Here is a 144,179-nt window from a genome sequence, read left to right as displayed (position 1 = left end):
CAATCTAAATCAAACAATCCTATCATACAAGATCATATCCCAATTGGGAGTGTCTTTAACTGACAACCATTACCTATGAGGCGGTCATGTACAACAAAGTGGTTTCGTTGCCATACTCGTCCAATACTTTGTCAGGGTAAGCGACGAATCACTATCATTAGATCCATAAATATATTAAAGTTCATCATTTTGGGAATTAAGAGGTTTAACCCTTAATCCTACGCTGGCTATGTGGTTCATGGGATTTGAGTTGTCTATACTCTTACCAATTCAGTACTCAATAAGCCTCCCAAGACTCAATATGCTCATAGGACAATCAATCCCAATCAAACCAATCAATAAGTCTCATATGGACTCTTATCAGTTCATCAGTTCTATCCAATCAATCCTTTCAACTAATCAATTATCCAATCATTTATTTATGATTCGTTTGGACAATAAATTATGAAAACATTCAATTGAGACCATTAATTTGGGTTCAATTATGAAGATATAAAGGACTATCAAGTTTCATCAAGACTATCATTATGCTCACATCCCAATCATAACCATGCATTCACAAGTTCAAATCTCTAGACTAAATCCTTAGGCATAAACATCGAATATTAGTCAAAATACTATTAGGATTTATTAAATAAGTAGTTTAAATCATTTGTTCAAGAAAAAAGTTCGTGGAAAACATCAATATCACAATATTATGTAAAATATACCAAATTCAAGGAATTTCTCCAGAAACACAACTATGGGGACACAATTCATTCATAAATCGATCTATCACAATCATGGAACACATGGAAGAAGAAGGTTCATGCTTTAGTTTAACCTTACATACCTGGGATGAAGATAGGATAATCAAACTGTGAAGGTTTGGCTTGAATCCTTTGAACCCTAGGCTTCTCCTTTCTCTTCAACCCTAGTTCTCAAAGTTTAAGAGTGTAAATCATAGGAAAATTATGCTTAGAAACTAATATGGGGTCAGAAAGCCCCTCTTTAAGATAACATCGGGCAGGAAAAATTAGCCTGTGGGAGAGCAGGTCCATGATGTGGACTGGTTCCCTTACAGTACAATTTTTTCCAAAAATCTTTGATAGTAAAACTTAAACTGAAATTGACAAAGTCTGTGATGCAGACTTGTCGCATACTCCTTTGGAGTTTTAGGTTTTTCCCTAAAAATTATCCTTCGATCCGATTGGCATAAAATTCAATCGAGGCCCCTTTTGCTTATAATGTTTTACCCCGATCGATATTCCAACTTCAAATTAACCAAAAAAAATTAAGGATGATGTGTTGGGCGAGCATTCTTTCATCTAGGGGTATTTTGATAAATTTACCAGGTATAACAAGACCTCAGTGTGTTTCTATTTCATACATTCCTTATACTATAATCGTGGTGATACCCTAAACCTATCTTATGGATGAGATCCATACCCGTGGCCCAGACCGAGTACTTCATGTTGATTCATGTTCATGCTCAGCTCCTAGAGTAAGAAGTGGTAGCTTCCTTCAGGGATTCCGATCTTATTCCTTGAATTTACGAATTTCTAGCCATATGTTATACGGGACATGATATATGCTTTTATGTTTCAGAGTATTCTCAGTTTCATAAACCCATGATAGGATTTAAAATGCTAGTGAGATCATGTTACGTTATGAATATTCTCATATTAGATTTCTTGAATGAATTATGCTTATGATCTGTCTCTCTAAGCCCTTCCCGTGATCCTTTCTTTTCAATCTTGATAGCAATGTTAATGATAGTAGATAAGTTATGGAAAATGGGAGAGAGAGGGTGTTCCTTTTTGTGATAGTTATGGTGTGCTTATTCCATTTAATGTTATAGACATGGAGGAAGAGAGAGATAGAATCTAGTTATGTGAAATAGATAGGTAAGAGCATTTTGGTATAACTCTTGGTAGAAGTTAATGCAATTGATAATGTAGAGATGCTAAGATTGGCATGAGAATTCTTAAGAGATGTTGACCTCTAAGAATCCATAAAGTAGTTAGAATGATAGGCTTGCATGTGTGCTTATCATTATGTGAGTGATTCCAGTAAGCTATTGATGATTTCTTATTGAGGGTTTCAAGTAAGTGTATCAGAATGGTTATAGAACTAGGCTTGAATATGGTATTGAAGGCATGTGGATGAATGCACAATGCATTAGGTTCTTCTTGATTTGGACTCGAGGTCCGTTGAATGTAATGGAAAAGAGTAGTACTCTTGAGATGAAGTTTTCTATAGAGGTATAAAACATGAAGCTTGTGGTCTAGATTAACATAATTATATTATATGTAGTACCCTGTGACTTAGCATTAGTCTTGAACATTATAAGAGCATGTAGTTAGACTTGGAGTCCTAGGACTTGGTGAAGGTAGTCATATTTATCCTTGTGGGAGTTATGAGTTGCTGTTGAAAAAGAGTTGTATGTAGAAAGAACAGTATTTAAGCTCGAAACCTATCAGTCATGTCACTTAATTCATAGTGGAAATACTCTTATATTAGGCTCATAAGCCTCATTCCCGAAGTTGAGAAATTTTGATGAAAGCATTAGAGATTATAGCCTTCCTCTCATTTTTGCTTCAGTGTCGATGTTGAAGGTAATGTTCCTATTCCTATCTCTGAGATAGTACCTTCTTGAGTTTGAGTAATTGAGTGATTTATTCACTAGCTTGAGTCCTCAAGTTCTTGCATTGAATTCGTGCTTTCCAATGATGATATTGATGGTAATATTCCTTTTTCCTATCTTAGAGTTGATGTTCATTTCTAATTTAAGTATATGATGAGTATTCTTGAGTCTGAGTATTGACAGATTGATTGTTTTAGTATATGTGTTGTTGATTTGTGCTCATGCCTTGTATAATTTCTTATCTTGGTCATCATTCGAGGATGAATGATCCAAAGGGGGAGATATTATAACAAACTATTTTTTTTTAAGCTGAGACCGAGCCATCCTTCATATGTGTATGGGGTTGTACCGGATTATTCATAATTGTGTGCATGTGTAGAGGTTAATTATTTAGTGTGATAATATATTTGGAGATGAATTAAGGTCATAAGGATCCTCAAGCACAAAGTCGAGTTGAAAGCTTCCTTACAAATTGAGTTTTGGTAAAAGATTTTAATTGGGCCAACTTCAAACAATTGTATCTCCTAGAATATAAAGAATTAGGCTAGCCAATTACTATTAAATTAAAGGTATTTGAGTCCTCCTTACAACTCCATAAAGTTTGGCTCATTTCAAGTTCAGAATAAAAAGTTATAACCGTTTTACTAGAGGCTGCCAGATTATAAATAGTTATAACTCAACTCTACAACCAGTAGAGTTTCTACGAGTCGTAGAAGTCAACTTCTCAGAAAAATCCAGCACATTATCGAAGACTATTTTGTTCCTTTTCCAAGCTTTTTAGCTCTATTCTAAGTCATATTTCAATTTTTAACTGAGTATATCATCAGACTAAGTAGTTTTCCTCTCATAATCATGAATCCAAACAATCTAGTCTCAAAACAATCTCTTAAAACTAAATTATGGTTCTTCTTCTTCATCAAGAACCCTAAGGCTTTCAAGTCAAAAATTCAAGAATCAAAGAGAATCCCTTCACCCAAGGTGTTCCCAAGTCCTTCCACTTTGAAAACTTCAAAGAGTTTCTTTTCTCGAGATCAAGCATCGAGGTTCCAAGATCAAAGGTTTCCTCTAAGAAAGCTATTATTTTTCGAGTTTTGATTGTAATATCAAATTTTCAAATATGTAAGTCTAATCATAGTATTGGATTGAGTTCATCCATGCGCCCTACATCTAGATTTTATCATTAAATAATTGAGTTGAATATAACCTAGTTTCTTGAATTCCGAATGAGTTAATTCTTCTTCTATTGAGTTTCATAGTTATACATTGGGAAGTTTTCTTTCTCTCAATTGATTAGAATTGTTGTTTATGGATACTTTCCCATGAACCCTAATTGATTTGATGATCATGACTTTTACATGCATATTCTTGAGTAAAGATGATTGACTTTTGTGCATTGATGAAGAGAGCGATTTGAACTAATATTATATATATATATATATATTTGAGTCTAAATAAGTATGAGGGTCCAAAATGATTGATTGAAATTGAGAAAGAGTTTTGAAGAGAAGTGAAGAATTTTGAAAGCATATTTTACTGAAAGAACTTAATGATTTGAGCATGAACATTGATTTTAAATGACTTTGAGTTTTTATATGAATTGAGTTTTGGCATTTAAATACTATATGCATTGATTTAGTCTTAAAGTATGATTTGTGAATGTCTTGAATGAGAATGAGTTGAGTCTGAGAAGTATTTAAAAGTATTATTATTTAATCTAAGTATTTTAAATATAAATGATTGTTTAGAGATAAAATTTTGATGGGATACGAATGTGTTTAAAAGCATGTTTTAAATGAAAGAATTGATGATTTAGAAGGGATTGAGTTGATTAGAGTTCAATATGACTAGATGTTATGACTTGCATAAATTGATTGATTTGACTTATGAGCATATTGAGTCTTTGGAGAAGTATTGAGCGTCTAATTGGGTAAGAGTAAGTAACTACTAGAATCCCATAAACTACATAGCCAGCGTAGGATGAAGGTTAAACCTCTTATATACCAAAAGAGGACTTGATTGATTGCGGATCCAATAATAGTGATGTGTCCCTTACCTTGGCAAAATATTGGATGGATGTGGCAATGACATCGCTTTGTTATACATCAAAGGCTCATAGGTGATGGTTATCATTTAGATAAACACCCAAATAGGATATGATCATGCATGATATGATTGGTTTGATTGAGATTGTAGATGATTGAGTCGATTTGAAAAAAAATATTGTTAAATTCTAATTTGCTTACCTATTGAGTTGAGTCCTTTGAGTTTATTATTGAGTTTCGTTGAGTATTGTTGACCGCTTCTCCTTTTAGCTATATTACATACTTGTATATTCCATATACTGATGCCATTTCCTACATCATTTCATGATGCAGATATAGGTGCTAGAGATCAGCAACAGGCGCTTGGTTGAGGATCTTTCTCTGCTTGAGAGTGGTGAGACCTCCTTGCTTTCGAAGGAATCACATTTATTTCAGTCATTACTTATGAGTAGTTTCTTTTGAGATAGCCGTGGGCTTGTCTCGGCACACAGCTAATAGGGGCTTCATACTTAGATTGCCTAGATTGGAGTTGATGTCCCATTTGAGTCTATTTTGAAAACTATATTTTTATGAGATGAGATTTACTTATATAAGATTGTTATTTAAAATACTATTTCTTTTGAGTTATATTAAATATTCCATTGATGTGACTGAATGAGTGATTAGACCAAGTTATTCATTTGGTGCCAGCAATAGTCTCCGAGTATCGGCCACAATTCATTTGGGGCAAGCAATGGTCTCCCAATGCCGGCCACAGTTTGGTTTCCCTCTCGAGGCATGAAATAAATGCACTCAGATGAAAATTTTATCAGCGTAGTTAGTTCTGAAATGTCAAGTATGATCTACAAAGATCCTTCGTTCACTTCTCGAGGTTTCCAGTCTAGTCTCAAGGTCCATTGTGGAATTTAGCTTAAAATAACACTTGGGTGTGGGACCCACTTTTATTAAAATGACCTTGTGTGGACATTTTGATTGCTCTATTGAGTTCAAAACATCAAACTTGGTGGAGTACCATATTCCGTTTGCGTGCATGGGATTATGAACAAATTTCGAGCACCCCGTCTGAGATTTAGGAGTTTGTAGAATCAACTGTTACAGTTGATGCTGGTGTATGCTACCCTTGGCCTTCGCATTCATGATGATTCATGGTCGCAATTGCAACCTCAGCCCAGTCAAGCTTTTGTGATTGCAAAGGGTATCGTGCCAGGTTCTCACGATCGCGAGCCATAAGCTTTGAAATTGTGATAAGAAATTCTCTAGTCTTTTTAATTAAGACCAGAGATGGGATCAACTCAGTTGTGAATTTTAGAAAATCAATTTCTCTCTTGTTTCTCCACTAAAATTGAGGATTCAAAGCTCAAAAAATATGAAATTATTGTGGCTACGTGGATTAAAGTTCGGAAATAGTTGGAGACTCATCGTGTGAGGTAAATTTCCATTTAAAGGTGCTGTCCTTAGTGAATTCTTAACTTATATTGTGTTTTTTCCCATGTTGGTTGTTGGGGCTGATTCGAGCCCCAAATTATATTCCTTTTTGGAACATAAGTTTGAGGTAGCGTTTAGAACCTTTTTATGGAGTCAATTTTGTAAATTACAGAGCGGGTCCCACATTCCCATTTTTAACTCCAAATTTGGTCTGTGTTCTTCTCTGAATTTAGTAATTTTGGTGTTAAAGCAGCCGTGTTAATGTTGTGATACTATTTTTGATAGCGTTGCAAATTTTTGAGGCCATTTGGAATGGAAAACCTCCGATTACTTGAGTTGTAGCATGCACAGTCGGTATACAGGTAGGCTACAACTTTCCCCTTATGTTTGAGCAATTGTGTATTGAATTATGTGAGACTGGGTGTTTGGGTGTCCAAACTGCTAAATCCTTAGAATTCATGTCTTAGGTCTATTTTCAGGAAATTTCGGGCTATTAAAGCATGTCTCCTAGTATTGTTGATCACCCATACCTTGTGGTGTGTACTGTGCATTTGGTTTATGGATTTGAAAGCATGTTTGGCCATAGTCTAAGCTTAGACTAGTGTTTGCCTTAGACTTGCATAATATCTGCTGCCGTTAGGCCTTGGAACTTTTCCGAAGTGGTTTTAGATAGCTTAGCTCCTTGTTGACTAATATAGCAGAATTTAGTATGATAGTCTGGGCCTTAGCTAGGAAAGCTGTAACACAGCTTGGGACCTTATATCCATAATTTCCTACTTTCACCGATTTTGCATCAATTGATTCTTAGTTCTGGAAATCTATTCATCGATTCTCTTTTGATGTGGTTCAGGCTAGTGATTTATTGATGGAACTAAGACTAGGGGTACTCCTGTGATGCTCGATTGGAAGCTGCTCCTAATTCTAACCGATTTGCTTCTATTCGTAGTTTAAGTCCCCAAATCACTCCACTGGGCGTGGTTCAAGTTCTTGCCTTGGTATTATTGCCTCGGTTCAAGTCTCTAGTGTTACTTAGCTGTGGTACAAGTCTAGCACCATTATTAGCCTTGGTTCAATTCCATAGCTGTTATTACCATGGATCAAGTACTTGATCTCTTTTGCATGTGGTTCAAGTCCACAATTATCTAAACCTTGGTTTAAGTTCTTGGTATCTTTCAAATATCGGTTCAAGTCCCTAATCCTCTTATATTTCTATGGTTCAAGTCCTAAACTCTTTCATGCTTCAATTTCAAGCCTCAGGCTTACGGAATGCACCGATTTAAGTCTGTGGGATACTGTGACATGATTGGTACTGCATCAAATTTCTTCATCTCATTTCAACTATCCTTGCTTATGTCGGGCTTATGAGAGTCTGTTTGGGTTATTTCTTTTAGACTTGTGCACGAGCATTCTCATCGTGGTTATGGGATCCTGGTGGATTTAGTTAGTTTCTCTCTTTCTCTTTGTGTGTTGTGTATGCTCGTGTATGTACCTAGTTTGAGTTCTTATTTCTGTCTCTCTGGTTGTGTGTAGTTTCTTACATTTCAGTTTACATTTGCTTTCCTTGCTCAGTTGTCCTATTATGCCTATTGGGTACTTCTTGTTTTGGTTCTCATATTATACTTTGCATCTATTTTCGTGATGCAAATCTGAGTACTAGCTATCAATGTTTACCTCGAGCCAACTGAGTTCTTGATCGGAGGTGAGGGTGAGTACACATCGTTCTAGATTTTTTCATCTCCCTCTCTTTATATATTTTTTCTCTCTTTTACTTTTTGATACAGTCTTGTTTCTTTGGTCCACTTTTGGTACTTGTAGTCATTTTGTAGTAGCTCTGCACATGTGACTTCCACATTCTGTGTAATAGCTTGAGGAAGTTTTTGAAAATTCTTAATAAATTACCATTTTACCCCTTTTGTTAGTCTCCCCGGGTGTTAATTGATCGGTTTGTGTGGTTGGTTTTGGTAAATTCTTAAAAGGTGTTGATCTGAGTGATTTTTTGAGTTTTAGAAGTTTAAGTGACTCAAAAGTGGTTTTTGGTACCAAGTAAAGCTACGGGTAGCGGAATGGGAGTTCGTTAGTTCCATCAGCTTCGGAATGTTGAAATAGGTTTAGGAGAGTTGTCAGAATCAGACTTGGAGTTTGATACTGGGATTTGGGGTTCTAAGCTGGAAAGTTTGGTTTTAAATGAGCTAAGTTTGACTTTGGTAAATACTTTGAGTTCGGAAACTCGGATTGGATTTCTAGTAATTCCATTGGTCTATGTGGGTAATTTTAGGCCTAAAAGAGGCATTGAATTTTTTTTCGAAAGTTCTGAGGGCATTTTGATCTTTTTGAGTTTTAGACTAGTTTAATTACAATGTATCGAGTTCTGGGTCAAGGAGACCTCGAATTTAAATTTCTATAGTGCCATTGAGTCCGTAACATCAAATTTAGTAGGAGTGCATATATGGTTTGTAGGTGTGGGATTTCGAACAAACCTATGGGGTATTTCGAAGACTTTGAGACTGGGTAAAAATTGTTGTGTACTTTGATCTGGTGCACTCGCAATCGCGAGTGGCCATCGCTTTCGCGAACCTTTGGTTTAGTGAGGGCCTTCACTTTCATGAAGTTGGAAATTTTGTGGGGGTCGCTTTTGCCATGGTCTCTATAGCGGCCTAGGGTTTGTGATTGCAACACCTGAGAAACCCAAAATTGGATTTTGGGTCATTTCTTTAATTTTTGAATTCCAAGAGTTAGAAAGGGCGATTTTTGAAATAGATTTTCGAGGGATTTCATTTGGGTAAGTATTGTTCAACTAAAATCTTTGATTTTCTTCTATTATTTCACTATTTTGACTTCTAGACTCCAAATTTCAACCCCACATTCAATGTTTTCTTCCCTAACCCGAATTTAAGAAAATTGGTGATTTCTAACTCGATTCCTAATCTATTTTTATTGGTTTTTCAACCACAAGGTCCTTATTACTAGTAGAATATGATTTTACTACAAAATTTTATATTTACCCTTTTTCAAAACTAATTGATTTTTTGACTATTTTACCTCTGATTCTAAAACCTTTAACTCAGCTGGTGTGCAAAATTCTCAGCACTCCCATTAGCTATATTCCAAATATGCAGGATCAAGCCATCTGGAAGCCTAACTCTCATGGTAATTTCACTTGTTCATCAGCATGGGAGTTGGTAAGGAAGAAAAAGACAAGATCACTCACTAACAACAACATATGGCACAATAGTATTCCTTTCAAGGCCTCTTTTCTGCTTTGGAGAGCTTTCAGACTTAAACTCCCCACAAATGACAGAATAGTAGCCTTTGGACATGATCCTGTTGCATGCTCTTGTTGTTATAGAGCAGGTCTTGATGATATAGACCATATCTTTGTATCATGTTACTTTGCACAACACATATGGAAGCACTTCTCAGGATCATGGGGACTTCAACATGTGGAATGGCCTATGGTTATTTCTCTGAGCAGAGTATAAGAACAACAACAATTGGAGCGGTTTCTTCCAACAATCCATGGAGTCACAACCTGAAACAGAGGCTATAGCAGATGGTTTCATACTTGTCTTTTGGTGCAACTGAATGTATTTGGAGCAGCAACAGTCCAACAGCAGCAACAACTAAACACCCACAGGTGTTTGTTACTTTGGTTACTTGTCTATGCAGACCCACACAACTTGAAAAGAAGGGAGACAACCGTCTGGCATGTAGGAAGCTCATCAACACTCCATCCATGCCAATTACCGTGCTGCAACAACATGCAGCAGCAATCACAACATCAAGCTACACAACCTACCAACAACAACAGCTTCAGAAAGCCTTTTGGTGCAGCTGGATGTTTAGCTCAATAGCAACTATTGGGCCTTCTCAATTGTTTAAGTCGTGCAGGTTGTATGCAGATCTTCAAATGCCTGATGCAATCAACAAAAATCCAGACCAGCAACACAACACCCAATACTTGGAGCCGCACTCAACGGCTATCAAAAATGAAACTAGTTTTCAATTTTGGTCACCATTGTGTGTCTCCTGGTTTAGTTATACTGACCTTGAGCCTTGTGTTGGAGCTGTGAGGCTGATTCTGGAATTAGGGAAAATCGATCCTCCCTCAGTTATGTTTTCTCTTCTTAGTCGCATTGTACCGAGAGGAGTCCTCTCATAGATTTAACGCTTTTCTAGTACATAGATAGCACCTTTGTACCAGGGATAAGTATGCCGACCTTAAAGCCGGCTTCTCATCCATCTTATTTTTGGAGGTAAGGCTTTTCATGTCCCCCTTCTTGTACTTGTTCTTTTGTTCTGCTTTATATAATGAGGAAAATTTCGATTAAAAAAAAAACCTTTAACTATAGATGTCATTGAACTCCTTGGGATGTGTATGTTTCTTTCTTGATAGTGGATTGTCAATTTTGACATTGAATTCAAGGGTTGTTCATATGGTAGAAACGTTCGAGTGCGGTTTTGGCAATTAAGGTAGGTTTAACTATCCTTCTTGAGACCGAAATTGGGTAATTATTCAACATTATGTTATGGACTTTGGAATATGGTTATGGTATAGATTGGGACTGATAAATTATTTGCTAAGCCTGTGTGGGGGCTTATCTGTGCTGTGTAGCTCGTTTGAGGGCCTTATTTTCTATCTTATATTTTTTGGGAGTGTGTCATTCATGACTTAACTATGATAAAGATGTGAGGATATTATTTGGCATGAAATGCCTTCCTGAGGGGTGGAGTTGGTTTTTTTTAGTATAATTGAGTACGGGGTTGTATCCAAAAGAGGGTGAACATTTATTTTAATAACATTCCTTCCCATTGCTATCTATTGAATGTGACTACCATATGTATCTTGAGTTTAGAGAACTTAAACCTTGTGTATACATGTTGAGTAGAATATTTCTTCCATGCCATACGTATTGTAATACATTCATCCTTATTCATTACGATATTGATCTTGGGAAGTTGAGAATTGTGAAAGTCTTTTCTAGAAAGAAAATGGGGCACCTTTTTGATCATTGATCGCGCGCTGGGTGTCAAGTTGATGCGATTTCGCAATGTGATACAATATATGGACTATGAGTCCCCCATGGGTACTTTTTTAGGAGCCTTAGCTCGACAGGTGTATAAAATAGGCTGTGCGACAACCTTGATTCCACTGTACCACCACATTATTGCATTATCATATTGCATTAGATTGTATTGACATCTGTGACACTTGACTTAGCTGTTTAATTGTGATATGAACTGTATTTATGTGTTTACTTTAATTGCACCGTTCTAAATAAATTGGCGGCACCATAGTTAAAATGAGACTTTTCTGTATGCAGTTGAAAGGGTTCCCTAGTTTATTTCATAGGTTTGAATAATTCCTTATACTTAGTTGGCTTAACCTACTGAGTATATGTGTATTGTACTCACCCCTACTTATGTGTCCCTTTAGATGCAGATTCTAGCCAGGACATTCCGTGCAGCAGCTGATCTTCTAGCGGATTCTATACTTCCAGATTAGTAGTAAGATTCCAGGATCTAGATCATCACTAGTCTATCTTTATTTCTCAGTATTTAGTACCATTCAGAGACTTATGTTGTATTTTTAGATTCAGACTTTGTATTAGATGCTTTATGTACTTATGACATCAGATTTTAGGATTCTTTTTTTGTTATCTCCCTTTTTGTTTTAATTGTGGCCTCATTTCCTCTTGGAAGCCTCGTATGAGTTTTAGTTTTATGCTTACACAGCTATCATCTCAGTTTTTTGGTCATGAAAAATTGGTATCAGAGCGCTAGGTTGCCGGTCTCATAGGTTAAAAAGTAGGGTGTCTAGTTGAGTCTTATAGATTAGTATGTAGACGATCGTACTTATCTTCTAGAGGCTAGGGGATACTTATTAGGAGAACTTCTTTATTTTGATTCCTTTCATGGTAGTTATTTATATCAAGTGTTTTATACCTCTAATCTATCTCTTATGCGCAAATGGTGAGGACTAGAGCCTAAATCACTAGGGTTGAGGCTGCACTTGCTGCACGAGCCCAGTTCGCAGGTGAGGTAGAGGATACGGCGGAGTCATGGGATGAGGCCGAGCATGGGGAGAAACACTTGATGGTGGACGATCTAGAGAGCCATCACCTGAGACCGTGAGAATGAAGATGATTATGAGTAGAAGACTGAGAAGCATAGGCCATCCCAGCCTCCTACGGTTCCTAATAGTGCTCCGATGCTTCAGGAGTTACTTGTAAGACTATTGGCTAGGTTGGATGGTGCTCCAATTCTTGGTGTTCTTCTAGTTACTTCAGTCTCTCCTATCATAATTGGTACTACATCACTATTCAGGGGCCTAGTGTTGGATTTCAGACTCCGACCTCTTCTTTCGTTCCTTCTATCATACCTCCGAGATTTGTAGCTCCACCAATTTCTACTAGTGTTGCCATGTCGATAGCTGAGTAGAAGAGCTTTGAGAGGTTTGTTAGGTTGGCATCTCCCAGATTTGATTGTACAACCACGGAGAAAGCCTATGACTTTTTGACTGAGTGCTAGGACAGGTTGTTCAACTTGGGTATTCTAGAGGCACATAGTGCATCTTATACCTCTTATCAGTAGCAAAAGAGTGGTGGAGATCAACCACTGCTTATAGGCCTGCTTGTTCCCCTATGATGAGTTGGGAACAATTTACGGAGGTGTTTCTTGAGAGGTTTGTGCCCAATAACCTTTGTGATTAGTGTAGGGATGAGTTCGACAAATTGGAATAGGGCTCCTTATCAATATCTGAGTACGAGGCTTGGCTTCCATGAGTTATCTCATTATTACATATCGAGTATTCCCACCGAGTTTGAGCAGATTCGCAAGCCGATGAAGGGATTTGCTAGTTATCTTCAAAAGGGTACAACCTCTCTCGTGCTATTTGGGGGTACCTTTTAGAGTATTATTGATCACGCCAGAATGGTAGAGAGTATCATACATACTAGACATGGAGGGGCCAAGAGGTTCCGTCGGCAGGGTCAGTTCAGCTGCCATTCCTCCGGGGGTAGAGAGTATTTAGGTCCAAGAACCAATGGTTATCAGGGTAGACTGGTCCAAGCAGCTATTCAGGGCACATATGGTATAAGTGGATCTAGATTGGGTCAGACTGGTTATAGTTATTCTTCGGGCTTTAGAGGATATGCTGACACTTCTGCTTATCCTTCGTAGGATTCAAGTCCTTGAGGCTGTTATGTGTGTGATGAGTTTGGGCATAAGGCGTAAAATTTCCCAAGATAGCTCCTTCTACTGGATAGCCCAGAATGCTGGCTGTTAGTTCTACTCCCACTCTAATTGTTCGATGTACTTCACAGGGTACTAGAAGTTGCACTAAGGGTGCCAAGGGTGGAGCTAGATGTCATAACCCAAGACTAGGTCCTAGATGCGACACGACAAATGAGATACCCTGAGGTACCTCACCCAAGCCTCTTTGCATGTATTTAGATTTTCATAGGTAATGACACTAAAAAGATAAGAAGAAATTAAAGGGATAATGGGCTTAAGGGAAACAACATCGGATAAGAGTCAATATGAAACTTAAAATATCACACATTCATGTCCAAGTATACCTCTACTAAAAGACTTGGTGAGGGTTAAGACATGTTTCTAGGTCACCCTCAAAATAAGTGTCAAAAGTACCAAAAAGGTAACCAAAAGTCTATACATATAATAAGCTAGGAAAGATAGGGATATTGTTCCCGAAACATGGGAACTCACCAACAATAGTAGCCTTCAACGAATCAAACTAGCAACGTAGAGGTGAATGTGGAGCAACACTGGTCCTTACATGGTGATATCATGTAGGCAAAAGAGTATGCGTTAGTAATTTGAAAGTACTAAGTATGTGAGAAATGTATTAATGAAAAGAATTAAGACATTTATAAGAAAGTACATACGTGAATGCATGCATGAATAATCAAGTAATGAGCATTTGAAACATTCATTTATGGGAAGATGACCATAATCGACATTTAAGATCATGCGAGCAATTATATAGAATCCAACATAACCCCCTATGTTGGCAGGAGGAGACTACTTGTCGGGTAGAACTCCATCAACTTCATTCATTTCTTTAATATTTAGGTCTATTTGTGGATCCACTAGGCTAAGCCTACAAGGGCTCCTATGCTGGCGCATAGTTAATAAGATAAGGGGTCGCTACTGGGATACCCTTAACAAATCCCATGTGAATTCTCCATTCGGTGCTAAGTTAATCCCACAGAATAGTTTAATAACATAAGAACATAATCATTTACATAACTTTAGATCATCAAGACATCATTCGATAGAATAGCTCATAAAACCTTTCATTTGACTCACACAAGTAAGAATTGGCCTTTCATATGTAGAATCCATCATTTTATCATTCTTTCATTTCATAAGAGTCCCTTTGATCATAAATATTTACTTTCATAAACTTTCATTTTGGAGTCAAAGCTTTCAATTCAACTTCATTGTAATATAATGAAACTAGGTAGGTTCTATTAAATCAACTTTTAAATAATTCAAATCAATGATAGCATGCATGAGAGTAATGTAATGAATCAATTAAAACATCTTTAAAGCAACCCACCAATACACTTTACAACGCCTTTTCATGCCTTCATATAAGGACCTTTGATAAATCGACCATTTCATAAAATTAAGTGTCAATATAGGCTAGTATAGGTAAATAAGCTTCAAATAGACAATAATCAATGCAATTGAATCATGAAAAGAAAACCCATAAGAATCATACTTGAAATTGAATTTCTAAGTTTGGAAAATACTTGGGATCCATGGGTGGAAGAACCCATGAATGAAACCCACATACCTTGGGGAAATAATATCTAATGCAAGTTTTGAAAATAGTTGAGTCTTGATCTTGAAATGAAACCCTAGACTTTGCTTGAAACCATTGGGAGAACCTTGGAAGGAAAGAAATTTGGTGTAGGAAAGTTAATGTGAGAAATGAGGGCTTTGTAAGGTTTAGGGTATTTATATAGGGTCAATTCAGTCTTGACAATGACCTCACTTGAATATTAAAACACAGGAAAAGAACACAATATCCCTTTTAAAACTGGATGGACTAGGCTTTACGGAGGACCCATCACGGTCCGTGGTGGTGTCCCGTGGTAAATGACTTGGAGGAAAGATTTTGGGGTTTGCAGGGAAAGTATCAGGACTTCCTCTATGGAGATCGTTACGGTCTGTGGAGGGAATCACGACCTATGAACCATGGTCGTGGTGTAGGTCCTACAGGAAGGCCTACGGGAGTGACCACAATGGAGAACACCACAGTCCATTAGGAGTGATACAGCCCATGGTGGTCGTAGTCCTTGCCTTGAAATGTTTTCTGAGGGCCTTACGGGGAGGGGTCACCATGGTGGGCACTATGGTCCGTGGTGCTCACCATGGTCCGTGGTCCCCCATAGTGGTCCCTTCCCTGTTAGATTAGGTTTCTAATTTGCCACCATAGGGGCTCATTATGAGATATGGTGAGGACCACAGCCCTAATGGACTTCTGTGGTCATCACTTGGTGCCAGTTTTCTGCATTTTTCTGGGATTTCATCCTTTATTCCTTGTTTTAGGACTTTCCAACTTCTGAAGTCTTACAATATCTTCCCCTTGGGATCATTCATCCTCGAATTAGAATCATTAGCATAGAAAAGGCCATGGCACGAGGACTAGAAACCCAACATAAATACAATGACATTTGAAATGCATAGAACATGGGGTTTTTAAACTTAGCATAAAATAGGACATTAAAATTCAACTTTATGAACCTTTATACATATGAAGACTTGGGAAAATTAAAAATGTAGGACTCTTAAAAATTTGAGCATGAATAACTTAGTACCTTAGGCTTGAGTAGAAGGAAAGAGATGAGGGTATCGCTTCATCATATCCGCTTCCACTTCCCATGTAGCGCTTTCAACTTGTTGATTTCTCCAAAGGACTTTGATGTATGCAATTTCTTTGTTCCACAATCTCTTGACTTGCCGGTCAGAACCTCTTTATAGGTCAAGTTTTCTTCAACATTCACTATTTTCAAAGGAACAATGGAACTAGGATCACCCATACATTTCCTCAACATAGACAAATGGAACACCGGATGAACAATGGCCATTTCCAATGGCAACTCCAACTCATAAGCAATCTTGCCAATACATCTAAAGACTCTATAAGGCCCTCCATACCTAAGGATCAATTTCCATTTGTTACCAAACCGCTCTACACACTTCATGGGTGAAACCTTCAAGTATACCTAATTATCCATATTAAACTCAAGATCCTTTCTCCTAGTATCAGAATAGGACTTTTGATGAATTTGAGTCATCTTCAACCTTTTTCTAATGACTCTTACTTTTTCCAAAGCATCAAGCACCAAATTAGGACCCAACTACATACTCTAACCCACTTCAAACCAACCAAACGGAGACCTACATACAAAGCATCAAACAGTGCCATCTCAATACTTGAGTAGTAGCTTTTATTATAGGAAAACTCAATAAGTGGTAGATGATCATCCCAACTTCCCTTAAACTCCAACACATAAGCCCTTAACATATCCTCTAGTGTTTGAATTGCCCATTCATATTGCCCATTGATTTGAGGATGGAATGCGGTTCTTAGCTTCACACTGGTGCCAACATCCCTTTGAAACAACCTCAAAAAATGAGTAGCGAATTGGGTACCACGATCCAAAATAATTGAAAATAGTACACCATGCAACCTTACCAATTCCTGAATATACAACTTAGCATAATCCTCGACACCATAAGAAGTCTTGACCGGTAAAAAGTGAGATGACTTTGTAATTCTATCAACAAGCACCTAAATCGAGTCATGACATTTTCGAGTATGAGGCAAACCCACTACAAAGTCCATGTTCAGATCTTCCCACTTCCAAGTGGGGATTTCAATGTCCTTTGATGTTTTTCCTTAATTTGTTGGTAATTTGGGCATTCAGACACAAACTTTGCTATGTCCTTTTTCATACCACCCCATCAATAAAGCTCTTTAAGTCTCGATATGTTTTAGTCGAACCGAGATAAATAGATTATGAAGAATTATGAGCCTCCTTCAAGATCAAACACCTTAGGCCATCCACATCCAGAACACATAACCGACCTTGATAGTGTAGTACCCCATCTCCCCCTTATAAAAAGACCTCTACTTTCTTTTCCTTCACCAACTTCTTTAATTCCATAAATGTTGGGCCAAGGTCTTGTTTTGACTTAATATCCACCACCAAAGATGATTCAGACCCGTTATGAACAAACATACCACTATTATCGAAACCACTCAACTTCACCTCTAATCTAGCCAATCGGTGAACATCCTTCACTAATTCCATCTTTCCTTCATCAACATGAGCCACACTCCCCATAGAGACTCTATTAAGTGCATCGAATACAACATTGTCTTTACCAGGATGATAATGCACACTCATGTTATAGTCCTTGAGGAGTTCAAACCACATCTTTTGCTTTAGATTGAGTTCCTTTTTAGTGTACATATATTGGAGACTTGTGAGATCGGTGAACATATCCACATATATCCCATAGAGATAATGCCGCCAAATCTTTAGATCAAGTACCGCCAACTGGAAACTCAAGATCATGGGTAGGGTAGTTATGTTCATGCACTTTCAATTGCCTAGAAGCATAGGATATAAAATTTCCATTTTGCATCAAGACACAATGCAAAACAATCTTTGAAGCATCACAATACACCACAAACCCTTCTAAGACTTCCGGTAGAGAAAAGATAGGAGCAGAGGTAATTTGATCTTTCAAAGTTTGGATACTTTTTTCACACTCATCCGTCCATAGGAAATTTGCCTTATTTTGAGTTAATTTCATCATAGGAGATAAAATAAAAAAGAACCCTTCAACAAACCTTTTATAATACCCGACTAGACCCAAAAAGCTCCTAATGTCCGAAGGAGATAATGGTCTAGGACAATTCTTCACAATTTTCATTTTCTTATGATCAATCTTAATTCCATCACTTGACACTGTGTGACCAAGAAACGCTACCTTTTTCAACCAAAACTCATATTTACTAAATTTGGTAAATAATTTCCTATTCCTCTGGTTTAAAGCACAACCCTCAAATGATTCTTATGTTCTTCCTCACCCCGAGCGTAAATCAAAATGTCATCAATAAAGACCACCACAAAGGTATAAAGGTAGGGTTTAAACACCCTATTCATTAATTCCATGAATATCTCTAGTGTATTCGTCAACCCAAATGATGTTACTACAAACTCAAACTGACCATACCTTGTTTGAAATATTATCATGGGAATGTCACACTCCCTCACTCTTAATTGATGATAGTCTGACCGAAGATCGATCTTGGAGAAATGACTTTCCCCTTGCAATTGATCAAATGAATTATCTATCCTAGGGATTGGGTACTTTTTCTTAATGGTCACCTTATTCAATTTATAGTAGTCGATGCACATCTGAACCAGCCTATCCTTTTTCCTTACAACCAACACAGGAGCACCCCATGGTTAAATACTAGGCCTTATGAATCCTTTCTCCAATAAATTATTTAGTTGTTCCGTTAACTCCTTTAATTCCATCGGGTCCATTCGGTATGGAGGAATAGAAATAGGTTGGATATCGGGGAGAAGATCATTACCAAAATTAACTTCCCTTTCAAGAGGGACACTAGGAAGATTATTGGGAAAAACATCGGGAAACTCATTAACCACATGAAGTGACTCAAGAGGAGGACTTTTGCAGTCGACATCCATAACCCTCACAATGTGGTAGATGCAACCCTTTGCAATCAACTTTTGATCCTTAAGACAAGAAATGAACCTACCCTTCATTACCAAATCACGACCCTTCCATTCAAGAATAAACTCATTTGGGAATTGAAACTTGACTCTATGAGTTTTACAATTTATAGAAGCATAAGATGCATGCAACCAATTCATCCCAAGTACAACATCAAAATCTACCATGTCAAGCTCAATGAGATACCAAGGAACAACATTATATAAGACTGACATGGGGCAACTCTTATAGACTTTTCTAACAATAACCAACTCACCAATGGGGGTAGATACCAAATAGGGCTCTATTAATATTTTGGGTAACATATCAAACCTATTAACAAGGAATGGAGTTACAAATGACAAGTTGACACCCAGATCTAATAATCCATACAAATCAAAAGCTAACACCTTTAACATATCGGTAATAACATTGGGTGCTTCCTCAACCTCTTGTCTCCTATGCACAACATAAAAGTAGTTGGTGCGTTGGACACTCTCTTGAGATTTTAACTATGAGGAATTTGGCCTTGAGACCTTCCACCATGACCTCTACAATCCCTAGTATTATGACCCAGTTTACCACACTTGAAGCATGTATTAGATTCGGCTAAGCATTTCCCTTTGTGAGTCCTTCTATACTTCTTGCAAGCGGGGAAAACTTGAGCACCAACATTCTCTCTTGGAACCTTTAGGTTATCACCCTTGTCCTTGTTGAACCTTGGAGGAGGAGCATTGGTGGAATATTGCCACATGAATTGTTGCCCACCTTAGCGCTTTCCACTACCACTATAACCGAATCTTTGAGGATTGAACCCTCCATCATCAACTCTAGCCTTCTTGAACCCTCTTGATCTATCCCCCAACTTTTCTTCCGCAATTTGCTCAACATATGTCATAAGTTGGGAGATGTCCATCTCCTTGACCAATATGTCATCTTGCACTCTTTGGATACAAATCTAGAAATACTGAAGATAAACTTGCTAATCCTTTCCATTGTGTTTGAGGGCATACTCCCTCACACTCATACTCCCTTGGCGAAGATTGATGAACTCTTGAATCTTTGCCTCCCTTAGCTCCAAAGGAAAGAAGTGGTCTAGGAAGACACCTTTGAACTCTTCCCATCCTATAGGCTCCATATCTTTATCCCTCTCTACAACCCATTGCTCATACCAAACTTTTTCCACGCCTTTGAGTTGTTACGCCACTAGCTCGACCATCTTATTTTGAGGCACACCCATGATAGCCATAATCCGATACACCTCCTTAATGAACTCCATAGGATATATATCTACTTTGGAACCATCAAACTTGGGAAGATTCATCCTTTTGATGTCTCAAATTCTAGAAGCTGGAGTAGGCACCTAAAGAGGAGGAGGAACAACGCCTTGGTTAGTTTTGTTGGACACGGCTTGAGCCATCAAAGTGAAGGCAATTTTCATCATTATTTTATTCCATATGACTCACTTTGATCATAAACATTTTCTTTCATAAACTTTCATTTTGGAGTCAAAGTTTTCAATTCAACTTCATTGTAACATAATGAAACTAGGTGGGTTCTATTCAATCATTTTTTAAATCGTTCAAATCCATTATAGCATGCATGAGAGTAATGTAATGTATCAATTAAAACATCTTTAAAGCGACCCACCAATACAATTTAAAACTCTTTTTCATGCCTTCATATAAGGACCTTTGATAAATCAATTATTTCATGAAATTAAGAGTCAATATAAGCCAATATAGGTAAATAAGCTTCAAATAGAAAATAATATATGCAATTGGTATTATGACATGAAAACCCATAAGAGATACTTAAAATTGAATTTCTAAGTTTGGAAAATACTTGGGCTCCATGGGTGGAAGAACCCGTGAGTGAAACCCACATACCTTGGGGAAATAATCCCTAATGCAAGATTTGAAAATAATGGAGACTTGATCTTGAAATGAAACCCTAGACTTTGCTTAAAACCCTTGGGAGAACCTTGAGAGGAAAGAAATTTGGTGTAGGGGAGTTAATGTGAGGAATGCGGGCTTTGAGAGTTTTAGGGTCTTTAAATAGGGTCAATTTAGTCCTCAAAACAACCTTACTTCAATATTAAAATATAGGAAAAGACCAAAATACCCCTTTTAAAACTAACCATACTGTGCTTTAGCGAAGACCCATCACGGTCCATCGTGCTCACCATATCCCATCATCTATGGTATGATATACCAAGTAGGTCTGAAGTAGAGGCCTCTAATTAAGTTATTTCAAGTATTGTTCTGGTTTGCCATCATTTTGCTTTAGTATTATTTGATCCAGGTCTACATATTCTTTTGTGGCGACCTATTTTGATATGGGTAGTGATTATGTGTATGAGCCTCTTGCTGTGCCTATTACTGTTTCAACCCCTGTAGGTGAGTCTTTAGTGGTGAATTGGGTATATCGGGAGTGCTTGGTGATACTTTCGGGTAGAGAAACTCGTGGAGATTTGATTTTAGTAGGCACACTTGATTTTGATGTGATATTAGGTATGAACTGGTTAGCTCCCTATCATGCTATTTTAAATTGTTATGCAAAGATGGTAACCTTAGCCTATCCCAGTTTGCCTAACTTGGTGTGGAAGGGTAATTCGAGTTCGTATCCTAAGGGGGTGATATCTTATATTCTTGCTCGCCATATGTTGGATAAGGCTTGCTTATCTTATTTGGGTCATGTGCGTGGTCTCACTAAGGAGTCGTCTCCTTTAGAGACCACGAGGGTGGTGAGAGAGTTTATGGATATTTTCCTACTGACTTTCCGAATGTTCCTCCCAGTTGTGATATTGATTTTGTGATTGATTTGGAGCCAGGCACCAAGACTATCTACATTTATCCTTATTGGATGGCTCTGGTGGAATTGAAGGAATTGAAGGAACAATTGGAAGATTTGTTGAAGAAGGGGTTTATTCAACCTAGTGTATCACCGTGGGGTGCACCAGTCTTACTTTTAAAAAAGAAGGATAGTACTATGAGGATGTGTATTAACTACCGATAGTTGAACAAAGTCACCATCAAGAATAAGTATCATATTTTTCACATTGATGACTTATTTGTCGACTTCATGGTGCATCAGTTTTATCTAAGATAGATTTGAGGTCGGGTTACTAACATTTGAGAGTTTGGGAATCTGATATCTCAAAGACTGCATTTAAGACTCGTTAAATGCTCCATATTTTCTTGGCTATCAGCTACCTAATGCAGATTATCGATTTGATCCACCACCTATCACAAGGTTACTCTAGACCTGACTTGACTCAGAATTCATCCAAGTCCGGCCTAGGCTAAATTTTTCTGAAGTTACTTCCCAAAGTTTTCTAGCAAAATTCCTTTCCCATTGGCTTATCCATAACGACGGAGATATGTCATTGCAATTGATATCAATTTATCCCTCACTCGTCCTTAAGTGACCAATTAAGGAAAATAGGACTAGAATAGAGATATAGTAGTACCTATTTCGATGAACAGCTGACGAAACTTGTACCACATATATTTCTTGGTCTCCCAAGTAGCTTCCTCCACCGAATGATTCTTCCATTACACCTTTCCATATTGATCTACTTAGTCCTCAACATTCAAACATCACGATCAAGAATTGCAAGTGGCTCTTCCTCATACTGTAGATCCTTGTTTAACAAAACTAAGTCCCATTTAATAATATAATCCCCATATCCATGGTACTTCTTCAGCAATTATACATGGAACAACCGATGTATTCAAAAAAAGCAAGGTGGTAAGGAAAACTTGTACGCCACTGGCCCTACATAGTCAAGAATCTCAAAAAGGCCAATATAGGGAGGAATGAGCTTACCCTTTTTACCAAACCTCATTACCCCTTTAATGGGTGACACCTTATGAATCACTTTTTTACTATCCTCGAATGTCATATCCCTTACTTTATGGTCAACATACTCTTTTTGATGACTTTGAGCTACTAGAAGCTTAGCTTGAATGCTCCTTACCTTATCCTAAGCATCCCTCACTAAGTATACCCCTAATGGTTACACTTCTCAAGCTTTAAACCACCCTATGAGAGACTTGCATCCCCTCCCATAAAGATCTTTTAATGGTTCCATCTCAATGCTGGAGTGGTAACTATTATTGTAGGAGAACTCACACAAGGGTAAGAACTAGTCCCAATGTCCCCCAAAGCCGATCACACATTTGTCAGTAGATTGAATTTCGTGTTGAAAGTGAGTTGAGTGCCCAGCTCTTCATGCAACTTTCCCAAAAATTTAGAAGTAAACTACATACCGCGGTCTGGAATGATGGAAAGGGGCACCCCGTGCAGCCTTACTATTTGTTTCACATAAATCTTCGCCAACTATTGTGCTGTTACACTCCGCACTTTTGAACCTTGAAATGTGTTACTAGTCTTCTTGAAGGTATCCATGACCCACTGTACATACACATCACACAACCCTAAGGAAAGAAGAATGCGATAGCCCGTGAGAGGGAAGGTTGGTAATAGAGTCGTGAGAATCCGAAATGAGTTGGAGGCCAAGAAATGAATCATAGGAATTGATTTACCTACATAAGCTACTAATGTAGAAGTATTTTACACTTGAGTTAATTAAAGACATACCAAGCTTAACGGATTGCATAGGCTCTTAAAATAAGACGAGATTACGAATCCATGAGGAGGAGAAGAGAAGAACATGCGGCAGACTAGGAAGGTAACACGTGGAAGCACCTCAAGCAAGAAGGTGACCCACCTACTTGGGGTCAAGTAGGTGACCCACCTACTTGGGGGTGGGCCCCACCAAGGACACGTGGCAGCATGTGATTGGGTGCATGAAATAACTTGACTGCCTAAGGGCGTGACATGTGTCACTCTCCCAAAAGGCTTATATATATGTGTATGGTGACTAAAAAGTTCATTCCATATCCAAAATTTCAGTCAAGAGCTGAACAAAGGAAAAAAAAAGAAACCTAAGCCTAAGAGAGAGTACTATGGCGGTAATAAGGAAACGAAGGTAAGTTTCCAAGTTTCTCTCCGCGAATTACTTACCTGTGGTGTTCCTTAATCACGGGGAGATGTATATATGTATCTTACGATATCTACAAAATTAGTTCTTCATATTTATGCCTAGAAAAGTAAGAAAGGAAAGGAGAAAAACGCTAGGGGCACAAGGAGAGGGAGCTACAGGTTTGCTTCAAGAAAAAGGTAAGGCTCAATTTTGTTCTGCGAATTGATTATTTAAGGTATCCCACGGTGATATAATGATATTTGATAACATAAAATTCTAATTTGGGGAAGCATAAAAGGGACACAAATAGTCCACCCCATTTTAACACATCAAGAAGTTTCTAAGATGTAGTTTTGGCGAGTTTTGGCCAATTTCTGGTAAGGTAAGGTTTCTCATTTAAATTTGGAATTGGTGTTGTTATGGAGTGTTTTACACGCCCTATAAGTTTCTGGAAATGTGAAAATGTCATAGAAATGCTTGACGTTGAAGACAATCTAAATTGGAGTCATTATAGTTGAATTGTCATCGAAGTAAAGTGTTGTTCTTGTGGTGTGGTGCTGAAGGTGTGTGGGGGTGTGTTGCAGGGACTAAAAGTGTTATAAAATAGGTGTGGGTGTTTATGGTTGCATCCACCCGACCCCTCATTTTGTATAATTAAAGGGGTTGCGAAATAAAATCTAGAAACCCTATTTTGGTATCATAGTTTCGAATGAGTTGTTTGGAGTTTATGTTGTATATTGTTGGTGTGAATTGCTTAAAAATATGCTGAAGGTTATTTTTGTTGGTTGGATTTAGGTATTAGGGGTGTAATTGGAAATTCGGATAGGGCACATTATAGGGGAGATGTTGCCCGATTTTCATTAATGTCTTAACTAGTTAAAGAACTAGTCGAGGAGATGAACAAGGAAATAAATTCCATGAATACTAAGGTGCAAATTAAGATGCTGGAAAGTCAAGAGTGGTTGATATTCATATTAATTCTGTGTTGAATAGGTTTAAAGGACGACGAGGCGAACGGCATAAAGAGTAACTCATAAGAGGTATGTGAAGCTTCCTCTTGGCATGTTTTGGAATAAGTATGTAAAGCTATTTTTCATTCCTTTTGGCATGTATTAGACTTAAGTAAATTTTATGTGAAATGAGGGGATAATTTCATTCCCAGAACTCCAAGTAAACCTCATAATCCCTGTCCACTGCTTAGTATTGGAACTCCTGCAAGAATTGAGTATTGCCTGTTAGGGCTTCTACGTGTTATGAAGTAGTGTGTGGAAAGCTATCTCTCCCTTATGTTGATATGTACTTGGTATGAAAATGAGATTATGATGCCATAGTTTTTCATCGAGCCCCAGGATGGGCCGTATATGAAATATGTATATGATGACCACACGAAGGAAAGTACAGACTATATAGAGCTTATTCTCTTTCTTTTTCTGGCATGTCTTAGTTGTAAGTTAACTATGATATGAGCTCCTTTGTAACTCTATTCTTAGCATCTCCTATTTAATTTTGAATATCGAACTCTTGTAATAGTTTCACTAGTTCCCTGGAAACTTCTATGTATTAAGTAGATAATGAATGTACGGGCTCCAAGCCTTAAAAGAATATATGATACTAAGTGTTTCTGATTCCATAAACGATTTGGACCTATGTTAATACACGTCTAGGGTCCCCGAGATTACAATTGTTATAGCCCATAATGGTATTTAGAGGACACTTGAGATGACTACACTACTACTCGGGTCCTCAGGCAAAAGCTTAATTTTCTTATTCTGTCGAGTCTCTGATAATGATTTAAATTGCATATAGTTACCCACTACTCTATTCGTGTATACTGTAACCCTTCTTCTCCAAGTCCCAGGCCGGTTATCATATTCGTGCTTAATTTCACTGCATTATCCACTGAGTCCCTCACTAGAGGGCTAGGGCATGCATGTATATTTATGATGATGTATTGTAATAAGGTGGTGATGGCAGTGGTTTTTTGATTGTTTTATAGATGTATCCATCGGATCCCTGATAAAGCCGGCTATATGGTATAATTTGAGCATGCATACTTTTATAAATCAGAGAGTACATGTATAGGTTCTTTATATGATATGTTATCCCCTGCTTCTCTATTTTGATATGCTTCCAGTTGTATTATATTATGTTTTACATACTCAGTACATATGTCGTACTGACCCCCTTTCTTCGGGGGGATGCGTTTCATGCCTGAAGGTACAAATACTAGTTTTGGGAGTTCATCAGCTAGGGATTCTGTCAGCTCAGCTGGAGGAGGCTCCATTGTATCGGAGCTTAGTTTTTGGTACTGACCACTGATGTATAAAACTGTTTTGTCTATTCAGGGGTACGGCGGGGGCCCTGTCCCACCATATATTGTCGTTAATATTTTTAGAGGTCTGCAGACATGTATATGTGGGTTGTGTATGTCAGTTTGATTCAGCTGGGTCTACATAATGTATGGTATATGTTATCATGTTATGATAGCCTTGTCGGCTTGCATTCCCTTTCATGAGGCGATATAAATGAAAGAGGCTATAGGCTTATGGAAATATTATCACCCAATAAGGTTCTGATGCATGGCATTGTGTTGGTTGTAGTCCAGTTTGACTACACTAGATTTATATGCATTGTATATTCATAATTTAACATGGCCACAACTGATACATATATATATACGGGGGTCCAGGTCGGACCCTAGTCATGGCCTGTGGGGTTGAGTCATGACTGAAGTGGTATTAGAGAAGTTCGTCCTTAGATTGTCTGCAGACCATGTCTAGTAGAGTCTTCATTATCGATGTGTTGCGTGCCACATCTATAACTAGGAACCTACAGAATATTTAGGATGTTACTTTTCTTTTACATCTAAGATCGTGCTATAGATCCGAGTCATAGGACAATTCCTTATACTAACCTTGGATTCTAACAGAAGGACGACATCAACAAAAGGAAGTAATTGACGACATGGGAAGCTACGGAGCACGCCGGTAAGTAAAGTAAGGGCATGAAAGATATCTGTTGGGTAAGGTATAGAAGTAAAATTGAAACGTAAAAGTTGAAACCTAAAGGAAAAAAAAATAGTCAGGGAAGCGCAACAGATGCAGTTTGAAGTTGGACATACGAGGTAAGTCTATTATTTCTATATTATTATTGATATTGAAAGCACTATGTGGCTGTGATATGAGATGATATTGAAAGCCCTGTGTGGCTGTGATATGATATGAATATATATATGTGTTGGACCTGTGAGGCATTGTTGGTATTTTTTGCGTGCAGGTTTGGGATAAGTAAGAAATATAGAGGAAACTCTGTCGAAATTTTCCCAGAACAAAGAAAAGGGAATGAAACATAGATTCTTAAGGTGTCTTAGAAATTGATACCAAGTACCCCTATTATGTTTAACTAAAGCTGTAAGAGGTACCCTTCATGTCATCAATAAAGGGCACCCTTTTTACTTGGAGAATTTTATGTCGGAGAAACAAAAAGCCTATTTAAGTAGTAAAGTTTAGACTACGGTATCTCTAGCCGTATTTGTGCTGTAGGAAGATAAAAAGAGAAGCTCAGGTTGAAGGGTAAGATGTCCAGTAATTAAGCCTTACTCTTCTTGAAAAGTACCGAGCCCCAACTTTTAGTTGAAAATTTGATAAGTTGTTCATAATTCGAGGATAAACCTAGGGGGAGACCATATGGGTCCTGTGATGTTTAAGAGACTCTAGTTTCTTCCAACGCCGGTTGGAAAATGGTTTATGATAACAGTCTATAGTTTTCCACCAACTCACTAGAGGAATAAATGCTAACAGAAGCACCCTAGAGAGATGTTATGAATTGAATATGAGTATGAACTAAAAGGGAGATACACAAGTATGAGTTTGAAGGTATAGAACAACAATGTGGGGATAAAGTAAGACCGCTGGTAAGGTGTACTCAATAGGTGGATTAAGTTAAAAGCCTATGTTGGATACACAGTTAGGACAAGAGGCACCAGGTATAAAGGAATGATGTGTGTACACAACATCGCCCCAAAAGTAAGGAACCCTTAAAAGACAAAGACGACAAACTTAAGGAATAAATGGCGCAACTTCCATTCACCCCAAGAAACAAAAGATATAGGTTGGGATAAAGTTACTACTTCAAGAAAACCTTGAATAGTTATTGTCAAAATACTAGCACTGCCTTATTGGAATTGGAACGACTATAGGTGCTAAGTAATTCTCGAATGAAGATAAGTAGAAGGTAGCCTTGGACAAGTTGTTCCATGAGTCCCATTACTCAAGTACATATTAATAGATGAAGTGTCACACTAGGTATGGAAAGGTTTTCGTCGCCTTGTGATTTAGCTGAGGCTCTATACGTGGATAACCAGGTTGGAAAAATATGCAGAAAAACGGGGACATGATACAGTACCAAGTAGATTGGGGAAGGATATTGGATGAAATTGAGACTAGACATAGAGACATAGAGCAAGGCATAAGCAGATAAAGGAGTAAGTACCCTCTAAAGGCGCGAACCAAGTGAGAAAACTGCAAGGGTAAGATGGAGGCAATTGATATGGAAACATATTTGAGAGGTATGCTTAAACTTATATAAGATCCTTTACTGAACCAAGTTAAGAAGATCTGGAAGTCGTCAATAGTTGGATAGAAGTTAGAATGCTATATAAGGTAGTGTTAAGGAGTTTTTAACAAGACCTTGAATGACATAATGCTAGAAGGTGAATGCGTATGAAAGAAAAGAGTATAGAAATAAAAGGATATCGAATAACTCAAGAGATGCTATGAAGAATAATGACATCATGTTGGGTCAAAAACCAAGATGTTGGCTATAGGGTTGGTCACAAATAATGTTGCGATAGATAAATAATCAAGGAAAAAGGAAAACGAAACCTCCTATGATAGGGGATAAGAAGAGCAAAGAGTGAATAAAGGGAAAAAAAAGAAATATAATAAGATGGGACAAGCAAGTTTCAGTGTGAATAAGATGTGTACAGTAGAACAAACCAGGAGATGAAAAGACTACGTTTACCTCCTATAAGTTGCATCAGAATGATTGTGCAACCCATGGGTATGTATATATAAGCATCATTGTAAGTAAGTAAGTACATGATAAAAGGAATAGGGGCTCAATAATGGCAATACAGTTATAATATTTTGAATACCTACCGAGAGATGCGAAGATAGGTTAGGACAAACAACCGAGACAGAATTAGTACTACAGGCAAAGTAAGACCTAGCCATGGCTGGACCAAAGATCTACCATGAAATCAATTGTGGGATAAGGGAGGAAACGACAAGGTAACATCTGAGACCTAGCGAGACGGCGCTAAGATATTTCTCAAGTTAAGTTGAGCACCTTCTCGCAGTCTCATAAAGGTAAAGGATGGCACGAGATAACGTATTTAAAGTGTTACAAGCTAGGAAAGAAAATTGTGACATGATTTAACCAAGAAGAATAAAACTAACGGTTTACTAAAAGATGGCAGACTTATATGTCAATTTCCTTCGGAGTTATGTCAGGTAATGATAGATGGAGCACAAAATGACTATGAAAGCCAACTCTAAGGGTTGAAAAACAAAACCCAAAAGGGTGAGTGCCAGTTAAAGTTTTGAAAGGAGTCGAGAAGGACTATACGAGGCTAAGGATTCCCAAATTACCAACGTCATTACAAACCTATTTTATACTCTGCGAGAGTACGGTGCTATACAGGTTATTATGAGTAGTCTAATGAATCAACCCATTTGCTTTCAATCAAGACCACCTATACGGCTGAAGCTAGGTGAAGTTATAAGTCAATGAGGTAGTAAGACTCTATGAGGTTTCCCCAGCTATTATATCAGATAGAGGGACTTCAATTATAATTAACGTCTGGAAGATCAGTCCAAGAAGAGATCGAGAACACAGGTAGGTCTTAGTACCGTATTTTTCCCTCGAGCTGTTGGACAGACTAAACATACTATCAAACGCTAGAAGATATATTGTGAGCCTATGTAGCTGACTTTAAAAGTAACTGAGGCGATCTTCTACCACTTACTGAGATCGCCTATAAGCATGGCTATCATTATAGTATCTAGATAGCCCCGTACAAGACATTGTATAGTAGAATATGTAATCCCCCTATTGGAGGCAGAGACTAAAAGGACCGACATAATTGAGCAAGCTGTTGACTAGCATCCTAGAGTCGGTAGAAGTGATATTCAATTAATTTACATCGACATTCAGAGTTCAAACTAATGATTAGGCATTCGTAATAGAGTCACCCAGGAAGGGAGTAATAAGATTCGTAAAGAAAGGGAAACTTAGCCCAAAATATATTGGATCTTGTCAAGTTGCTCGTAAGGTGGACAAAGTTGCTGGTAAGTTGAGCTTACCACCTGATTGGAAAACTATACGCCTAGTCTATTAGATAGGGATATTTCGTAAGGGTACTGGTGAGCCACCCAGAGCGTGTCCCATAGATGATGTTCAGGAAATGGAATCCTGCGAGGAACAATCTATAGTCATCTTAGATCGGCAAGTTAGAAGATTGCATACTAGGATGTGACTTCCATCAAGGTATTGTGACAAAGCAAAAACCAGAAAGGGGATAACCTGGGAAGTCAAAAAAAAGAGAAGAGGAATCGAGAAGATATCCATACTTATTCCCTATATACAAAGGTAGTCTAAACCCCTAAATGGAGGAAGAAATGATGGTTATACAGAACCCCCAAAATCCTCATAAAACCCTATAAGCCGAGTTAACATTTGAGGATGAATATTCTAAAGGGGGGAAGGATGTTACACTCCACACTTTTGAACCTTGAAATGTGTTTATAGTCTTCTTGAAGGTGGCCATGAGACCCCCACTTTCCACACATATCACACAACTCTAAGGAAACAAGAATGTGATAGCCCGTGAGAGAGAAGGTTGGAAATAGAGTCGTGAGAATCCAGAATGAGTTGGAGGCCAAGAAATGAATTGTAGGAATTGATTTACCTACGTAAGCTACTAATGTAGAACTATTATACACTTGAGTTACTTAAATACATACCAAGATTACGTAGCTTGGATTACATAGGCTCTTAAAATAAGACGAGATTACGAATCCATGAGGAAGAGAAGAGAAGGACATGTGGCAGCCTAGGAAGGCGACATGTGGTAGTACCTCAAGCAAGCAGGTGACCCACCTGCTTGGGGTCAAGTAGGTGACCCACCTACTTGGGGGTGGGACCCACCAGGGACACGTGGCAACATGTGATTGGGCGCATGAAATGATGCGTCTGCTTAAAAGCGTGACACGTATCACCTTTAGGGGATTCCATGTGTCACTCTCCTAAAAGGATTATATATATATGTGTATGATGACTAAAAATTTCATTCCATATCCAAAATTTCATCCAAGAGTTGAACAAAGGAAAAAAAAAGAAACCTAAGCCTAAGAGAGAGTACTATGGCGGCAACAAGGAAACTAAGGTAAGTTTCCAAGTTTCTCTCCGTGAATTACTTACCTACGGTGTTCCTTAATTATGGGGAGATGTATATATGTATCCTACGATATATATGGAATCATTTCTTCAGATATATACCTAGAAAAGTGAGAAAGGAAAGGAAAAAATGCTAGGGGAACAAGGAGAGGAAGCTACACGTTTGCTTCAAGAAAAAGGTAAGGCCTAATTTTGTTCCGCGAATTTATTATTTAAGGTATCCCTTGGTGATATAATGATGTTTGATAACATAAAATTCCAATTTGGGGCAGCATAAAAGGGACACAAACCGTCCTCCCCATTTTAGCACATCAAGAAGTTTCCGAGATGTAGTTTTGGCGAGTTTTGGCCAATTTTTGGTAAGGTAAGGTTTCTCATTTAAATTTGGAATTTATGGTGTTGTTATGGAGTGTTTTAAATTCCCTACAAGTTTCTGGAAATGTGAAAATGTCATACAAATACTTGACGTTGAAGACAATCTAAATTGGAGTCGTTATAGTTGAATTATCGTCGAAGTAAAGTGTTGTTCTTGTGGTGTGGTGCTGAAGGTGTGTGGGGGTGTGTTGAAGGGACTAAAAGTGTTCTAAAATAGGTATGGGTTCTTCTGTTTGCAGCCACCCGACCCCTCATTTCGTATAATTAAAGGGGTTGCGAAATAAAGTCTAGAAACCCTATTTTGGTATCATAATTTTGAGAGAGTCGTTTGGAGTTTATGTTGTATATTATTGGTGTGAATTGCTTAAACATATTCTGAATTTTATTGTTGTTGGTTGTCTGTAGGTATTATGGGTGTAATTGGAAATTCAGATAGGGTACAATATAGGGGAGATGCTGCCCGATTTTCGTTAACGTCTTAACTAGTTAAAGAACTAGTCGAGGAGACGAACAAGGAAATAGATTCCATGAATACTAAGGTGTAACTTAAGATGCTGGAAAGTCAAGAGTGATTGATATTCGTATTACTTCCGTGCTGAATAGGTTCAAAGGATGACGAGGCGAATAGGATAATGAGTAACTCATAAGAGGTATGTGAAGCTTTCTCTTGGCATGTTTTGGAATAAGTATGTAAAGCTATTTTTCATTCCTTTTGGCATGTATTAGGCTTAAGTAAATTGTATGTGAAATGAGGGGATAATTTCATTCCCAGAACTCCAAGTACGCCTCATAATCCCTATCCACTGCTTAGTATAGGAACTCCTGCAAGAATTGAGTATTGCATATTAGGGCTTCTACGTGTTAAAAAGTAGTATGTGGAAAGCTATCTATCCCTTATCTTGATATGTACTTGGTATGAAAATGAGATTATGATGCCATAGTTGTTCACCGATCCCCAGGATGGGCTGGATATGAAATATGTATATGACGACCACACGAAGGAAAGTACAAACTATATAGAGCTTATTATCTTTCTTTTTCTTGCATGTCTTAATTGTAAGTTAACTATGATATGAGTTCCTTTGTAACTCTATTCTTAGCATCTCCTATTTAATTTTGAATATCGAACTCTTGTAATAGTTGCACTAGTTCCCTGGAAACTTCTATGTATTAAGGAGATAATGAATGTACGGGCTCCAAGCCTTAAAGACTATATGATACTAAGTGTTTCTGATTCCATAAACGATTTGGCCCTATGTTAATACACGTCTAGGGTCCCCAAGATTACAATTTTTATAGACCATAATGGTATTTAGAGGACACTTGAGATGACTACACTACTACTCGGGTCCTCAGGCAAAAGCTTAACTTTCTTATTCTATCGAGTCTCTGATAATGATTTAAATTACATATAGTTACCCACTACTCTATTCGTGTATACTGTAACCCTTCTTCTCCATGTCCCAGGCTAGTTATCAGATTCATGCTCAATTTCACTGCATTATCCACTAAGTCCCTCACTAGAGGGCCAGGGAATATATGTATATATATGATGATGTGTTGTAATAATGTGGTGATGGCACTGGGTCTATGATGGTTTTGTAGATGTATCCATCGGATCCCTGATAGGGCCGGCTATATGGTATAATTTGAGCATGCATGCTTTTATAAATCACAGAGTACAGGTACAGGTTCCTTATATGACATGTTATCCCCTGCTTCTCTATTTCAGATATGCTTCCAGTTGTATTATGTTATGTTTTACATACTCAGTACATATGTCGTACTGACCCCCATTCTTTGGGGGGCTGCGTTTCATGCCCAAAGGTACAAATACTAGTTTTGGGAGTCCATAGTTAGGGATTCTGTCAGCTTAGCTGGAGGAGGCTGCATTGTATCGGAGCCTAGTTTTTGGTACTGACCACTGATGTATAAAACTGTTTTGTCTATTAAAGGGTACGGCGGGGGCCCTGTCCCGCCATATGTTATCATTAATATTTTTAGAGGTCTGCAGACATGCATATATGGGTTGTGTATGTCAGTTTGATTCAGCTGGGTCTACATGATGTATGGTATATGTTATCATGTTATAGAAGCCTTATCGGCTTGCGTGCCTTTTTATGAGGCGATATAAATGAAATAGGCTCATGTTTATGGAAATATTATCGCCCAATAGGGTTCTGATGCATGGTATTGTGTTGGTTGTAGTCCAGTTTGACTACACTTGATTTATATGCATTGCATGTTCATAATTTGATGTGACCACAACTGATAAATATGTATACGAGGGTCCAGGTCAGACCCCAGTCGCGGCCTACTGGGTTAGGTCATGACATGTGCATTACAGTCCACGCTAACTAAAATGAAGTGTCCTGAATTTGTCAACGTGTCAACCACCACCCAAATGGAGTCATACTTTCCTAAAGTCTTGGGAAGTACCACCACGAAGTCCATGGCTATTCTCTTCCACTTCTATTCTCAAATATGCATTCTTTTAAGTAAACCTGCAGGTCTTTGTGTTCATATTTTACCTATTAGCAGTTTTGGCACATGGCTACATATTCAACTATGTCTTTCTTCATACCCGGCCACCAATATAGGTGTTTCAAATATTGATACATCCTAGTTACTTTAGGGTGAATAGAGTATCATGAGCCACAAGGTTCAAACAGAATTTTATGAATTATGCCATCCACCTAGGGAACACAAATCCTTCCCCTAAAGTGGAGCACTCCACCTGCATCAAATGCTGAATCTTGGGCCTTGGCCATCACCAACTTTTCTCTAATTTCATACAAATTTAAATCTTCAAACTTCTTGTCCTTAATCTCCTCTATAAAAGTGGGTCTTAGATCAACACCGACCATTACCCTACCCTTCTCTGAGATGCCTAGTCTCATGAACTTTGCCTCCAAGGTCTGAATTTCTCTAGCCAGGGGCCACGATCAGGCCCTCAAACAGGCTAGACTACCCACGCTAAACCAGTTTCCAGCTTAATGTGTCTGCTACCACATTAGCCTTACGGGGATGATACTAGATGGTGACATCATAGACCTTAAGCAACTCTATCCACCTTCGCTGTCTCAAATTTAAGTCTTTCTAGGTGAACACATGCTGCAAGATACACTGATCAGTATACACCTCACACTTGATTCCATACAGATAATGCCTCTAGATTTTCAGTACAAACACTACCGCTCCCAACTCCAAGTTATGAGTCAAGTAGTTTTTCTCATGTACCTTCAACTATCGCTAAACATAGGCTACGACGTTCTTATCCAGCATCATTAAAGCACCAAAACCTGAATGTGAAGCATCACGATAAAAAATAAAGTCTTTACCTTGCACCAAAACCTGAATGTGAAGCATCAACATAAAACTTTTATTTTTCCAAAACACCTAAGATAATTCAGAGATAGTCTGCTTGTTCTTGTTCACTATTCGAATACACCAAACTATCATCCATAAACACAATCACAAATGAATCCAGGAATGGCTTGAACACTCCATTCATCAAACTCATGAAAGCTGCAGGTTCATTAGTCAGCCCAAAACACATCAAAAAAAATTCTTAGTGCCCATACCTGATTCTAAAAGCTGTTTTGGGCACATCCTCAGTCCTAATCTTAAATTTCTGGTACCCAGACCTGAGATCAATCTTTGAGAAGACTGATGCACCTTGAACCTAACTAAAAAGGTCATCAATACATAGCAAGAGATATTTATTACCGAAGGTAACCTTATTCAGTTGTTGGTAGTCAATGAACATTCTCATACTACCATCCTTTTTCTTCACAAACAACACTAGAGCACCCCACATAGAAGCACTGAGATGGATGAATCTCTTATCAAGGAATTCATGAATTTGAGCCTTAAGCTCTCTCAACTCTTCCAGAGCCTTATGGTAGGGAGGAATAAAAATTGGACGAGTGCCTGAATCTAAGTCAATGCAGAAGTCTGTGTCTTTGTCAAAAGGCATACCATGCAACTCTAAAGGAAACACTTCTGGAAATTCACCCACTACCAGAATAGACTCGATGGAAGGAGAATCTACATCAACATTCCGAAGATAGGCTAGATAGGCAAAACAACCCTGCCCCACTATTTTTCTAGGCTGGCAAGAAGATACGACCTTAGCTCGCTTAGACTTGTACACCCTTTCCACTCTAACCATTCCCTCCCCGGGATGTCTAGAGCCATAATTTTTGCATTATAATTAACCATAGCAAAATAAGGGGACAACCAAGTCATGCCTAAGATTACATCAAAATCAGTCATGTCTAAAATCAATAAGTTAAACCAAGTCTGGAATCCCATAAACATCACAGAACAAGCATGATAAAGATGGATGACTATTACTGACTTTCCAACAAGGGTAGAAACAGGGATAGGGGCATCAAATTTATCACATAATTCATGAAAACCCAAGGCATTTTCACAGACATATAGAATAAGTAGACCTCGAATCAAATAAAATAATAGCTATCTGGTCATAGATAATAATAGTACATGTGATCACTACGTTAGATGCTTCTGCATCGGTCATGCCCAAAAATGCATAAAACTAATCCCGAACATGCTAACGGGACACCTCCCTTCTTGCTTATGATTTTCCTCGACCTACACAACCATTACCTCAGCACCCAAGGCCTCTCTGGTTTCTGCCTCTCCCACCCTGTGGACGTCCTCTACCATTGCCTTCCTCGATCGCGGGGACTACTACTCTAGCTTGTTGAAACTATTCTACTAGGGTGAGGACATTCTCTCTATATATTCCCCAGTTCTTCATAACTTAAAAAGCCGCAATAAAAAAATAGCCTGCTACCTGGGAATGATTCTTCTTGACCCTCATGGGTCGAATGCTGCTATGGAGTACCTGAAAATTACCAGTAAAAGCAGAAAGATTTGACTGAATTGGTTAGGCTATAATTATCGGCCTGCCTAACCCTCTAGAATAGGATCCTTGGATATTACCTGTGCTCTTGGGCTTCTTAGCCAAAGCCTTGGCCTACCCATGTCTCCTCACTCCCTCTACCTTCTTTATAAAATCATTGACTTCATTGAAACTTTGGTCTAACAAAGTCATATGAACTGACAACACCTACAATTCAGGGTTCAACCTCTTCATAAAAAACATAATTCTTTCCGCCTCTATAGTTACCTGCTGGGTAGCATACCTAGACAGCTCATGAAATTTGGCCTCATAAGTAGCCACTGACATACCTCCTTGCTCCAGTTCTATGAACACATCCTTCTTGCAGTACCTTAAGATATAAGGAACATATTTTTTGAGGAACAAAGCATGAAACTAAACCCATGTAAGTGAGGGCATCACTGGCGAGCGACACTCCACTTACGCCCTCCACCATTGCTTGGTCTCACCTTGCAACTAAAAAAACACAAACTCCACCCCATGCTGATGTACTATGCCCATCTTATGCAACCTCTTGTAGCAGTCAAGGATGATCTTATAAGTGTCCTTATTATCGGTACCATGGAATACTAGAGGCTTGATCTTTAGAAACTTTAGGAGCATATCGTGCTCAGTGCCAGTCATAGAAGGACCCAAAAATGGTATGAAAAAGGTGTCAGTGCTTGCCACCTTATCTACCAGCGCAGGTGTAGTAGAAAAGGATGAGAAATAAAAGATGGGGCTACATCCATGGTGGGAATGGCTCCAGTACCAGCCAACCCACTCAAAAAAGCCATGACCTACTATGCTAATATAGGGTCCAGAGGGGGAATACCAGCAAACCCAGTTTGGTTGTCTTCTACTTATTAAGTATTCTCTTCCTCTCCAACTTCTACATCTTCCCCTAACTCATTTTGGGGAGCGGAAGAGGCCTCACCTATTGGCATCTCTTCAACTAGGACTTCCACTCTGTCAGGTGCTGCTCTCTCTCACCTCTTTCCACGTCTTCCTCTTCTACCTCTACCTCTTTCATACCCTCAAACTGCTGGCTCCTCCTCCTGCTCAACTGGAATGACGGGCAGAACACCATTATAGCGAGTATTAACCATATGCAAACAAGAGAGTAAAAAAGTTAGATACTAATTTGGATCACCATATACCAATTGGAATCACATTATAGCATAAGGAAAGAAGATAGAGAATCTTTTTCTAAAGTCCTATAGCCTCTCAAAGAAAAGTACAGACGTCTCCGTACCATTCTGCAAGATTCTACTAAACTAATTTTGATACAACGTGATCAACAAACCTAGGGCTCTGATACCAGCTTTGTCACGATCTCGACCCGCCATGACTGGCAACACACTAACCCTTCAGTGGGAGAATAATTTTTACAGCCCAAGCTAATAACACTTATGCGATATAAATAATTTAAAGATGCAAAAGAAGGTTTAATCCATAATTAATACTGAGTTTCCATAAACTAAAAAATAATATAATCAACAAACTTAACATCTATAAGACATCCTAGGAACTGAAAGTCATTTGTACCAAAACTGTAAACTAATAAGTCTAGAATAGGAGAACAATTCCCATAAGAAAGTGACTAAAGATATAATCAATGTCTGAACATTTAAGTCTTGGAAGGACTAGAAATAGTAGAGAGTCCACGACAACCTAAAAAATTAAGCTCATCGTTGAACTCGAAGAATTTTTCACTCTTTTAAGAGAGGTCTCTCTACAGTCGGCTGAATATGCTCTGTACTCAATAAAGCCAGAGCAATTGTAGTATCAGTACAAAAAATCAATAATGTACTGGTAGGATCACGCGGCTAGTCAGTAAGCAAAATATGGACAATTAAAGCCAATATAATAAGCATATATATAAAGAACAACTTAACCTTTTTCATCTCAAATAATACTCATCAAGATCACAATTCAAGAACCTCAATATCATACAACTTCACATAAGGATCCTTTCATGGGACCTGTAAATACTTAATTTATGTCAAAACGTGACATTTGATCCATGGTTTGTGTCGGAACGTGACATTCAATCAAAATATGTGTTGGAATGTGACACCCAATCAAATTATGTGTCAAAATGTGACACCTGATCCCAACATACAAGCAATTATAATTACATTCAGGAATCAACATTATGTCACTAAGAACAGGTTTATTTCACATAATTTCTAATATGGTTCCCTATTCATATTAACATATGCATAACATGAAGTAATTTAGCAAGTACATGAAACCGATACAAGAAACAAAACCATCACCTACCTTGAATTCGAGCTTCAACCACTCTAAGATATAAGAGCTTTCCCTTTTTGGGTTTGTTCTACTTGTTCTTGGTCTAAAACAAGTCACATATATACAAAGGATCAATACAATGACATAATTCACATGCATTATAATATAATTCCCCTCCTAGGCCAAAACGCATGATCCTAACTTCACCCTAGGGCTATTTCCCACCATTAGTTTCAATTCAAAACCCTCTCCCAATGATTACCAAATATAGTTTCTAGGTTCTAAGAATTAAATTATGAAGTAAAGGAGTGATTTACTTATCTTAGATACAAAATATGGTTGAAATCATCAAGAATTCACACTAGGTTTCTTTTGGTCTCTTAAGAATGCAGTGGGAGTCAAATAATCATTTTGGTTTTTTTTCCGTCTTTAAGTCGTGACTGCCCCACTCTGGCGGGACCAACCCGCTTTGGTGTGTTAAATCCTGCTCTGGATGGTTAAACGAAAATAAAGAGTTTCAAACTTGTGATCCAAAATCCCATTTCACAACACATCCCCTCCCCAAGACATCTTAAATTATACCTTTCATGTCAAGTCCAATTTTGGAAGTTTTACTCACCCGAATACGATTCCGCAAGGTTGTACATGCTCTGTATTATCTTGTCTATCAGCTAACTAAATTACTGATTTTATCACCTACATATTATAGGGTTATACTAGACCTCACTTGACTCAGAATTAATCCAAGTTTGACTTAGGCTAAATTTTTCCGAAGTTACTACCTAAAGTTTTATGGCCAAATTCTTTTTCTATTATCCTATCCATAATGACGGGGATAGGATGTTATATGTTTCTAGGCGGGATACCCTGACTAGGATCTTCATCAAAAGGAACAAAAAAGTAGGGATGAGTACAATCCACATGTACTCAGTAGGTTTAGCCAACTGAGCATAAGAAATTAATCAAACCTATGAAATAAGCTAAGGAACTCTTCTACCTGCATAAAGAAAATTCCCAATCCGGTATCAGTGCCGCTAATTTATAATGAACGATACGAGTAAGGTTAACACATAACTACAGTTCACTATAATAATTAATTGGATAAGTCAGGTATCATAGATATCAATGCAATACAATACAATATGATGATGCAATGATATGGTGCTACGGTGGAATAAAGGTTGTCGCACAATCTATAGTATACAACTGTTGAGCTAAGGCTTCTAAATAAGGACCCATGGGGGACTTGCAGTCCATATAGCGAATCACAATCTCGAAATCTCAACCACTTTCCTCCTAGCTTGTGGTCAAGGATAAAAAAAGTTCCATATTTTCTTTCTCAAAAAGATTTTCACAGTTCTGAACTTCCCAAGATCAATGTTTTACTGAATGAGGATAAATGTATCACAACATATATGGGATGGAAGTAATATTCTACTCAACATTTATATACAAGTTTCAAGTTCTCTAAACTCAACCTAAATATGATATTCACCCTCAATAGATAACAATGGAAATGAATTTTATTAAAAGAAGTGTTCACCATCTTTTGAAAATATTTTAGTGCTCAAATATGTTCAAAACCCCCAACTAAACCTATGAGGGGGCATTACTAGTCAAATAGTCTCCTCACACCTCTCTCATAGGAAAATCATAAATTAAATACTCTCAAAACTGATAAGATAGCAAATAAGGCCCCCACACGGGCTACACAACACAAATAGGCCCCCACACAAGCATCCCAATATAAATAAGCCCCCACATGGGAATCCTAAGTGAAATTAGTAGTCTCAAATCATGATACAACTCCATCCCAAAGTCTATAACATATGAATGACTAATTACCCTATCTCAGTCTAAAGAACGATAGTCAAGCCTACCTCAATTGCTGAAACCGTACCTGAACGTTTCTACCGGATGAAAACCCCTCAAATTTAACATCTAAAATGAAAATAAACTATCAAGAATGAAACATACACATCACAAGAAGTCTAATGACACCCATAATGCAAGGTTTCAGACTGTGGGTAAAATGATCTAAAAGTTGATTAATTTTAGAGAAGGGTAAAACTGGAAATCGACTTCAGAATCAGGTTCTATATGTAAAATGGAGCTCATGGATGAAAAATCCACAAAATTTGAGTAAGAATTGGGTTTAAAATCACCATTTTGGGTTTAGGTAAAATCAAGGAATTTAGAAGTTAAGATCACGATATATTAAATGGAAATGATGGATTTTAGTTAGAAAATTACTTACCCAATGTTTTCCACAAAAATTCTTGTTCCAATCGCCATCCTCAATCTCAAATGCGTCAAAAATGGAAGAAATGATCCAAAATCCTGACTTTAAACTCTAAACACTGAAAGCTACACAAAATGCAAATGAACGACCAGGCGACCGAGATACTAGTTCCAGAAGGTCATAAATGACTTGGGGTCGCTATAGGAAAGCTCTAAATAATTAAATAGAAGTAGTATAAGAAAAATGACCTGAAGGTTCAATACAGTTTGTGTGTATAGAACTTTGAACGAATCCCGAGAGGCATTTTGGTGAATTTGAGACTTGGTGAAAAATATGTTTTGTCTTTCATATGGTGCCTTCACTATCGCGATAAGATGTCTCTTTCACGACACTCTACTTTAGAGGAGGCCTTCTCTTTTGTGAAAGGGAGGATAATTGCGGGGGTCTCTTTCGTGATCGTAGAGATAGAGTCTTAGTATTGGCGATCGTAACACCTAAGAGTTCAAGGAACCATAGGGGACTCACAGTCCATATATACCTGTTGAGCTAAGGCTTTCGGAAAAAGACCCATTGGGGACTCACAGTCCATATATTGAATCACAAGTAATTCCTATAGTGACCCCAAGTTATTTATGACCTCCTGGCACTGGTAGATCGGTCACCTGGTCGTTTGTTTGGATTTTGTGCAGCTTTCTTTGTTTAGAGTTCAAAGTCAGGATTTTGGGTTATGTCTTCCATTTTTGACTTTATAATTTGAAAATTTGACTTCGGTAAGACATATGGGAAAATAGCCTCAGAACAGATTTCTGACTGTTTTATTATCTCGGGAATGACCAAACTAAGCAAGAAGCATGGTTGGCTTGAGTCCCAAGGCTTTCGGTGCGAACTTAAACCACTTTAGCATTTTAGCTTTAGAAAATTAGCCAATATTTGCTTTGGTCACCTTTCTTGGAAAACGTACCCAAATGGAAATTCTGACAACGTGGTTAGCTCCAGAATATCAATTTTGGTCTAAAATGACTTTTTATTTTGCTGCCGAGGCATTTGGACTTATTTTGAACCCATCGATGGATTTTTGTTAAAAATGGCCTTTGGGAGTGGGACCTACATTCAGTCCTAACGACCTCGTATGAAAATTTCAACTGCAATACTGTGTCTAGAATATCTAATGTGGTGGGGTAGCATAGTTTGTTTGCGTACATGGGGTTCTGAATGAATTCCGGGCACCACATCGGAGACTTTAAAAATGGGAAGAATCTATTGGTGCACTATATCTAATGCGCCCTCGTATATAAGACAATCATTTTTTGCTTTTCTATAGAATTTCAAAGTTGAACATCTTGAGCTATAAAACTCCAAATTGGATGATTCAAGAATCTAGGTTGTGAGATTTTTCAAGGAGAATGTGTTGGTGAGCTCAAAAGCTACTTTGGGATCTTTTTTTGAGGTAAATTCTCATTTTCACTTGCTGCCGTGGCTACTTTGTGAACTCAATTTGGGGGATAATTTGAGACTTGATGTATCCCTTATTCTAAGTCTGAATTTGATGATTCTATTGACTATTTTTAGTGTTTTTTTGAGTAGAACATCGTGGTATTGTTAACATTAACTGTAGGCCTCCCATTTCTAGTAAATTTACTGGTTTTATTTTCTATCCCATTTCTAGTTCTTGAGAAAATCCAGATTTTTGTTATATGTTGATATTGTAATGTTTCCAAGCCCCGAATTGTATCCTATTTTAGAACATGAGCTCGGGGAACTGACTAGGACCTATTTGTAGTGTTCATTCCAAAATTTTCAGTGCGGTTCCCACTTCTCCATTTTGACCCCAAAATTGGTCTTTCTCTGTTTCTTGCAATTTTAGTGTCAAAATGACCGTACTGATGTTGTGATTCTTTTTTTGATAGTGTATCTGTGATCAGAGGCCCTTCGGAAGGGAAAAGCTCTGGCGGAGTAGTTTGGAGCAAGTGTGTTCGACCTACATATAGGATACAAGTTTCCTCTTTGTTAGATTGATCTTGGGAACGTAGATTCATGTTGGTTAGTTAGAATTTGGGTTTGGGTAGTATCGAATCATGCATATACATTTAGAAATCATGTGTTTCCTTTTCAGGGTTTTATTGGGTACTTGTCAGTATACTACCTGCTTTGTTGTTTGTCCATTCCTTGTGACCAATGTGTATACTGGTTTATTAATTTATTTGAATCATTTCGGCCTTAGCCTAGGTGTGACTAGTGCTTGCCTTAGAAATGCATAATTCAGAACTGATATACCTTAGTTTTACCCCGACATTGTTCAGCCAGCTTAGATCCTTGTAGACTGATGTAGCACACATGAGTATGATAGTTTGCACCGTATCTAGGCAATACCTTTTATTCAATGACAATTTGTCTCTACTTATCCCTGATTTTGCAACTTCACGAGTTTCGGCAGTGGCCTAAATTTCCATTCTGTGGTTTAAGGTTGGTTCAAGGTTTAGTTCTGATGGTCTTTTTTGGTGAGTAATATATGGACGACAATCCAAGGACTTTTAGTATCCATAGATGATTGGTAGCATTTGCAGTAGCGATATTTGCACCTTGGGGAGCATCCGGTAGACCAGGTCTGGCCTCCATATATGATCAGTCTTGGGTACTTTTGGGGAGCATATGGTAGACCAGGTCAATCCTCCGTAATTGATCAGTCATGGGTACTTTTGGGGAGAATCTGGTAGATCAGGTCTGGCCTCCGCATTTGATTAGTCTTGGGTACTTCTAGGGAGCATCTGGTAGACTAGGTTTGGCTTCCGTATTTGATTAGTCTAGTTACTTCTAGGGAGTATTCACTAGACCAGGTCCGGCCTCTGTATTGTTAGGTATTACTAGGTTGGATTGTGGTTCTAGGATGATATTCTCTAGCCCTTGGTTCTCGATTTCAGATCTTAGTAGTTGTAGCTATTTTGTATACTCATCGGGCTTTAGGGGGTCTAGTCGGGTTTAAGGGGTCCAATTAGGTGTATTTGGGAACGAGTATACCTTCTAGCCTTATGAGGTTCCAATTAGGTGTAGTTTAGCTGTAGTTAATTTAGTTAGTCCTTTTACACTCGTGTGAATTCCAGTTCGTTCTTTTCTTAAGACTTCTATTATTGACCTCTATTTTGTCTATTCCTTCTTTTCATATTACCTTTAATTTCCAAGATCAGTCGGCCTATGATGCTTATTGGGTACCTAATATTTTGGTATTCAAACTACACTCTGCATTTATTTTTGTGATATAGGTTCGAGCACGAATAACCAGCATTGATTCGAGCCTACTGCAGTCTGATCTAGAGACAGGGGGTGAGCACTTGACATTTTGTATTGATCCATTGTCCATCTGTATATATATAGACTACTCCTTTGTTTTTTGAGACAGTCTTGTCTCAGTGGTTCACTTTTGAGACTTAGATTCTTTTTGTTAGACAGCTCTGTACTTATGACTTTCAGTTTCTGTGATGGATCTTTTGTATGTATATTCATTTTGGTTTTTCTTCCGTTGAGTTATCTTGTTTATGTTAGTATTGCCTATTCAAGTTTAGTTTTCACCCTTAAACCTCTTACTAGTTGTTCTTGGTTACGGATTGTCTTACCTACTAGGGGTTATGGAACGTGCCATCATGACCTGGGAAATCGGTTCGTGACACAAACCATATATGCTCCCCTACTAAATTCGACATTCCAAACTCAATGGAACCATTGAATTTTTTTTTTTAGGTCTCCTTAACCCAGAACTCGATAAGTTGCAACTAAACTAACTTCGAACCTCAAAAAGACCAAAATGAGCTTGGGACCTACGAAAAATATAAGGAAGCCTCTATTAGACCTAAAATCACCCACTAAACCCAACAAAATCAACATAAATCCAATTTGAGTCTCCGAACTCTAATTGTTGACAAAACTCAAACTTAACTCATTTAAAACCAAACTTTCAAACTTAGGACCCTAATTTTATGAAAAAACTCTAAATTCGAAAAAGAAGACACTCTTAGACTAATTTCCATATTTCAGAGCTGGTGGAACTGACAAAATTCCAATCCAAGATGCGTAGCTGCGATTGGTGCCAAAAGCCAATTTTGAGCAACTTAAACCTTTAAAATTCAAAAACTTGCACAATACAAAACCTTTTAAGAATTTACCAAAACTAACCAAACACACAAGTAGATCAATTAGCACTCAGGGAAACTAACTAGAGGGGAAAATGGTTTCTTAAGAATTTATGAAAATGAGCCTCAACGTCAGTATAACATACACTACTAAAAATGATGTTCGTCCTTGAATATAAGATAAAGGAAAGTACCTAGAGTCTCAAAAAGCTGAGGGTAACAGGTCTGTATGTCAGACTTGAACTCCCAGGTCGCCTCCTCAATAGGTCGATATCACTACTAAACCTAAATCGAAGATATCTCCTTGTTCCTGAGACTACAAACATACCTGTCTAGAATGGCTACCAGTACCTCCTGATTAGTAAAATCTGGACCCAACTCTACAACATCATAATAAATCATATGGGACTTGTTCGGTATATATCTACGAAGCATGGACACATGAAACACTAGATGGACAGCTGACAATCTAGGGGGCCAGACCAACTCATAAGCCACCCCACCCAGTTTCCTCAGAATCTCAAATGGGCCAACAAACCTCAGGCCAAGCCTGTCCTTCTTCCCGAGTCTAATCAATCATTCATGGGCAATATCTTTAGCCATACACGGTCGATTACTATGAACTCTAAGGGATGGACCCTCCTGTCAGCTTATATCTTTTGACGACTCTAGGCTAACAATAGTCGATTCTGAATCAAGCGTACCACTCCATAGAATCTCTGAGTAAATTAGTATCCAATGTATTCACAACAACTGACAAACCACCCAATGGGAGATCGGTACATACAACCATATAACATCTCAAATGGTGGCATTTGAATTCTAGAGTGATAGCTAGGCAAACTCCGCTAAGGGGAAGTGTTGGTCCCATTGGGCACCAAAATCAATCACAAAGGCCCTAAGAATATCCTCCAACAGTTAAATAGTCCGCTCGGACTGTCCATCATTCTAGGGATGAAACATTGAAGTCATGTCTAACAGAGTGCCCAAACCATGATATAATGCCTCCCAAAAGTGAGAGGTGAACACCGAACCCCGATTTGACACAATAGAGATAGGCAACTGGTGCAACCTAACAATCTCATAATTGTAGATCCTATATAACTGCTTCGTATCGTATCTACTCTTCACTGGAAAAAATAGGCTGATTTGGTCAATCGATCCACAATAATGCAAACAGAGTCATAATTACCCAATGCTATGGGTAATCCAGTAAAATAATCTATGGTAATACGCTCCCACTTCTAGTTGGGAAGGGGCATCCTTTGCATCGGACCCTGCAGTTTTTGATGTTCATACTTCACTTGTTGGCAATTTAGACACAGCCAAAAAATCAATAATGTCTCTCTTCATGCCACACCACCAATATTATTGTTTTAAGTCTTGAAACATCTTTGCCGCTCCCGAGTGAATAGAATACTTGGAAAATAGAGCCTCCTCCAATATTATATGTACCCAATCACCAACTTTGGGCACACAAATGCGACCATTAATCCTCAAAACTCCATCATGATCAAGAGAGGCTGATTTGGCTTCACCTCTCAAAACTTTGTCTCGAATGGTTCTCAACTTGTCATCATCAATCTGGTGTGCATGAATATGATACATCAAAGTAAACCTAGCCTCCGCAAAGGTCAAAATGCTATAATGTGTAGAAATATGAAGTCGGGCCAATTTCCTAACCAATGACTGAATCTCCAAAGACAAGGCCCTCTCATCCACCTTAAGAAAGGCCAAACTACCCATGCTAGGTGCTTTGCGATGCAAGGCATCCGCTACCACATTAGCTTTGCCCGGTTGATAAAGAATGGTGATTTCATAGTATTTCAATAACTACAACCACCTACGCTGCTCATGTTAAGGCTATGGTGATCAATAAAGACCTCACAATACACACCATAGCGATAATGCCCCCATACTTCAGAACAAACACCACTGCCGCCAACTCTATATCGTGGGTAGGGTAGTTCTTCTTATGTATCTTCAACTGTTGAGAAGCATAAGCTATAAATATACTTTTTTGCATCAATACAAAACCCAAACCAACTACTAAAGTATCACAAAATACAATTAAGACCACACCATCCTCGGGTAATGCTAGAATAGGTGCTGAACTCAATAACTCCTTGAGCATTTGAAAGATCACCTCACACTCATCAGTCCACTGAAATAGAACAATCTTTTGAGTTAGCCTATTCAATAGGGAAGCAATAGAAGAGAAATCTTGAAAAACCGACGATAATAGCTTTCCAACCCAAAAAAACTCTGAATCTCAGTAATGGAAGTAGGCCTAACCCAATCAGGAACCACTGCAACCTTGGAAGGATAGACCATAATACCATCCTTGGTCACCACATGACCCATGAATTCCATGAAATCGAGCCAAAACTAACATTTGGAAAATTTTATATACAACTTCTCCTCACTCATTCTCTGAAGTACGGTCTTCAAGTGACTAACATGATCAGCCTCATTCTTGGAAAAAACCAAGATATCATTAATAAACACAACCATAAATATCCAAATATGTCGGAAATACCCGATTCATTAACTCCATAAAAGTAGTCGGGGCAATAGTCAACCGAAAGGACAAAACCACAAACTCATAATGCCCATAATGAGTCTTGAATGCAGTCTTCGGGATATCAGATTCCGAAAATTTTAACAGATGGTAACCCTATTTCAAGTCAATCTTAGAGAACAGTGATGAACCTTCAACTATCGATAGTAACTACATATCTTTATAGTACCATACTTCTTCTTCCCAAATAAGACCGGTGCACCCCATGGTGATACACTAGGTCGAATAAACTCCTTCTTCAACAAATCTTCTAAGTGTTCTTTCAACTCCTTCAACTTTGTTGGAGCTATCCAACATAGAGAAATAGAGATGGGCTTGGTGCTTGGCTCCAAATAATTCACAAAATTGATATCAAAATCGAGAGGCACGCCCGACAAGTTGTAGAAAATACTTCCATAAACTCCCTTACCGCCTTCATGGTCTCTAAAGGAGATGACTCCTTAATAAGATCACGTACATGAGACAAAAAAGACAAGAAAACTTTATCCAACATACAACGAGCAATGATATAAGATATCAACCCCTTAGGACTCAGACTACCCTTCCACAAAAAGCTAGGCAAACTAGGATACGCTAAGGTCATAGTCTTTGGATAACAATCTAAAATAGCATGATTGGGAGATAACTAGTCCATACCCAATATCACATCCAAATCAAGCATGTCTAATAAAATCAAATCCGCATGGATCTCTGTACCTAAAAATATCACCATGCACCCTTGGTATACTTGATCCACCACTAATAACTCATGTATTGGGGGTAGAAATAGTACCCACATCAAAGTAAGTTGATACATAAGTATATGTAAATCTTGAATCAAAGAATACTAAAGCATAATGGTGACAAACCAGAACAATACTAGTAATAACTGCATTAGGGGCCTCAGCCATAGATATACTCGGTATAACATAGCATACTGACGGTCACCTCTAGCCTGTGAATCACTATGAGCTCCACCTCTAGCTTTACCCTTGGCACCTTTGGTGCCACCTCTAGTACTCTGCGAAGCACCTTGAATAGCTGGAGTAGGTGTAGAATAAACAACTAGTGTCCCAGGGCAATCCTGGGCTATATGCCCAAACTTATCACACACAAAACAATCTTGAGGACCTGAACCCCATGGAGGATAAACAATTGTATCAACACGCCCTCCGAAGTTCAAAGAACCACTATAACCCATCTGACCTAATCTAGGTCTACCTGGACCATCTCTGCCCTGAATAGCTATCTGGACTGGTCTGTCCTGATAATGATGGGTGCTCGAACATGAGTACTCCCTTTTTCTGGAGGAATGACCTCTAAACTGACCCTATCAATGGAACCTCTTAGCCCCTGCCCTGGCTAGCATATTTGATACTCTTTATTATCTTAGCATGGTCAATAATACTCTGAAAGGTACCTCTAGATAGAACAAGAGATATTGTAGAATCCTGAATAAAACCAGCGAATCCCTTTACCAGCTTGCAAATCTCCTCAAAATTAGTAGGAATACAGAACATAGCATCACGAGACAACTCATGGAAGCGAGCCTCATACTCAAATACAGATAGAGAGTTCTGTTGTAATCTATTAAACTCATCCCTTCACTGATCATGGAGGTTATAAGACACAAACCTCTCAAGAAACACCTCTGTGAACTGCTCCCAACTCATCATAGGGGAACTAGTAGGCCTACGAGCAAAAATCAACCTCCACCACTCCTTGGCCACTCTTGTAAATTGATATAAAGTGTAAGCTACTCCATATGCCTCTAAAATACCCAAGTTGAACAAACTGTCCCAACACTTAGTCAAAAAGTCATAGGCCTTCTCTTTGGTCATACCATTAAATCTAGGAAGTACCAATCGAACAAACCTCTTAAATCTCTTTTGCTCATCTACTAACATGGAAGAACTAGTAGAAATTAGTGAAGCTACAAATCTCAAAGGTATGATAAAATGCATGGAAGAAGAACCCAGAGTCTAAAATCCAATACTAGGCCCCTGAACTGGCGGTATAGCCTCAACTGAGACAGTAGAGCCTGAAGTACCAGGAAGAACACCAAGAATAGGATCACCATCCAATATAGCTAATAGTCTAACTAGTAACTCCTGAAGCATCAAAGCACTATCAGAAACCACAAGAGGCTGGGCTAGCCTCTTCTCATTTTCCTGCTGCTTATAATCCTCATTGTGCTCATACATGGTCTCAGGAGATGGATCTCTAGATCATCCATAAATAGGTATTTCTCCTCTATCTAACCCTCGACCCCTAATCCATCACGTCATCATCCTCTCTTGCAAATTGAGGCTTGGGTAGTAGGTGTAGCCTCATTCTTGGTAACTCTAGCTCTAGTCCTCACCATCTGTATAGAAGGAATAAATTAGAGGTATACAACACTTGATATGAATAATTCGCATAAAAGGAATCAAATGAAGGAATTTCTCCTAATAAGTATCTTGTAGCCTCTTAAAGATAAGTACGAACGTCTACGTACCGATCTACAAGACTCTACTAGACACCATGCCCTTTTTCTTATGTGTAACACCCTATGCTTTCCTAACTTAAACTAGGCTCGATGACTATGAGAAAAATTGAGGGAAAGAATTGATCCTGAGGACCATAAGTGTCTAGGATTTGTAGATTGTTCAATGAGTTGTAGGGATGACTCGTAGACCTCCCCAATACTTGGTAAATTTGAACCCTTCCTACAATCGACCTCTATGATTTATAGACTATTCTACGAGTTATAGAAATGACTCATAAAACACTTGAAACTTAACCAAAATTCCAGAACATCAATGTCACTTCTACAAATATATTTAAGAAATCATCAAAGAGTATATGATTTGTAATAAAGACTCATCTAAAAAGTTCAGAGACTTACTTTTCTCTTGTATTCAAAGACCTGTAGGACAAGTCGAGTCTACAACTTATTGAGTGGTTTACGACTCGTAGACTTAAGTCATAGACCATAATCTTTTCCAACCCAGTTGTATGAATGGAATTGATAACCCATCAAAGTTTCTACGAGTCATAATGACAACTCAAAGACGACCAATTTTAGGTTTTAATAAAGGGTATATTTGTTTTTTCCCACCTTCCCAAACAAAAACCTTGACGTTTTGAGACTATTTGATCCCCTTATCAATATCTTAAATACATAACACTCTTATTAACACTTAGATTATTTGAGAGCGAGGTTTTGAGAAGAAGAAAAAGGTTAGGGTTCAAGTTCTTCAAGCGAGGTCTTCGAATTATCGATTATTTATCGATTCCAGGTATGTAAGGTTGAACTAAAACATGAATTTTTTTTCCTTCATGTGCCTATGATTGTTATAGGTTGATTATGAAAGGATCGAGTCCCTATTAATGTGTTCTTGAGAATTTTTTTTCTAAAATGTACACGTTTTAATGATTATTAATAAATTCATACGTTTCTATGAATAAATTACTTGAACATATGATTTGAACTACTTGTTTCATAAACCCTAATAGTTTGTTGATTCATATTAAATTGTATATATTTAAATATTGAGCCTAGAGCCTTGAATTTTTGAATGTATGATTGTGATTGGGATATGAGCATGATGATAGTTTTGATGAACTGATAGTTTTAAAACTTCTTTTAAAATAAATAATTGGGAAATTAATTAGTTGAAAGGATGGATTTGATAGAACAAATGAGTTGAAAAGAATCTAAAACAGACTTATTAATTTGGTTTGATTTGGATTGATTGTCTTATAAGCTTTGAGTCTTGGGAGGAGTATCGAGTATCGAATTAGGTAAGATAAAGTAATAACTCGAACCCAATAACTACGTCGATAACCTTAGGAGAGGACTGAATTGCTAAGTCAGATTTTTCCTAAATTATATTCCTGACATGATACGACTTAATTCATTTTGAATCCATAATTGGTTAATTTTTTCTTACCCCAACAACGTATTGTACAGATGTGGCAACAACTTTGCCTTTTTTTTCTATCACTAGCTCATAAGCGATGGTTGTCGGATAAGAGAAACTCCCATATAGGTATTAGTACTTTGATTTGGATTGGAATCGATTGGATTGGATTTTGTATGATTTAGTCTTCGTCTAAATCTTATTCTTGTTTAGACTTAGCATATCTTGATTTAGTTGTTCACCTTTCCGAGTTAAGATCTCTGAGTTGATTTGATTCTACCTTTGATGCATGTTTCATTCTACTATATTACATATTCGTACATTACACTTACTGATGTCCATTTGGGCCTGCATCATTTCATGATGCAGAGATAGTTACTAGAGATCATCAACAGGCACATCGTTGAGAATATATTCGCATTAAGCTATTTGGTGAGTCCTTCCTGCTTTCGGAGGATACCATATTCTTCTTTCTAGCTTTTAAGTTAGCTTTTTATTATTTGATTTGAGCTAAACATTAACCTGCCATTGGCACCAGCTAGACTATTGATAGAGGCTTCATAGATGAAATTATAGATATTGTCAATTGATTTTGTTTTTTACTAATTTCATCCATACTAGTTTGTTGATCAGATTTGATTAGAAAGATTTTTGGCCTTTGGTCTTATTTATGAGTAGTATTATTAATGAGTTGAGTCTTCCGCTGATAAAATATGGTTGAGTGAACGTGTGATTGGACTAAGTGGTTCACTTGAGGACCCATAATGGTCTTTGAGTGCCCGCTAAGTCTAGGGTACCATCTCGAGGCGTAAGAAACTTGGCATCAGAGCACAAAGCTCAAGAGTCCTAGGGTGTCTATGAAGCCATGTATAGCAGTCTTTCTTATGGGTGTGTCATGCACCACACTTATAATTAGGAGACTATAGGATATTAGGAATTATTTCACTTCTTTATATTCTGAGTTCATGCGAAAGAGTTTAACTCAAAAAGTTCCATCCTACTTCATGCGTTACATGTTTGCAGATAATGCCTCCTAAACGCACCACTATCCAGAGGAACACTGCCAATACCGAGGTTCCAGAATCTGAGATGCTCCCACTTTTTGGTGTGAGGACTAGGGGCCAACGTGCAAGGTCTACTGAGGCAAACTAAGTACCTACTATTCAGTCAGCTCCTACTTCAGAAGCTAAGTTCAGAGGTTCCATCACTATGCTCATCCAACTAATAGCGGGACAGAGGGGTAACCAAGATTCACCAGCTCCCAACTTGAGCTCTTAAGAATCATCAGCTTCGGTAAGGATCTGAGACTTCTTGAGGATAAACCCACCAGTCTTCACAGGTTCTAAGGTTGAGGGGGTTTAGTTGGTGTCTTATTAGCTCAAGAATATGGCGAATGTATGGTATAACCAGTAGGAACAAGGTCGAGGTAAGGATGCTGATCCTGCTATTAGGGATAAGTTTGATGGAGCCTTTCTTGATCACTTCTTTCCCAGAGAATTAAAGGAGGCGAAAGTGGAAGAGTTAGTGAATTCGAAGAAATAGGGTCTGATATTGAGGTAACATAGTTTGAAGTTCATCTAACTGTCTAGATATGCTCCAGAGATGGTCCTAGATATGCGGTCTAAAATATGGAAGTTTGTCTTCGAATTGGGAAAACATATGAACAATGAGTGCAAAGCATCACTGCTAATTTCTTACATTATTATTTTAAGATTAATTGTGTATGCTCAGCAGGTAGAGGATGATAAGAGGAAATACAAGGAAGAGCATTTGAGAAAGAAGGCAAAATCAGCTGGGCATAAGAATGAGCAAAGACAGAGTAAGGGCCACAAGTCCTTCTTTTAGAAAAGGTCTTCCAACTATGCTACATCAGCGGCAAGTGCACATGCACCATATAATAAGTATGATCAATATGTATAGAGTCACCAAAATTCCAGAGCCCAGGATTGTCAATCCTAGGCTAGCATGGCTCATGGTTCAAGGGTAAGCCGCCTTGTAACAAGTGTGGTAAGATCCATCTAGAAGAGTGTAGGGAGGGAAAGAATGGATGTTACAAATGTGTCCAAGTGGTATATTTTCAGAGAGAGTATCTAACCTGGGGAAATAGAGCCCAGTCTTCTACCACGGCACTACCGGCTAGAGGTAATCAAAGAGGTACTATATTAGGTACGGACAGAGGTTCAAACCGTATATATGTCATGAGTAGTCACCAAGATCAGGAGAACTCCCTAGATATTGTGACGGGTATGATTTGAGTCTTTACTCTTGATTATTATGTTTTAATGGATCTGGGTGACATATTATCCTTTGTATCTCCTTATGTGGCTAGTAGATTTTATAAATTTATGGGTGTCTTCTTGATCCTTTTAGTGTATCTACTCCTGTTGGTGAGTCTATCTTAGATAAGAGGGTCTACAGAGATTATGATGTGTCCATCTATCACAAGGATCCAATAGATGACTTAGTTGAGTTGCACATGGGTGATTTTGATGTGATTCTTCGCATGGACTGGGTATATGCTTGTTATGCCTTTATTGATTGTAGAACTCGAATTGTTAAGTTTAGTTGCCTGAATGAGCCTGTCTTAAAATGGAAGGGTAGCCTTGTTATGTATAAAGGTAAGTTTATCTATTTCCTTAGGGACAAAACGTTGATCTCTAAAGGATGTATTTATCATATCGTTAGAGTCAAAGATGATAGTGTTGAGTCCCCTACTATTGAGTCAGTTCTGATTGTAAATGATCTTTCGGAAGTGTTTCTTGAGGATCTTCCCAGAGTCCCTCCAGATAGAGAGATTAACTTTGGGATTGATGCTCTTCCTGATACACAACCTCTCTCTATTCTTCCATATAAGATGGCTCCTACTGAATAGAAAAAGTTGAAAGAGCAGATGAAAATCTCCTGGATAAGGGATTTATTGGCTCGAGTATCTTACCTTAGGGTGCTTCTGTCCTATTTTTGTGAAAGAAAGATGAGTCATTGAGAATATGCATTGATTATCATCAACTGAACAAGGTCACCATAAAGAACAAGTATCCTCTTCCTAGGATAGATGATTGTTTGACCAGCTTTATGATGCCACTTGTTTCTCAAAGATAGACCTTAAGTCAGGCTACCACTAGTTGAAAGTTAGATACTCTGACATATATACCAAAGACTACTTTTCGAACCCGATATGGTCACTTTGAGTTTCTTGTTATGTCCTTTGGTTTGATGAATGCTCCTGCAACATTTATGGACTTGATGAACAGAGTATTCAAATAGTATTTAGACATGTTTGTGATTGCATTTATAGATGATATATTGATCTATTCGAGGAGTGAGGAAGAGCATGTCAATAACCTCAAAATTATTCTACAGACTCTCAAGGATATGGAGTTATACGCTAAGTTCTCAAAGTTTGAATTTTGTCTTGTTTCTGTGGCATTCCTAGGTCATGTTGTATCCGAAGAGGGTATACAAGTTGATTCGCAAAAGATTAAAACATTTAAGAACTGGCCGAGGCCCATATCCACGACTGACATAAGAAGCTTTTTTGGTTTGGCTGGCTAATGCCACTGATTAGTTGAAGGTTTCTTATCCATATCTTCACTATTGACTAAGCTAACTCAAAATAAGGCTAAGTTTTATTGGTCATATGCTTGCGAGCAGAGTTTTCAAGAGATGAAAACGAGATTGACTACTGCTCCAGTGCTATCCCTATCAAAGGGGACAAATGGTTTTGTTATCTACTGCAACGCATCTAGAGTTGGGTTGGGTTGTATGTTGATTCATAAGGGCAAGGTTATTTCGTATTCCTCTATACAACTTAATATTCATGAGAGAAACTACCTGACTCACGACCTTGAGTTGGCAGCCATAGTTTTTACTCTCAAAATTTGGTGTCATTATCTTTATGGAGTGCATGTTGATGTGTTCACAGATCATAAGAGCCTACAATATGTGTTTACCTAGAAAGAGATAAACCTAAGACAGAGGACATGGCTTGAGTTGCTCAAAGATTATGACATGAACATTACCTACCACTAGTTAAATCTAATGATGTTGTCGATGCTTAGCAGGTTATCTATAGGGAGCATTGCACAAGTAGAAGAGATAAAGAAAGATTTGGCTAAAAAAGTGCATTAGCTTACATATTTAGGAGTTTAACTTATTGACTCTACTGATGGTAGTACCATTATTCAGAATCGGTCTAACTCATCTATAGTACCAAAGGTGAAAGAAAAGCAAGATCAATATCCCATTCTCCTCGAACTAAAAGATGATGTTGACAAGCAAAAGGTAATGGTTTTTTCCAAATGGGGAGATGGAGTGTTGCGGTATCAAGAGAGATTATGTATTCTAAGTGTTGATGGCATTTGAGAGAAAATCATGGCAGAAGACCATAACTCCAGGTATTCCATCCATACAGGTTTGAAAAAGATGTACCACAACTTGAGAGAAGTATACTAGTGGAGTTGAATGAAGAGGGATATAACAGAGTTTGTGTCCAAGTGCCTGAACTACCAAAGATCAAAAGTTGAGCATCAAATTCCTTATCAAGTAGCTTAGAATATTGAGATTCTAGAAAGGAAATGGGAGATGATAAATATAGACTTCATTACAGGTCAACCACGGCCCCGTAGATAGTATGACTCTATTTGGGTGATTGTGGATAAGATGAATAAATAAGCCCATTTCTTACCAGTTAAGACTATAGACAATATAGAGAATTATGTCAAACTGTATATTTGAGAGATTATTAGACTGCATATAGTTTCTTTGTCTATCATCTCAGATAAGGGAGCTCAGTTTTCTACCTATTTTTGGAAGTCATTCCAGAAAGGTTTAGGTTCAAGACTGAACCTTAGTACTGCTTTCTATCCGCAGACGGATGGCCAGGAAGAACATACAATTCAAACTTTGGAGGATGTGTTGAGAGACTATGTCATCAACTTCAAAGGTAATTAGGATGATCTTTTACCTCTTATTGAATTTGTGTACAATAATAGCTTCTATTCGAGAATTCAGATGGGTTCTTATGAAGCTCTATATGGGAGGAGATGTAGATCACTAATTGGTTGGTTTGAAGTTGGTGAAGCCGAGTTGATCAGGCCAAAATTAGTTCACTAAGCTATGGATAAGGTTAAGGTCATCAAAGAGAGGTTAAGGATTGCTCAGAGTAACCAGAAATCCTACATTGATATTAGGAGAAGAGATTTGGAGTTGAAGTGCATGATTGGGTATACTTGAAAGTTTCACCCATGAAGGGTGTGATGATATTAGGAAAGAAATGGAAGCTCTGTCCCTGCTATATTGTTCCTTATTAGATTATGAAGAGAGTTAGTAATATAGCCTATGGGTTGAAGTTGCCACCAGAGTAAGCAGTTATTCACCCAGTGTTTCATATCTTTATGCTTAAGAAGTGTTTGGTAGATCCTTCACTCATTGTCCCAACTGAGAGCATTGAGGTGAAAGAGAGTTTGAGTTATAAAGAGATTCTGGTTCAGATTCTTGATCAACAAGTTCACAAATTAAGAACCAAGTAAGTATCATCCATCAAACTTCAATGGCGGAATCTGTTTGGTAAAGAGGCTACATGATAAGCTAAAGAGAATAGGAAAGATAGATACCCTCATTTATTCATGCCTTCTAATGATTATGTTGATGGTAATATTCCTTTTTCATATCTTTGATTTGAATTTCATTCAGAGTTTAAGTATTTGATAGGTATTCCTAAGTCTAAGTAGTTGATTGTTTGAATGTTTGATTGTTGAATTATTAATTGTATTCATTCTTTGAGTAACCCTTAGATTGGTCTTCATTCGAGGGTGAATGATCCCAAGAGGGAGATTTCATAACATCCTGTGTTATCCTAACTTAAACTAGGCTCGATGACTATAACAAAAATTTAAGGAAAGTAATTGTCCCTAAGGACCATGTGTGTCTTGTATGATTTGTAGTTTGTTCTATGAGTCGTAGGGACGACTCATAGACCTCTCCAATACTTGGTAAATTCCATATCCTGAGAACCCTCCCTACGATCAACCTTTATGATTCGTAGACTATTTTATGAGTCATTTCTACGACTCGTAAAACACTTGACACAGCCAAAATTCCAAAACTTTAATGTCACTTATATGAGTGGATTCGAGGAATCGTCAAACAGTCTATGAGTCGTAATAATGACTCATATGAAAAGTTTAGAGACTCATCTTACTCTAATTTTCAAGGACCTGCAGGACAAGTCTAGTCTACGACTTATCGAGTGATTTATGACTCGTAGACCTGAGTCATAGACCACAATCCTTTCCATCCCAGTTCCATGAATTCAATTGACAACCCATCAAAATTTCTATGAGACGTAATGCCAAATCTTGGACAACCAATTTTAGGTTTTAATGAAGGTCTTTCCCCATCCTTCCTGGAAAAAAACTTAACATTTTAAGACTATTTGACCCATTTATCAGTATCCTGAAAGCATAACACTCTCATTAACACATATTATTTGAGAGTGAGGTTTTGAAAAGAAGAGAAATATTAGGGTTCAAGTTCTTCAAGCAAGGTCTTTGAATTCTCAATTTTCTTTCGAGTCCAGGTATGTCAGGCTGAACTGCAACATGGATTTTGTTCCTCTACATGACCATGATTCTGATAGGTTGATTAGGAATAGATTGAGTCCCCATTAATGTGTTATTGAGAATTTATTTTCAAAACTTTACACATTTTAATAATTATTAATAAGTTCGTTCTTTTATACGAATAAACTCCTTGAACATATGATTTGAATTACTTGTTTCATAAACCCTAATAGACTATTGATTGAAATTAAATTGTATTTATCTAAAGATTGAGTCTAGAGCCTTGAACTTGTGCATGTATGATTGTTATTGGGATGTGAGCATTATAATAGTGTTGATGAACTGATATCCCTTTATACTTTCATAATTAAACCCAAGTTAATGATCTCAACTAAATGTTGTCGTAAATAATTATCTAAAACTTCTCTTAAAATAAATAATTGGGAATGATTGGGAAATTGATTGGTTGAGAGGAGTGATTTGATATAACGGATGAGTTGGAAAGAGTCCAAAAGAGACTTATTGAGTTATTTTGATTTGGATTGATTGTCGTATTAACTTTGAGTCTTGGGAGAAGTATCGTGCACCGAATTGAGTAAGAGTAGGTAATAAGTTGAACCTGATAACTATGTTGCCAAATGTTGAAGAGGATTGAACAATTAAGTTTGATGTTTCCTAAATTATTGTCCTGACATGATAGGACTTGATTGGTTTTGGATCCATGATTGGTTGATTCGTTCTTACCTTGAAAATGTATTGAACGGACGTGGCAACAACATAGGCTTGTTGTACTATCACTGTCTCATAAGTGATGGTTATTGGATAAGACAAACTTCCATATAGGTCTTTATAGTACTCTAATTTGGATTGGATTGGAAAATTTTGGATTTTTTATGATTTGCTCTTCGTCTAAATTCTATTCTTGTTTAGACTTAGGACATGTTGATTGAGTTGTTCACTTTTCGGAGTTGAGATCTCTGAGTTGATTTGATTCTACCTTTGATGCATATTTCATTCTATTATATTACATACTCGTATATTGCTTGTACTAACATCAATTTAGGCCTACATTATTTTATGATGCAAAAATAGGTACAAGAGATCATCAACAAATGCATTCTTGAGGATCTATTCGCATTTAGCTATTTGGTGAGTCCTCCTTACTTCTAGAAGATACCACATTCATCTTTCTAGCTTTTGAGTTAGCTTTTGTTTATTTCATTTAAGGTAACCATGAACCTGTCATTGGCACAAGTTAGACTATTGATAGAGGCTTCATAGACTAAATTGTTGATGTTGTCGATTGGTTTTTGCTTTTCACTAGTTTCATTCATACTAGTTTGTTGATCAGATTTGATTAGACAGATTATTGGCCTTTTGCCTTATTTATGAGTAGTATTCTTAATAAGCCGAGTCTCCTATTGAAAAAATATTATTGAATGAATGTGTTATTGGACTAAGTTGTTCGCTTGAGGACCTGTAATGGTCTTTTAGTGTCGGCCGCGTCTAGGATACCCTCTCGAGGCGTGATATTATGAGACCGGTAATCTAGAGCTCTATTACAATTTTTGTCACGATCCAAAAATAGAGGTCATGATGGCACACTTCTTGAACCCATCTCTATGTGTAAGCCTAAAAAGTAAAACTTATACAAGACCCCCAAGAGGAAGTTAGGCCACAATTTAAACAAAAAGAAAGATAAAGATGAAATGATTTCAAAATCTGGTGTCATAAATATAAGGAGCATCTAATACAAGGTTTGAATCCGAATATACAACATGAGTCTCTAAATAGTAATAAATACTAAAATGAAAGTTAGAACTAGTGGAGATCAGAATCCCAAGGCCTTGCCACTAATCTGATAATGAGATATCCACAAGAAAAATAGTTGTCGTGCGGGATAACCTAACTAGGATCTGCGTCAAAAGGGACACAAAAGTAGGGGTGTGTATAATCCATATATACTTAGTAGTTTTAGCCCACTGAGCATAAGAAATTAATCAAACCTATAAAATAAACTAAGGAACGCTTCCACCTGCATACAGAAAAAGTCCCAGTCGGGCATCAGTGCTGTCAATTTATATAGAACGAGGCAAGTAAGGTAAACACATAAGTACAGTTCACTATCATAATTAATCAGATAAGTTAGGTATCACAAATATTAATGAAATGCAATGCAATATGATGATACAATGATATGGTGGTACAGTGGAATCAAGGTTGTCGCACAACCTGTCATATATACCTGTCTAGTTAAGGCTTTTAAATAGGTACCCATGAGGACTCGTAGTCCATATACCAAATCACAATATTGAAATATCATCTAATTACCACATATCTCATGGTAAAGGATCAAAAAGGTGCCACATTCTCTTTCTCAATATGATTTTCACAATTCTAAACTTTCCAAGATCAGTGTTGTAATGAATGAGGATGAATGCTTCAAAACACATGTATATCATGGAAGTAATATTCTACTCAACATGCGTATATAAGGTTCAACTTCTCTAAACTCAACCTAAACGTGATATTCACCCTCAATAGATAGCAATTGAAAGGAATTTTATTAAAATAACTGTTCACTCTCTTTCAAAAACATTTAAGTGCTTATGATCAAAACCCCCAACTCAACCCCTCAGGAGGGAATTGCATGTCAAATAGTCTCCTCACGGCTCTCTCACAGGAAAATCATGAATTATAAGCCCCCACACGGGCATCCCAAATGAAATTAATAGTCTCAAATCATGATACAACCCCATCTAAAAATCTATAACATACGACTAACTAATTATCCCATCGAGGGATAACCAACCCTACCTTAATTGCCGAAACTACACCCGAGCGCTCCTACTTGATGAACAACCCTTGAATTCAACATACAAAATGAAAACCCACTATTAAGAATGAAACATACATATAAAAAGGAGTACATTGACACCCATATTACAAGGTTTCAGAATTGGGGGCAAAATGGTCTAAAAATCGATTAATTTTGAACAAGGGTAAAACTAGAAATCAACTTTAGAATCAGGTTCTCTATGTAAAATGGATTTCATGTATGACAAACCAACAAAATTTGAGTAAGAATTGTGTTCAAAATCACCATTTTGGGTTTAGGAAAAATCAAGGAATTTGGGGTTCAAAAACAAGAAATTGGTAGTTAAAATCACGAGATATTAAATGGAAATGAAGGATTTTTGTTAGAAAATCACTTATACAATGTTTTCCACAATAATTATTATTCCAATCTCCTTCCTCGAGCTCCCACAAGTCAAAAATGGATGAAATGACCCAAAATCTCGACTTTGGACTCTCAAGTGTCACGATCGTGAACCCCAGGTCACTATCGTGACGATTGCAAAAGCGACCCCCCAAAATTATTCCTCTCCATAAAAGTGAAGGCCTCCGCTAATGTGGAATATCGCAAAAGAAACAGCCTACCGCGATCATGAAGGAACTAGAACACAGACACAACACAATTTTCAACAAGTCTCAAAGTCTCCAAAATGCCCCTCGTGATTCGTTCGGAATCCCGTACACACAAAATATATATGCACCACTACTAAATTTTATGTTTCAGACACAATGGAACCATCAAAAATTGAATTCAATGTCTTTTTGACCTGAAACTTGATAAGTCGCAACTAAACTAACTTCGAACCTCAAAAAGACTAAAACGAGCTCGGAACCTCCAAATAATATAACAAAGCTGCTCTTAGTCCTAATATCACCCAATCAACCCAAAATGATCATCAGAAATCCAATCGACTCTCCGAACTCTAGTTGTTGACCAAATTCAAACTTTCTAACTTAGGACCTCAATTTCATGAAACAACTCTGAATTTGAAAACGAAGACACTCTCAGACCAATTTCCACATTGCGGAGCTGATGGAACTGAGGAAACTCCGTTCTGAGATCCATAGCTTTGGCTGGTACAGAAAACCATTTTTGAGCAACTTAAACCTTTAAAATTCAAAAACTTGCACAATGCACAACCTTTTAAGAATTTACCGAAACCAGCTACACAAGTGAATCAATTAACACCCTGAGAAACTAACAAGAGGTGTAAAATAGTAATTTCTCAGGAATTTCCAAAAATGACCCTCAAAGTCATTACACTGTTACTTCACAAAATACTTTTGTCTTTCAAAAGATCTAACAAAGTGTTTCTTTTTTTCTTCTAGATTATGGATAACCAACACAAATTTTATGGTGATGAAGATGCGATGTTAATGGATGTGCCCATATCTTCTATCACACCTCAAAAATCAATAGTTAATGGTTTGAAGGTAAGCTTTTGAAAAGAAGGTGTTTACTTTTTTTACTTATAAGCCATGTACAATATTTTTGATGGATACTTGAAAAACTTTTTGATATTAATTGTGTTATGGAAGAAAAAAAATATTGCTAAAATAATTGAATCATATCACACCAACAACATTTATATATAGAGATTTATAAAATAGTGATAATATAATAGTAATAATAATACTTTTAAAGTTTCTGTAACAAGTATATTCTATTCCCCAATAGTAGATATGACTTATAGAGATCTTTTTATTTTATTGTGCTATTTGTTTTAGTTATGTCTAGGTCTTTTAAGATAACTTTTGTCCATATGATATTATTCACTATTATTTACTTCTTTTTTAAAAAACCTTCTCAATCACTTCATACAAGTTTTCATTACAAAAGATCTAACTAGTTTTTTCATATTTGGTACTTGAATATTGATAAGCAGTACAAAGTTGATGGTGTTGAAGATGCAACATTAAGGGAAGTTCCCATATCTTTTGTCACACCTCAATAATCAAAAGATGATGTTGTTGAGGTAAGCTTTTGAAAAGTTCCTCCAATTATAAGGCGTTATATTTTTTCCTTTGACACATGTACAAAAATCTTTTGATGGATTCTTGATCAACTTTTTAATGTTAGTTGCATTATGAAAGAAAGAGAAATGTTCTTCTTTAGAGCTAAAACATATGAATTGTATCAAAACATCAACATTGATTATGTCAAATAGATAAAAATAAGTCTGAATTCTATTCTTCAATTTTGCCAATTTTATAGTTAACTCCTATATTCATGCCAAAAAATGATAGGTTTTTCAAGATAACTTTGGTCATATGATATTATTCATTTTTATAAAATTAATGGGTATAATGTATGAAGAGAGATTTTTATTTTTAAGGAGAACATGTAGTTATGACTTATGATGGTGATTGTAGATTGTCACAACCTAAAATGCTGGGAGAGGCACTCACACTAACCCCTAGTGGGAGAATCAATTATAAAGAAAACACTTAACCTAATAATAGTTAGGGAAAATCAATTGCAATAATTGGAATTGAATATCTACTAAAATTGTTAATAACAAATTTGTAGAAAATAATTTCCCTAGAATTCTAAAGTTGGGTACCAACACATCTAACATAGTCTAGAATTGGGGATGCAACCCCTAAGAAAATAAATCTAAGTCCAAGTAAATGTACTAGAGAAAGAGAAGATGAATCTATGGCAGCCCAGAAGAAGTAGCTCACTCTTGGATTTAAAAAACATGTGGATCACAACTGAGGTCATTCCTGAATATGCCCTGTACTCAACAAAGGAAGAGCAAATGCAGTATTACTACACAAAATCAACAGTGTACTGGTAGAATCATTGTCCAATTCTAAATATACAAATTTGAATATTTAACCATCACCTACCTCGAAATCAAACTGTAATGCTCTACCGAACCTGTCCATTTCCCCTTTGTGATGCTTTACCTTGTTCATGATATAAAGATAAAAACACAACAAAAAATCAATCCTAATTGCATAAATCTCCCTAGATTATATCTTAATCCCAAACCCCAGGCCTACCTCATAATCTTTCTCCCCAACCTAGGGTTTTCCCATAAATAATTCACCTAGAACTACTAATTTTTATAGTTGTTTCTACACCCAAAATCCTTGTTACACTAGATTTTCCATCTTAGGTAAATCCAAACCCCCAAGCATAAATATCGATTATAAGGTATAGAAATTGAAGTACTAGAATAGCAGAACATGTTACTTACCTTTATGAAGAATCTTTGTGGAAAACATATAAAAACAATAGCTCAAGTCGCCTCTGCCCTTCCTCAAGACATTCATGAGTAAGAACGAACATTTATGGAGAAATTTATATATAAACAATGACTTATCCTACTACGGCGGCCCTATCCCACTATAGTGGCGCTGCTATCGCGGGAGCCGCCTTATAGCGGGGTTGACCCTCTTTAACTTCCACTATAATGGTCATCACTGTAGTAGTGTGTTACCTGCTATGGAGGCTGACACTGGATAGACACTCTGAAATCCTCCCAGTTTTACCCATTTCACTATACATTTTCTAACCTTGACATTCCAGACCAACCCCTTCACGTCAAGTTCGATATCGGAAGTTCTACTCACCGAAATTCAATTCCCAAAATTCCTATAGACTCCTTAACTTATTAGGAAAAGAAAACTCCCTCTAACTTAGATATTTTACCCAATCCTTTCTTGGATTGTCCTAGGCTTCACCTCACTTGGATTCTATGTGAACCTAGACTAGCTTGAAATTTTTAACTCCCCAATCTGGAGGCTGTCAATTCCAAATTCTTTTATGATTATCTCACCCATAATGATAGAAAGGGTTGGTACACCAATAATTTTCAATGATTTTTTTTCTAATGATGGTTGATGTCAATAATAATTGTAAATAATAGTTGGTGATGGTGTTGGCTGATTGTAGTGTTTGGTATGGTGGTCATTAAAAATGATAGTTGTGGACAGTTGATTGTGATAGTTGATAATGGTGGAAAATGATGACGTTGAATAAATGGAAGTGAATTGTTATCTTTTAAGAAATATTTGAATAAACATGTTAATGATATTAGATTTTGTTATAGATCTTAATCATTCATAGATAATAATACCCATCTAATAATTGTATCCTTAAAAATATGCTTAATGGTTTGGCTTCCACGTGGCATTATGCTTCTTTTTCATTAATTTGTTGAAAAGTTTGAATATATTAAAATATAATATAATATTCAATTTAATCCATTAAGCCGCCTACTTGATTTTCTTCTTTGATCTTTCACTTTTAATTGGTTTTGACTCCAAATTTCTTCATCTTCATGTCAAATTAATCCTACAAATAAAATACACTATTTAGAATAATCTATAAAATTTATACTCAAAAAGAAAAAAAAAGTATTAAATGTAAGGTAATTAATGGTTAAAAATTATGTAATTTTGGCCTCACATCAAGGTGTGAATGATTAAATTTTGACATAAAAAGATACATACTAAATGATTGATATTTAATTGATTAATATTAAATCTTAATTAAGTGCAAATAAATAAGACCGAAATTCTAATTTTCTCTGATAGATATCACCTATATGTATTTTTTTTCAACTTTACGATATCTTTAGTCAAGTCGCTCCTTCAAGCCTTTGAAACTTTTGAAAATGGAATCATTGGTTAGTTTTTTGAGCCAACTTTCTTCCATATTATACTTAACACCTTCACTTACCATAGCTTTACTTGAATGAACTGATACATATATAAAACAACCTATGAAATGAACAAACTATCTCAAACATTCTTCTCTCATTTTATTCTTTTTTTAAAAAAAAAAACTAATTTTGGGAACATGCGTTTCACGTTAGTCCCTACTACTATAAAAATTTTATAAAGATCTATTTTTTGTCGATCATAAGGTAGTACCTTCATTTTACTGTGTCCTACTAAAATCGTCCCTTGATTAATTCATGTATCTTAAGAAATTTGACAAAGATAAATGTAGAGGAATTCAGGGAGCTATAAAGCTCATTTATTTTAAGCATAATCTTGATCGTTCAGTGTCATTGACCATCTCTCAGCAATTTATAACTTTGATGTTACCCAAATTTAGTTCATAAATTTGGGTTAAAATTAACACAAATAAATTAGTCTAAAATTACTCTTATATCTTCAAACATCATTCAATAATTATATTAAAAAATTCATGAAATTTCTGCTTGAATAAATAATAACTTCATATTGCACGCTATATTTGCTACTTTATTACTTCTAAGGAGTTAAATAACATATTTAAACTAATAAATAACAAACTAATGATGAAAATGCGTAAACATAAATAATTGGACAGTATAATAAAAATCTCTATACAACATTACATGTTCTTTTAATTTATAAGAATCGCACAAACTTAAAAAAATTATAAAAAGTAGATTTATAAAAACTGAAATAAAAAATGAAAGTTAAAAAGAAAATATTTGTAATAATATCAAATCAATTAACTTAAAAAATAATAAAATACACATGTCGATATACCATACAAAAGGAAAGAAGTTAAACAAAGCAATATATTAATAAGAAAAAAAATGACCAATGAATAAAAAATTACATAAGAACTTTAAGATGATGAAACACAAAATGTAGTGGACTAACAGTTTCTATCCAATTTATAAAGGAAAAAATTGTGTACATGAAAGGTTGTAAATGAATGTGTTTAATTGTAGAAGCTACACAGTTTGACAATTAAAGTGTACTGACCCTCTAGGTCATTTTTAGCTGAATGCCTCCTTTTTGTCGTTTAGAGCATTCATGTAGCGACCACAAGTCATTTATGACTTGCTGGCATTGACTGTTCGGTCACCTGGTCGTTCGTTTGGGTTTTAGGCCTATTTTTCTATTTTGGAGCTTTTATAAGTTGAAAAATTGACTTCGGTCATTACTTCTGTTAAATGACCTTAGAACGGTATTCTGACGGTTCCATCAACTCCGGAATGGTCAATATAATGCTAGTGGCATGGTCGATATGAGTATCGAGGCAATCAGTGCGGGTTTGAGGCCATTTGGCACTTTAGCTTTTGAAATTTGGTCTAAGGTTGACTTTGATCAATATTTTTGGAAAGCGCGCTCAAATGAAAATTTCATCAACGCGGTTAGTTCCAGAATATCGCGTTTGATCTAGAATGACTCTTCGTTCACTTCTCAAGGCTTCCGGTCTAATTTTGAGGCCTGCTGTGGAATTTAGCTAAAAATGAAACTGGGTGTAGGACTCACTTTTAGTTAAAACAACTTCTTATTGGAATTTTAAATGAGCCATTGAGTTGAAAATATCGAATTTGGTGGGGTAGCATATCTCATTTCCGCGCATGGGATTCCAAACAAAAATCGAGCACCACATCAGAGATTGGGAAATTAGCCAAAGTTTTGTTGCAGTATTGTGCTGGTGTAGGCCCCTTTTTTCCCTTCGCATTTGCGGGTGGAGAGCCGCATTCCCAAAAACCAAGTGTATTGGCCTTTGCGTTCTCTAGGCTCAAGCCGTGTTCGCAGACGCTTAGCCTTTCTCCCCTTACATTTGCCAGGACTGAGCTGCATTCGGGGAGCCCTACCCAATTTTTCCTTTGTGTTCGCAGGCCACTTAGGCCGCGTTCGCGAATGTAAATTTTAGCCTGTCACTTCGGATAAAAGACCATGTGAACGAGCCCTTTTTTAAAACTTCAAAGTTGTATAACTCTCTTAATTCTTGTCCAAATTGAGTGTTTTGTAGGTTGGGTTGTGGGGATTCACGAGGAGAACATGTATTAGAAGGTATCGAATACGCTTCATATGAGGTACTTTTCCTGTTTGAGCTGCTGCCATAGTTGATTATTTGAGCTAATAATGTGATTTTTTGCATGTTGGTTGTTGGAGCTCTTCCGATCCCCGAATTGTGTTTCAATTTGGAACACATGTTCGTGGTGGTATTTAAGACCTTTTTACAAAGTCAATTTCAAAATCTACAGAGTGGGTCCCACATTCCTATTTTTGACTCCAATATTGGTCCATATTGTAACTTAGTAATTTTAATGTAGAACAGTCGTAATAACATTGTATACCTATATTTGATAGTGTGGCAGCATTCAGGAGAGAAAAGCTCGGGTTTCTTAATTTTTGAGCGTTAGTGATCATCCTACAGGTAGGCTATGATTTCCTTTTCTTTAGATTAAGCTTGAGAACGTGATTGCATGTTGATTAGTTGGAATTTGGGGTTGGGTAGTATTTGTTCATGGTTAGACTCTTAGAAATCATGTTTTAGGCCATTTCAAAATTTTATCGGGTGCTTGTTATCATGCTACTTCCTTTGTTGTTTATGTGTGCCTTGTGGCTTATGTGTATACTTGTTTATTGATTCATTTGAAGCATGTTCAGCCTTAGCTTAGTTGTGAGTAGTGCTTTCCTTAAAAATGCATGATTCAGACCTGGTAGGCCTTAGTTTTGCCCAGACGTCATTAGGCCGACTTAGATCCTTGTAGACTGATGTTAGGAGGAGAGATTTGGAATTCAAAGTGCATGATTGGGTATACTTGAAAGTTTCACCCCATTAAGGGTGTGATGAGATTTGGAAAGAAAAGGAAACTTAGTCCCCGTTACATTGGTCCTTATCAAATTGTGAAGATGGTTGAAAATTTAGCCTATGTGTTAAAGTTGCCATCAGAGTTAGCAGCTATTCATCATGTGTTTCACATCACTATGATTAAGAAGTGTTTGCGGGATCCTTTGATTGTTATTCTGACTGAGAGAATTGGGGTGATAGAGAGTTTGAGTTATGAGGAGATTCAAGTGCAAATTGTTGATCTTTAGGTTCACAAATTGAGAACCAAGGAGGTAGCATCAGTCAAAGTTTTATGGCTTAATCAGTTTATTGAAGAGGCTACACAGGAAGTTAAAGAGGATATGAAAGCAAGATACTACATCTATTCGTGACTTCAAACGATTATTTTGAGGGTAATGTTCCTTCCCCTTATCCTTGAGTTGGTGTTCTTTCTGAGTTTGAGTAATTGATGTGTATTCTTGAATTTGAGTAGTGATTATTTGATTGATTAAGTATTTTAGTCTTGATTATATGCATGCCTTGAGTAATCCTTAGCTTGGTCTTCATTCAAGGTTGAATAATCCCAAGGGGGAGATATTGTAACACCTAGTGTTATTCTAGCCTAAACTAAACTCGAGAGTGCCCCCAACGAAGGCTAGGGGTAATTGTACCAGCTCCTCCAACATCCAGACCAGTGATAATAGGGCCTTTTCTAGTTAGAGGCAGAGCTCAGGAGAGGATCGTCGGGATGGTTGATAGGGTGCTGGAGGTGGATCATGGGGAGGCAAGTCAGGAGGTAGGTTAAATGCATCGGACAGAGGTGCACATGGTCATTCTATGTGTATTCAGTGAGGGCAGCGGTTGAGAAATCAAATTATATCATTACAGGTACACTTCTATTATGCCACCAGCCTACTACCTATTTATTCTATCCAAGGTCCACTTATTCATATGTGTCTATATACTATGCTCTCCAATTGGATATAAGCTTCGAGTCCTTGGCAGAGCCTGTTCATATTTCTACCTTAGTGAGTGGGTTTCTATTAGTGGATTAGGTGTTTCAGTCTTTCTTAGTGACCATCCAGGGCTATGATACTAAAGTTGATCTTATTCTGCTAGATATACTAGATTTTGATATGATTTTGGGCATAGAGTGGTTATCCCCTTACCATGCGGTCTTGGATTTCTACGCCAAGACCGTTACCTTTGCCATGCCTAACATTCCTCTGGTGTTGTAGTAAGGTCCCTATAGTGACACACCGACGGGGATTATCTCCTTTTTATAGGTTAGATGGTTGGTTGCTTCCGCATGTATAACTTACTTAGCCTATTTGCATGATATTAGTAGAGATAGCCCTTCAGTGGTCTCAATTCCTATGGTCAGAGATTTTGTGGTTTTGTTCCCTATGGACCTACCAGCCTTCCCCTAGAGCATGATATTTTCTTTTTCATAGACTTGCACTCTAGGTACCCAACTTATTTCTATTCTACCTTATCGGATGACACCTACAGAGCTGAAGAAGCTTAGTATTCAGCTTGAGGACCTTCTGGGTAAGGGGTTTATCTGTCTGAGTGTGTTGTCATGGGCTACTCCTATTCTGTTTGTGAAGAAGAAGGATGGGACTATGAGGATTTGCATTGACTACAGGTAGGAAAATATGGTGACGGTGAAGAGTCATTACCCCATGACACACATTGATGACCTGCTCGATCAACTTCAGGGTGTTGCAGAGATTTCTAAGATAGACTTAAGATCCAGTTACCATCAACTGAGGATTAGGAAAGCGGACATCCCTAAGACTACATTTAGGACTCGTTATGGCCACTATAAGTTTGTTATGATGTCTTTTGGATTGACTAATGCCCCTGCCACCTTTGTTCACTTGATGAGTCGAGTATTCTAGCCATACCTTGATTTTTTTGTCATTTTCTTCGTTGATGAAATATTGGTATACTTGCGGAGCTGGAGTAAGCATGATCAACATTTGAGGACAGTGTTTTAGACTTTAAGAGATCAGTGGTTTTATTCCAATTTCTCAAAGTGTGAGTTTTAGTTGGAGTCTATATTATTTTTAGGATGCGTGGTGTCCAAGGAGGGCTTTATGATGGAGTCTATTCCTGATTGGGATAGGCCTACTTCTTTTACTGATACTTATCGCTTTATTGGACTACAAAGTTACTAGAGACGTTTTGTTGAGAGATTTTCTACTATTAAACCCCATTGACTTGCCAGGATGTTCCCTTTGTATGGTTGGAGGACTGGAGATGAGCTTTCGAAGGCTCAAGGAGTTATGTACCACCGCTTCTGTATTGATTCTTCCAGTTTAGGGTAAGGGATTCACGATTTATTATGTCACATTAAGCATTGGTTTGGGTTATGTATTGATGCAGTAGGGTGGGGTTGTTACTTATGTGTCGAGGTAGCTTAAGCTGGCACTACCTATATGGAGTTCATTGTGAGATCTATACTAATCATAGGATTCTTCGATACATTAAGAGCTAGAGGGATTTTGATTTGAAGCAGGGTCAGTGGATTGAGCTCTTAAAGGACTATGACGTCTCTATTCTCTACTATCCAGGCAAGGTGAATGTTATAGAGGACACCTTGAGGTGGAAGGCGGTGAGTATGGGTAGTCTAGCTTTCCTTTATATTTTGGAGCGATCGTTGGCATTGGAAATCTAGTCCTTAGCTAATTGGATAATTTGACTTATATCTCAGGTTCATGTAGCGGTTCAGTCATCTGTGTTAGATATCATCTGGGGTCGTCAATTTGAGGATGAGTATTTGGTGGCACTCAGAGATAGGGTGTTGACAAGTGATGCTAGTCAGGCTACCTTAGATTCAAATGGGGTTTTAAGATTTGATGGCCGATTGTTTTTTCCTAAAGCTGGGGGTTTGATTCATCTTATCCTTAGCAAGGCCCATGATTCCAGATAATCCATCCATTAAGGCACAACTAAGATGTATCATGACTTGAGGAAGCACTATTGGTGGAGCAGTATAGGGAGAGATATTTTAGACTATGTGTTGCATTGCTTGTGCTGCCAGCAGGTGAAGACCAATAATATGAGGCCTAGTGGTGAGTTTCAGAGATTACTTATTTAGAAATGGAAGTGAGAGTGTATCACCATGGACTTCATTGTAGGATCACCTAGCACCTCTAGAGGAATTGATGTATTTGAGTCATTGTTGATCGATTAACCAAGTTGGTACACTTTCTTAAGTGTCGAGAGACTAGCCCGTATCTACATTCGAGAAGTGATTCATCTTCATCGTGTGCCTATTTCTATTATCTCAGACTGGGGTTCACATTATACTTGTAGCTTTTGGAAGGCTTTTTAGGAGGAGTTGGGCACCCATGTTCACCTTAGCACAACATTTCACCAGCAAACTGACGACCAATCACAGCACACTATTCAGTTCCTTGAGGATATGTTGCGAGCACCTTTTTAGATTTTAGGGGTCAGTGGGACCAGTTCTTGACCTTAGAGGAGTTTGTGTACAACAACAGCTACAACTCTAGCATTCAAATGTCCCTATTTGAGGCCTTATATGGTAGGCATTGTCGCTCTCTAGTTGGTTGGTTTAGGTCTACAGAGCCTACTCTACATGGTACAGAATTGCTTTAGGAGGCCTTGGATTAGGTAAGGGTAATTCAGGATGGGATCAGGACATCTCAGAGTAGAAATCAGAGTTATTCGGATCATAGGTGTCAACCATTGAGGTTTGTAGTTGGTTACCGGGTATTTCTTCTAGCATCGCCCACGAAGAGTGTGATGAGATTAGGGAGGTGGGGAAACCTCAGTCCCAGGTACATAGGGCCTTTTGAACTATTGAGTACAGTTGGCAAGGTTGCCTATGAGTTAACTTTGCCTCCAGCACTATCAGCTATACATCCATTTTTCCATGTATCGATGCTGCGCCAGTATGCTCCAGATAAGTCGCATGTGCCCTAGTATGATTTAGTTGATTTGTATGATTGTTTGACCTTTAAGAAGGAGCCCGACTCTATTCTTATTAGAGATGTCAGACAACTACGATCAACAACCATTCCTATTATTAAGTTTCGTTGGAGGCATTGTCACATCAAGGAGGCTATCTAGGAGACCGAGTAGGAGATGCAGGAGCAGTTCCCCAGCCTATTTGAGCCTTAAGTACTTCTTGACTCTTATTTTCACAGATGAAAGTCCTTTTTAGTAGTGATGTTGTAATGACCCTCCATGCCATTTTTGCCTTAATTCCATCTTTTCGTCATTTAGAGCATTCTTGTAGCGACCCCAAGTCGTTTATGACTTGCTATTACTGACTATTTGGTCGCCTGATTGTTCGTTTGGATTTTAGGATCACTTCCATGTTTTGGAGCTTTTATAACTTAAAAAATTGACTTTGGTCATTACTTTAGGTTTATGACCTTAGAACGGAAATCTGAAGATTCCATCTACTCCAAAAATGTTAAATTATTCTAGTGGCATGGTCCGCACAAGTATCGAGGCAATCAATATGGGTTTGATGCCATTTTGGCGCTTTAGCTTATGAAATTTGGCCTAAGGTTGATTTAGTCAACATTCTTGGAAAATGCACTTGGATGAAATTTTCGTCAGTGTGGTTAGTTTTGGAATGTCAAGTTTGGTATAGAATGACCCTTCGTTTACTTCCTAAGGCTTCCAGTCTAATTTTGAGGCCTGTTATTGAATTTGGCTAAAAATGACACTTAGGTGTGGGACTCACTTTTTGTCAAAATAACCACGTATGGGATTCCTAATGCGTCATTGAGTCCAAAATATCAAATTTGGTACGGTAGCATATCTCATTTGCATGCACAGGATTCCAAATGAATTGCGAGCACCCTATCATAGATTGGTATATTAGCTGAAATGGTGCATGCCCTTTTTGCTCTTTGCGTTCGTGGGTGGCGAGCCACGTTTGCGGAAGCCAAGTGCATTAGCCTCTGCATTCGCCTTTGTATTCTCTGGCCTACAGACGCATTTGGAAAGGTCAACACTTGTGACCTCCTTGATTTTGGGCCACTTATGCCACATTCGCGAAGATCAATTTTGGCATGTCACTTTGGATAAAAGACCACACAAACCGACCCTTCTTCAAAACTTCAAAGTTGCATAACTCTCTTAATTCTTGTCCAAATTCATTGATTCGAACGTTGGGTTGTGGGCCTTCGTGAGGAAAACGTGTTGGTTACTTTGGTAGGTGATAAATACACTTTGTGCGACGTAATTATTCTATTGGAGCAGCTTCCATAGTTGATTATTTAAGCTAAAATGTGATTTTATGTATGTTGGTTGTTGGGGCTATTCCGAGCCCCAAATTGTGTTCCAATTTTGAACAAAAGTTTGGGGTGGTATTTAAGACCTTCTTTATGGAGTCAATTATGAAATTTATGGAGAGAGTCCCAAATTCCCCTATTTTACTCCAAAATTGGTCTATCTCCAAACTAAAGAAATTTGATAACAAAACGACCGTAATAAAGTTATGTACCTATATTTTATAGCGTTGTATCATTCAGAGGCCGTTCGGAAGGGGAAATCTTCAATTTCGTAACTTTAGAGTGCTCTTGATCATTCTACAAGTAGGATACAATTTCCCTTTCATTAGATTGAGCTTGACAATATGATTGCATGTTGATTTGTTGGAATTTGGGGTTGTGTAGTTTTGAATCATGCTTAGACTCTTAGAAATTATGTTGTAGGCCATTTTGGGATTTTATCGAGTACTTGTGAGCATGCTACTTGCTTTGTTGTTTATCCATTCCTTATGGCTTATGTGTATATTTTTTTATTGATTCATTTAAAGTGTGTTCGACCTTAGCGTAGTTGTGACTAGGGCTTGCCTTTGAAATGCATGAGTTGAACTCGATAGGCCTTAGTTTTGCCCCGATATCATTCAGCCTGCTTAGATCCTTGTAGACTAGTATAACAGACTTAAGTCTGACAGTTTTGTCCTTAGCTAGGTGATACCTTTGCTTTAATGACCTTATGACTCTACTTTTCTCCGATTCTATGAATTCATAAGTTTTGGCGGCTGCATCAAATTTTTGTTCTGCAGTTCAAGGTTGGTTTGAGGTTTAGTTTTTATGGTCTTATTGGGTGAGTAATGTGTGGATAGCAATCCAGAGTTTTGGCATCTACCGATTATTAGGAGCACTTGCAGCTATATTTTCCACCTTAGCGAGCACCCGGTTAGAGCTACTGCCTTAGGTACTTCGTATTTGATCAGTCTTGGATACTTTCGGGAAGCATCCAGTAGACGACGTCCCGCCTCCGTATTTAATTAGTCTTTGGTACTTCTGGGTAGCCTCTAGTAGACTAGGTTTGGCCTCCATATTGTAAGATTTTACTGTGTTGGATTGTGGTTCTAGGAATATATTCTCCGGCCCTTGGTTCTCGATTTCAGATCTTAATAGTTGTAGCTATTCTGTGTACTTGTCGGGCTTATGGGGTCCAGATGGGTTTTTAATTAAACTTTCACATGAGTGTACCTTCTGGACTTATGAGGTCCAGTATGGTGTAGTTTAGCTGTAGTTACTCTAGTTAGTCCTTTTACACTCGTATGCATTACAGTTCATTCGTTACTTTAGACTTCCACCCTTAACCTCTGTTCTGTTCTATTCTCTCTTTTAATATTGCGTTTACTTTTCGAGCTCAGTCAGTCTATGATGCCTACTAGGTACCCATTGTTTTGGTACTCATGCTATACTCTGCATCTATTTTTATGATACAGGTACGAGTATGAGTTTCCAGCGTTGATTCGAGTCTGCCACAGTCTGATCCGGAGACAGATGGTGAGCACTCAATTTTTTGTATTGATCTAGTCTCCATCTATATATATATATATATAGACTAGGCTTTTTCTTTTTGAGACAGTCTTGTTCCAATGGTTTACTTTTGGGACTTGTACTCTTTTGTTAGACAACTCTGTACTAGTGACTTCCAGGGTTTGGGAAGGATCATTGTGTATACATTCATTTTAGTTTTGTCTTCCGATGTATTATCCTGTTCTTATTAAAATTGCTTCTTCCTATTTAGTTTCTACCTTTAAACCTACTACTAGCTGTTCTCGGTTACAAGTTGGCTTAACTACTAGGGGTTATAGTAGGTATCATCATGATCTGAGAAATAAGATAGTAACATAGAGTCATCAAGACATGGAAAATTATAAGTTATAACATCTAACCATGTATTTTGTCTAGGTTAATTGTTATTTTTGATTTAATATTAAAACTTACTAAAAGAATTTTTCATTAAAAAAATTAGTAAAGGGCATTTTCGTAATCCAACTCTAAACCTAAAACCTTCTCACTTTTATATATGAGATAATATGATGTATCCAATATTTTTGGTTAAGGAGAACAATTATATTAATAATATCAGATAGAATCATTTCACATACCAGTGCAATGAATAACATGGTAGTTTTGGAGTCTGGAAATTTATTACAAGTACTAGTAAGAAGAATCAAAGTTTGTCGTGATTTTTTCCCTCTCTTTGTCGAACAATTTGTTTTTATTTTGTTATTTCAAGGATGCAAGTTGTAGTAAATGTAGGTAGAAAAGAGGAAATCGATCATCTTAGGTTTGACCAAATTTAAAAAGAAATAATTGTTGGTATGTGCAAATTAATTTAATTTGTCATAGACGGGATGTGTTTGCTTTTAATAATTTCTTTAGAAAAAGAAGCTTTTAGAATTGATTTCCCCTCAAAAATATAACCTGTTTAGAAAGAAATTTAGATTTAGGATGAAACTATTTATTACATATTAAATGAATTTAGTGAATCTTAAGAGATACATGACCACAACCATCATTGATCTTGTTACGGAATGCAAAAGATTGATGGACACTCATTTGTTATTTTTTTTTGGTTATTCTAGCACTTTGTTTAATTTCTTAAAACGTTACTTGATACATATATATGAATTAGAGCAAGCGAGCAATTTTCATCTTTTTTGTTTGTAAACATTCTCTGTTATTTCACACAATTTTTTGTTTCACAAAATATCTGACTATTGTTTTTTCCATATTTTGTACTAGAATATGTATAAGCAACATAAAGTTGATGATGATGAAGATGTAGTGTTAATGGAAGTTCCAGAATCTTTTATCGCACCTGATGAATCAAAAGACGATGTTTTAGAGGTATGCTTTTGAAAAGTTTCTCCCATTATAAAGTGTTCAGTTTATTTTCTTTTAAGTCATGTACAAAAATATGTTGATGGATTCTTGTAAAATATTTTAATGTTAATTGTGTTATGAAATAAAGAGAAATATTCTTCTCTAGAGCTAAAATATATGACTTGTTTCACAACAATAACATTTAAATATGTCATACGAATAACAATAAGTTAAATAAATACTTTCTCCGTTCTAATTTATGTAATGTAGTTTGACTAGACACAAAGTTTATGAACTATGGAAAGACTTGATATATTCCAAAATCATCCTTAAAATATATGAATTTTAAAATATAAGAGTACACCTTTGTGGATTTGTTTCCAAATAAGTGAAATCAATATGGGTAAAATATAGATAGTGTCATTATACATTTACTAAATAAGGAAAGAAGTCATTTTTTTGGGGACAAATTAAAAAAATATGTCATATAAATTAAAACACATGGCGTACATGAATAATAGCATTAATAATATTACTTTTAAAGGATATCTAATAAGTCACAATTCCATTCTCCAATTGTGCCTTTTTTAAAAGTTAAAATCCTACATTCATGTAAAAATTGATAGGTCTTTCAACATAACTTTCATCTATATAATATTATTTATGTAATGAACCTCCAGGTTATTTTTGCTTTAGTGTCTTCTTTTCATCATTTAGAACATTTCTGTAGTGACACCAAGTCATTTATGACTTGCTGGCACTAACTGTTTGATCGCCTGGTCGTTCCTTTAGGTTTTAGAATCGTTTTCCTGTTTTGGAGCTTTTATAACTTGAAAAGTTGACTTCGGTCATTACTTCTGGTTGCAGCCACACGACTCTCCGTTTGGTATGGTTAAATAATTTGTGAAATAAAGATTAAAAACTCTATTTTCGTATCATAGTTTGGAGCTTGTATTGTGTAAGGTTGAAGTGATTTACTTATAAATACGCTGCTGGTTGTTTTTGGTGGTATGTTTGTTGATATTGTGGCCGATTTTAAATCTCGGGGATGTTGAATTTATAGAGGAGATGATGTCCGATTTTTGGTAGATTCAGAACTAGTAACAAACTAGTCGAGGGTAATGGACAAGGAAATAACTCCTATGAGTACTTGGGTGTAGAGTTGGAAATTGTAAAGTGAAAGGTCATTAACCTTAGTATTATTTTCATGTTAAATAGGTTCAAGAGACGACGAGGCGAACGTGTAAGAGTAATCCGTAAGAGGTATGAGAAGCTTACCCTTTTTTTTCTTTTGGCATGTCTTAGCCTTAAGTGATTGATATACGAAATGTGGGGATAATTCCATTCATATAACCCCAAGTATGACTCATAAGTCTTATTCACTTCTCGATGGTAGAATTCTTATACTAGTTGAGTTATTGCCTCTCAAGGCTTCTATATGATGGAGAGTAGTAAGTATGTGAAGTTATCTCCTTTCTCTTGGCATGTTTTGGCATAAGTACGCAGAGCTACCCTTCTATCCTCGTGATATGTCTTTGACATAAGTGTGGTTCTATGATGGTAAGGTAATGCAATAATAAGGTTATGATACCGAGTCCTATAAAGGGCCGGGTATGGTATATGATGATTATGACACCGAGTCCCATAAAGGGTCGAGTACGGTATATAATGATACGATTACACTAAGTCCCATAAAGGGTCGAGTATGGTATATGATGATATGATGACACCGAGTCCTATAAAGGGTCGAGTACGGTATATGATAAGTGGATTGGGATGAATGTTCCTCGGCATTACTATATGATACGTGGATTAGGCTGAACGTTCCTCGGCATTATTATATGATACGTGGATCGGGTCGAACATTGCTCGGCATTACTATATGATATATAGATCGAACTAAACATTCCTCGGCATTATTATACGATGTGCTTATCGGTCCGTACATTCCTCGTCATGTACTTACTATATACATGGATCGGGCTGTACCTTACACATCGCTAATAATATATATGTGCTTATGATGACAAAATAATGTAGATGGTACACCGAGTCCCCTAATGGGCTGGTCACAGTACGTGATGGTAATATGTATGACTTTGTTTTATACGATGAGAGTATGACAAATGGTTAAATGTTATACTTTCCCCCTGCATCCCTACGCTAACTGTAATCTCCTTATAATGTCTATGTTTTACATACTCAGTACATATGTCGTACTGATCCCCCTTTATTCGGGAGGCTGCATTTATGCCCACAGGTATAGATACACAATTTGGGGATCTGCCAGCGTAGGAGTTCCACTCAGAAGTTCAGAAGCGCTCTATTGTGCCGGAGCCTAGTTTTGATATTAACCTTTGATGTATATATTTATTTATTCACGGGTATGGTGGGGGACCTGTCCCGCCTTATGTTTTTGTTCTTACTCTTAGAGATCTGTGGACATGTATATGGGTTGTATGTGCATGTATGTACAGTGGTGCCTATGGTAAGCCTCGCTGGTTTATATGTTATTCTGCCTGTTAATGTGCTATAACTTAAACAAGGGACAAATTTACTTACAGATAGCAGGGATATACGTGAGTGCCTAGTTCGGGCACCCTTCACAGCCTATGGGGGTGGGTCATAACAAAAGTGGTATCAGAGCGGTTTGGTCTTCAAAATGTCTACAGACCGTGTCTAGTAGAGTATTGTTTATCGGTATGTGGTGCACCATATCTATAAACAGGAGGCTACAGGATATTTAGGATGTTACCTTTGTTTCTTGTCTTAGATCGTGCAATAGAATCCAGCCATAGGAAATGAAATTCATTTTTTTCTAACCTTTGGTTTCAGCTGAAGAACGACATCGACAGAAGAAAGTGACGGATGATATTGGAAGCTACACAGTATACAGGTAAGTAATGGTTCGAAAGAGGCATGCTGGGTAAGGTAAGAAGATTGAAATATGAATGAAATGTAAAGTTAAAAATTGAAAGAAAAAGTAGACAGAAAAGTGTAACTGGTGCAGTTCGAGTTGGATATACGAGGTAAGTGTATCATTTTATACTGTTGTTGATATTGGGCGCTCTGTGAGGCTGTGATATGAATATATATGTATTGGACTTATGAGGTATTGTTGGTATCTCTTGAGTGCAGGTTTGGGATAGTAAGGAATATAGAGGAAACTCTGCCAAAATGTTTTTGGAAATAGAAAGAGAATGAGATATAAGGTTGTAATATATCTTGAGAGATTGTATCCAGGGTAATGATAAGATCCGACTAAACTAGGAGTACAATTGACTTTAGAAAATAAGTTAATTGCGATATGGGTGGCAAGTACAAGGTCAATACTTATATGGTGAGAAGAATGGTGATGGTTATGAATGTCTTAAGACAGCCTACGAGGTATTAAGGATGAGAGTGACGAGGAAGGATAAAGGGTTAAGTACGCTTGCTCCACCAGGTGGAATTAGTGTGAGTAGAATATAGTGTGAATATAATAAGGATCATCATAGAAGTACGTAGAGCCTAGTAAATAAGTAACTAAAGAATGTGATTGTGAGTAAGATTAGGAGTTAGCATCGGGTACACGATAAGGATGAAAGCTTATGAAACAGAAAGGGGTATTGTGTATATGTACCTCCACTTTGGAAATAGTGGGATCCCTCGAGGATAGGGAATGGAAAATTGCAAAACAACTGAGGCATTATGAAATTATTAAAGGAACAAGTGGTATCCTTTGGAAAAAAGGAAGAGGTGATAACAAAATGTGAAACATGTGTCATCAGAGTATAAGTGCCCCCGAATGGAGAATTGGACACGATTATAAACACTAGTAACGTACTGATTCAGTTAAACTGCTACATTAGTTATATGAATCGAGTACCGGTACTTGGACTAGAGTGTGTACAATTTATCGAGAATTCTAAGTACCCTATGATTGCACTAAGGTTTCTTACAGGAGTAACCTAAAGTATAGATGATCTAACATAAGGTGTAGACATGGTGCAATATGTTAAAGGGTTGGAGTAGAATCATATGTGCATGAATAGTTAAAAATAAATAGAAGATGACATGGGTAAACTCTAAAGGGGGGAAGTGGACAAGAAAAATACAAGCGTGAGAGGAAATCAACTGACACTATCACATGTTGACAGGAACACTTAAATTTCAAGCGAGATCCCATATTGGACAAGTTAGCAAGAGCTCAAGGCCAACAATAAATAGATAGAAACCGCGGTATCTGAGACCATGCAAAGAATCATGGGTGCTTACAAAAAGGGGTAAATATGATAAGAGAGTAGGACTGAGCAAACTAAGGGCCACGAAAAGGGTAGTAGGGCCGTGTTTGAGTAAAGATTAAGATATGGCAACAACATTATTGGTCGCTGATATTGGGATGTACAAGTAGCAAGGAGAATAAAAAATCTCCTACGGTAGGAAATGAGGAGACTAAGGAGTACGTAAAGGAAGAAAAAAAAGAAGTAGGAAAAATAGCGTTAGCACAAACAAGTCCTAATGTGAAGTCGATATGTAAAGCAAGACGATCCGGGAGACAAAAAGACTGCATTTACCTCATACCAGTGGTATAAGAGTAGTTGTGCAACCTACGAATAGTTATATACAACATAAGACCAAGAGGAAGAGTACATGATGAAAAGGAGTTATGATATTTTGGAGACGTTACAAAGGAATACGAAGAGAAGTTAAATCAAATGGCCAAAAAAGACACAGTCATGGTTGAATTAAAGATCTACCCCGACACTGGTTGTAAGAGAGAAGAAGAGAGGGCAAGGCGAAACATGAAGACTAGCGAGAAAATGCTAAGGTAAATCTAGGGCTAAGATGATTGCATTCACACATTATTGCAAGGATGGCAATGGAAGGTGACACAAGGACTTCCCAGAGGGGCCACCCATCCTAGTACTACTCTCTCCCAAGCACGTTTAACTTTGGAATTCTTGTGGGATCCAGTGCGTTATTGCTTCTATGATTGCACGAGATGGAGAATTCAAACTAGCGGCAAAGCAACTACATGAGATTATGTACCTAGAGTGTTATAAGTTACGATAAGGGAATTGTAAAAGAGCTTAAGCAAAACAAGTAGGATTAGCCAATTACTAATAGATGGCGCACTTTTATGCCATAATTCTTCAACATAATACCAGTTAATGATAAGAAAAACCACGGAACGGCTATACAGGTCATTGTGTGAGAGAACTTCAGCACAACTTGGTAGCCAACTTTGATGGGCAAAAAGAAAAACCCAAAAAACGAAGGTACCAATTGATATTATCTGAAGAAGGCAAGAAGTAATATACGAGGTCGAAGATTCCATAATACGACCTTGGCTAAAAGACTCACTTTTCACTCCCTAGATAGATAATTCTATATGGAATGTTATCCGCATATTAACAATATTAGCCCATGTTCCTTCAATCAAGGACTACCGGTGCAGTCGAGATTATGTAAAATTATAGGTCAAGAGGGTGGTGAGACTTTACGGAGTTCCCATAGTTATTGTCTCAAACGAAGGAGCCTGAGTGACAGCTAACTACTGAAGATCAGTCTAAGAAGAGATTGTGAAGACATATACATCTTCGTACACCATTGTACCCTCAGACCGAAGGAAAGACTAAGCTTACTAGCTGAATGCTAGAAGAGGTGTTGCGAGCCTATATGGTTGACTCCAAAGGTAGCTTGGATAATTTCCTACTACTTGTCAAGGGTATTTACTATATCAACTATCATTGTAGTCTCCAGATAGACCTGGAAGACACTTGGTATGGCAAAAAGAGTAGGTCGTCAATTGGTGGGTTGATGTTGGTAAAATGCGACTAATAGGCCCAGGCATGGTTCAATAATCCATTAAGAAGGTGAAGCTTATTCAGGAGAGAGTGTTAGCTGCTCAGAGTCAACAGAAGTCATACATAGGTAATCGAAGTCTGCTTCTAGAGTTTTAAGTTAATGATTGGGAATTTCCGAAGGTACCCCCATAGAGAAAATAATGAGATCTAGCAGGAAAGGAGACCTTAGTCCCAAATACATTGACCTGATCCTCTGCCGAATAGGCAAGGTTGCCTATGAGCTGGACTTACCAGCGAATATGGAAGCGGTACATCCAATCTTACATGTATCAATGCTTTGCAAGTATGTTGGTAATCCAACCCAGGTATATCCCATAGAGGGTATCCAGGTCACAGAGGAATTATCCTACAAGAAACAACCTATCGCTATCCTGGGTTGGCAAAGTAGAAGGTTGTGAACTAAAGACGTAGCTTCCATAAAGGTATTGTGGTGAAATAACAAAAATCGTGAAGAGATGACCTAGTAAGCGGAGGAGGAAATCAAACACAAGTATCTGTACCTACTCCTTACGCTACAGGTAATCCCAACCTTTGGTACTCTGATAGTGATAGCTTGATGAAAGTATGTGTTATTATAATAGACAGAAATTTCCATATAATATGTATAAGATCTTAAGGAAGGTTTTGGTTCACATTCGAGGAAGAATGTCCTAAAGGGGAGAAGTATGGTACACCCTGTACTTTTATACTTTGGAACGCGTTCTTAAGTTTCTTGAAAGGCTCTTAAGTTTCATAGAAGGACCGTAAGCCTCTTAAGTTTCTTAGGGTTTCCTAATATTTCTTAAAGCTTCTAAAAGATTCTTAAGACTTCTTAAGAACTCTTAAGCTTCGTAATAGTTACCATGTGAGACGGGTAATCTATAATGCTATCAAACAACTATAAGGAAAGGAGAATGCGATACCCCATAGTAGAGAAGATTGGAAATAGAGTTGTAAGAATCTGGAAGGAGTTGGAGTCCGAATGATGCGTTGTAGGACACCACTTACTTACGTAAGCTACCAACTTTTAAATCTTACATACTTAAGCTACTAGAGTACATACCAAGCGTATGTAGCAAGAATTACATAGGTTCATAAAGTGAGACGAGCTTATGAACCCACAAAAGGGAAAGAGAGTACCACATGGCATCATGAGAAAGTGCCACATGGAAGAAGATGGATCAAGGGTGGTGGACCCCTACATGCCATGTGGCATCCTTTGATTGGAGGAAAGAGGTGTGTTGGCCCAATAAGGGCTTGACACGTGTCACCACTTAGGGCTTGACATGTGTTACCACTTAAGGATTGACATGTATCACCTCATAAGGTGGACTATATATATATTGGATGATTCATTCTTATCAAAAATTCATCCTTATCTCCAAAAAATTCAAGAAAATTCTAGAGAAAGAAAGAAGAGAAGAAACCCTAGAGCTAGAGAGAAACTAGTGGCGGCCAAGGGCAGAAAAAGGTAAGTTTTCCAATTTCGTTCTGTGAATTAATTATCTAGGGTATACCATCATGGTATGAAGGTGTTATTAATGAAAATTTATGGTTTGGATCAGCCCAAAACGTTAGCAAATAGCCAAGAAATTTTAGTCATGCTAAACGAACTTTCGAGGCAAGTTTCGACGAGTTTGATGAGTTTTGGGAAAGGCAAGAGATTCCCTTTCAAATTGAGATTTATGATGTTGTTATTAGGTATATTTAATGTATTAAATAAGGTTGTAAGTAGAAAAATTGCATAAGTATGATTGACGTTATAAACAAACTAAATTGAAGTGGTTATAGCTAAATTGAAGTCGAGTAGTGGATTATCATTGTGGTGCTGCGGGTGCAGATGGTTAAGTTGCGTGTTGAACGGATTTAAAGTGTTTTAAAAATGGTATGGGTTCTTATGGTTTCAGCCACACGACCCTCTATTTGGTATGGTTAAATATTTTGTGAAATAAAGAATAAAAACTCTATTTTCGTATCATAGTTTGGAGCTAGTTGTTTGGAGCTTGTATTGTGTAAGGTTGAAGTGATTTTCTTGTAAATGTGCTCTGGTTGTTGATATTGTGTCCGAGTTGAAATTTCGAGGATGTTGAAGTTATAGAGGAGATGCTGTCCGATTTTCATAGATTCGGAACTAGTAACAAACTAGTCGAGGGTAATGGATAAGGAAATAACTCCTATGAGTACTTGAGTGTAGAGTTGGAAATTGGAAAGTGAAAGGTCATTAAACTTAGTATTACTTTCATGTTAAATAGGTTCAAGAGACAACGAGGCAAACGTGTAAGAGTAATCCGTAAGAGGTATGTGAAGCTTACCTTTTCTTTTCTTTTGGCATGTCTTAGCCTTAAGTGATTGATATACGAAATGTGGGGATAGTTCCATTTATATAACCCCAAGTATGACTCATAAGTCTTATTCACATCTCGATGGTAGAATTCCTATACTTGTTGAGTTATTGCCTCTCAAGGCTGTTATATGCTGGAGAGTAGTAAGTATGTGAAGTTATCTCCTTTCTCTTGGCATGTTTTGGCATATGTACGTAGAGCTACCCTTCTTTCCTCTTGATATGTATTTGACATAAGTATGGTGCTATGATGGTAAGGTAATGCAATAATAAGGTTATGATACCGAGTCCCATAAAGGGTCGGATACGATATATGATGATTATGACACTGAGTTCTATAATGGATCGTGTACGATATATGATGAAATGATTACACCGAGTCCCATAAAGGGCCGAGTATGGTATATGATGATATGATGACTTCGAGTCCCATAAAGGGCCGGGTATGGTATATGATATATGTATTGGGCCAAATGTTCCTCGGTATTAATATATGATACGTGGATCAGACCGAATGTTCCTCGGCATTACTATATGATACGTGGATCAGGCCAAACATTCCTTAGCATTACTGTATGATATGTGGATCGAACCGAACATTCCTCGACATTATTATACGATGTGTAGATCGGGCCGTACGTTCCTCGACATATACTTACTATATATATGGATCGGGCTATACGTTCCAAAGCGGTAATAATATGTATGTGCTTATGATGATAGAATAATGTAGATGGTACACCGAGTACCCTAACAGGCCGGGCACAGTACGTGATGGTAATATGTATGATTTTCTTTTATACGATGCGAGTACGGTAAATGGTTAAATGTTATACTTGCCCCCTGCATCCCTACGCCAACTATAATCTCCCTATGATGCCTATGTTTTAGATACTCAGTATATATGTCGTACTAACCCCCCTTTCTTTGGGAGGCTGCATTCATGGCCACAGGTACAAATACACACTTTGGGGATCTGTCAGCGTAGGAGTTCCACTCAGCAGTTCAGAAGCGCTCCATTGTGCCGGAGCCTAGTTTTGGTATTAACCTTTGATGTATATATTTATTTGTTCACGGGTACGATGGGGGCCCTGTCCCTCCTTATTTTACTGTTCTTCCTATTAGAGGTCTGTGGACATGTAGGTGGGTTGTGTATGGGTTGTATATGCATGTATGTATAGTGGTGCCTAGGATAAGCTTCACCGACTTATATGTTATCCTGCCTGTTGATGTGCTATAACTTAAACAAGGGACAAATTTACTTACAGATAATAGGGATATATGCGAGTGCCCAATTCGGGCACCCTTTAAGGCCTACGGGGTTGGGTCGTGACAGATCCAGTCTCCATCTGTGTATATATATAGACTAGTCTCTTGATTTTTAAGGCAGGTCTTGTTTTAGTAGTCCACTTTTGGGACTTTTACTCTTTTGTTAGACAACTCTATACTAGTGACTTTCAGGTTCTTAAAGGGATCATTTATGTATATATTTATTTTGGTTTTTTCTTTTGCTGAATTATCCTATTTATATTAGAATTGATTATTCATGTTTAGTTTCTACCCTTAGACCTATTACTAGCTGTTCTGGGTTATAGTTTGGCTTACCTACTTGGAGATTATAGTAGGAGCCATCATTACTCAAGAAATTGAGTTGTGAAAAGTTGGTATCAGAGTCCTAGGTTCACCCGTCTCACTTGTACAGAACTAACATCTAGTCGAATATTGCAAATTAGTGCGGAGAAGTATCTTCTGGAGGCTATAGGAAGGAAAATTTCTCATTTTCTTTCATTTTCATGCACGTGGGTCTTACTAGTTTCTTGGAATCTCACTTGTTTAATTCTTTCATTAGACGGTGACCATAGAGCCCCAGCTAGGGGTAGATGCCGACCTAGAGTCGTGTGAGGGATGAAACACTGGCCTGTTATAAAGAGGAGGCTCTAAACCCTGAGGTGGAGCCATAGGATGCATACGTACCTCCACAGCCGGTGGGGTCAAGACCATCCTATTCACCACGCACACCAGCTGTACGACCATATATCCATGCTATACTAATCAAAATTTTGGAAGTGATAGGTGAGCTGAGAAAAAAGCCAGTACCATCGCTGGCCCCAGTAATGCATGGTCAGCTTATCAAAGTAGCCCTAGACTGCCATCTAATACCAACTCACATAGACGCCCAACTAGTTATAGATGTCAAGGTCATACCATTACGCGAGTAGAAGATACTCGGGGTAGTTCAGAATCTTTCACCCCCCGATATTTACTGGAGCGACTAGAGGATGCCCATGAGTTCTTGAACACTTTCCATGAGAAACTTCATTCCTTAGGCCTTGTGGAGTTGAGAGGAGCCAAATTCTCTACAGATCAATTATGTAAGCCTACCAAACAATAGTGGCACTCATACTTATAGTCCAGGCCAATTGGGTCGCCTCCCATATCTTGGGATGAGTTTTCAGAGGCTCTCTTGGTCTGTTACATACCACAGAGCGTCAGAGATAGGCTTTTTAATTAGTTTTCCAGGTTGGATCATAGCTCTATGACCTTCACAAAGTACAAGGCGAGGTTCCATGATCTGTCCCTTATGTCACCATGATTCTACCCATTGAGAATGAGAGAGTTTGTTGCTTTATGTGTGGGCTAAGGTATAGACTAAGGTTTTACATAAAGAATTTGGCTTTAGCAGTCCATTCATTCTTAGATATGGTTTACCATGCTCAATACATAGAACATATTTATTGAGAGGCCTAAAGGGGTAGTGATAAGAGGCCTCGGTACTAGGGCAGCTATAATAGGTCTCAAACTAGAAAAGGGAACTCATACAATAGGTCATGCCAGATATTTCAGCAGGGTTAGTGCATCCGGCTTACTCAGGCAGCATTACCTACTTTTGAGGGCACCTAGTATTAGAAGAGTGGTCCTAGCATGGGTCAGAGTTGGAGGGGATTAGATTCACTACCTTCCTACTATGGTTGAGCTATTTCTATACGGCTCTAGTGAGGGAAGAGTCTGAGGCATCCTACGATGTCATTATAGGTACACTTCTATTATGAAACTAACCTACTACATGTCTATTTGATCTAGGATCAACTTATTCTTATGTATCTGTCTATTATGCTCCTTGATTACGTATGAGGTTCGAGTCCTTAGAAAATTTGATTCATGATTCAACCTTGTTAGGTGAGTCTTTAGTAGTGGCTCAGGTGTTTTGGTCTTGCTTAGTCGCCATCCAGCATTATGATACTAGAGTTGATCTTCTTCTACTAGAGATTTTGGATTTCAATGCGATTCTGGTCATGGATGGGTTATCCCCTTACAATGAGGTTTTGGATTTCTAAGATAAGACCATTACCTTAACCATGTCTAGAATTCCTCCGGTGCTGTGGCAGGGTTCCTATAGTAACACACTGATGGGGATTATCTCTTTTATGTGGGATTAGAGATTGGTTGCTTCAATATGTGTAGATTACCTGGCCTATGTGCACAATGTTAGTAGAAAGAGCCCTTAAGTTGACTCAACACTTGTGGTTAGATACTTTGAGGATGTGTTCCTTATAGGCCTACCTAGACTTCCCAGAGCTTGATATTATCTGTGCCATAGATTGGAGCCAGGCACCCGACCTATTTCTATTTCACCTTATCAAATGGCACCTGTAGATCTCAAAGAGCTTAGTGTTCAACTTGAGGACCTCCTGGGTAAGGGGTTCATCCGTCCTAGTATATCGCCATAGAGTGCTTCTATTTTATTTGTAAAGAAGAAGGATAGGACTATGATGATGTGCATTGATTACAGACAACTAAACAAGGTGACAATGAAGAAGTGTTAACCCATGCCATGTATTGATGACCTATTCAATCAGCCTCAGATGCCTTAGTATTTTCTAAGATAGACTTGAGATTTGGATACTATCAGTTGAGGATTAGGACAACGAACATCGTTAAGACTTTATTTAGGTCATGTTATGACTACTATGATTTCCTTGTGATTTCTTTTAGGTTGAAAATTTTACCAGCCACCTTCATGGGCTTGATGACTCGAGTGTTTAGTCTATACCTTGATTCTTTTATCATTATCTTCATCAATGACATATTAGTATTCTCGCAGAGACAGAGTGAGCATGAGCAGTATTTTAGGACAGTGCTCTAGACTTTGAGCGATCAGTGGCTTTATACCAAGGTCTCAAAGTGCAAGTTTTGGCTGTAGTCTATAGCATTCTTAGGGTACGTGGTGTCTAAGGAGGGAATTATCGTCGATTTGGCAAATATTGAGGCTATTTGAGATTACGAAAGGCCTACCTCTATTAGTATGATTTGTAGCTTCATCGAATTAGTGAGTTACTACATATGCTTTGTTGAGGGCTTTTCTACTATTGTAGCCTCATTGACTTGGTCAAATCATTAGAATGTCCCCTTTTTGTGGTTGGAGGAGTGTGAGAGGATCTTTTTGAGGCTCAAGAAGTTGCTTACCACTACTTCTATATTGACTCTTCCAGTTCATGGCGATGGCTTCACTGTATATTATTACATATTTGGTTTTATTTTGGATTGTGTATTAAAGAAGCAGGGCTAGGTTATTGCTTATATGTCGAGGCATCTTAAGCTATATGAGAGAAACTACCCCATTGACTTAGAGCTGGCAGATGTAGTTTTCATGCTTAGGATTTTGAGACATTACCTATATGGAGTTCGATGTGATATCTACACCAATCACAGGAGCCTTCAATATATTATGAGCCAGAGGAACCTTAATTCAAGGCTGTGTCACTAGATTGAGCTCTTCAAGGACTATGACCTGTCTATTCTCTACCATTCAAGCAAGGTGAATATAGTAACATATACCTTGAGCTGGAATGCATTGAGTATGGGTAGTCTATCCTTTCTTTATATTTCAAAGCGATTGTTGGCTTAGGACATCTATTCCTTAGCTAACCAAATAATTCGATTGATATCTTAGATTCCACATGGGTATTAGCCCATTTGGTGGAATTCGGACATAAGGTGTTGAAAGGTGATATTGGTCAAGCTACCTTAGATTTACATGAGGTTTTGAGATTAGATGGCCAATTATGTGTTCCGAGAGTTGGGGTTTTGATTCAACTTATTCTTAGTAAGACACATGATTCTAGATATTCCATCCAGCTGGGCACAACTAAAATGTATCGTGATTTGAGGAAACATTACTGGTGGAGCAATATAAAAAAAAATATTTCAGACTATGTGTCACGCTGCTTATGTTGCCAGCAAGTGAAGGCCTAGCATATAAGGTCTTATAGTTAGTTCCATAGATTATCCATTCCGAATTGGAAGTTGGAACGTATCACCATGGATTTCGTGGTTGTTTGCCTAGGACCTCTATAGGTATTGACAGTATTTGGGGCATCATGGATCGATTGATCAAGTCATCACACTTTATCCTAGTTCATACTCTCTTTAGTACCGAGAGATTGGCCCAAATCTACATTAAGGAGGTGGTTCATCTTCATGGTGTGCCTATTTCTATTATCTTAGACCGAGGTCCACAGTACACTTCCAGCTTTTGGAAGGCTTTTCAGGAGGAGTTAGGCATCCATGCTCACCATAGCATAAAATTTTACCTACAGACTAATGGTCAGTCATAGTGCACTATTCAGGTCCTTGAGGACCTGTTACTGGCCTATGTTTTGGATTTTGGGGGTCAGTGGGACAAGTTCTTGCCTTTGACAGAGTTTGCATACAAGAACAACTACAACTCTAGCATTCAAATGGTCCAATTCGAGGCCTTATATGCTAGGCATTGTCGCTTTACGATTGGTTGGATTGAGTCTATGGATCCTAGGACACATGGTATAGACTTTCTTCATGAGACCTTGGATCAGGTGAGGGTGATTCAAGATAGGCTCAAGATGGCTCAAAGTAGACAATAGAGTGATGTGGATCACAGGCGTCGACCATTAAGGTTTGTAGTTGGTGACCGAGTATTTCTCTGAGTATCACCCATGAATGGCGTAATGTGATTTAAGAGGTAGGGTATGCTCATCCCGAGGTACATAGGGACTTTTGAGATATTGAGGAGAGTTGGCGAGGTTGCCTATGAGTTATCTTTCCCTCTAACACTATCATTTATCTATCCAATTTCCACGTATTGATGTTGCGTCAGTATGTTCCAAATGAGTCGCATGTGCTCCAGTATAATTCAGTTGAGTTGGATGATTGCTTGACCTTTGTGAATGAGCCAAAGGCCATTTTAGCTAGAGATATCAGGCAAATGCGCTCGAGAGCCATTTCTGTTGTTAAGGTCTATTGGAGGCACCGTCTAGTCTAGAAGGCTACCTGGGAGACCAAGCAAGAGATACGGGAGTAGTTCCCTAACTTATTTGAGCCTTCAGGTACTTCTTGACTCTTACTTTTGCAAACAAAAGTCCTCTTTAGTATTGGATGTTGTAATGACCCTCCAGGCCATTTTATCTTTAATGCCTCCTTTTTTTCATTTAAAGCATTCCTATAGCGTCCGAAAGTCATTTATGACTTGTTGGCACTGGTTGTTCGGTTGCCTGGTCATTTATTTTAGTTTTAGGCCTGTTTACCTATTTTGGTGCTTTTATAACTTGAAAAGTTAACTTCGGTTATTACTTCAAGAAAACGACCTCAAAGTAGAATTCTGACAGTTTCATTACCTCCGTAATGGTCAAATTAGGGTAGTATCAAGATCCGTATGAGTATCAAGGCAATCAATGCAGGTTTGAGGACATTTGGCGCTTTAGCTTATGAAATTTAGCCTAAGGTTGACTTTGGTCGACATTCTTAGAATATGTACTCGAATGAAAATTCTGTCAAGGCGGTTAGTTTCAAAATGTCGAGTTTGGTCTAGAATGACCCTTCATATGCTTCCCAAGCCTTCAAGTCTAATCTTGTAGTCCATTGTGGAATTTGGCAAAAAATGGCACTTTGGTGTGGGACCTACTTTCATTAAAATGACCTCATATGGGAATGTCGAATTTGGTGGGGTAGCATATCTTGTTTGCGCACAGGGTCTTGAACGAATCGCGAGCACCCCATCGAAGAATTAGGCAATGCCAAAGTTTAACAGTACCCAGCTACTGGTGCAGGGTTATTTTACCCTTCATATTCGTGGGCATGAGGCCGCGCTCTCAAAGCTCTGCCTACTTTCCCTTCGCATTCGTGGAGCTCCCTTCGAGTTAGCGGAGGTCTATACCTTTGCCTTCCGCATTCATGAAGTTTGATTCCTTGGTAATTTAATTAAGACCAAGGACGGGAATCAGTCGTTGTTGGCAAACTTAAACTTTGACTTCTCAGGCGTTTCTCCACCAAATTTGGTGAATCAAAGTGGTGGAGATCCGTAATTTCTGTGTCTACTTGGTTTAGTATTTGGAAAGTGTTAGAAACCCTTTGTGTGAGGTAAATTCTCATTTCTGGCTGCTATCATTGATGAATTCAAGCTCTAAAATATGATTTTATGCATGTTGGTTATTAGGGCTGTTCCATGCCCCGACTTATGTTCCAATTTGGAACAAAAGTTGGGGGTGGTTTTTAAGACCTTTTCACAGAGTGGATTTTGAATTTATGGAGAGGGTCCCACATTTCTATTTTTTACTCCAAAATTAGTTTTTCTCTAAATTTAGTAATTTTAATGTCAAAATGATTGTAATAACGTTGTGTAGCTATATTTGATAGCGTGGCAGCGTTCAGAGGCCACTCGTAAGGGGACAACTCTGATTCCATTATTTTTATGTGCTCGTGATTAGCCTACATGTAGGCTACATTTTCCCTTTCTTTATAGTGAACTTGAAAACATGATTGCATGTTGATTAGTTAGAATTTTGGGTTGGGTAGTATTGAATCATGCTTAGACTCTTAGAAATCATGTCTTAGGCCATTGCGGGATTTTATCGGGTACTTGTTCGCATGCTGCTTGCATTGTTGTTTATCCATTCTTTTTGTCATATGTGTATACTCGTTTATTGATTCATTTTAAGCATGTTTAGACTTAGCTTAGGTGTGACTGGTGCTTGCCTTAGAATTGCATGATTTGGACCCGATAGGCGTTAGTTTTGACCCAATGTCATTCTATCGTCTTAGATCTTGGTGTAGTAGATTGGAGTCTGATAGTTTGGGCATTATATAGGTAATACATTTGCTTCGATGACCTTAAGACTCTATTTTCCCCCAATTCTGTGACATCACAAGTTTCAGCGGCAGCACTACATTTTTGTTCTTCCTTTTAAGATTAGTTCAGGGTTTGATTTTCTGATGGTCTTATTGGGTATCTAATGTGTGGACAGCGATCCACGGATTTTTGGCATTTGTCGATGATTGGAGCACTTGCAGCAGCTATATTTGGCACCTTAGCGAGCATCCGGTTAGATATCCAGCGTCAGCTAGTTGGTATTTGATACTTCTTAGGTATTTCTGGGAAGCATCTAGTAGACCAGTCTGACCTCTGCGTTTGAGCAGCCTTGGGTACTTCTGGGGAGCATTGCTAGAATAGGTCTGGCTTCCGTGTTTGATCAATCTTGGGTACTTCTGGGGAGCATCTAGTAGAATAGGTCTGGCCTCCGTATTGTCAGATTTTACTAGGTTGGATTATGGTTCTGGGACGATATTCTCTAGCCCGTGGTTCTCGATTTTAGATCTTAGTAGTTATAGCTATTCTGTGTACTCATCGGGCTTATGGTTGTCTGGTCAGGTTTTTATTTAAACTTGTGCATGAGTGTACCTTTTGGGCTTATGGGAGTCCAATTAGGTGTAGTTACTTTAATTAGTCCTTTTACACTCGTGTGAATTACAATTCATTCTTTTCGTTAGACTTCTGTTGTTGACCTTTGTTCTATCTATTTCCTTATTTCATGTAGCCTTTACTTTTCAAGATCGGTCAGGTTATGATGCCTACTAACTACCTGTAGTGTTGGTACTCATACTACACTCTGCATCTATTTTCATGATGCATGTACAAGCAAGAGTGGCCAATGTTGATTCACGCCTCCCGCAGTCTGATCCAAAAACAAGGGTGAGCAGTTGACCTTTGTTCTGTCTATTCCCTCTTTTACACTCTTGTGCATTACAATTCATTCTTTTCTTTAGACTTCCATTGTTGACTTTTGTTCTATCTATTCCCTCTTTTCATGTTGCCTTTACTTTTCAAGATCGGTCAGTCTATGATGCTTACTGAGTACCTGTAGTGTTTGTACTCATACTACACTCTGCATCTGTTTTCATGATGCATGTCCGAGCAAGAGTGGCCAACGTTAATTTGAGCTTACCGCAATCTGATCCAGAAATAGGGGTGAGCAATAGTCTTTTGCTTTTTGAGACAGGTCTGGTTTCAGTGGTCCACTTTTGGTACTTGGACTCTTTAATTCGACAACTTTGTACTATTGACTTCCAGTTCTAGGAAGGATTATTTTTGTATCATATTTATATTAGAATTGGTTATTCGTATTTAGTTTCTACCCTTAGACCTATTACTAGTTGTTCTGGGTTACAGGTTGGCTTACCTACTAAGGGTTATAGTAGGTTCCATCATTACCTGACTCGAGAAATCAGGTCATGACAATTTATTATTATAAAATCAATGGCTATGATGCATGAACAATATTTTTTATTTTTAGAAAGTGTATTTTTTTCAAGTATTAAAACCATATAAATATTTTTTTTTCAAAATCAAAACCAGACATGACTTAGAAAACTACTATGATATCACCTCGGTACAAAACATGTGAGGTACTGGAAAAAAATCAATCCTCTACCCTTAATTAAATTGACCACATACGAAAGTCTTTTGAACTATTTATAGTCGTATAAAATTGTCACGGGCCAAGCTATGCCCTAAGAATGAATCGGCAATTAGAATCTCGAGAGATACTAATCAAGCCTCTTATCATAACATAGCATGACATAAGAAAAACAAATAAATAAGAGAAAACTTAAACGTGAAAGATAAGCCTCAAAATATAGAAATTTATATAAAGGAGAATCCAAACATCACATCTGAATGAAGAAAAATACATGTTAAGTCTGACAAGTCTCTACTACATAGACGGGGCCGTAGGACAAGTCCTAGCTCACCCAACAATCTAACTCTGAAAATCATGAAAAAAGGAAGACAAGAAATCATCATGGTTGCGCCCTCGAAGCACGAGGACTCACCAAGTGATGTAGTGTCAATAGCAATCCGTACTAGCCACGAGAGTTAAGAGAATCGTCGGACCCTACATTATGAGACAATGTAGGCACAAGTATGCATTAGTACATGGAATATACTAAATATGTGATAAATGTCCATAATGTGCATAAGAGATCATAGTAGGCATAAACATGAAATGTATGACCAAAAATTCTTTAAGAGCTTGAAAGTAAATCATAAATCATGAGACAAGGTCCATGCATCATTAAATGATATCATGAAAAGCTTTTTAGAGAATATAGTCATTTGTGGAATATTAATCGTAACAAACAATAAGACCATGTGAGCTATAATATGGAATTTTGAGTAACTCCTACATCAAAAAAGGAGGGGCTACTTTCCAAGGTAGACTCCATATCATTTCATCATGAGATATTTGTGGATCCACTAGCTATGTCCTTTGATAACCTACGGGGGCACGTAGTTGGAGAATAGAGTTTGCTACTAGAGACTCCCTTATCAAGCCTCCACTTCAAGCCCTCTCGGTGCTAAGTCAAATTCCAACGGAATATATAAAGTCAATTATCAAATCATAACATTAGGAAGGGCAATGATCAATCACCAATCCATATCATAAAATCATATAAGAGTTGCACCTTTCAAATCATAATTTCATAACATAATTCATACAAACACTTATCTTTCAAAGAATCTTAATGATGATTTATTTCATATTGTAAGAAACAATGGTCACAATATATTGATACTTTCTTGAAAACATGAACACAATTCATCATTTTCATAGAAACATGCATAAATCCTTCATCAAAATTATGCTCGTAGTCATAATTGAATTTAATGCATAGTGCATGGATCCATATGAAAATTATAAATCATGTATCTTAGTCAAATCATGCATAATAAAGTTGAATAACATCAACTGAATCATAATGACAAGGGCTCATGAAGATTCAACATAAACCCTGGTGCAATTGGGTGAAATAGAACTTGAAGGATTGGGCTTTTGGGGACCCAATGAATGAAAGGAATCCATTGGTGAACTCCCACATACCTTGATGATCCTTATCTATGATATTGAAAAGAATAATTTTATCCTTGAACCCTATCTTTACTTTGAGAAGAAGACCTTGGGAGAGAAATCCTTGAGCCTTAAAGAAATTTAGGAGAATAGGAGTGAATGGGGAATTTTTAAGGGTTTGAATAGTTTAAGGACGTTGAAATTTTCCCAAAATGATGTAGTTTAAGAGACAAAAGAATGAGAATTCTCTAAAATAACCTTGTATTAAGTTTGCCAAAGTGATCCTACAGACATAACCTATTGTTTGTAGGAATTACTACGGTTTATTGAAAGGGTCTGTATAACCCATGTCCAAATTCATGAGCTATTGAATTTGTACTTAGATCCTACGATCCTTGTTCTATGGGTCGTAGAATGCATTTGTAAAAGTCGTGTACAGAAACAATAGCTACTGGAAATTGACCACCCGTCCTATGACTCGAGTCTACGGATCGTAGACAATCTTATGAGTCGAAGACACCACACGTCCTGCATATATTAGAAATTTAAAAAGATCTAACTCTCTGAACCTCACTCTACGGGCCATCCTATGGCTCGTAGAACTTCCTACAGTCCGTAGGATCTCTCCTAGAACTCATCCTTAGGTACTAGAATTGCAAGGTTTGTGGACTGTTCCTACGATCCCCTTCTATGGGTTGTAGGACCTTATACAGTTCGTAGAATTCATCCTTAACTCTAACCCAACACTTAGCATTTTCCCCCAACTCTATTACCCTACCTATGAGGCCTTCCTACGGTCCGTAGGTAGGCTCTTGGAACTTGCACCAGAGCATTTTTCTGCAATATTTTTCTTGTTCCAGCTTTTTAACTTCTGAGGTCTTACAAAAATAAGTAAGATTAACAGATAAAGGCCCGTTTGGCCATGTGACATAAAATCATGATATGAAATCATATAAGATGAAGTTGTAGTTTTGTTTGGACATGCAATTTATATTTTTAAGTTGTATTTTTTACTCATAAACATAAAAACCCTCATAAGTTGTGAATACTATCAAAATTTCTCTAATTATATTAATACTATCTTACCAAACAAGAAAAAGTTCATAAGAAAAGTATAATACACTATCGCAAATTTACTCTAAAAGAAGACAATATTTATTGATCGAACTTTAGTTCAATAAAAAGGTAAAATTAAATATGAGTTATAGTGTAGTACTCTTTAATAAAATTGATCATGGTCAATTTGACTAGTAACTTGTCAAACCCAAATCCAGGGGCGATGGTACCTGTTCTTTCCACTGGACAAATAAGCCTAAACCTAACATTTACGAAAAATAATTGGGAACAATATAAATAGGCAAGTAATAAATGAAAGAGAAGTCTTTCAACTCAAATAACCCCCAAAGATTGTTTGTCATATGTACAAGCCACTAAAATAGAACTGAAATGAAAATACAAGTCTCAATATGTGTTTGCCGGATGACAATAACTACCTCTCTGAATCTCCTGGAAGTCTCAGATTATTAAAAAGATGAGTAATCATAGTCTGGGTTCAGAACCTACACATGTATAGAATCAAGGGGTGAGTACCAAACAACATGGTACCCAGCCCAACCTAACATATAGGAATTCCTTACCAACCCAACCGAACGTCCCTAACTACAATATGCACAAAAAATCAGCCCAACCTAACATTTCATGCTAAACAGTTCAAATAGTGTTCAAATCGCTGCTCATTATCACCAGTCATAAGTACAATAATCATAAGTCAAATACAAATATCAAGTATGTTACATAGATATGCAGAAATGTATATCCATAGTAAATGATCCTGCTTGCGTGCAATCACCAGCAAAAACCTCGGCATTATAATCTAGTCCAAAATGACCTTGACATCACAATATTTTGAAGAAAATGACCTCAGCCTCACAACCTTGCTAGAAATGACCTCTACATCATAATATCTCACCTAAAATGAAAAATGATCTCGGCATCATATTATCTCATTGGAAATGACCTTGTCATCATAATATCTCACCGGAAATGACCTTGGCCTCGCAGCCATGTCCCTCTTATCCCAGTCTTCTAGAACTAATGCAATCAACATTCTCACACAAGTAATGAGGAATATATCAAGTTAAGCAATCTTTAATCATAATCAGACTATCCAAATATATCATCAAATATACATAGATATCAAGATCACGACATGTCATACTTAAATCAGTAGAATAGTACATTTTACCTTTTATTAACCCCGTCGATCAATTTAAATTAGTTCATATCATAATTCAATCAATAACCTCATCCCCGTTACTCCCTAACACATATAAGAAAAGAAAAATTTGGATTCTAAATAATTCACGGAGTTTTAGGAGTCCACTTGCCTTAGCCAATCATGATCAATCAATCCACGTGAGCATTCCCCTTCCAAATATATTCTGAATCACCACATTCTAGTCAAATAGTTCTTCCCAATCAAAACCGAAGTCTAACAATACCAAAAACATAAAATTTGGGGAAAAGGGTCAAAATGGCTCAAAATCCTATTCCAGAAATGGGGTCTAAATCAGGAATTGTTTTGATGAAATTGTTCCTCATAGTATTAGGAAGTCAATGGGGAAAACCATTTCAAAGTTGGAGCTCAAACCGGATCAAAATCATCATTTAAAGAAAATTTCCCAAGTTCTTGAAAAACCCTAATTTCACCAATTAAAGTCATTTATTTCCAATTAAAATCCAAAATTATTCAATGGGTAATGAAGGTTTGAAGTTAAAATAGCTTACCCAATAGTTTTCACGACAATATTCACTTTGAAATCACCACCCACGATCTCCTAAGGTCCAATAATGAAGAGAAGTGAATAATTCCAGACTAAACCCCTCTCATACATCACTTAAGAGACACAAAGTTCTCTTTCGCGACTAGTGGTTCGCTTAAGCGAACCCCACTAAAGTGGCCCTGTTCGCTAAAGTGGACTCGCTTCACTAAAGAGGAGCTTGTTAAAGTGGACTTTCTTTGTTAAAGCGGACTCCCTTGGCTAAAGAAGAGGCACCATATATCAACAACCTCAAAATTCAACAAGTCTCAAAAGTCTCCCAAATAACCCTCGGGATACGTTCATTATCTCATACACACAAACCATTTATGCAACCCTACTAAATTTGACGTTCCAGACTCAACAAAACCGTCAAAATTCAAATTCAAGGTCTGCTTGATCCAAAACTTGACAAGTCGCAACCAAAGTAACTCTAAGCCTCAAAAAGACTCAGACACCCTTAGAACGTTTGAAAATTACATAGAAACTCTTCCTAGGCCTAATATCAGCCTCCGAATCCAATAGAGTCATCCAAATTCAATTCTAAGCATTCGATCCTCCAATGTTGACCAAAGTCAATTCTATGGCCAAAACTCAAAGATTTCCGGCTCAATGTCTCAAATCCATGATATAACCTCTAATCTGATTTCGTTTACTCTCCTAGACCAAATACAACATTTCGAAGCTGATGGAATTGATGGAATTCCATTCTAAGACCCAAAACTCTAGATGACCTCAAATACCACTTTAAGCAACTTAAGCCTCTAAAAATCAAAGCTTATAAAAAGTCTCAACTTTTCAAGTAATTTTACAAAATTGACTTTGGATATTTGTCAAATATGACTCGGGCAAACTATCGGAAGGGGTAAACCAGTCATTTTATGAAAAATACCAAAAATGACCTTTGGAGTCATTACATCATCCACCACTAAAAACCATGTTCGTCCTTAAACATAAAATAAAATAAAGTACTTAAAGCCTAAAAAAGTTGGGGATATTGGGCATGCATGTCATACTTCGACTACCAAGTCGCCTCTCCAACTGAACGGTGCCTATGTTGTACCTTTATTGAAGCAATCCCCTTAGTCCTAAGCTTACAGACCTATCTATCAAGAATGGCTATGGGCTCCTCTTCAAAGGTCAAATCTGGACCCAACTCTACCTTATCAAGAGATGTCATATGAGACTCGTCTGAAACATACTTTCGGAGAATGGAAACATGAAACACAGGATGCACCACTGATAAGCTAGGTGGCAAGGGCAATATATAAGCCACAACAACCTAATGAACCAAGGGCTAAGCTTTCCCTTCTTCCCAAATTGCATCATGCCCTTATTGGGAGACACTCGAAGCCAAATATGATCACCCTCCATGAACTCCAATGGTCAAACTCTCCTATCTGTATAGATCTTTTGCCTACTCTGGGCTATCAATACCTACCCTGAATCATGAAAACCTTCTATATGGCATCTCTAAGCAAATCTGTGTCTAAAGAGTCCATCTAAGCTGAATCGAACAACTCAATTGGAGATCTACAATGCCTACCATACAATGCCTCGAATGAGGCCATCTAAATGTTAGAGTGACAACTGTTATTGTAGGAAAACTCTGCTAAAGGAAAATGATGATCCCACCTAGCATAAAAATCAATTATGCAGGCTTGAAGCATAGCCTCCCACACCTAAATCGTCACCTCGAACTAGCCATCATTTTTTGGATGAAATGTTGTACTTATATCAAGCCTAGTACCCAAACCATGTTGTAATGCCTACCAAAAATGTAAAGTGCAAACGAAACTCCGATCTTAAATGATGGATATTGGTACACCATGAAGCCAAATGATCTGACGGATATATAACTGGGCTAGCTTCTCTGTCGTGTACTTCACCCGAACTAGAATGAAATGGATAGACTTGGTCATTCTATCAACAATCACCCATATTGACTCATAATGTCACAACCTAAATTCGGGCCATTATGACACCTACTATAACCCCCGAATAGGCAAGTCAAACCTAACTCAAAAGTGAAATTCAAACATCAACTTAAATAAATATGTAATAAAATAAGAGGGAGGAAGTAAGAATAATATGAAAAAAGAAATCGGGTCAAGGTAGAGATATGTAAATACGATGCAAATACAAAAAGGCTCAAAAGTGACCAAAAAGGCCAAACTGACGCTCGGCTAAAACCCAGACTTGGTGTCACCAATATAGGAGCTACTAATGATAAAAGGCTGAAACAATATATATAATACAAAAGTGATTTTCCAAAATGCAAGCTCACAACTATCCAGATCTGGCACAGCTACGGATGATCAGGCGCACGCTAAGGTAGCTTGAACTAGGAGATGCAGAAGTAGAGTATGAGAACTAAAATACGGGGTACCCAATAGACATCTGAGGTTGGCCGAGCTCAGAAAGAATAAATATATATAAATTAGTACGATGATATTAATAATAACATAAGTGAGTGACAAACTACATCTACGGATGCATTAGGGTATGAGGAGAACATACAAGGCCAAATAAAACCAACTACACCATGTAACCACAACAATTTCCTCAACTCATTGAATACTGGAAGAGCATGTATATATAACAAAGAAAAGCTATAACAATAATCCTAAAAGTATTATGGAGCGCTCGTAATAGACCCCGAGCTCATTAATATCAAAGTAATAACCCAGAATATGTATAAATAGGCCATCCGTAATTCACACCTCTAGCTTTTCAATGGTGAATATAACAATGTAGCCCAAAGTCAATAAAAAGGCTACTCGGAATCATACGTCAAGCTCATCCAAATCATGAATTCCATAAACAATGATATCACCAGAATTTTTCAAAATACTAACACTTATTCATTTACCAAAATCCAAGTCCTTTCATTTATTCATCCAATTAAATGGTTTTAATTATCACTGAAACAACCAAGGAAATTAGCATATCAATAACTATGTATCACTCAAACCGGGGAAAAATCCCACCAAAGGCATCAATTTACTAACCTAGAACTTCAACGTACCAAAAGCAAGGCCTCATTAGGAAATTGAAAATTTAACCTACGGGTTCTACAATCAATGGATGAATAAGAGGCATGTGACCAATCCGTACCAAGAATAATGTGAAAATCGATCATTTCAAGTTCGACAAGATCAAATGGAATAACTTTGTACAAGACCGACACAGGACAATTTCTATAAACTCTCTTGGCTAACACCGTATCACCAATGGGAGTGTAAACTAGTAAAAGGTTCTAATAATGCTTTGGGGTACACATCAAATATCATAGTAAGGTAATGAGTAACAAAAGATAAGTAGGCACCCAAATCAAGCAATGCATAAACGTCAAAGTTAAAGACCCGTAATATACCCGTGACCACATCAAGAGTCTCATCCACATCTTGCCTATCATGAAGAGCATAGAATCGATTGTTACTTTGGGCACCATTAGATTGAGCTTGGATGCCTTGTTTCACTTGGACTCCTTAAGGATGACCTTCTCCACCTTTATTGGAAACATGAGGGCACTCAGACTGCTTATGGCCAATCTTTCCACAACCATAACAAGCACCCATTCCCATCAAGCATTTCCCTTCATGATTCTTTCCACACTTTGCACACTTAGGAAAAGAAGGGCTACTAGCATTCACACCTCTTCCTCCTTGAACGTTAGGGTATGCCACCCTATCTTTTAAAAAAATTTTCCTCGAACTGTGTCCTTGTTGAAAATGGCCACTACCACAATCACCGGTACTAGCACTGGAGAACCCACCTTCATACCGGGCCCTCTTGGAATCTCTCATTCTCATCTCCTTAAACTTTTCTCCTTCAATTTGTTTGACAAAAGTCATGATCCGAGATATGTCCATCTCCTTAACAAGCATAGTGGTACAACATTACTTAACAATCAAGTCGGACACCCCCAACATGAATAGACTCATTCGGACCGTGGATTGGCAACAAATTTAGGAGAATACTTGGATAGCTTAGCAAACCTGAGGGCATAGTCCTCATTCCCATGTTGCCTTATCGAAGTTTAATGAACTCCAATACTTTAGCTTCCCTTAACTAAAGAGGGAAAAAGCAATCAAGGAAAGCAAGTTTGAAGGCTTCCCATTCAATAGGACCTTCATCTACTCTATCCAACTTCTATTAAGTAAACCAAGATTGAGCAACACCCTTGAGTTGGTAGGCATCCAACTCCTTCTTCTCCTCCAAAGTCACACCCATGATACTCACTATTTTATAGACTTCATTAGTGAAATCTTGGGGGTCCTCATCAAATTTTGAACCATGGAACTTGAGAAGGTTCATTCGTGAAAAATCCCTCATTCTTGAGGCCGGAGTAGCAAGATTAGGAAGAACCAGAACCCCTTAGTTGACCACTACATGGGCTAGCATGGTAAAAACGGTCTAGAACTCTGTATGTGTCACTTGATCAGGCAAATAGTCATTGCGTTGAGGGGATGAAGGATCTTGGGATACATTAGTATTGTTCCCCCTTAGCAAATGTGTTCTTCTTGGAGGCATTTTTATGAAAATCACAATGGAAAAAAATTAAGGAGAAGATGTCTTAGAATACCCTCTATCGCACGACATAAATCATGAAAGAAGTGACGATTCCTAAAATGCCTTATGGCCTCCTATTCATAGATGTGGCATGCTTCACATCCATGAATAAGACTCTACATGACTTGTCATATTAGAAACCCTGGGATATCTTAAGCCTTATGCTATAATACTAAGTTTGTCATAACCTGACCTAGGGCCTAATCATAACATGGCGATCGAAACCCTGAAGGGCTCCAATCGAGCCTCTTGACATATAATAAACATTCATAAGTTAAAGTAAATGCAAAAAATAACATACAAAGAGTCTAAACATTAATCATAAAAGAAGAATGTAACTTGACGACATAGACTCACTAACATTTGTCCAACTAATGCCTTTACTAACTAAGAAGAAAAGGGGCTAAGATATGGTTTTTTGTTCGAGTTGGAGTGGAAGCAGTGGAAAAAATATGATAGAAATAAAGCTTGGAAATGAAGGATCCCTAGATCACCCTCAAAATGGAACATACAAAGTCTTTTGAAGTAAGAAACAACAACTCATAACTAGTCCTTGATAGATGAGGACTGACCACTACTCCATCGATAAGAAAGCTCAACTAGCCACGAATATTGATATGATCCTCAACCTCAACCTCAACCCCTAAATTATAAGAAAATGTAGCGAATAAATATGAGTTAGTATGTTTGAATGTACAAAGTATGTGGGCATAACATGAAATATAAATCATAAAATGCAATGATTAAGAACGAACATAATAAAGAAGATTGGTAAAGTCACGAGGACAACATGATGATCAAAGCATTTAAAGGATTTAGATGAAAATCATAAAATATCATGATCAGTATATACAAATATTGGATAGGAACCATAACCGATAATAAGACCATGCGATCTATAACATGGAATCCCGTTGTCTCCCCATACATAAAAGAAAAAGGAGAATGTACATACGCTATATGTGGATCTACTAGCTAAGCCATAAAGGCAACATACAGTGGCACATAGTTTATAGGACTAGAGGCTGCTACTAAGGCTTTTGGTAGGGCCCCTACCTCCAATCCGCTCGGTGCAAAGTCAAATCCCACGGAATACATACATAACATAGAAATCATAATGAACGCATATCATAGACATGATCATAGGTTTGAAATTCATAGAGTAGCTCAATTTCATAACACAAATGCAATGTGATATTGTCTTTCCATATTACAAATCATTCTTTTATAATTCATATCATGGGGTTCCTAGGTCACCACATAGGGCACTAAGTCACCTTTTTCATAGCTTGCATGACATTCAATTTGTTCATAGTCAAAATTTGTAGCCATAATTCATACTTGAATTTAGAGTAAAACATGAATGCATAATCAATTTGATTGAAAACCATAAATACTTTTAAATCATTGAACTTCATACTCATACCTCATGTAATCCATCATAGAAATTAGCTTCATGCATGCGAATTCATAATTCAACTTGAAATCATGTTATTAATGACCCTTAGTAATGATTAAAAATGTTATTGAAATAGCCCAATGCAATTCATCAAAATTAGAGTTTACAAGTAATGAGATGCTTGAAGTAAACTTTGGACTCCATGAGTAGAAGGGACCCATAGATCAATCCACACATACCTTGATTGAAATTGGACTTAAATTTGAGAAAGAAGGCTTGATCTTAAGGAAACCCTAACCAAAGCTTGATGAACTCTTGAGGAACCATGGGAGAAAAGTCTAGAATTTGTTTGTAGAAATAATGAGAGAATAAAAGGGTTTAGGACTATGTAGGAAATAATTCTTAATGAATATAGTCCTTAATAATGTCCACACACGCTATTAGAATGTAGGGAAAATACCAAACTACCTCTCATTAATTCCGAGATTTGGACTAATGAACGAACTCCTATGAGTTGTAAGAGTTGTGATGAGTCATCATTACGACTTGTCTTATAGGTGTTAGAAAATCCTAAAAATCAAGCCTCTGAAGTTACTTCTATGAGTTGTAATTATGACTTGTCGTTGGAGTCATGAGTCGTCAAATTGACTAGCATTGTAGGTCTGAAAACCTACAAGTTTAAAAGGTCTCTGAAGTTTCTATACGACTTGTCTCTATAAGTCGTAATCTTCCCTATGACTTGTCCTGTTGAGTCGTAGATGAAGTCCTGAGTCTCAATAGTTTCAAGTTATAAGGCCTGCACTAAGACTCCTTACTACGAGTCGTAGACTCTTTCACGAGTCGTCATACAACCTGTAGACTCTTATTTTGCCTTAGACAATTTCCAACTCTTTAGTTCACCTCCACAGATCAAGTTTACAACTCGTAATAACCATAATAAGTTGTAGACTGACTTGTAGGCCTGGCTCAGTCCAATTCTTTTGAAATTTTACTTTTTTTAGACTTTTCATCTTACGGGGTCTTACATATAGTACCTTATAGTTCACAATCACACATACAACCAATAACCCGATAATTTACAACAATTAGACCATTACCCATACCCGAATTCAACAATCAATGCCTCATAATAGATGAATCATACTCAATCTACTACCCCAAATACACCTTAACCCCCACACATAGGAAAATACAAGGTTCAACATACTTAACAAATGGTTAGAAATCCATTTATCTTAGTCACGGTCACGGTCAACTCAATTCCAAAGCTTTTCCTCTCCAACCATACTCTAAATCACCACAGTCTAATCCAATATAAACTCACAATCACATTTTGAAGCCAATGACACTAAAATCAATTAATTTGGGTGAAAAGGGTAAAATGATCCAAAAATTGGACAAAAAAAATTGAGGATCAAATCTGAAAATCTTGGATGAAAATGTTCCTCAAGTAATTAAAAATCTCATGGTGAAGACCGTTTCGAAAAAAGACTTAAAATGAGTTCACAATCCCAATTTTTCTTTCAAAAAAATCCATGATCAAGAAAACCCCAAAATCCCCAATTTGAAATCCAAATTTTGAGGTTAAAATCCGTAATTATTCAATGGAAATCAAAGATATATATTGAAAATAGCTTTAGACAATAGCCTTGACTTAAAATCTCCCTTAAAAATCGCTTCTCTAAGTCCCTCAAACTCAAACATAGAGGAAATTGACTCTATTCTCATCTTTTAGAAAGAAACTACTCAGGTCAAAGTACTTCTTCATGATCGTTGCCAACTTAAGTCGCGAACGCGAAGTTCAAGCCCTGGCTTCATCATGATCAAACGAAGACCTCATGATTGCGGAGGTCAATCGATTAAACCCTTCTCGAATGCAGCCAAGCCTCGTAAATGCAGAGGTCATAGGGAAGATGCATTGCGAATACGGTAGGGTTCCTCCGCAAATGCGAGAGCAACTGGAGGCACAAGTTGACAACAACAACTTCAAAAGGCTAAGTCTCCGAATGGACCATCAGGATTCGATCAGAACCCCACACACACAAACCATATATGCAATCCTACCAAATTTGAAGTTTTGGACTTAATGGAATCATCAAAATTCAAATTTGAGGTCTCCTTGACCTAAAATCGGATAAGTCGCGACTAAACTAGTTTTGACACTTGAAACCCCAAATACCCTTGGGACCTCTAAAAATCACAACAAGTCCATTTTTAGTATTAGAATCATTCCCCAAAACTATTGACGAAAACCTGATTCGAGCACCCAAACCCTCAATGTTTACCAAAGTCAAACTGGATCAAACTTTAACTTAATTTTCAACTTCGGACCTAAAATCCATGTTTCAACACCAAATATGATTCCGACAACTTTCCTAGACAAATTTCCACATTTCAGAATTGATGGAATTGATAAAGAGACTCAAAACTTGAAATGACTCCGAAACTCAAAATTTTACAACTTAAGCCTTTAAAAATTATTTCTTTCGTGAAACCTCAACTTTTCACAAGATTTTTAAAAAAAACAACTTTCAAACTAAATCTAAAATGACTCGGGAAAACTGAAGGGAGGGGCAAAATAGTAATTTACTCAAAAAGTCAAAAATTACCTTTAAGGTCATTACTCTCAAAATTGTCAAGGAAAAAATCGCAGTCGCCAACTCCTGATCACGAGTCGGGTAGTTCTTCTCATGAACTTTAAGTTTCCTATAAGTTTAAGCTATGACCTTATAATGCTGCATCAACAAACTGCCAAGACCAATTCTGGAAGAGTAATGACCCTGAAGGTTATTTTTGGTAATTTTGGTAAAATGACAATTTTGCCCCTCCCAGTAGTTTCCCCTAGTCATGATCAATTAGTTTTCAAAGTTCTTTTTGGTAAGTTCTTTGGAAAGTTGAGTTTTTGTGGAGGTTTTGAGAATCTAAAGGCTTAAACTATTCAAAAGCGGTTTTTTCTACCAATCAGAGCTACAATCCTCAAAATGGAATTCCTTCAATTTCATCAGCTCCAAAATGTGGAATTTGGTATGTAAGGGTTAACAGAATCTATTTTGGAGTTGTAATGTGGATTTGCGGTCCTAAGTTGGAAATGATTGAATTTTTTATCATACAGTTGAGTTTAGTCAACATTTGGAGTTTCGATGCTTGGAATGGAATTCCGACGACTTTGGTGGATTTAGGGAATGATTTTAGGTGTAGGAGTGGTATTGGTTTAATATTTATAGGTCCTAAGCTCGATTTGGTAATTTTAGGCCTAAATTTAGTTTAGTTGTGACTAATTGGATTTCGGGTGAAGGAGACCTCGAATTTGAAATCCATCGGTTCCATTGAATTAGAAATATCATTTACAATCTTGCAACATATTTTCTTTGTGTTCGGAAAGTTCCTGATGAGTTTTGGGTGAGTTTTTAAGCGTCTTGGGTGCTTTGGAACTGTTTGAGCAAATTATGGCAACTGAAAGGTTCATTACTAGTTTTAAAGATCAGAATATTATTCTGAAACTTCTAAAATCTTGAGCATGAATTATAGGACTGATATGTTTATTTTGGTATATTTTTACTTAGCCAGGATTAGACTTTCATCGCAAAATATGAAATAATATTTTACCGAGCAGAAGCAACATTTGACTAGGAAAAAAAGTACAAAATTGAGTTTCTATTGAACGAATATATTCATATCATTATTTAAGACATTTAAAAAAATTGTATTATTTGTCTATTCTATGAGGGATTTACGGATCTATTAGTGAAAATATAAGTTGAAGATTTTCTAGTACAAATAGAGTTGTACATGTATACAAATTTTTGACTGTGTTCATTTAGTATTTTGAGCATATCGGGAGTTCTAGAGGTCGGAATAGAGTGATTCTTACGGATATTATCTCTATATAATATGGGAGTTAGTATACAATCCTCAATTTGATATTTTTTCATAATTTCTTCATCTGGTTTTCTTTCCCTATCTATAAATTTCTTGGAGAAAATAGGGATTTTATCGATTTGGACTTCATTTTTGATGATAAAGGTATATCTAGGTGTTACGAGCCAAAATCCAAGTGTGATAGCATTTATCCTTTCCCACCGAATAAGTCAGCCTAAACCCAATAATAACAAAATAAAATGCAGAAACAGTTTAAAGTAGATAGATAATAGACAAAAGCGGAAATCTTAGTAAACTACCAAATCCCCCAAAGACTAGTTGTCACATAAGCCTTCTAAATACAAGATACCAAAATAAATACAAGTCTGAATATTTGTTTCTCGAATAGGACAAAGTAATAAGTAAAGAGGAATAGGAAAGATTGCCGACATCAATAGCTACCTCTCGAATCGCCTCAGAAAGTCTCAGATGAAGATAAGAGAACTGAGTCACTGTCCGGGCTCAGAACCTACACAAGTGTAGTTAGCAAGGAGTGAGTACCAACAATGCGGTACCCATCAAGTAGACAACTAAGACTAAGCATAGCTAATAGAATGCAAGTACTCCTGTCATACCAACCGAACCCCTATGAGTACAACCTGCAGAGAAATTAGCCCAGGCTAACAACATAAGTATATATATAGATCAACAATAGTACAACTCAAAATCAGTCAAATCAAACCAATCAATAGTATGAATTATGGAATTATTAGAGGTAAACACAATCCACAAATGACAAAGGATGTGTGATGCAATGCAATGTCACATATAGTGATGCATGTATATCCTAATGATACACATTCACTGACAAGCAGGCCGGAACCCATGGGGGCTATACATGGACCATGTATTAGCCGGAATAATTTCCCTTTGTCATAAATTATCTCTCACCGAAACCATTTCCCTTCGGCATAAATTATTTCTCGTCGAAACTATTTCCTTTTGGCATAATCCTCGAATCAAATTCCATCTAAAAGTATCAGAACCAATGCAAATAGGCAATGCCCATGCAAATACAATGATGGAATGATAATATCAACAATTCATAACTCATATCACAACAGCATATTTAAGTATTCACAATAAGTCAAGTATCAATCCATATCGAGTAACATGTATAAATTCTCTCATTTGCCATTTATCACCCCCTATTTCAATATAAATCCATTTAAACATCAAATAAACTCAACTAATCACCAAAATCACTTTCCATCACTTCCAAACACATAAAGAAACGAATACATCATCCTATAAGCTTCAACATAGCTTTAGGAATTCACTTCCCTTAGTCAAGGTCATGTTCAACTCAAATCCAAAGCTTTTCCTCTCTGACGAAACTTCTAATCACCACAATCTAATCAAATATAGACACACAATCATTTCAAAGACAATGACACTTAAATCAATTAATTCGGGTGTAAGGGATAAAATTGTCAAGAATCCCATGTCTGAAAACGATCTCGAAATCTAAATGTTTTTAGATGAAAATATTCTTCAAGTACTCAGGAATCTAATGGTGAATATCTTTTGAAAACAAGCTTAAAATGAGTTCACAATCCGAATTTTGATAGAATTGCAGATTAGGCAAAAACCCCAAAAATCTCCAATTTGAAATCCAAATTTTGAAGTTAAAATCATACTTTATTCAATACTAATCAAAGTTATAAGTTGAAAATGACTTACCCAATGGTTGTCCACAAAAAATATCCTTGATAATCACTAAACCGAGCTTAGAATATTAAAAATGGTGAAATCCTGTGTTTTAGAAAAGGTCACTGTTCAGACCTCAATAACTCTTTGCAATCTTGTCCATAAGCTTGCGAACGCAAAGGTCAACAGTCAACAGGGTCCGCGATTGTAACCCTTCCTCCGTGAACATGAAGGTTAACTCAGAGGACCCTTCATGAATGCGAAGTGATTCCACAAACGCGAAGAATATACCCAGGCATAAGATATCAGCAAACATCCACAAGGCATAATCTCGAAATGGACCCTCTAGATTATTTCGGAACCCCGTGAACACAAACCAGATATGCTACCCTACTAAATTCGGCACTCCGGACACAATGGAATCATCGGATTTTGAATTCGAGGAATCCTTGACCTAAAATCCAATAAGTCATAACTCAACTAGTTTCGACAGTTAAAATATCCAAAATACTCTCAGGACCTCTAAAATTTACAACAAACCCATTTCTAGCATTACAATCACCTCCTAAAACCAACGAAAACATCAAAAATCCAATCCGAACACCGAACCCCAAACATTGACCAAACTCAAACTTGGATCAAACCTTAACTCAATTTCCAACTTGTGACCAAAAATCCATGTTTCAACTCCAAATCTGACCCCAACAGCTCCCCTCGACTATTTTCACCTTTCAAAACTGATAAAATTGACGAAATTCAATTTCGAGACTCGAAACTCTAAATGACTTCAAAACTCATAATTTGACAACTTAAATCTTTAAAACTCATTTCTTTAGCAAAACCTCAACTTTTTACAAGATTACCAAAACCAACTTACAAACCCAATCTAAATTGATTCATAAAAACTGATGGGAGGGCTACAATGGTAATTTTGTAAACAAATATTGAAAATAACCTTCAGGGTCATTACATTAGGATCCTTGTATTATGGATAAATGGATCTTGACATAAACTTGCTGATTCATCAAAATTTTCATCATATTAACCATGTATAATTTGAATTTTTCCAGTAAAGTTAAAGTTTGAGAAATTGAGGATTTCAAGGTCGATTTTAACTCTATTTTTTATTATGAAATTTCATATTTGAACTTTCCTAAATATGGGTAAGATATGTTTCAAGAAATATTTCTGATTTGAGTCGAGGTTTTGGATCTGAATATTGAGGATTTTCTCAAAAACTTGAATTTTAGTAAAATTAATGTTTATGGATTAATTTAAACTCCTTTTTGTAAAAAGTTTTCGCCAATGGATTCCTAATGATTAGAGGAACGTTTTCATATAAAAATTTCTATATTTGCCTTTCGTTTTCAGAATTGAGTTTGTTTCGATCAAGTTTGGCCCAGTTTTCAATTTTTTTTTGATTTAGGTGTCGTTAGACTCATATTCTTATTGGGATAGCATATTTGAATAGATTTTATTGATTTGGAGCATTGATGTAAGGGCAAGGCTCATATTTAGGAGTAGTTGGGGTTAAATTCGAGGTAAATGAATTTCTAAACCTATGCTTAAGCTTATAGGATCATGTATGCGTGTCTTATGTGTTGATGATTAATAGAAAGTGGTTTGGAAACTATTTTATATTAAACTGACTTGATAATGAAGAAGTTGGTAATAAATTGCAATGAGATATTTTAACATGTTGTATTCGATATTAATTAATCCCTGGCTTATTCTATACAATTGAATATAATTGTCGAGATATGAGTTATGACTTATTGATTATATCATTCCATAATTGTTTTTATGGACATTGCCTATTTTCATTGGTTCTGATACTTTGAGATGGAATTTTATTTGATTTTTATGCTAATGGGAAAAGGTTCCAGCTAGAGATGACTATGCCGATTGGAAATGTCATGACCCAAAAATCGAGGTCATGATGGCACATATATCAAACCCCATCCCAATGTGTAAGTTGAAAAGTAAAACCATACGATACTCCCAAAGGGATGTCCGGCAACAAATAAATGCAATAAAATGACAATGATGAAATTAACCAAAAAACCTGGTCACATAAGTTTCAACGCATCTTAATACAAATCTGAGTCGGAATACACAGTATAAGTCTCCAAATATTGAAAAGACTATAAAACAAAAGATAGACTAGTGGCGGTCTGGATCCCAAGATCTCACCACTGAAGTGAATAGTAAATATCCACAAGAGAAGAAGATCAGCTACCACGCAGGATACCCTGACTAGGATCTGCATCAAAAGGGACACAAAAGTAACCGTGAGTACAATAAACATGTACTCAGTAGGTTTAACTGACTGAGTATAAGGAATTAATCAAAAATTATAAAATAAACTAATGCTTCCACCTGCACGCAGAAACTTCCACTCGAGCTACGCTACCGCCTATTTATATAGAACAGCGCGAATAAAGTTAACATATAAATATAGTTCAATATCACAATTAATAGATAGAAAAAATATCACAGGTATGAATCCATTACAATATATTATAAGGATGCAGTGATATGATTGTACGATGGGATCAAGGTTGTTGCGCTACCTATGGTATACACCTGCCGAGATGTGCTACCAAGAAAGACCCATGGGGGTCTCGCATACCATATAACTCATTACAATGTCAATGTATCAACTACCTCACCACCTAGCCTATGGCCAAGGACTCAAGATACTAATATCTCAATCGCTTACCACCTACTCGTGATCAAGGATACAAAATATGTCATATTTTATTTCTCAAGAAGGATTTCCACAGTTCTGAACTTCCCAATGACCAATGTTAATATGAATGACGATGAATGCATTTACAACATATATGGCATGGAGGAAATGTTTAACTCAACATGTTGTACAAGATTCAAAGTTCTCAAACTTCACCGAAATATGACATTCACCCTTAATAGATAGTAATGGGAAGAAAATACTTCAATTTGAATGTTCACCTCTTTCTCAACAATGTTTCAATACTCAAACACGCTCAAAACACCTAACTCAACCCCTCAAGTAGGCATTACAAGTCAAATAACCTCTTCACATCTCTAACTAAGTTAAGTCATGGATTACACATTCTCAATCATAGATAAAATATATCATAAAACCCCCACATGGGCTACACAACACATATAAACCCTCACATGGACATCATAATATAAATTATCAGTCTTAAACTACACTACAAACCCATCTCAAAGTCTATAATACAGAATTTGACTAATCACCCCAACTCAGCCACAAGAAGGATAGCCAAACCTACCTCAATTGTCGGTACTTCAGTCGAATGCTCTACCGAATGAACAACCTTTGAATACGATGCTCGAGTGATAACCCACTGTCGAGAATGAAATATATGCATCATAAGGAATCCAATGCCACTTATATTGATAGGTATCGAACCCGAGGGTAAAAAAAAACCAAAAATTGACTAATTTTGAAAGGGTCAAATCTAAAATTTGATTGTAAAATCATATTCTACTAGTAATAAGGAACGCATGGTTGAAAAACCCATAAAAATAGTACAAACGAGTTAAAAATCATCAATTTCCTTATTTTTGAATTAGGGAAGAAACAAGAAGTTTCAGAGTTTGAAACTAAAATTTAGGAGTTAAAATCATCAAAAATAATTAATGAAAAAGGAAGGTTTTAGGTTAACAATCACCTACCCAACGACTTTACTCGAAAACCTCTTCTGAAAATATCTCCAAGAAGATCAAGAACAAAAAATGGTGAAAATGGGTTTTCTCTCGAAGTTGAACATTGTTCAGGCAAGAATTGTGCATCACGTTCGCGAACCACTAACTCTCACGATCGTGAAGCACTAGACAGTTGCCTATTGTGATTACATTCCCTCCATCACGATTGTGAGAAACAACGAACTCACACTTTGCAATCGCGTGACCTTAGGTCGCGATCGTGAAGAGCAAATTAAGCTTCACTAGAAACAAAATCTGCAGCTAAAACACAGTCCAAAATACTCTTGGTTGGACCCTCGATAATAATTTGGGCTCCGATAAAAATAAACTGGATATGCTACTATACTGAATTCGATATTCCAGACTCAATGGAATCATCAGAATTTGAAAAGAAGTTGCTTTGGTTAAAGTACCCTCCCGAACCCTTTATTGGCCTAAAACTCAACTTTTGGCCTAAAAACTAAAAATTATGATTAAGGTCTCGGGGCTCTAAGTCAAGGTTCAACTACACCAAACTCAAGATTGCAGACACAACGAAACTAACAAAATTCTCATCCGACGCTCGAATCTCAAAATATTGACGGAAGTCAAACCAACTCATATAAAACCTCACCTTTCAACTTAAGACCTCAAATTCACATGTAAACCCCAAAATTGTTTTCAACGACTCTCTAGACTAATTTCCACATTTTAGAGCTGATGGAACTGTAGGAATCCTGTTCTAAGACCTGTAGCTCTGTTTGGTATCCAAAACCACTTTTAACATCTTAACTTTATAAAACTCAAGAATTTTCCCACTTTCCAACAATTAAGACTTTAACACATTCAACCACACAAACTGAATAAATAACACTAGAAAATGATGATGTTCATCCTCAAACATAAGATAAAGGAAACTATATGGAGTCTCAAAAAGTTGAGGGTAACGATCCCACATATCAGAGAATAACTCCCAAGTTGCCTCATCAATAGGTCGATCCCGCCACTGCACCTTGACCGAAGCGATCTCTTTGGTCTTGAGCCTGCGAAGCTGCCTGTCTAGGATAATTACCGGTTCTTCCTTATAAGTCAAATAGGGACCTAACTCCACCGTATCAGAAGAAATCACATGGGACTCATCGGTATATACTTCGAAGCATAGAGATATGAAACACTGGATGGAAAGTTGACAGTTTAGAGGGTAAGGCCAACTCGTAAGCTGCTTCCCCCATTCTCCTCAAAATCTCGAATGGGATGAAAAACCTTGGGCTAAGCTTTCCTTTCTTCTTGAACCTCATCATCCCCTTCATGGGTGATATTTTAAGCCACACATAATCACCCACCATGAACTCTAAGAGATGAACCCTCCTATCAACATTACTTTTCTAATGACTCTGGGCTGTCAATAGTCGACCATGAATCAAGCGTACCTATTCTATAGAATCTCTGAGTAAGTCAATATCAATCAATCAAGTACAACTAAATCAAACCACCCAATGGATGACCAACACCTACAAGCATATAATGCCTTAAATGTTGCCATTTGAATACTGAAGTGATAACTGTTACCATAGGCAAACTCCGCTAAGGCCATGTTTTGGTCCCATCGTCACAAAAATTAATCACACAGGCCCTAAGAATATCCTCCAACCCCTTAATAGTCCGCTCGGACTAGCCATTGGTCTGGGGATGAAATGCTGAACTGATATCTAGTCGCATACGCAAACTATGCCGCAATGTCTCCCAAAAGTGAGAGGTGAACACTAAACCCTAATATGACACAATAAAGATAGGCACCCTATGTAAGCTAACAATATCACAAAGATAGATCCTAATTAACTGCTCTGTATTGTAGCTAGTCTTCACCGAAAGGATATGGGCTGATTTGGTCAATTGGTCCAGAATCACCCAAATAGAGTCATACTTACCCAATGCCATGGGTAATCTAGAGACAGTCCATAGTAATACACTCCCACTTCCACTTGGGATTGGGCATCCTTTGCATAGGACCACCTAGTTTCTAATGCTCATACTTTACCTGTTGGCATCTTCGTCACTATCTGGTGAATTGTATACTTTGAGCAATGAGCCTCCCCCAATATCATATGTACCCAATCACCAACCTTGGGCATACAAATGAGACCATTAATCCACAAAACTCCCTCCGAATCAAGAGAGGCTAATTTTGCTTCACCATTCTACATTTTGTCTCGAATGACCCTCAACTTATTATCCTCAAACTGGTGTGCATGAATCTGGTCCATCAAAGTCGACCAAGCCTCCACAAAGGCCAAAATCATATGATGCGTAGAAATATCAAGTTGGACCAACTGCCTATCTAATAACTAAACATCCAAAGCCAAAGGCTTCTCATCCTCCTTAAGGAAGGATAATTACCCATACTAGATGCTTTGTGACTCAGGGCATCCACTACCACATTAACTTTTCCAAGATGATAAAGAATGGTGATGTTATAGTCTTTCAATAACTCCAACTACCTACGCTACCTCATGTTCAGATTCGGCATAGAAAAGATATGCTTAAGGCTACGGGGGTAAGTAAAGACCTTACAATGCACACTATAGATATAGTGTGTCCACAACTTTAGAACAAACATCACAACCATCAACTATAGGTCATGGGAGGATCGATCTTCTCTTGTAACTTCAACTATCGGGAAGCATAAGCTATTACTCTACCCTTTTTGCATCAATAAACCACCCAAGATGACTTCCAAAGCATCACAAAACAGAACGAAGGCCACACCTTCCTCGGGTAAGGCTAGAATAGGTGCTAAAGTCAATAACTCTTTAATCTTTTTAAAGCTCGCCTCACACTCATCATTCCACTGAAATTCCATGGTATTTTGAGTTACCCTAATCAATGGGGTTGTAATAGAAGAGAAGGCCTGCACAAACCGATTATAATAGCTTGCCAACCCAATAAAGCTCCGTATATCAGTAATCGAAGTAGGCCTAACCTAGTCACAAACCACTACAACCTTGGCTAGATCGACCATAATACCATCCTTTGTCACCACATGACCCAAGAATGCCATGAACTCGAGCCAAAACTCATATTTGGAGAAATTTGCACACAACTTCTCCTCTCTCAATCTCTGAAGGATTGTCCTCAAGTGACTAACATGATCCACTTCATTCTTGGAATAAACCAAGATATCATCAATAAACACGATCACAAATGAGTCCAAATAAGGTCGGAATACTCGGTTTATCAACTCCATAAAAGTAGCAGGGGCATTAGTCAACCCGAATGACATAACCACAAACTCATAATGCCTATAATTAGTCTTGAATGCAGTGTTTAGGATATCAGATCCTCGAACTCTCAACTAATGATAACCCGACCTGAAATAAATTTTAGAGAATATTAAATATCTAGACAGTTGGATGATATTTAGACTGTACTCTTTAATGGTCATACCCTCTTATTTCAAATTCACAAACTCTTCCACTTTCGCTTCCCTCAATTCCTTAGGAAAGAAGTGGTCAAGAAAGGCTCCCTCAAATTCATTCCAAATAGCAGGCTCAGCATCTTCACCTGTACTTTGTTCCCACTAGTTATACCAGATGTTTGCCACGTCCTTGAGCTGATAAGACACCAACTCAACCCCTTCGATCTCCGTAGCATGCATAGCTTACAGGATCTTCCACATCTCATCAATAAATTTTTAGGGGTCTTCATCAACCTTAGAACCCGTGAATGCCAGCGGATTCATTCTCAAAAAGTCTCTAATTCTTGTGGCAGCAGACAACTCTTGGGAACTAGAACTAAGAGTTGGCGAACTCTGGTTACCATTGCGGGAATCTACTAATTAAGTGAGCATGTCAATTTCTCCTCAAAAATCTGCTTCCGAGGTTGGTGCACGCGAAGTAGTAGACACTTGAGATGCCTTAGCATACCTTACAGGTCGGCCCCTATTCCTCGATGGGCGCATTTCTGACTGTGGAATCTCTGTATTATCAGCATTTCTCTGGCTGGCAGTATGTTTAGGAGGCATTGTCTGCAACGTATAAATACATAAATTAGAAAAGAAGTCTTATAGAGTATAACTCTATCGCACGAGTTCAGAGAATGAAAGAAGTGAAACAATTTTTAATGTCTTATAGCCTTCTGATTATAAGTGTGGTGCACAACACACCCATAAGCAAGACTCTACTAGACACAGCTTCATAGATTCCCTAGGACTCTTGAACTATGTGCTCTAATACCATGTTTTTCATGCCCCGGGAGGGTACCCTAGACGTGGATGGCACTCGAAAGCCATTTCTGTCCTTCAAGCAAACCACTTGGTCCAGTCATACTTTTATTTAGTCATATTCTATCAGTGGAAGACTCAATCATAAGGATACTATTCATAATTTAGGGCCAAAGGCCAAACAAATACTCAATCAATAACTAACTAGACTAAAACTAGTCAAAACGGACAATTCAACACTTCCACACACTAGTCTATAAAGCCTATATCAATAATCTAGGAGGTGCCAATGACAAGTTCATGGATACCAACAATCAAAATAAAGGAAACAAAACAAAGCTATAAAGATAATCTCGGTATCCTCCAAAAATTGGGAGGACTCACCAACTAGCTGGAAGTGAGAAGATCTTCAATGGTGCATCGATTGATGATCTCTAGTACCTGTCTCTGCATCATAAAATGATGATGGCCAAACAACGTCAGTACATGGAATGTATGAGTATGTAAAATGGCCGAATGAAACAAACATCAAGGAAGAATCAAATCAACTCAAAATCTCAACTCCAGAGAAAGAACAACTCAATCAAGTGTCCTAAGTCTAAACAGGGATATGATTTAGACCAGACCAATCACATACAATTCAACCTAATCCGACTCGGAGTAGTATCAAGACCTATATGGGAGTTTCTCTAATCAGACAACCATCACTTATGAGCCAGTGATAGTATAACAAGCCGACGTTGTTGCCACGTCCATTCATACCTTGCCAGGGTAGGAACGAATAAACCAATCATGGATCCATATCCAACCAAGTCCTATTATGTCAGGACAATAATTTAGGAAGCATCCGACTTTAACGGTTCAATCCCTTCCTATGTTTGGCAACGTAGTTATTGGATTTGAGTTATTACTTACTCTTACCCAATTCGGTGCTCGATACTCCTCCCAAGACTCAATGTTCATAAAACTCCATCCAATGAACTCAATCTAATCATATTGACAAGTCTCATTTGGAACCTTGTCAAATCATCAATTATATCACAATCAAACCTCCTCCAATCATACTATTCGATCAATCTCAATCGTATCTTTCAAGTGAAATTTAAAAATACATTTATAACATCATACAATCCTATCCAATCATTCCTGTATTTATTTAGCAAATCCTTCCGGGACTCATCAAGACTCCGAGGTTCTAAATCAATAATTTAGGGTAATCAACATATTTAAGAAAATTAACATATTTAAAGAAATCAACATAGTTAAGAAAATCAACAAAATATGTTTAACCACTCATATCAATCAACTCATACCAACATGTAGGACATCACTTTCTTAACTCTACAACATCAACATAACAAAAATTAAGATAATAGATGAAAAGACTTATTTGAACATAAGCCTATCAAGAAAATCCATTTTTATGAACATTTAACCTCAAAGAAGGTGTAGGGCACATGGGTGGACTCAATTCATGCTTTGAGTAGCCTTACATACCTTGGTGAAGACTTTGAAGGAACCTTGATTTTGGGTCTTCAATGGAAAGCTTGAACCTTAGAAATTCTTGAAGGCAATTTCTTATTGGAGATGGATTGAGAGAGAAGAGAGGATGTCTAGGCCTTTTTGGGAGAGGCAATAGACTGAAAATTATGGTCCAAATCGTGACCAAATCAGTGTTTATATAATTGGGGAAAATGTCCTATTTGCCCTTGCTAAAAAATCTAGAAAAATGGGCTAAAATCCTCCTAGCGCTATAGTGGCGCGCCGCGCCACTGCAGTGCCAAGTCGAATATAGGCTTAAAACCTGCACATATGATTGTGGGGCGTCGCGCCAAAGACCAAACTACTGAGGCTTGTTCCTGGTGCTATAGTGGCGCATCGTGCCCTTGCAGCGCCAAGCCTAAATTTTCTGGGTTCTGTAAAATGGGCTTAAAAACCCTGCACATCTAATAGTGGTGCATCGCGCCAAGGACTAAACTATTGAGGCTTGTTCCTGGCTCTATGGTGGCGCGTCGTGCCACTGCGGCGCCAAGCCCAGGTTTTCCTCAATTATGGTCTAGGCCTGAAATTCCTACAGCACTAGTCCGTCATAAAATAGTCATAACGTTTGACTCTGAACTCCAAAAAATGCAATCTTGGTGGCATTGGAAAGAAGACTCGAATACCTTTAATTTAATAGGTCATGGTCTACCTAGTTCGTTACATTCAAAAAGATAAGGTCGTTGGAAGTCGACACTTATACAAACTCATTCGGAAACTTAGCCAAGACGAGTTCTTTGGACTTGGCTTGGTTCTAGGGGTCTCTCATGACCCTAAATCACATCCAACACTATCCAATTTCTTAGGAATTGGTCCTAACTCATGCATGCACTTTACAATCGTCTAGTATGACCATATACGTACACGAAGAATGGTCTGAATTTTAGTGAAAATTTTTGGGGGTGTTACAGCTACCTACCTCTACCAAAATTCACACTTATTGAATTTAACAAACAACTAACGGTTCTTTGGAATCTGCATGACAATCCTCAAATGGTTTGCATGCTCATCTTTGCTCCAGGAAAAAAATCAAGATGTCATCTATGAAGTGAATGAAGAACATACTTGAAATTGTTTAAACACCTACTTCATCGAATCAATAAAAGCTACAAGAGCATTTTTATTGTAAAAGACATAAGCACATTGTCACTCTGAGTTTGAGATGTTGATAGCCTGACTTGAGGTCAGTCTTAGAGAAAAAACTGGCACCCTTAAGCTGATCAAACAAGTCATCAACCTTGGGGATGGGACACTTATTCTTGTTTGTGACCTTGTTGAACTGATGATAGTCCATGTACATTCTAGAGACCCATCTTTCTTACGCCTAGAGAGAATTAGAGCACCCCATGAAGGGATGCTAGGTTTGATGAAACCTTTATCTTGAAGGTCATTTAACTGATCTTTCAACTCTTTAGTCTCAATTAGATCTATTTTGTATGGAGTAATAGAGATAGGCTGGGATCTGGAAAAAGGTCTATTCCAAAATCAATTTCTCTTTTGGGAGAAACTTTGGAAAGATCATCAGAAAATACTTCTAGAAATTTATTCAGGACTAGAATGGACTGAAGAATTAGGGTTTCAAAAATAGAATCTTTAACCCAAACTAGATAATACATATAACCCCTGGAAATCATCTTTCTGGCCTTAAGGTAAGAGACAAATCAACCTATAGGTGCTGAGGTACTACCCTTCCATCCAATAATTGTCTTATTAGGAAATTGAAATTTAACAACTTTTAGTTCTACACTCGACTGAAGCATAACTTGAGTATAACTAGTTCATGCTAAGAATGATATCAAAATCAGGCATGTGTAGCTCTACTAGATCAACGGAGGTGATATTTGGAAAGATAGAAACTGGGCAATTTCTGTATATCCCCTCAGCTAAAATTTACTCACCAATAGAAGTATAGACTAGAAAAGGTTCTAACAATATTTTGGAACTACCATTGAAATTCGCTACAATATAAGGAGAAACGAAGGAAAGTGTAGCTCTTGGATCTAACAATGCATATACATCAAGATAAAAGGATGTAATATCAAAGTGAATACATTAGAGGAATCCTCCTGATCATGTCAAGTCTGTAGAGTATATAATGTCTTGGCATTGTCTGCCACAAGAACTAGACAAGGTACCCAACTAAGTTAGGTGATCTGCTGAAGCTTCTGATCTATTAGGCTAATTCTATTGAAGAATATCTCTGCCCTTGCCTAGGGACAATGGGAAATCCCTCAATTTATGACCAGTCTTTCTACATCTAAAACAACTACCATTGTCGTCCATACACTCTCCCGAATGATTCTTACCATACTTCTAGCAAACCTCATAAGAGCGACCACTAGTTACACTACCATGAGACTTAGAACCTGGTGTTCTACCCTTGTTCTCAGATCTAAACTTTGGCAATGGAGCACTAGCATATGACAGGGCTGGGTTAGAAAGCTTCGGTCAAAATTGAGAATGACTACCACGTCCTAATTTTTGAGATGAGTAGTCCACACTATCTGTCCTATCTTGTTATCCCAAGAACTTTCCTTGAGCTTTTCTTCCTCAATATGTTTAGCATGAGTCATCAAACGCGAGATATCCAACTCCTTGATCAACATCGTAGTCCTACATTCCGTCATCATCATCTCAGAAACACCAAAGACAAACTTACTCATACGTGCCCTAGAGTCGGCCACCATAGTTGGAGTATACATTGAAAGTGTAGTGAACTTTAAAGAATATTCTTTCACAGTCATATTGCCCTATTTCAAGTTAATGAACTCTTGGGATTTTGCTTCCTTAAAATTGAACATGCATTGTAGTGTAGTACTCTTTAATAAAATTGAACATGGTCAATATTATTAGTAACTATATCATCATGTTCATATTTTTTGAATATTTCATCACTCCTTTGGCATTCTCGCAAAATCCTTTGTAGATATACGACATTTTTTTTATAAAATATAAACTTGTAATTTTCGTATTTGAAAAATGTGAAATCATGATATGAAACTTTTAAATCAAGTTTTTTGGAGAATTTGGAATTTCATCTCATAATTTAAAATCACAAGATGAAATCACATTCATCATTGATTTCATTTCATAATTTCAAAATCACAAGATGAAATTGCATGTCCAAATACCTACTAAATAAGCATGGTACTTTTGATGAAAATTGAGCAGACATTGAAATAGCATAGAACACTTGACTTAGCATCACTACTCTTCTCAAACAAGGTTATAAATAAATATATTAAAATATAAATTGGTTTGTGTAACCATTGACACTATAATTTCTTTTAACAAAAATAGAAAGCAATTTTTTTTATGTGAAGATGCTAGATGAGTTACAAAGAAGTTTGAATTTCTCAAGAAAATCATTGCTCTTGTTATTGAAAGCATAAGACTTGTGGAAAAAGAATCTATTTCTTTATTTTTGGGATATTCTAGAAATTTTATTAAGTTTTAAAAATATTAAGTAACATACAAAAATTACTAGCAAACTAGCAATTTCATCTTTATTCGTTAAATGATATCTTTTTGATTATTTCCTCCAATATTACATCACACGATTTTTATTTTTTGTAATATATATATCTATGTGTTTCATATTTTCTTATAGAATATGGGTAAGCAACGCAAAGTTGATCGTGCAGATGCAACACTGGAATTCCCATATCTTTTATTGCACCACAAGCTGGTACTTCACAGGTAAGCTTTGGAAAATTCTTCCATTGCTTAATATAAATATTATAAGGTATTTAGTTCTCTTTGTATGAAGACAAGTACAAATATTTGTTGATCTATTCAGGAATAACTTTTTAAATATTAGTTATCTTATGGAAGAAAGAGATTTTGTTTTTCTAGAGGTAACATATCTAAGTCACTAACACCAACAACATTTAACTATATCTAAATCCAAAAAAATTGAAATTGGTTATATCAATTCTCATTTCTCTATTTAAGCTAAATTGATTATGTGATAGTCATACAAATAAAATGAAAAGTAAAATAATGTCAAAATCCGAGACTACTACATGTGCTTAGAGCCACAAGTGATCCCAAGCTAACATCATGTTATGGCATGACACTAAGAGAATATAACTGAATATGGAACTAAACTAAAATAGTCTAAATCATCATTAGAAAAATATTTGAGAACACGTAAGCAAAAACCAAATGTCTGTCCGAAAAGCCTCTAGTAATAATGAATTTATAGAAAAAACCCCTAGCTAACTCCATCATCTGAAAAACTAAAGGTAAAATACTAGAAAGTAACATAAAGCTCGTCCTCGAAAAATGAGGACTCACCAAAAGCTACTGCACACTGACTGGATCTGTACTAACCTCGTGTTGGATACTCAGCACCAGAACCTATATTATCAAACAATATAAAAAGAAATTATCTAATCAGTACTTTGAATGTACAAGGTAGAAGGAATATACATAACAAACAAGATAACTAAACGTGCTGAATCGGCAAAACATGCTGATGTAATAAAAAAATAACATAACATGAAACTAAGATATTCTGAACTGAAATACATAAATACCTGGTCATGCAATAACAAAAAACTGAATGTAGGAGATATTGAAACCAAAATATAATCATGTGAGCTACTGCATAGACTTTAGTGAATTGCCCCACCAAAGGGCCCAATATACTTGCCATGGTATAAAGGCTGAGTCTTACTAATGTGGATCCACTAAGACAGTATCTATCTAAGACAATTATATGGTGGCACGTAGTTTTGTGACTTAGAAATTGCTACTAAAGGTCAAGAAATGCTGATCGGGATCCTTGATCTCTAAATCTACTCACTCCTCAGTATTACTCCCATAGAAAATATGAAATCAATTGAAGACAGTAATAATCTGATAAAACTGGCTTATAGTGATATACTGAGTAGCTCATGAATCATGATGTAAAACAGATAATAATCTGAAAGACACTTTATCTGAAAGAATCTAAATCATGAAACATTATAATATGAAAACAAGCTTTTGAGAAATCATAATTCTAAGACATGAAAATACTTGTATACTAAGGGTTCATAAAATTACCATTGGAAACAGAGAATTGTAACTAAATTCATGCAATTGAAAATCATACTTGAAGAAGAACTGGATTTTAATAAGAACCTATCAAAATCATAGAAACCCTAGGTGTGGAGAATCACAGAAACACTAGGTTTGGAGAATCATAGAAACGCTATGTTTGGAAAATCATAAAACTTGAAGAATTGGAATTTTCTCAGGAATTAATAGGTGAAGGGATACCCACTGATAAAATTCCACATGCTTGGAGTAGAATCACTAGCTTGAATCTTGAATAGTGACTTTAAGCTTGGAACCCTTGTTCTTGCTTTGAGAGAAGACTTGAGTGATAAGAAATATAATTTGAGTGAATTATGAGGGAATGAGAGACTTAGGCTGGTAAGAATCACTTAATCCCACTTCAGATAGCCCCTAATGAAATAGTATAAGGATTAAAAAAATACTGAAAAGCCCCCAATTAAAAACTGTCAGACAGCTTCTACGAGGGCCATCTACAACCATAGTTCTATCTATGAACTGTAAAAACCTGCCCATATAAACCAAAGGGAAATTCTAGGTTTCTAAACCTTCAACCACGAGACCTGATTATGGTCCATAGATCGTATTACGATCCATCTTGTTTGTTCGTAGAAAAATCTTACTAAAATACATAGTCTTTGAGGATTGATCTATAAGGCTCTTTCTACGAACAGTAGTTATAACTAGGACTCGTGGATAGGCTTCGTAGAACTCAGATACATGTTTGAGTATTGAAGTTCAGGACTTTGGTTTACGACCCATATTATGATCTATAAAACCATCCATGATCCATAATTTTCTCTCATACTGTTCAATTCAAATTTTCTAAGTTTTTGAATCTTGATTGATGACCAAATCTACGACCGTAAAACTTTTTATGGCCTGTAAACTTAACTTGTAAACCTTGGACCTTTTTTCTTGATTTTCTGAAGTTTATCTACGGATTGTATCTATGAGGATACTTCTATTTACTACCCATAAACACCCTCGTAAAACACAAAATTTTGCAGACTTTGATTTTTTTATGAAGTATTCAATTGTTGATCTATACTTAGGGACTACTAAGATGTTATTTCACAACCCAAAAAATGGGTGTGATGGCACCCATATTATCACACCAAGATAGGTCAGTGTAAATAACCCTCGATAAGATACATGTGGAAATAAAAAAGGAATAAAGAACTAATCATAACCTAAATGCGTGGAAAAAAAATAGTTCAAATGCCCCCAAAGCCTAGTGTCATATGTACAATTCTCTAAGTTTTACAATAGATTCAATGAAATAAAAGTCTAAATGTCTCTATTTCGATAATAGAATAAGGATATAATGAAAGAGTCAGTGACTTCTACCAAGATGACAAGCAGCTACCTCACGAACTCCAATAACAAGCCTCGGACGAAGATGAGAAGGGTTAATAAAGATGTCCCCTACTCATAACAAACATAAGTGTAGAAAGCAAGGTAGTGAGTACCAAACAACAACATTACTTAGTAGGCAACCCTATCTAACCCTAGGTAGAGCAATACTGAACTAATGTATTCCCAACACACAAACAAAACCTCCATATACTAAAACCTGCATAGAAGTTAGACAATCCAACCTAGCCATTCACAATATACAAAACAACATATTACATATAACACATCACGAACTGCACCTCAACATATACATATTATCATCACATAATTTTGTATTCAATAATCACAAGGCTATAACCATTCTCTCTGAAAGTTCAAGAAGGAAAGGATGAAGTATAATGCAATATAGTGCAATGTTATATAGAGTGATGCATGCCCGTTCTAATGATAAACACCAACAGAATATCAGGTCGGGACCCATGAGACTCTTATCAATCCGTGCACCTACCACGACGCATGGAACCTTCTCTCTTTCTTAATGTTAATCTACCATGATGTGTGGCAAAACTATTAGAATCAATGCAAAAAGATATGTACAATGCTCAAAGAAATGATGATAACTTTCACACCAACAACCAAATCACAATTAACTTTGGCACATCATCAAAAGAGAGTCAATATAACCCCTAAACCCATTCTTGGCACACGTAGCTAACATCACTATATCAACGAATTCCTTTTTACCTCATATTATCATTCATAGAGTTCAACCAACGTTTAACAATGAACAATAATTAACTTTTAATACCTTAACGAAGGGTTAAAGAAGCCCACTTGCCTTAAAAAGAAAGAATTCAACTCGACACTTGAGCCTCCCCTCTATGATGGGCCTTTGAATCAACAAAATTTCAATAATTATAGAATCCCAATAAGAAATCATGAATCAATGATACCCATATTGATAATTTTGGGAATCTAGTCCAAATCACCTCAAAAAGCCAAATTACAAGGGTTGGGGGGTAAATTTGGATTTTTGTATATATTCATGATACTTTAAGTTTTTTTTGGAACTCACCGGTGAAAACTAATTTGAAAAAGAGTTGGAAACGAACTTTAAATCTCAATTTTACAAAAAATCCATGTACTTGAGAAACCCGCAAGGTTTGAATGCAAAATCAACAATTAGGTGATTTCATTAAAATAATCAATGGGTAATGAAAGTTTGAAGTCAAAATCACTTATCCAATAAATGAATCTTGAAAAACATCTTTATCGCTCCTGCCGAGCTCCCAAGGTCTAAAAATAATGAAATGGAGATGAAACCCTAATTTTTGAGAGTTAAATCTTTCCAGGGCTCTTTACTTATCATGATCGCAACTCCCCTCCTTAGGATTGCAAAGAGAAGAGTAATCAACTCATTAATCGCAATCGCGACACTAGACCACACATTTGTTATTCACCACCAATAGTCCCTTCGCTATCTTGACACCCTACATGCTATCATGAATCACGTGAAATTACACCTATGCGATCGTGAGATAATTCACGCGATCGCAAATCGCAATGAAGACACCAGTATTAGCAGCAGTAAAAACACGAAGGCACAAAACTCTTTGAATGGACCACGGGATTCACTCAGAATCCCGTACGCATAAATCATATATACTACCCAATTAAATTTGATGTTCCAGACTCAATGGAATCATCAAAACATGTATTTGAGTTCTCATTTACCTGATACCGATTAAAGCTACAACTAACTAACCTTCCACTAAAAAGACCAAAATGCCCTATTAACCTCCAAAAAATAAACCAAAGCTCTAGTTATGCCTAAAATCGCTCCCTAAATCCAATAGAATCGACAAAAATCAATTTTGAGCATTCGAAAGTCAAAACTAGGCCTTAAGTACCACTCACATCATAACTCAAGGATCCAAATTGCCATAAAAATCTTGGAACTGAAGGCAACAACCCTCCGATACAAAATTCCGCATTCTAAAGATGATGGAATCAACAGAATTACATTCCGAAACTCGTAGCTCTAGGTGTCACCGAAACTTACTTTTAACAACCATAAAGCTTTCAAAACTCTAAAACTTTAAAGATTCTTAACTTTTCGATCCCATTTTAATTTTAACCTCAAATATTGATCAAACATGACTGAGCGACTAATGGGAGGAGTAAAACAGTAATTTTCTAAGATTTTTTAAAAATAACCTTCAGGGTCAGTACATCTTATAATAATTTAAATACATACAAAAATAGTAATAGTAGTAGTAGTATTAGAGGTTCTCTAACAAGTTTAAGACTTCATTTCTCTTTTATGATTATACATAAGATGTCAAAATCTAAATGCATATCTGAATAATAAAATGTGCGTGAATCTCTAACTAGACATCTCAGTATTAAGATGATGTATTAAGATATGAATAGTAAATAATAAACCTGTTGTTATTGTACATCTGAATATGTAAAAATAAAAATTCTCTATTAAAAAAATTAATAAATATAACATTTAGGAAATATGGCTAATATGACACTTAAACTATGATCAGATTTGTTGTAACAAAATCATACTTTACCGGTGACCTAGTTCACCCTTTGAATATATTTTAAAGAATTTTGTTTTACTTTTATCCAGTGTGACACAAACCTAAACTCGATTATGGAAGAATATAATGATGGATGAAATTAAATTTCAAAAGATTCAATTAATTTCTTCTAGGAAAATCGAAGTGTGAATTAGAGGGTTTCCATTTTCACTTTGTTAGAGAATGTAAATGATTGATAATGATTGAACAATTGTTTTGTTTTTTTATTTGGCTCACCCGCTAAATGTCAAAAAATGCTTTACCAAAAATATCCAAGGAATTCATAGGACCTCCGTAAAGTATGAGTGTGTTACAACTAATTTGATCATACTAAAGGTGTCATTTCCCATAAAAATTAATAAAAACAAACTTAATCTAATACTAAATCAACAAATTTTAAGAAAATTATATGGTGATTGGTGATTGTGATGGCTAGTGGTGGTAGTTATGTATGAAAATCGAGGATGGTACCTTGACTAATGATGGTGTCATGGATAGTTGTTAGTAAACTGTATTGAAAACAAATAATGAAACACCAACAATAAATACTGAAATAAAAGATAGAATCTAGAACAGAAAATAAGAATAGTGTTTGGTAAAATTATGTAAGAACAAGAAATTGAGCCTACTGAATGCACAGTGTGTCCTTAAGGAAATTATTCCCCTCAATGTACCAAAGGTTTTGGAATCTTTCCACCTAGGATAGAACGATTTACTCACCAGAATAGCGGTACAACAAATTATGGTTACTGCGAACTACTTGATGGTTGTATATCACACGAGTTTTAGGAAGTGCAGAAAGAAGAAGAAGAAGATGTTATTTCAGAAATTTCGTATGGAACATTCTGAGGATTAACAGATATGTATAGACTATTTGCACCTTTTAAGAAAAGGCACCTGTTGGAAAAATGTTTGACTGTTGAGAAGAAGGTTTGCAACTTTTCAGACAAGGTTGCAACCTTTCAAAAATCCGTTGGAAAAATGGAGGGAAATATTTTTAAATTAATCCGGAAAAGAAGCGGGTCGCAGGTCATGGGTTAGGATTTTTTCACTTAATTAATTAAATAAATAAATAATATTAATTAATTAAAATTTAAAGGAAATTTGGTCCAAAAAGATTATCAATCAATCATATCAATTGACCAAATCCGAATCCGAATCTGAATCCAAATCCGAATCCAATCCAAATCCGAAGCCAAAGTCGAAGCTTCCAAATTCGAATCCAATCCGAAGCCGAAGCCTAAGCCGTAACCGTAGCCGTAGCCAAAGACGAGCCGAGCCGAACGAGCTATGACGACGACAACGCGAGGGGAGACCCTCTTCTTGACCCTTTAGCAACATGAAGGAGTGTTTCTACTTTTAAGTAGGAGAGTTTTTCTTTCCACCACCTATGTGGGACCAAAGCTTATTTAATAAAGGAAGAGAGAACAAATCATTTTTTTCTCCATGTCTTTTTCCCTCAATTTCCCGTTCAAACTATCAATTAAATCCAACAATAGTTGCTATATATTGGTAATGTTGGTAGTAGAAGATAATGGCTATATTTTGGTGGTGGTTGGTAGTTGGATGATACTTGATAGCAAATACTTATAGTGAATGATGATGGTGGTTGAAAATATATAGTGGTGGCTTATGATGGTGACTGTCGACATTGCTTGATGATTTTTTTGGTATTAATGATTGATATCAATAATAATTGTAAATAGTAGCTAGCGTTAGTGTTGATTGATTGTAGTGATCGATTGGTAGTGGTGGTGGTTGAGGGTGGTAGTTTTGGATTGTTGATGGTTGTAATTAATAATGGAGTACAATGATGACGGTAATTGATAATGATAGAGTATGACAATAGCGGTGAATAGATGGAATTGATGAACTGTTATCAGTGTAGAAACCTTTGAATAGACATGCTAGTGATATTAGACATTGTTATAGATTTAGTTAAGTCCTCATTTATACTAAGAAATGGTAAATATTTTGAGACAACCTTCTTTCATATGATATTTAACAACTCTACTTACTATAGTTTCACATGAATGGACCGATTCATCTATCTATGAAACAACCTATGACATGACCAAACTACCTCAAACGTTCTTCTCTTATTTTATCCTTATGAAAAACATGTATACTAGGTTTTTGACTAAAGTTGATAATTATATTAATAATAACTACATAGAGTCATTTCATATAGAGTGCAATTAATTACATAGTAGTTTTCCAATTTGGAAATTTACTACCAGTACTAGTAAGATAGATCTATGTTTTTCATGATTGTTTCCTCTCTTTGTCTAACCATCTAATTTTATTTTTCTATTTTGAAGGATGCAAGTTCAAGTAAATCTAGGTTTGTACAGAGGAGATCAATCATCTTAGGTTTAGACAAATTAAAAGAGAAATAATTATTGCTATAGTGGGAATAAATTTTATTTGTGATAAATCTAGAGGTTGCGATCGCTTTTAACAATTTTCTTAGAAAGCTTTTAAAATTGATTTTTGCCCAAAATATTAATTTGCTTAGAATGAAATTCAAATTTAGGATGTAACTTTTAACTCACATCCAATTATTTAGTGACTCTTAAGAGATGCATAACCAAAACCATCTTGTTACAGAATACATAAGATTGATGGACAAGTACATCTTTTTGGGCATTCTAGCACCTTGATTAAGTTCTTAAAATGTTACTTGACACATATATATAAATTACTAGTAAGCGAGCAATTTAATTTTTTTTCTAAAAACCTTCTCCATTTACTTCACACAAAATTTCATTTTACAAAAGATCTAATTAATTTTTTCATATTTTATTAACTAGAATATGGATAAGCAGCACCAAATTTATGGTGATGAAGATGCAACATTAATAGAAGTTCCAATATCTTTTATGACATCAGAAGAATCAGAGGCTGATGTTTTAGAGGTATGCTTTTTAAAAGTTCCTCTTTTTTGTTTGAAAATTTCCTTAAATTATAAGTTGTTTTTATCTATTCCTTTTAAGACATATACAAAATATTTTGAGGAATTCTTGAACAAATTTTTAATGATAATTGTGTTATGAAAACAAGAGAAATGTTCTTCTCTAAAGCTAAAACATATGGATTGTATCACAACAATGTTTAAATATGTCAGATTGATAATAATTAAAAAAAATATATTAGTGTAATCTCATAAAATGGGCTTTGGAGAGAACAAAGTGTACACATATCTTATCATTATCTTGGAGGTAAAGTGATTGTTTTCGATAAACCCTTAGCTCAAGGAAAAAATTGTCCAATGCAGTATAGATATATATGAAATATATAAATAATAGTAACAATAATAATACTTTTAAAGATTGTCTTACAAGCTGTCTAGAATTTCTTTCAAAATTCATCTTATTGTGCTGGCCAGGCCATGATCCTTTAGAATATAAAATGGTGATGCTCCAATATCTTGTGTTTCACTTGATGTACTCCATCCAGAAAATTACCTTTTGAGAATAAATTTTGGACGAATTTGAATTCCACAAGTACAGCTTGTTTTTGTTGCAGAATGAGAAGATACCAAAAAATATGCATTACATGCATACATATACATTTGAACAAAGAAGGCAAAACTGGATCATCAAGAATATTTCTCGTAGAGACGGTTCGATATTTAATTACGTAAGTTTCCATTTGAATAATATACATGTTTCCTGCCAACATAATTGATTACATAAGTTTTCTTTGATGAGATTGTGACAAAATAAACATTTAATAATTATTGGCAAACAGGTCTACCATCATTTGGATACAAAGAAAAAGTTTCGATCTATGGTAGAGGTTTATAAATTTATTGTATATCGGGAAGTTCATGAAAAAATGAAGAAATTACGCGAAAATGAAGAAACCTTGCAGGTTATTAGCTCAAGAAAATTATATTAGAATAAATAATGAGATCGACTCTATTTATGCATGGTCATTAAAAGGGTTTAATTTGCAGGTGACACCGAGAAGTAAACCACATGTACGCGGTAAAAAATTGATCAAACATTATGTAGTTAGAACATGTACTGAATCTTGCAAAGGGGTTTACATAAAAAATCGGGGAGAACCTAACTACTTATCCGAACGTGATATCCCTTTCAACATTGGTAAGAAAAGTTAAGGAAGTCACAATAAAACATATAATTCCTCAATATATTGGTATTATTATTGATGTTTTCACGTTCATTGTCCTTGCCCTAGTTGATTCTTATAATTTTATGATTTTTTATGGCCAGGGAAAAAGAGAAAAAGAGCAAACAAAGATTTATATGGACATCAACAGGTGACCTTGGGAAAATATTCAACACATGTGAACTCAGGAGATGCTGCATTAAGTAGTCATGTACACTATTTTCTTTACCTAAGGGATTTTGAGCTCAAACCCGGAGGCAAACAATGAAATACCTAGAAAAATTATAATTGTATTAGTTATTCAACTGAATATTGATGAAAGTTATTTGTCTTAGGTTATTTATGAAAGATATTGAATACTGACTTTGTATTTGTGCATTATGCATAAATATTTGGTCTTCCTATTTCTAAGACTAACAATTTTGTTTAGCAAAACTTTTAGTACTCCTTTTGTCCCAATATTATTGTTCATAGTCATAATCTAAAATATAATAAATTGGTTAAAATATTGATTGAACTTTTGTACCCTTATTAATAGACAAGGTTATCATTTTGTTATAGATATAATGAGTGTTTATATTTTAAAGAAAAGTTATGAGTCCTAACTTTGGGACCAAGTCACTTTTTCCCTATAAATAAAGAGGTTTTGTACATTGTAAATTTATCCTTCAAGAAATATAACAAGTATTCTCTCTCCTCTCTACTATATTCTTCTTCTTATTTTATAGTTTTATAACCAATTATAAACATGAAACTGCCCTCGATCCTCAAAACACCACTTGAATCAAGTCTAGCCTCTTTGGCTTCACCCCTCAATACCTTGTCTCGAATGAGACATAAGTTCTCATTATCAAACTGTTGCTCCCGAATCTTCTCACCTAAAGAAGAGCATGCCTCAATGAAAGCAATAAAACCTCCACTCTCACCAGATAGCCAAAACCGTAGGAAGTTGATGTCTAACCTCTAAACATCCCTATCCAAGGGCCTCATGTCAACACTGAACACGGCTAGGCTCCCCATGCTAGGAGTCTTTCTACTCAAAGCATCATCCACCACATTGACCTTTTTCGGATGATAAAAGATATACATATCATAGTCCTTCAGTAACTTAAGACATCTACGCTGTCTTAAATACCTCATAATGCATGTTGTCACAAAAGCACACATAAGGGTACTTGGTATTACAAGTAATATAGTGGCTCCTTTCAGAACCAAATTGTCTAACCCATAGGACTTTAATCAGGTGTGAGTAATATTTATAATTGACTAAATTGTTCGCATGTGTTGCAAAAAGTTAATTTCAATTATAGTGTCTACTACTTTATTAAAACCACTATTAAGAAATAGTTCAGCAAATCAGTGAGTTGTAATCTAATGAGTAGTTAGTTCCAGGGTTGTAGCACTTGCAGAATTCAGGTCTAACATACTCCACTTTGGCATTTAATGCGTCTTTCAATTATTGATTTATAGGGTTAATTTTACAATTATGGTCTCTCGACTTCTAATTGCCTACCTATGTTGACAGCCTAGCTACATCATTGAGAGGGGTTAGGAATAAACCAACTTAGATGCTTTAATCCTATCGTCCTATCTAATAACCAAGTATGGTGTATAAGTATGTGTCATGGACATCCTACACACAAATTATCCTAGGCAATTCTAGAACAAACACACTCCTTATATTTTAGTGTTCTCTCTCCCTTCTGTGTCTTGAGTTCTAGATAGACAACTAATTTATTTTAATATTGATTAGACATTAAAATAGTATAAATGAGAATATAAGAGCAATTATATTAAAGATACTATTTTCAACCAAAGCAAACTATATTAAAACCTTCATCTTGTGGCTACAACCCTAGAACAAGGGATTTTAGCCTCTCATAATGTTTGAAAGATTCCAAATCAAAATAAATAGCATAAAAAAGTAACTTACAAATAAAAGTGAAGAAAAAATAAAACCCTAAGGGAGTTCTCCTTTTGTCTTCCTTCGTGAAAACATCCAATAAAAACTGAATATTTTAAAATAAAATACAAGTGGACAATTTATAGCCTCAAAAAATACAAAGTTTCAACCCTGTAGTTAAGAACTCAACGCAGGGATGTTCCTGCATAGTGTAATTTTGTATTTTTCTTCTTCAGAATATTTTCCTCTATTAAAAACTAGGTCAGCGACGCAAACCTTGTGCATACTCCACTTTTTAGCCAAATAAATTCCAAATGTTGGAATTAAATGGATGGAGATAACTACGCGACGTGGACACACTTTGGCATGGTGTATTTCTTTCACATTTGTTCCTAACTTCTCTTTTAAGTTGTGCTTTCAATTCAATTATCTTTTGAACTTCCATTCTTTCTCAATAAGCCCTGAAAGTTCCTAATCATTTTGGTTAGCTATATTCACACACAAGTATTCTAAAAATGAATTAAACTATAAGAATTTTCTCTCAAACTCTACTATGAACATGGCTTATTTTGGCTATTGGATGCATAAACGCACCCAAGATCACCACAGTAATCCTCCATGATGTCCACTACATGAAGATGAATAGAAACTTTGTAGAACCAGTAAGAACTCGGATTTAGGCACACATCTCCTTATCATCCGATCAACACCTTGTTTGAACAAGTAAGGTTCATCCCATATATAGAACTTTGCTTCATACATTAGCTTCTTCTTTTGTTTGGAGTTTGCTTTGGGGGAAACACTCCACTCACTATATAGTTCATAATATCTGCATATCGTGGAAGTTCTTTGACCTGTAATGCCAACAACTACTTTGGAAACTCTTTCTTTATCAACCTTTGTGCACCCACATGTGATGAATTCTCTAACCTGGATAAGTGGTCTGCTATCTGATTTTTGCATCCCTTCCTATCTTTGATTTCTATATCGAATTCTTGGAGTAGTAGGATCTATCTGATTAATCTGGGTTTGGCATCTTTCTTGTTGAACAAGTACCTAAGAGTTGCATGGTTAGTATAAATAGTTACTTTCGTACCTACCAGGTAATAGCGGAATTTATCAAATGCATAGACCAATGCAAGCATCTCCTCCTCTCTCATAGTGTAATTAGCTTGAGCTGAGTCCAGAGTCTTGATGGCATAGTAGATATCATGAAGGATTTTCACCTTCCATTCTCTTGGCACTGCTCCCACTAGCACTGCTCCCACTACTATGTCACTCGCATCGCACATTAACTCAAATGATAGCTCCCAGTCAGGAGCTATCAGGATTGGGGCTTCAATCAACCACTTTTTCAATAGTTCAAAGGCCTGCAAACAGTTATCACTAAAAATAAATTTTACCTCCTTTTCCAATAAGTTGCACATAAGTTTGGAAATCTTTGAAAAATCTTTAATGAATCGCCGATAAAATGTAGCATGACCTAGGAAACTTTGGACACATTTTACTGAGACTGATGGTGGGAGCTTCTCAATCACTTCAATTTTAGCTCTATCTACCTCTAGACCATCTTAAGAAACTTTGTGTCCTAATACAATTCCCTCATTTACAAGGAAATGACACTTTTCCCTATTGAGGACGAGGTTCGTTTCCTTACACCATGCTAATACCTTTTCTAAGTTGTTTAAATATATATCAAAAGATTCTCCAAACACTGAAAATTCATCCATAAAGATTTTTACAAACTCTTCCACCATATCATGGAAGATAGCCATCATGCATCTTTGAAAAAAGTGGAAGGGGCATTGCAAAGACCAAATGGCATATGCTTAAATTAATATGTCCCATAAGGACATGTGAAAGTTGTCTTTTTTTGGTCCTCTCGGTGCAATGGTAATTTGGTTGTAGCTTGAATATCAATCTAAGAAGCAATAGTACTTTTATCCTGTTAATCTGTCGAGCATTTGATCAATAAATGGCACATGGTAATGATCTTATCTCGTGGCATCATTTAACTTTCTGTAATCCATGCAGATATGCCATCTAGTCACTGTTCTTGTAAGGATTAACTTTTTCTTCTCATTAGTCACTATAATCATTCCCCCTTTCTTTGGTACATACTTAAGTGGGCTTAGCCACTTACTATCAGAAATTGGGTATATTATTCCTGCATCTAGACACTTAATTATCTCTTTCTTCACCATCTCTTTCGTAACAGAGTTTAACCAGCATTGTGGTTGTGCACTAGTCTTATGTCCCTCTTCCATAAAAATCCTATGCATGCACAAAGCTAGAATGATACCATGAAGATCAGCCATTTGCCAGATGATTGCCTTCTTGTACCTTTTTAAAACATTAAATGCTTCTGGAACCTGCTTATCAAACAAAGATGACAAGAGAATTATAGGTAAAGTATTGTTGACACCAAGAAAAGCATACCTGAGATAGGATAATAGTGGCTTCAACTCCAAGTTAGGAGCTTCCTCTAGAGATGGTTTGGGTGAAGGATCCAATTTTCTATTTAATGACTCCACATTCTTCTTCCACATCCTGACATTTGGAATGTCAAGCACACTAGCTAGATCTTTAGCTTCCATGTCACCTTAAATGTCTTAACCCATCAAAACTCTTTCTAAAGGGTCTTTTGCTAAAATGCATTGAGCTGGCACTTTCTCATCTATGACACTTATAGCAGACAACTCTTCATAGAATGTAGGCAACTTTAGTTCCTAGTATACATCAAACACCTTAACTTTATTATGTACTATCATAGTTAATCCACCTACAGCCACATCAATAAGTGCACCTCCTATTGCTAAGAAAAGGATGCCCTAAAATAAAAGGGACCTCTGGATGAGGCTCAAAATCTAATACAACAAAATCAGCAGGAAAGATTAGGGATCCTACTTTAACCAACACATTCTTAGTAATACCATTAGGTCTAGCTAAAGAACGATTAGATAATTGTAACAAAATGGTTGTTGGTTTAGGTTCTTCGAAGCCTGATTTCTTAAGCATAGATATAGGTATCAAGTTTATACTTGCACCTAGATCACAGAGGACTGTTGCATTACTGCACTTACCAATGGTTACCTGTACCGTAAAACTATCTGGATCTTTTGTTTTAGCTGGTAGGCTTACTTTGTTCAAGATTCTTGTAATACACTCTTGCCACTATTTCAAACTCAACTAACTTGCTCTTGTTGGCCACAATATCTTTGAGAAACTTGGCATATTTGAGAATACCCTGGAACACATTAATGAAAGAAAAGTTCATTTGAACCTGTTTAAGCATATCTATGAATTTATCAATATATTCCTCCTCCTTCTTCTTTTTAAATTTTTGTGGGAATTGGGGAGGTAGTTTTGTCTTTAGCTCTTGTAATTTTGTGGTATGATAGGCTCACCAACTTTAACCTCTACAACTTTACCTTTACCTTCACTACCTTTTCTTTATCGCGCTAGCTCAGCTAGTGGTCATCTACTTCGTGTGATCACAATATTTACCTGCTTGGAGTTTGGATAAGTGTTACCTGGTAACCCACTGTGACACCCCTCAAAATTTTCCCTAAGATTCGGGCCTTCTTTGTATACGTGTGGGGCCCATCATATTTATTTCGAAGTATGTGCTTGAGTTAAGATGAGTCCCTGAGAAATTAGGAGCGTTGGAGGTGATGAGGGATCATTAAGGACCCCTAGGACCGAGCTAAGTCCAAGAGATCCGTTGTGGCTAAGTTTAGGATGAGTTCATGTAAGGGTCGACTTTTAACGACCCTATCTTTTGAAAGGCGTCAATCTGGGTGGCCCACGACCTATCAAATTAAAAGTCGTCGAGTCTTCTTTCCAACGCCACTAAGAACGTAAATTTTGGAGTTCGGAGTTAAAAGATATGATGATCCTAAGATGAACTAGCACGACAGAAATTTCATTTTTAGCCTGAGTTGCAACTGCTGGGGAAATGGCCTTGGCGCTGTAAGGGCGCAACGCACCACTATCGCACTAGAAACATGCCTCAGTAGTTTGGTCCCTGGCGCGACGCGCCACTAAAAGTTGTGCAGGGTTGTTCAGGACAAATTCCTAGAATTCAGAACAATGGGCTTGGCGCTGTAAGGGCGCGACACGCCACTATCGCGCTAGAAACATGCCTCAATAGTTTGGTCCCTGGCGTGACGCGCCACTAAAGGTTGTGTAGGTTTTAGGCATGATTGGCCTTGGCGCTGTAAGGGCGCGACGCACCACTATCGCGCCAAGGGCGTTTTAGCCTATTTTCAGAACTTTTGAGGAGGGGCAATTTGGGAACTTACCTAAATTATATATATGTAACCCTTGGTCTTTTGGGAACCCATTTGGCAGCCCCCACTCTCTCTCTAAAAAGCCCTAGGAGCTTCTCTCTCTCTTCTTCATCTTCTTCATTTCCAACAAAAAGAGTCCAAGAGCTTCAAGATTTGAGTCCCCCATTGAATACCCAACATCAACGTTTCTTCAAAGTCTTCAAACAAGGTATGTAAGGCTATCCAAAACATGGGATAAGTTCACCCATGTGCCCTATTCTTGCTTGAGGTTAGATATTCATGAAAAATAGAGTTCTTGGTATCGTGTATGTCTATATGAACTTTGTCTCCTATTTATATAATGCTATATGTGTTGATGTTGTTGCGCCAAAAATTCCTTAAATTCCTTCATGATTAGTATGAATTGATGGAGATGAATTGTTGTTATGTTTTGTTGACCTCTTTAGCCATGTGAATATGTTGTTTAAGTCAATTTCCTTAAATGCGCTATTCTATTTGAATGGTTGAGTTGAAGTCATAGAGTTGTGTTAAATCTTGAGGAGATGTCATAAATGTTCATATAGAGGAGGCTTAATTTAGTTGATATGAGGAAGGAATTGGCAAGTGGACAAGGTCCTAAATTAGACTTGTCATTGTTCCTCAATTGAATTGCAAATGAGAACCGAGTTGATGAGGTGGTATTGTACCACATGAAACTAGCCGTGAGGGCTTGTTTGAGATGATTCGAGGAGTCTTATGAGCATAGAGTCATGGGAGGAGTATCGAGCACCGAAGCAGGTGAGAGTATAGTCCATACTCGAACCCCAGAAACTACGCTGCCAATGTAGGTAGGGATGGAACCGTTAAAGTCGGATGCTTCCCGAGGAATTGGAACCGTTAAAGTCGGATGCTTCCCGTGGGATCGAACCATTAAAGTTTGGATGTTTCCCATTTGTATTGTCCTGAAATGATAGGACTTGACTAATCAATGGTACTCATGATTAGAGAGGCGTTCATACCCTGGCAAGGTATGGATGGACGTGGCAACAACATCGGATTGTTGTACTATCACCAGCTCATAGGTGATGGTTGTCGGTTAAGAGAAACTCCCATTTAGGCCTTGTTAGTGCTCTGAGTCAGTTGAGTTAAGTGGCTTATGAGTTAGTCCTATCTAAACTATTCTTGTTGGACTTAGGACATTGAGTGAGTTGTGATGTATACATGTATGAGTTGAGGTCCTGAGTTGATATTGATGTTTTCTTAATATGGTTTCATACGGCCATTTTACATACTCGTACATTCCATGTACTGACGCCATTTGGCCTGCATCGTTTCATGATGCAGAGACAGGTACTAGAGATCATCAATCGGCGCTCCGTTGAAGATCCACATACACTTCCAGCCAGTCGGTGAGTCCTCCTAGTTTCCGGAGGATATTGGGCCTTCTTGTACAGTTTTGTTGTCTCTTCTTTTATTTAGATTGTTGGTAGCCATAGGCTTGTCATTGACACCTTTTAGACTTGAATAGAGGCTTCGTAGACTGTAGTGTGGGGAGGATTTAACTGTTATCTTGAGGAGTCTTAATTTACTATTCTTGTTGGGTTGTAAATGTTTAGCCTTCGGCCCTTGTAGTATGAAAAGTATTTCATTAATTGAGTTCCGCTAAGAGAATGTGAATGAATGAATGAGTGACTGGACCAGGTGGTTCGCTCGGAGGTCAGAAATGGCCTTCGGGTGCCGGTTACGTCTAGGGTACCCTCCCAGGGCGTGATACCCACCTTGCGGGCGAGAATTTTGAGCACTTGCTAGATTTCCCACATGCTTCTTTAAATTTTAAGTAGTGATTTTATACTGGCAAACATTTGCAACTAGCTTACCTAGGTCATCCATGAGTTTCTTGAGCATGTCTTCCACGCTCATGTTTCTTGCACTACTTGATTGTTGGTTACTCTTGACTTGCTGATTATAGTGCTGGCTTCCTCCCTATTGTATATATTGTCCTTGGACATGGTTCTAATTCTGTTGGTTTCCCCCCTAAGAGAACTTTGGATGGCTTCTCCAACTGGGTTTATAAGTATTGCCATAATTTTGATGGCCTCCACACCTCTGTGCGTTCCCTTCAAAATTTACCAATTTAGGTTTTGCACCACAGTATTCTGCCATGTGTTTACTACTACTACACACTTCATACCACATTTTCTTGTGTTGAACTATATTTACTAGAGCCTATTTCTACCCCAAAGCTAAGTTGCTGGAGTTAGTAGACCTCATATTTTGAATTGCTGCAATCTGTACTATCAAAGAATTTACAACATTTACCTCAAGCATGCCTGCCTATTTTTGGAAAACAAGACTAGAGTTTACTCCATTCCATTATGGATTTCTTCAGCAATGTGTATAGCTAATTATATGCCTTCTTCAAAGAATGTCCACCTGCAACTGAATCAAGAAGAATTTTGGTGTTGGGTTCCAATCCTTCAATGAAGGTATGGACGAACACCTCGTTACATTGGTAATGATGAGGACAGCTAATGAGTGAATCCGTCCCAGTCTTGGTATAAATTTTCACCCGACTTCTGCCTAAAGCTCAGTATTCCAGCTCTTAACTTTGTTGTCTTCCCTGAAGGAAAGAACCTGATTAATAATTTGAAAGAAAAATCATTCCATGTAGTAATGGAATTGGGTGGTTCCGACTTCAACCATTTTCTAGCCTTCCCTAATAGAGAAAAAGGAAATAAGGTCAGCCTCACATATTCAGGAGATACTCCAGTTGGTGTATAGGTGTCATTGATTTCCAGAAAGTTCTAAATATGGACTTGGGGATCTTTATGAGAAAACCCCATAACCTGCCCATTAGTGTGCAATAGCTGCACCATGTTCTGTTTCAGTTCAAATCTTTCTCCAGTTGGTGGTTTCTAAATGCTGGAGGTGACATTCTTTGTGACTGGGACTGCCACATCACTACTGTCCTAGATGCCATATTCGCAGGGGCCTTTACAGACATGTCGTTATTATCACCCAGATTGACCTATGGTACTAGGCATAGAGCAACCACTCTTCTCCTTTGTTGATGTAGAAATCTCTCAAGTTTAGCTAGCAGTTCTATAATGTTCCCACTTCTTTCTAGTCTGCCTTTGCAAATTTTCCTGCAAGAAATCACAACTAAGATCAAGTTGTTAACATTAACACCAACAACTAAGAAATATTGAAAATAAACAATTGCCAAATTTAAAGTCCCCGGCAACGGCGCCAAAAACTTATTGTCACCAAAGCACACAAAAGTATAAGTGGTCTTACAAGTAATATAGTGGCTCCTTTTAGAACCGGATTGTCGAACCCAAAGTTCTTTACTCAGGCGTGAGTAATATTTTCAATTGACTAAATTATTCGCGTGTATTACAAAAGTCAATTTCAATTATAATGTTTACTTATTTATTAAAACTACTATTAAGAAACAGTTCTTAAAATTAGTGAGTTGCGATCAAATGAGTAATTAATTCTAGGGTTGTAGCACTTGCAGGCTTCAGGTGTAATATACTTCACTTTGACATGTAATGGGTCTTTCAATTGCTGATTTACAGGGTTGATTTTACAATTATGGTCTCTCGACCTCTAATTTCCTAGTTATGTAGATAGTCTAACTACATCGTTGAACGGGTATAAGCATGAATCAACACAGATTCTTTAATCCTATATCATGTCTAGTAACCAAGTATGGTGTATAGGTATATGTCACAGGCATCCTATTTATGAATTATTCTAGGCAATTCTATAACAAATACATTTCTTATATTCTACTATTCTATCTCCCTTCCATCTCTCGAGTTCTGGGTAGACAACTAATATATTTTAATGTTGATTAGAAATTAAAATAGTATAAATGAGAATATAAGAACAATTATATGAAAGACATCATTTTCAACCAAAGCAAACTATATGAAAACCTTTATCTTGTTACAACCCTAGAACAGTGATTTTAGCCACTCATAATGTTTGAAAGAATCCAAAGTACAATAAATAGCATAAAAAAGCAACTTACAAATGAAAGAGAAGAAGAAATAAAACCTTAGGAGAGTTCTTATTTCGTCTTCCTTCGTCAAAACATCTAATAAAAGCTGAATGTTTTAAAATTAAATAAAAGTGGACTATTTAAAGTCTCAAAAAAAATAAAGTTTTAACCTCTGTAATGAAGTTCACGATGGTTCCTGCATAGTGTAATTTTGTATTTTCTTCTTTGGCAGATTTTCCTCTATCCAGAACCAAATTTTCCTCTAACTACGCCATGTGGACAAGTTTTTGCATGGCGTATTTTCTTCACATTTGTTCCCAACTTCTCCTTTAAGCTCCGCTTTCAACCCAATTATCTTTTGAATGTCCATTCTTTCTCATTAAGCCATGAAAGTGCCTACTCATGTTTGTTAGCTATATTCACACACAAGTATTCTAAAAAATGAATAAATCTATAAGAATTTGCTCTCAAACTCTACTATGAACATGGGTTATTTTGGCTATTGGATGCTGCATCTAAGATCAATGAACACCGTACAAGTAACGATGCGATGTCTTCAATATAAACACCACCTCCACTAACTCCAATTCTCGAGTAGGGTAGTTCTTTTGATGAGCCTTCAATTTTATAGAAGCGTTGGGAATCACCTTTCCTTTTGCATCAAAACTCCACCTATACGAACTCTGGAAACATCATAATACATGGTGAATTCCACACCCTCCTCGGGTAAGGTTAAAATAGGAGTTGTAGTCAATAAAGTCTTGAGATTTTGAAAGCTCGTCTCACACTCATCAGACTAATGGAAATTTAATACCTTCTAAGTCAGTCTAGTCAATTAGAGAGAAATAATAGAGAATCCCTGCATGAAGCATCAGTAATAACTAACTAACCTCACAAAATTCTCAATCTTGATAGGAGAAGTAGGCCTAGTCAACCC

General features: G+C 37.0%; 1 protein-coding gene across 1 annotated transcript; it reads left to right on the top strand.

The window, feature by feature from the left end:
• Positions 1–76,687: 76,687 nt before the first annotated feature.
• Positions 76,688–133,327, top strand: LOC129899794 (uncharacterized). Its single transcript, XM_055974808.1, has 6 exons — positions 76,688–76,789; positions 131,736–131,840; positions 132,451–132,564; positions 132,676–132,798; positions 132,884–133,034; positions 133,164–133,327. Exons 1-6 carry the CDS (start codon positions 76,688–76,690, stop codon positions 133,325–133,327), a joined length of 759 nt encoding a protein of 252 aa, XP_055830783.1.
• The last annotated feature ends 10,852 nt before the right edge of the window (positions 133,328–144,179 follow it).

Source organism: Solanum dulcamara, chromosome 8 (assembly GCF_947179165.1).
Source record: "Solanum dulcamara chromosome 8, daSolDulc1.2, whole genome shotgun sequence".
Taxonomy (NCBI): domain Eukaryota; kingdom Viridiplantae; phylum Streptophyta; class Magnoliopsida; order Solanales; family Solanaceae; genus Solanum; species Solanum dulcamara.
The sequence above is the reverse complement of the archived record's forward strand: the minus strand, read 5'-3'. Positions and strand labels throughout refer to the sequence as shown.

Coding starts and splice junctions, on each gene's coding strand:
- LOC129899794 (XM_055974808.1), top strand. CDS start 76,688: ATGTATAAGCAACATAAAGTTGATGATGATGAAGATGTAGTGTTAATG. Junction 76,790..131,735: donor CAAAAGACGATGTTTTAGAG/GTATGCTTTTGA, acceptor TTTATTAACTAG/AATATGGATAAGCAGCACCA. Junction 132,565..132,675: donor ACGGTTCGATATTTAATTAC/GTAAGTTTCCAT, acceptor ATTGGCAAACAG/GTCTACCATCATTTGGATAC.